Genomic DNA, 133,834 nt, shown 5'->3' on the forward strand with positions numbered 1-133,834 from the left:
AAGCTCTGGGGCAAACATTGGAAAAGGTTGTGCTGTCCCATGCTGCGTCAAACTCTTGTCGTAAGTTAAGATTATTTGCTGGGGAGGAGGAGTTTGAACCCTGGTTAGAGCATACCACTGAAATGCTGCAAGAGTGGGCCGTACCAGATGCAGAAAAGCGAAGATGCCTCATAGAGAGCCTTGGCGGCCCAGCATTAGATGTGATTCGCACCCTGAAGCTCACTGACCCTGGGGTCAGTGTGAAGGACTGCCTAGAGGCCCTTGAACACAACTTTGGGAGCGTAGAGGACCCTGAAGACAGCTACTGTAAGTTCCTTAATTCCCGACAACAAAAGGGCGAGAAGGCTTCAGCCTACATACAGAGACTGGAGAGACTGCTTCAGAGAGCTGTCATGAGGGGAGCAGTGACTGCTGAGCAGATGGATCAGACCAGACTGGCTCAAATTGTAAGAGGAACTCAGTATCAGAACCCGATTCTACTTCATCTCCAGATAAGAGAACGACGGGAACATCCCCCAAGTTACTCCCAGCTGATGAAAGAGGTCAGAGAGGAGGAAGAAAGGCAGGCTGCCAGTGAATTTTGGGAAGCCCAAACATCGGATCCAGCCAGCACAACACCACTGCAAGCGGCCAGTGTACTGATGGTGAGCACCAGAGAGGAACTTGCCCAACAAATGCAGGTCCTGACGGAACAGATAGCTGAGCTGCAAAGTAGCATTGACCAAGTTAAGACTTCCAGGAATAAGAAGCCTCAAACGGTGGCAATTGAGAAGCCCGCACTTAGAGCCACCATCCAACCCAGGCGAAGGGGGAAATGTCAATTCTTCTGCTACCAATGTGGTCAGGATGGACACAGTGCTGCCAAGTGCCGTAATGAAGAAAACCCCTCCTTAGTGTATGGAAAGCTGAGGATCAGTTGGGAGAGATCCGGTAGCTGCCAGAGGGTCTGGGGATGGGGACCTCCCAGGTCTGCAGGATTTGAAGATTCCCCCAGAAAAGACTGTCCAGCTGGGATCCCCGCAGGACTGATAGGGCCTCGAGCAGAGGTCACGGTGAGGATTGAAGGGGTGGAGTGTAAAGAAGTGCTTGACACTGGATCTCAAGTGACTATTATATTTCAGTCATTCTACCAGCAGATGCTTAGGCACCTGCCTATACAGCCACTGACTGGCCTTGGCCTGTGTGGCCTCAGCATGGATGAATACCCCTACCAAGGGTATGTCATAGTGCACCTGGAATTCCCAGAGGAGGTTGCTGGGGTAAGAGAAGAGGTAGACACAGCTGCCCTAATATGCCCTGACCCTAAAGGGACCTCTGATATGTCTGTGCTGATAGGGACCAACTCCAGTCTCTTCAAGGTACTCGCGGATTACTGCAGAAGGCGGGCTGGGGACCAGTACCTGAATACCCTGATGATCCATACGCTTTGTGCTGAAGCCTATAGGAAAATTGAGAGCGCTAAAAGGGAGACATCTGAGCTACCGCTTGGGGCACTGAAGTACGCGGGCATGACCCCCTTAGTAGTGCCTGCAAGGACGGAGCAAGAAGTGCTTGTCATGAGTACCTGTCTGAAAGGCAGTAAACGGACGTTAGCAATGATAGAGCAGCCGATGGGAGGAGAGCTCCCTGAAGGAGTGCTGGTCCCCAGTGGAGTCATAACTCTACCCGTTGAAGCCCAGGAAAGGGTGACTATACTGATTGCTAATGAAACGAGTCGTGATGTTGTTGTGAAGCAAGGACAAAAGATAGCAGACCTCTTTGAGCCTGAGTCGATTGTAAAACCCCAGTGTGAAACTCAAGTTCCCACAATAGACCCAGCAAAGTTTGACTTTGGAGATTCACCAGTGTCCGAGGACTGGAAAGATCGCCTGAGGAAGAAACTTTGTGAAAGATCCAAGGTGTTCTCACTGCATGAGTGGGATGTGGGATGTGCAAAAGGAGTAGAGCACAATATCAGACTCCATGACTCTCGACCTTTCAGGGAGAGATCTAGGAAGATTGCTCTCTCTGAGATGGAAGATGTGCGACATCATCTTCAGGAGCTGGCTGCGAATGGCATCATTACAGAGTCCCGCAGCCCATACGCCTCACCCATTGTGGTAGTCCGTAAAAAGAATGGGAAAATTCGGATGTGTATTGACTACCGCACCCTAAACAGCCGTACTGTGGTCGACCAGTACACTATGCCTCGAGTGCAAGATGCCTTAGACTGTTTGTTGGGAAGCCAGTGGTTCTCTGTGTTGGATCTTCGAAGTGGATACTACCAGATCCCTCTGGGAGAAGAAGATAAGGAGAAGACAGCCTTCATCTGCCCATTAGGGTTTTATCAGTTCGAACGCATGCCCCAAGGGATTTCTGGAGCACCTGCCACCTTTCAACGTCTCATGGAGAAAGTTGTGGGAGACATGAATTTACTGCAAGTGTTAGTTTATTTGGATGACCTGATTGTGTTTGGAAGAACCTTAGAGGAGCATGAAGAAAGACTTCTTAAAGTGCTTGATAGGTTGGAGGATTATGGTCTGAAGCTTTCAATTGACAAATGCCAGTTCTGCAGAACCTCAGTGAAGTATGTGGGTCACATCATGTCCCAAGAGGGTGTGAGTACTGATCCTGATAAAATAGAAGCACTCACTACATGGCCACGTCCAAGTAACTACAGAGAACTCAAGACCTTTCTCGGATTTAGTGGCTACTACCGCAGATTTGTGAAAAACTATGCTACGATTGTAAAGCCTCTGAACGATCTCACCAGGGGACATCAGTCCAGCAAGAACAAATCTAAGTCCAAGAATAAGGGGAGGTCTCCAAAGCCCCCTGTGCAGAGACACTATGGCCCATTTGAACCATTTGGGCCACGGTGGGATGAGAGATGTGAAAGGGCTTTTCGAGAAATCATTACTTGCCTAACTCATGCTCCAGTCCTAGTTTTTGCTGACCCAAGCAAACCCTTTATCCTGCATACTGATGCCAGTTTGGAGGGTCTGGGAGCAGTCCTGTACCAGGAAGTGGAAGGCAAACGTAAACCTGTAGCCTTTGCCAGCCGAGGATTGTCTGATAGTGAAACTCGCTATCCCACCCACAAGCTGGAATTTTTGGCCCTGAAATGGGCCATCACTGAGAAATTTCGAGACTACTTGTATGGTGCTCAGTTCCAGGTGTGGACAGACAACAATCCACTGACTTATGTGTTAACAAGTGCTAAGCTGGATGCTACAGGGCAGAGATGGGTGGCCGCCTTGGCTAGCTATGAGTTCAGCATTCAGTACCGATCAGGGAGAAGCAATGTAGATGCAGATGCATTGTCCAGGCGTCCACAGGCTCCAGAAGTTGCTGTGATACCCACAGATGGAGTGAGAGCTATTTGCAGTGTGAGTCGCCGAGAGCCAGAGGCCCGTGAGAGCCTTCAGGTATGTGTTGCAGAAGCTTTGGGCCTGCCCCCTGAATGCATGCCTTCTGCTTCAGTGAACTATATTGCATTGGACCAGTCTCCTTTGCCCATGCTCAATGCAGCTGACTGGCAAGAAGCCCAGCGGCAAGATATTGACATTCGTGATACACTACTTGCCAAAAGGGAGGGGCGAAGCCCAGCTGTGGTTGTCCCACCTAACCCGGAGGGTAAACTACTATTGAGAGAATGGACCAAACTAAAACTGATTCAGGGAGTGCTACACCGAATGACCACTGACCCTTTACAAAAACAACGAGCACAACTAGTGCTGCCAAAAAAGTACAGAGCCCTGGCCATGAGGGCTCTGCATGATGACTTTGGGCATTTAGGGATGGAGAGGACCCTGGAACTTATTCGTAGTAGGTTCTATTGGCCCCGAATGGCTGAAGATGTTCGCAGGAAATGTGAGACTTGTGCTCGATGTGTTCAAAGGAAAACTCTGCCCACGAGGGCTGCATATCTCAAGAACATCACCAGCAACAAACCTTTGGAATTGGTATGCATTGATTTCTTGTCTGTAGAGGTAGACAAGAGGAAGGTTGGGAACATTCTAGTAGTGACTGACCATTTTACACGGTATGCACAGGCATATCCCACACGTGATCAGAGGGCCACCACCGTCGCTCGAGTATTGTAGGACAAATATTTCTCAGTCTATGGATTCCCGGCTCGGATACACTCTGATCAGGGGCGGGATTTTGAGAGTCACCTTCTGAAGGAGGTGCTGAAGATAGCAGGAATCAAAAAGTCTAGGACAACGCCTTATCACCCCCAAGGTGATCCTCAGCCAGAGAGGTTCAACCGAACCCTATTAGATATGTTGGGAACTTTGCGACCAGAGCAGAAGGCAACCTGGAGCCAGCATGTCACATTTCTGGTGCATGCCTACAATGCCACCAAGAACGATGCTACGGGAGTCACCCCATATCTCTTGATGTTTGGGCGAGAACCAAGATTACCCATAGACTTGTGCTTTGGTGTATCAGAGGATGGAGATAGCTATGAAACTCACCAGCAATATGTATCCCGACTAAGGGAAAAGCTGCGGGATGCTTATCGCTTAGCTACCGCTGCGGCTCGGAAGAACGCAGACCGCAACAAACATCGATATGATGCTAGAGTGCGTTCGCAGGAGCTCCAGCCGGGGGACAGAGTCCTGCTGCGAAATTTGGGTATTGCTGGCAAACACAAGATAGCTGACAGATGGAAGGCAATACCTTACCTGGTGATGGAAAAGCTGGGAGATCTGCCGGTCTACAAGATCAAACCTGAAGACGGCCCAGGGCAAATAAAGACGGTGCATAGAAACCTTTTGCTCCCTGTGGGGGAATTGGTAAGCATCCCTTATGAGACGGGCCACAACAGGGCAGACGGGCAGAACAGAGGTGCTAGACCAAAGCCGCCATCCAACACAGACAGCGGGCCCCCTGCAGCTAACTTACCCCTATTCTGCACATCTGAGAGTGAGTCTGAGGAGGAAGACACAACCCTGGTGTATCCTGGGATGGAGACAAGATTTCAGACTCGATCAGCTGAACTAAACGAGAGTTTTCCCTCTTCCGCCCTAAACCCCATGGCGGAATTATTTAGGCCCCTTTCTGACACCCCGGTGCCGCTGATGAGACCCCCCTGTGATGAGACACACAGGTTATTGGACAATGGAGACACACAGGTAGAGGATGCCCTGGGCACCTTGGACCCTCCAGCGTTAGAACTAGGAGTGCAGGGGCCTACGCCAGTAGCCGAGGGACCCTCCAGGGAAGCCTCTCCATCCGTCACTCAAGAGGATGTTCCCCCTACCTCGGCAACAGAGAGTCTCAATAGACGAGACAGGGTGATAAGACCAGTGAAACGGTTAACTTATGATGCACCTGGGGTGACTAGTGAGGAGCCAATACATTTAGCACACAGGCTTGTGGAAGCTAAAGTGGGCTTCCTGAGGCCCTTTGGAGGAAACCAATGAGTTGGTATAAAGGGCGTGTGATTTGTCGGGACGACAAATTCTCGGCTGGGGGGAGGATGTAAGCAGTGTCAGGATGAGCTCCACCCTGACATCTGGTGGTGAGGTGTGGCAAGTTGTGGAAAAAAAAAAACTTCAGGGGCTGATCTCATTTGCATAGGCACACCCACGCCGCCTAGACTGAGGCCATAGCTGCCCAAATGGTCACTTCGGCTGCTGTGGGATCCCCAGTGTCTCTGTTATTGGGGCAGGAAGAATAAATTGTTATTACCCTGATTATGGGAACTGTGCTTGGAACTGTACTTGGCCTTTTGCTATGATGGAGGGACTCACCATCAACTAAGTAGCACTCACTAGGCAAGGGTCATGGGTTCCAAAACTGTGTGAATTGAGAGAGACTTGAGACAGGTATTAGTACCTGGTGGTGTGGGCCCCTTTGTGAGGGCCTGAAGCACCAATTGCACCTCTGTCTCTCTCCACTGTGGAATGTCAGAGCTAATTTTGGGTCTATTAAGAGTCTTGCTACAGGTACTATGCTGCATTCACTTTGGCCTTAAGGTGCACCAGCACTAAGGCCCCCACTACTATGAGCTGAAATCACTAAGAGCTGAAATCACTGAGCACTGTGTCAAGTAGTGGGGAGCCGGAAGATCTAGAGTGCAGCGGTGTGTTTGTGAGACAGCGAGCTGAGCAGAACTGTTCGTGAGACGGCGAGCTGTGCGGAGTGGAGCCGGTCGTGGTGGAGCGGAGCTGTCTGTGAGACAGCGGTGTGTTCGTGAGACGGCGAGCTGTGCAGAGCGGAGCCATTCATGAGACAGCCAGCTGAGCAGAGCTGTTCTTGAGACAGCGAGCGGTGCAGAGCAGAGCCGGTTGTGGTGGAGTGGAGCCGTTCGTGAGACAGCGGTGTGTTCGTGAGACGGCAAGCTGAGCAGAGCTGTTTGTGAGATGGCGAGCGGTGCAGAGCGGAGCCGGTCGTGGTGGAGCAGAGCCGTTCGTGAGACAGCGTAGCAGAGCAGAGCCCTGTGGGGCAGTCCGCTTCAGGACACGTAAGGTGCCCCTTGCCCCTTTTCCCCACACACAGGCACATTTTAGCCAGACTGGGGAGTAACACTATGCAGATGAACTTTTGAACTCTGGGGCTGGACTTTTTGGACTTTGGGTGATTTGTGGATTGCTGGACTCAAGAGACGTTTGGGTGCTGGGACTCAAGAACCCGAGGGAAAGGGGCATGCCCAAATTTGCTTGGGGTGGTTTTTTTGCTCATGGGTTGTGTTATGAATCCTGTTGGTGGTGTTTCCCCAACATAATGCCACATTGTTTCTCTCTGTTATTAAAAGGCTTTTTGCTACACTCAGACTATGTGCTTGCGAGAGGGGAAGTATTGCCTCTTGGAGGTGCCCAGCGGGGGTGGTATATATTTGTCCCAGGTCACTGGGTGGGGGCTCGAGCCGGTTTGCATTGTGTTATTGGAATGGATCCCCTAGATATTGAACCCGGCCCTTGTTGCTGCCAACTCTGATGGGCAGAAGGGTTACATTTTCATCCTTTGTAATTTGACCTAGTTTCCACTTTTTGTAGGATTCTTTTTTGAGTTTCAGATAATTGAAGATCTACTGATTACGCCAGGATGGTCCCTTGCCATACTTCTGATCTTTCCACACAGTGGGATCGTTTGTTCTTGTGCCCTTAATAATATCTCTTCGAAAAACTGCCAACTGTCTTGAACTGTTTTTCCCCTTAGACTTGCTTCACATGGGATCTTACCTACCAACTACCTGAGTTTACTAAAGTCTGCCTTCTTGAAATCCATTATCTTTATTCTGCTGTTTTTCCTCCTACCATTCCTTAGAATCATGAACTCTATCATTTCATGATCACTTTCACACAAGCTGCCTTCCACTTTCATATTCTCAACCAGTTCCTCCCTATTTGTCAAAATCACATCTAAAACAGCCTCTATGCTAGTAGCTTTCTCCACATTCTGATATAAAAAATTATCTCCAATACATTCTAAGAACTTGTTGGATAATCTGTGCCCTGCTGTGTTATTTTCCCAACAGATGTCTGGGTAGTTGAAGTCCCTCATCACCCTGAAGTCCCTCATCACCACCAAGTCCTGTGCTTTGGATGATATTGTTAGTTGTTCCACCCTCATTATCTGCAAACTTTGCCACCTCACTGTTTACCTCTTTTTCCAGATCATTTCTGAGTATGTTGAACTCCACTGTTTCCAGTACAGATCCTTGAGGGAACCTGTTATTTACCCATCTCCACTGTGAAAATTGACAATTTATTTCTATCCTTTGTTTCCTATCTTTTAACCAGTTATTGATCCATGAGTGGACCTTCCCTCTTATCCCATGACACCTTAGTTTCCTGAAGAGCCTTTGATCCAAGACCTCACACTTGGTAAGGCAACCCCCATCCTTTCATGTATTTATACCTGCTCCTGTATTTTCCACTCCATGCATCTGATGAAGTGTGTTCTAGCCCACAAAAGCTTATGCCCAAATAAATTTGTTAGTCTCTAAAGCACCACAAGGACTCCTTGTTGGTTTTGCTGATACAGACTAACACGGCTACCACTCTGAAACCTATATCTACTTGATTACCCTTGTCCACATTCTTGTTGACTTCTGCAAATTATTGTACTGGAACGGTGAGGCATGATTCCTCTTTAAAAAAAGCCATGTTAACTCTTCCCCCACATATCATATTTGTGTCTGATAATTTTGTTGTTTACTATAGTTTCAATCAGTTTGCTTCGTACTGAAGTCAGGCTTACTGGCCTGTAACTGCCAGGATCACCCCTGGAGACTTTTCTGAAAAATTAGCTTTACATTAGCTAGTCACCTGTGCAGAGGCTGATTTAAGTGATAGGTTACAAACCACAGTTAGTAGTTCTGCAATTTCATATTTGAGTTCCTTCAGAACTCTTGGGTGAACGCCCTGTGGTCCTGGTGACTTATTACTGTTGAATTTATCAATTTGTTCCAAGACCCCACCTCAATCTGGGACAATTCCTCATATTTGTCACCTAACAAGAATGGCTCAGGTGTGTGGAACTCCCCCCATCCTCTGCAATGAAGACTGAATCAAATAATATATCTTCTTCACAATGGCCTCGTACCCTCACTCTTGCCGTTTTCCTCTTGCAGCACACCTGCAACTGCCTATGAGTTAGCCAGGAGTACCATCCACCTGTCTTGCAATCTTGACTAAGTCTATGCTCAGTTTCTGCCTATCCCACCATCCTCATTTGCGGTACAATTTGGCCAGATGTATTTCTGAAGGAGGCACATATGCCACTAATGAGACTCTTGTGTGTACACTGGATGGATCAGACAGACCAGAATAATGTCTCAGTAGCCATACTGCTGTTGTGACATATTCCTCTTGGTGGGAGATTGTCCAATAATTAAACCATTCTAGCATACCATGATGGCCATCATATTACAGTCGTGAATGGATATTTTCGAGGCCAGAACAGAGATTATTGCAAACTGTGGAAAACAAAGTGGATGCTACAGCTTTGTTTTTCTGATTGGGTTGACGTGGATGAGGAGTTTTCCAGGAGTTTCAGCTTAAATCAAGGTCTTAATTTAACAGTGTCATTGTGGAAGAAGCTATGAAAGAATGTTAAAAGGCTGCAGCCTCTTGCAATACTTCAAATGGAATCAAATGTTCAATGCTATGGCTTTTGATATATTGTATTCATAAGAAAATTAGTAGAATGCAGCAATATACTACAAAGCAATGTAATACACAAATGTTTTTATTATTATTATTCAAAAATGACAAACTGGTTAAATTCTGCATTATTACACCAGCAGATACTCATAGTAACCCATTGTAAAAAGCTATAAGTGAAATTCAACCTTGGTGTAACTCTGCTGGCTTCAGTGGAAATACACCAGAGATGAATTTGGTCCAGTATGCCTAGTGGTGTATGTACCTGCTATCATTTAAGACCAAATAAAGAGAAAATTCAAGGTGGCTGGGGATGTATAAAAGTCTTAAAATACTCCCTGCTCCACTTTAGCATGAAACAGGATTCCACTATAATTTAGAGATATGAGAGAATTGAAATTATTATTAATCAAAAAAAGCAGAGATGTACTAGAGAGGGTATGGGGGAAGAAGTAATTGCTAGGAACAACAGTTTTCACCTAAGTTTAACTTCAGCCAATATTTATTCTACCAGTCCTAAAATACCCCATGGATAATACACCTGTAGTAAATAAACATGCTTACATTTCCACACTATTACTAGCAATTGGCAGTTTTTAATTCTAATCATCTGTGTGTGTTGCACAAAATCATGAGAAGTTTAATACTTGTAGAAGTCTATTTTCTTGTTGATGAAGATTTACACTTCCCAATCATGTTAAAGGATGTATTTCAGAAGTCATGTGCATATCAGATGTAGAAATTACCAATTTAGGGCTTAACTCTGCTCTTAAATATGTGGATTGCTGTTACCACAGAGCTAGTGAGATCATCTGCTATCCAATTGTGTGTAAACCACAGGAACTGATTTTTACAAGATAGATGGGTTCCTATCCAGTGTATCTCAGATTGCAATAGAGGGCGAAACCCTGGCCCCACTGAGATCAATGGCAAACTTTCTGTGATTTCACAGGGGCCAGGATTTCACTGAGATCTTTGTGATTTTGATTAATGTAATTCACCTCTAATTATATCTTGTTCTCAAGGAAAAACTACAGTACACAAATAACATTTAGAAAATACTGGTGATTCTTCAAAGAGAGACTATCATAAACCCTAGACTATTCTGCATAGTTAGACGTTCAACACAAACATTTTAATTTTTCTGTAAAATTTGTTTTTAATGTAAATTAATAGCTAATGCCTTACAGAGTTGCTAATTTTGTAGCTTGTGCTATGTCCTAAATTACCACCTTATAGACACCTGACTGTAACTATACTGTCAGTCTCGTTATTTCTGTACTATTTGCTACATTTAAAAAAAACCTGTTTAAAGCATATAAATAAAATATTAAGTTTACACAAATACTTGCACTGTACAAATGCTGTTAACGTTTAAAATTAAAATTTTCAATAAGACCTATATACTTAGAAATATTTCTAAGAAAAATGTACAAAAATAAGTCTTCTGTTTGAGAAAAATACTAAAAGTATTCCAACCACTGTCATAAATAATATACATATATAATATGTTAGTGTAAAAACTGTTTGGATTGAAACAGATTTGTCAGTTATTTGCGTATCAGATACAGCAAAGTATCAACTACCATTATAGAAAATACTAACCATAACATTCAAGAATCAAATTTCTCTATTCCAGTGTTTAAAAAAAAAAAAAAGCAGCCCCAGGCCAGCAGAAAGTCCATGCACATTTTCTGCAAAATCAGACATGAGTGGTGTGTAAGTCTTGTGCTGGCCCACTGCACTCGGGTGAATTTCACTCAAGTATTCAGAATTGACAATAGACCTTGACAGCCTGAGGCAGAGCCTTTGTTCAAAAAATTTATTTAAAAGCTAAAAACTCTATAATCACATGTAAAAAGTTCTGTTTTCATTTTTTTAGTAGATGTCAAATAAACACCATCGTATCACAGTACTAAAAGTTAACCAAAAACTTAACACATTAGGGTCAGATCCAGAGACACAACACACAGTGGGGCTAAAGGGCCGTACACTGGGTATCTCCAGTAGGCAGAGGAAAAAGAATCCTGCTCCTGACCAAAGCCATAGAGCCACTTCACAGCTATTACTTTAGCCAGTGGTTTAAACTGCCTTTTGTACTGCAGAACCGTGCTGGTTCCACAGTCAGAGGGCCCTCAGTAGTAACTGAGGTGGGGTTACATTTGTCCCTTCACGTGTGTGTGTTTGGGTTTTTTTTAAGCTGGTTAGGTAAGTCTTGCTGTTCGCTAAGGACTCAATCCTGCACCCATAGAAATCACTAGGAAAACTCCAACTGTCTTCATGTCCTAAAAAAGGGAGTAATTTTGATGTAATAGTTCTGAAAAATGCAAATTATGTTGCCTTCTGAGGTAAGTGGTTACTCTTCAGAATGTTGTCATGGAACTGGTTTCAATATCCAGGATAAAAAGGTGCCTGCTGCCAGGGAGCTGGAAACAAAGAAAAATATACTTGAGAAAGGATTAAGGCACGGGAAATATAGATTCCTCTTTCAACCCTCCAAAGCCCACCAAACACCACACCTTTGCACTTCTATAGCATCTTCAGAAGGTTTCGAAAGCATTCAGAGACTGAAGCACTGACCTTCACCCTGTGCAGAGGACAGCAAAAGGCCTATGTGCCTTAAAGTCCTGTAATGCAAAGTCCTTCTGTAATAGGCGTGAATTTCAGCCTTTATAAATATTTATAATGAGTTAAGCCTAACACCACTTTCTGCTGTACCAAGGGTACATAACAAGTCTGTGGAATAGCTGGGGTTAGAATACAGTTTGCCTGATTCCCAGTCCTATGCTTCAACTACTACCATAGTCCCTCTGCATGAGCGTCTATACATGGAGACAATCTGTTGGAGTTTCAAAAACGGCTCCGTGATTTAGGAGCACAAGTTGCACTGAAAGTCAGCGGAATGTGTGCTTCTAAGTCAAATAATTGGTTTTGAAAAATCCCACCTATACTCTTATCCATTTGTGGCAAATACCATTTTTAATTAATATAAAAACCAAATACCTCATAAATCACAAGTAAGACTACCTTTTAGTCAAGGGTATTTTTAGTAAATGTCATGGACAGGTCACGGGCAGTAAACAAAATTGCACGGCCCATGACTTTTACTATATTTCCCTGACTAAAACTTGAGAGGGAGGGGTGGCTCAGGACAATGGCCCTGGAGGTGCCATGGATGCTTGGTTGCGGGGGGAGAGTTGTGGCCTGGGGAGGCATCGTGGGGGGGTAATAGCCCAGAGGGCACCATGGGTGCTGGGGAGGTGGCCTGGGGGGCACCACAGGTGCTTGGGGGGGGCACAGCCCAGGAGGGTGCTGTGGGGAGGGTTGGCAGGTCTGAAGCAGGCTCCTTACCCGGCTCCTGGGAAGCAGAGACCCTAGCTCCACGTGCTGTCTCTGCTCCGACCCAAGCCTCGGTTCTGCAGCTCCCATTGAGGGAGGGGAGTTGCTGTCACCCTTATGAGAAGCCCCCCCTATACCCCAGTAAGCACCACCCTGCACCACTCTTCAACCCTGAGCCACGGACTCATAGGTAAGGTGTTTTGTACAATTCATTTCAAATGTTGCAAACAGGTGCTTGGTAGCATTTGTGCATACTGCGCCAAATTCTCACTTATGTGACCAAGGGCCAAATCCTGAGGACTAGTTATGCAATCACAAGGGGCTAAAGATCCAGTCAACCTGTCTCCACACTCTTGTGATGATAGAGTCTGAGGATGGTAGACCAAGTGTGGAAAGGGATGGAGGGGTAAGTACAGGCACAAGGAGGAGAAGGGGAACCGGTTCTAGAGAGGGCCAATAGTGCAGACCCTCTAATTTCATTCTACACCAGCTCTGACCCTAGGTCAGTTAGCCTAGTTAAGAGCTTGGTTATGCAGCCACTTTGGTTACACAATTAAGTAGTTCTATAACTGACTGAGACTGGTTTCAGAATGAACAGCAGCACCCTCAGGGAACCAGGGGGGTGACATTCACCCCTCTAAAGAAGGTCAGCACAAGGCCTATGCATCATTTAAATCCTCAAAATAAGGAGTGAGAAGAATTTAAATGGTGCACAAGAGAGAATTTCACTCCATAAGGACAGAAATACTAAATAAAGAGAGTGCATTTGTTTTCTAGTGTAACATTAAAATTAGGGCTGTCAAGCAATTAAAAAAATTAATCGCGATTAATCGTGCAATTTAAAAAAATTAATTGCACTGTTAAACAATAACAGAATACCATTTATTTAAATATTTTGGATGGTTTCTACATTTTCAAATATATTGATTTCAATTACAACACAGAATACAAAGTGCTCGCTTTATATTTATTTTTGATTACAAGTATTTGCACTGTAAAAAACAAAAGAAATAGTATTTTTCAATGCATAACAGTACTTGTATTAGGTGAAATCTCTATCATGAAAGTTGAACTTACAAATGTAGAATTATGTAAAAAAAAAAACTGCATTCAAAAATAAAACCATGTAAAATTTTAGAGCCTGCAAGTCCATTCAGTTCTACTTCTTGTTCAGCCAATCGCTCAGACAAACAAGTTTGTTTACATTAGCAGGAGATAATGCTGCCTGCTTTTTGTTTACAATGTCACCTGAAAGTGAGAACAGGCATTCTCGTGGCACTGTTGTAGCCGGCATCGGATATTTACGTGCCAGATGTGCTAAAGGGACATTATGTATCATATGTCCCTTCATGCTTCAACCACCATTCCAGGGGACATGTGTCCATGCCGATGATGGGTTCTGCTCGATAACAATCCAAAGCAGTGCAGACCGACTCATGTTCATTTTAATTATCTGAGTCAGATGCCACCTGCAGAAGGCTGATTTTCTTTTTTGGTAGTTCGGGTTCTGTAGCTTTGCATCTGAATGTTGCTTTTTTAAGACTTCTGAAAGCGTGCTCCACACCTCGCCCCTCTCAGATTTTGGAAGGCACTTCAGTTTCTTAAATCTTGGGTCGAGTGCTGTAGATATCTTTAGAAATCTCACATCGGTATCTTCTTTGAGTTCTGTCAAATCTGCAGTAAAAGTGTTTTTAAAATGAACAACATATGCTGGTTCATCACCTGAGACTGCTATAACATGAAATAGATGGCAGAATGCGGGTAAAACAGAGCAGGGGACATACAACTCTCCTCCAAATTCAGTCACAAATTTAATTAACGCATTTTTTTTAAACAAGCGTCATCAACATGGAAGCATGTCCGCTGGAATGGTGGCCGAAGCATGAAGGGGCACACGAACGTTTAGCACCCGGCTCATGAGACAGCTCATGGTATCCGACACCATCAGGTGTGTCCAGAGACATCTACACAGAACACATCATGGGACACCGCCAGTACCAGGTCGAGTAACCAAGAACGTCGACCAGGGAAATAACCCACGTCCTTCCCTGATGAACAGAGGGATGCACCCCACCCATGAACTTATTCTCTATACCAGTACTGACTTGGACTCTTAATACATTCCATGGGTGGTGCACCTGAGCCCAGTTATCCACTGACGCTTTAAAAACTCCCACACCCCAATCTGGATCTATGCTGGTTATGGGGGGAGGGACAGCTCAGTGGTTTGAGCATTGGCCTGCTAAACCCAGGGTTGTGAGCCCCCTCCTTGAGGGGGCCATTTAGAGATCTGGGGCAAAAATTGGGGATTGGTCCTGCTTTGAGCAGGGGGTGGGACTAGATGACCTCCTGAGGTCCCTTCCAACCCTGATATTCTATGATTCTATGTGATATGTACCTCGTGAACCTTGTAACCGATACTTGCAATCCCCCATAACCCAAGCCTGATCCCAGATGTACAGTACCTTCCCTCTTAACTTGTGTAAATTTGATTTTAAATATTAACTTTAATAAAATTTTTATATCTAGCACATAAATACCTTGCAATGCCAGCTACAAAAGTGCCATGCAAATGCCTGTTCTCAGTTTCTGGTGACATTGTAAATAAGAAGAGGGCAGCATTGTCTCCTGTAAATGTAAACAAACTTGTTTGTCTTAGTGATTGGCTGAACAAGAAGTACACTGAGTGGACTTGTAGGCTCTTAAATTTTATATTATTTTGTTTTTGAGAACAGTTATGTAACAAAAAAATCTACTTTTGTAAGTTGCACTTTCACAACAAAGAGATTGCAGTACAATACTTGTATGAGGTGAATTGAAAAATACTATTTCTTTTATCATTTTTACAGTGCAAATAAATTTTTGTAATCAAAAATAATATACACTTGGATTTAAATTACAACACAGAATACAATATATATATGAAAATGTAGAAAAACATCCAAAATATTTAATAAATTTAAATTGGTATTCTATTAACAGTGCGATAAAAACTGTGATTAATCAGGATTAATTTTTTGAGTTAATTGTGTGAGTTACCTGCAATCCATTGAGAGCCCTAATTAAAATGTAAGTCTAATAACTCAAATGGAATGCACAACTAGATCATTAGCATTAGACACTCACAGCTAGGAAAATTATAAGGCTAGGAATGTTCAACTAGTCCCGATATCTAATGGCTGAAAAATGCTTAGTGCTTTATTAATTTTTACAGTAAGACACTCATTGGAGGGGGGCATTGCGGAGTTCATGCTCCCAGCCTTAGGTAAGGAAGTGCTTATTGCATTATTCAACAATTGCTCTACTTACTGACTGAAAGAGACTTCACAATCCCAAAAGGAAAGTGTTAGCACTATCTCATAACACAGTGAAACACTAAATGAGGATGGGTTTATGAAGACTGAAACCATGGGTAAAACTACTATAGATGCACTGCCCAGTTTGAAAGATACTGAGTCAAGTTCATAGGTGACTCACTGATTCTAAGAGAGTCTAGTTTAGACCTCTGCATGTGGCACAGTGTATCATTTGAAAAATCATTGGATCAAGGCCCAAAACTTAATGGTATTTGTTCTATCCGAGGTTGAGGCAGCAAAGCAATGTCTAGATTTAAACACCCGAGGTCACTGCTATAAAAATATGAAAAAAATACTGAATTTAGTAGCCATGCACTTACTGCTGGTCCAAACAGCTTCTGAAGATGATCCTGTATTGGAAGGATATGGAAAAGGACCTTGTGACCAAGGCTGATTTGCAGCATATTGTGGTAAAGATGGCATCTGAGAGCTAAAATATCCATGCACTGGATACGTTTGAGCATAGTTAGGCCTTTGTAGCTCCCCAAGAGCAGCATAACTAAATGACTGGGAGTAAAACATATTAGAGTGTGCATTACACACATTACTTGCAATGGCAGATGTGCCAGACTGAGCAAACTGTTGCACTTCATAAGTTATCCGCTGGTAAGTCTGGGTTACGGAACTGCCATTGCTATCACTTTGATGACAAGAATAAAAACAATAGTAAGGATAGGATGTCTCAGAAGCCTGCACTAAAGAACCTTGCACTGGAGGTGTTGATGGTGGAAGTTCATTTTGAAAGAGGGCAGAATGTTCAGCGGGGCTTTTTGCTTTTTCATTGGAATGTGGTTCCAAAAGAGAGCATACTGATGGTGATTCTGTATTTTTATTTGCCATAATCACAAGAGGATCTGAAGTACTGACAGTCACACTGCTAGGAGACTCTGAGTCCTTTTCATATTTCTTTTCTTTTCTATCAGGTTTTGTGGCTAAATTATTAGTTGTACTATATTCAGCCAGTAAACTGGATCTTGATATATTTCCTCTGGCATCTGATTCTTGCACATGCTGTAGACTTAGTGCAGCAGACACAGCAGAGGAACTATCACCTAGTTTTGTTGTTGACCTAACAGATTTCTGTGTTGAACATAAATCATTCTCAAGAGACTTTTGAAGCAGTGGCTCTTTTTCTAAAGACAAATGGGCATTTTCACATTTCTTGTCACAGGGTGCAAAACCTTCATGATGTTTTCTTGCATTTTTGTAAAAATTACTCTTTCTTCTGACCATGTGCTTTAGGTCTGCTGAGCTCTGCTGGCTGGTTAAACCTTTTAAATTAACAAATGAGCTTTTTGAAGCATCTGGTGTATGTTTAACATGTGCAGAGCAATAAACAGCTTCCAAATCTTTTGAATGCAAAGGGGAGCGTGGTAATTGGTCTTGCACAGGTTTTTCTAGAGGCCTCTTGTTTCCTAGATTATCCGGTGAGATACTCGACGCTAGATCTTTTTCATTTTGGGGATTAACTCTTGTATTCTCTCTAAAAAGAGCAAAACATAATTATATACTTGTACATCCACACTTCCTTTTTATCCCACTGGTAATAAAGAATACATATATACATCACTATCAAATACTGGTAGTAAAATAATTGTTTATAAGGGAAATGCATAAAACATCTGCTTTAATCCTTTAAATATATATGGATTAACAACTCACTAGTCCATGCTATTTTATAATTACAGGATGTAATACTGTAGAATATTATTCCACACAACTTTATTGTATTTTCTAGTCCAGGCATATGTTATTCAATGTTACACTATTTTTTTTTGGACATTATTCTAGAATTCCTCAATAATGTATAGTCTGTGCAGTCCAGTGTGGAAGTATTCCACCTCAGCAAAACTGAACAAAACCATGGTCCAAATCACACATCTTATGCCTGAGGAAATCACGAAGGAACTCTGCTCCTTGCTTTTCTCTGTCCCCTAACAACAGTCTGCTGAAGAAAATGGGGAAGATTCCACCCCTTCTCTTCCTGAAATGCATTAGGGCTCAGAAAGTTATGGGACTGGCTTAAAAATCATCATTTACAAAAATAATAAATTTCAGGTTCTTTTTATTTGCCTTATGGTTTTCAAGCCTTTAGGGGGTCATATTTAGGGCTTTCTCCGGAATCATGAGGGCTAGAAACTTACTTTAAAAAAATGAAAGCTAAGATTCTCATGTAATCAAATGATTCTATGAGACTCGTAATAACAAGAGCGAGCAATGCTGATCAACTACTACCACACTGTGGTATCCAAGATACATTACTTCCATAAATTTGAATAGGAAACAACTATGTTATAACTATATGTCAACAATTCTCTATCTGCAGATATTTAGGTGTTAGGTTTCTGTTTTCTGAATCTTTGATAATATTTAAATTTTAACTTTAAATTATGCTACCTCCTGAAGGTTCGAACCCGCACGTGAGAAACTATGCTCTTGGTAAATGTATGTGTCCGTAAAGAATGATTGTTAGCTAAGGAATATAAGAGTAGTAATATCAAAAACTTACACACTAACATTCTGGTTAAATTATACTGCCATCAAGAAGGTAAAATGAAATGTTTGGATAGAATTTATTTTTCATGACCACAGAGCAAGAGGAGAGAGAGAGAGCTTTGTAAGGTGTCAATCCGATTCTGCGGAATGAACTCACACAGGAACTACAGACCATTACAAACCTCTCCATCTTCAACTCCAAGTGCCAGGCACTCATCTCTCACCAGGCCCACTTAGCACAAACACAGAGTAGCGTGACCATTTTCAAAAAATCCCTGAAACTAGAACAAAACACTAAACTGCACTGCACACACAATTCTCCCCCTATGGGAGAGGCTGAGAGAAAGAATGAACCACATGTGCAGTCTGGGAGCATAATGTAGTAAAATCTCATTCAGTGGCAAGTCAATGATAGAAAGGTAAGGGAGGTGTCATTTAATTGGAAAAATCTACAGAATCATAATTTCAATTGTGTTACCCTCTGCTGCATGGCCGGGGGGACTCACTGCCCCCCACTCTCCCAGCTCCAGGTCCTCTGATTGGTGGAAAATTTGATTATATAATGTCATCATGCCGAGTTGACTATTATTCCAAAGACCTTTCTCCCACAACTACAATGGTACCAAAATGTGACAAACCTAGAAAAACTATGTAGATATATAATCAAGAAAATATGTAAAAATCAATTATTTTTAATTATACTTAACACAGGAATGCATTGCTTGCATAAAAAGAAGACAGATCTTTGGTAATCCTAGAGAATTTAGACTTGACATGTAGGACTGAAAACATGTATTCATCAAAGTCATCATTACTGTTGTCTCCGCCTAGGGCACCACTGCTACACACAGTTGCACTGACAGTGTCTGGATGGCACTTGCACATCTCCATACAAGGCAGGCTGCTGGCCAAACATTTGTAGAGTAGTGAGCATCTGGTCTCTGCACACGAGAAACTGATTAGCTGAAGGACTGATTCTGGAACGCAAATCTCAAGTGTTAACAGTTTCTTATTTGTCAAGAGCTTGTTGTGCTTCAGTCATATCCTCTATGATTTCTAAGCAGGACAGCCTCTGCTGGCATAAGATACCAGTCACATTGTCAATAGGTGCTGGCTTGGGGAAGACCACGCAAGATGTGCATTAATTTGCTTTTCATCTGGCACATAGCCACAGTTTCATTGCACTTAAACCTTGATCATGGTACCACAGAAAACTCACATTTTCCCATAAGCTGTACGAGGAATTTGCCACAGGTTTTGGAATGAATTGTTAAACCAACCGCCCCCTGTAGTTGTAGATTATGAATATGCCACACCGTTGTCATGTATGTGTTGGAAACCTGACTTTCACTCAAGCACTTGTACAAGAGGCTTTGTGATAAAATGGCAGCCTTGTGCTCCAATTACTTGCTATCATACTTGCTGGTGTTGAAGTCACTGTGATCACCAGTGCACTACTTAAGGAAGTAGTATGGGTTACGCAGTATTATTTTTCAGGTTTGGCATCAGTAGGGTGATCAGCTAGCAAGTGTGAAAAATCGGGACACTTTTGGGGTGGGGGATGCGTATCTAAGAAAAGCCCCTAATATTGGGACATCTGGTCACTCTAGGCATCAGCTACGGATCCCAGAAACTCCCACATGCTGTAGGACAAATTGCTTTTCCATACAAATATAGCAGTTGCAAACAGAGAATCTTCATATTACCGTTGATGTCAGCCCTTTCTTCCATTTTTGATAGCACCATGGCTTTTGCAGCTTAAGGACAGGTGCTGTGATTCATTTCTGTGGATAGGACTGCTAAAAACTAGGTCCATATCCCACAGTTCATCTTCAATAAGTGCTTTAAGAGCCTTTCTGCTAAGTATTTGTTCCTCTTCAATCCCATTCAAAGCACATACTTCTCTGTACGTAGCCTCTGCATTGGCCATCACCACCACGTTCCCATCCATTAGAGCCCTCATGAGGCAATTTATAAACTCCAGCTGAGTTGCAGTTTGCAGTAGTAAAATCAATATTTGTTTCTGTTGTTTTTACCTTTTAACACAACACATTATATATATATATATATACTTAGTGCAGTGCTTGATGTGATACACAGTATCTATGTTTGGGTGCATTTTGGGTCCATGCACTCTTACCGCACAACATTCTTGCTAAGAGTTACTGCTTCATACAGTTTCTCATCTGCTTTGTGTATTGAAACTGTGGTTAATGAATGTCTTCGGACTTCCAGTTTATTGCAGAAGAAGCAGGTGTCCTTCTTGAACTTATGCCTTGGGACCTAGTATAAGGTGAGTCTCGCCCACAGATGGCACTAAATACTTTAACTTTTTGCTGATCCTCAATGTACTTCCTTTCTCATCTTGCCATATTCAGTTATTGGGTGCACTTCTTATAGCAAGTAAGGTGCCACAGAACACTGTGTTTAAGCAAGTCCTCCACAGAGTATTCTCCAAAGATTCAGCTACTAGTCAGTACCCTTCATCTCACCATTGATGATCATAAGAACAGCCATACTGGGTCAGACCAAAGGTCCATCTAGCCCAGTATCCTGTCTTCCGACAGTGGCCAATGCCAGGTGCTCCAGAGGGAATGAAGAGAACAGGTAACCATCAAGTGATCCATCCCGTTGCCCATTCCCAGCTTCTGGCAAACAGAGGCTAGGGATACCATCCCTGCCCATCACGGCTAATAGCCATTGACAGACCTATCTTCCGTGAATTTATCTAGTTCTTTTTTTAACCCTGTTATAATCTTGGCCTTCACAACATCCTCTGGTAAGGAGTTCCACAGGTTGACTGTGCAGTGTGTGAAGAAATATTTCCTTTTGTTTGTTTTAAACCTGCTGCCTATTAATTTCATTGGTGACCCCTAGTTCTTGTGTTTTGAGGAGTAAATAACGCTTCCTTATTTACTTTCTCCACACCTGTCATGATTTTATAGCTCTCTATCGTATCCCCCCTTTTCCAAGCTGAAAAGTCCTAGTCTTATTAATCTTTCTTCATATGGAAGCTGTTCTATACCCCTAATCATTTTTGTTGCCCTTTTCTGAACCTTTTCCAATTCCAATATATATTTTTTGAGATGGTACAACCACATCTGCACGCAGTATTCAAGATGTGGGTGTACCATGAATTTATATAGAGGCAATATGATATTTTCTCTTATCTATCCCTTTCTTAATGATTCGCACCATTCTGTTAGTTTTTTTGACTGCCGCTGCAAATTGAGTGGATGTTTTCAGAGAACTATCAACTATGACTCCAAGATCTCTTTCTTGAGTGGCAACAACTAATTTAGACCCCGTCATTTTACATGTATAGTTGGGATTATGTTTTCCAATGTGCATTACTTTGCATTTATCAACACTGAATTTCATTTGCCATTTTGTTGCCCAGTCACTCAGTTTTGTGAGATCCCTTTGTAAGTCTTCGCAGTCTGCTTTGGACTTAACTATCTTGAGTAGTTTTGTATCATCTGCAAATTTTGCCACCTCACTGTTTACCTCTTTTTCCAGATCATTTATGAATATGTTGAAGAGTACTGATCCCAGTATAGACCCCTGGGGGACATGACTATGTTCCTCTCTCCATTCTGAAAACTGACCATTTATTCCTATCCTTTGTTTCCTATGTTTTAACCAGTTACTGATCCATGAGAGGACCTTCCCTCTTATCCCATGACAGCTTACTTTGCTTAAAGAGCCTTTGATGAGGGACCTTGTCAAAGGCTTTCTAAAAATCTAAGTACATTATATCCACTGGATCACTCTTATCCACATGCTTGTCCACCCCCTCAAGAATTCTAGTAGATTGGCGAGACATGATTTCCCTTTACAAAAATCCTGTTGACTCTTCCCCAACAAATTATGTTCATCTATGTGTCTGATAATTCTGTTCTTTACTATCATTTCAATTAGTTTGCCCAGTACTGAAGTTACGCTTACCGGCCTGTAATTGCTGGGATCACCTCTGGAGACTTTTTAAAAAATTGGTGTCACAGCAGCTATTCTCCAGTCATCTGGTGCAGAAGCTGATTTAAATGATAGGTTACATACCACAGTTAGCAGTTCTGCAATTTCATATTTGAGTTCCTTTGGACCTCTTGGGTGAATACCATCTGGTCCTGGTGACTTATTACTGTTTAGTTTATCAATTTGTTCCCAAACCTCCTCTAATGACACTGCAGTCTAGGACAGTTCCTCAGATTTGTCACCTAAAAAGACTGGCTCAGGTTTGGGAATCTCCCTCACATCCTCAGCTGTGAAGACCGATGTAAAGACTTCATTTAGTTTCTCCATAATGGCCTTATCATCCTTGAGTGCTCCTTTAGCACCCAGATCGTCCAGTGGCCCCACTAGTTGTTCAGCAGGCTTCCTGCTTCTGATGTACTTAAATTTCTTTTTGCTATTACTTTTTGAGTCTTTGGCTAGCTGTTCTTCAAATTCTTTTTTGGCCTTCCTAATTATATTTTTACATTTCACTTGCCAGAGTTTATGTTCCTTTCTATTTTCCTCACTAGGGTTTAACTTCCACTTTTTAAAGGATGCCTTTTTGCCTCTAACTGCTTCTTAAACTTTGTTGTTTAGCTACGATGGCCCTTTTTGGTTCTCTTGCTACGTTTTTTAATTTGGGGTATACATTTAAGTTGAGCCTCTATTATGGTGTCTTTAAAAAGTTTCCATGCAGCTTGTAGGGATTTCACTTTTGGCACTGTATCTTAATTTCTGTTTAACTAACTTCCTCATTTTTGTGTAGTTTCCTTTTTCTGAAATTAAATGCTACCATGGTGGGTGCTGTGGTGTTTTTCCACCCAGGAAAGGATTTTATAATAAATTACTTTGAGATAGTAATTAATCATGTTATGTAAGGTATGTTCTGTAACTACGTGCCTACCATTTGCAGATGGATTCCAGTCATTTATGGCTGGATGCTGATATCTTAATCAGTACCTAATTACTACTCTTTGGCACAATAAACGAAGGTGACAATCAATACCACTGAACCACTTCTTTTTTGCTGATTCTGGCAAATCAACTTGAAGCACTCCTTCCATTCACAGTAACCTGTACCATTAACAAAATTAATCAGGTTTGTCCTGAGCATTAACTGATAAGGTGGTACTGTCAGTTGAGAACCACAATTTAAACTTTGTGAGGGCTGCATGTTTGACGTGCCTATGTTAAAGTATAATATTAAAAAGAGTTGATTTTTAAACATTTTCTTGAATGTATATCTACTTAATCGTTCTATGTTTGTCCTGTTTGGTACCATTGTGTTCTTGGGAGAAAGGGCTTTTGAATGATACCCAACTGAACGCATTTCCGTTGACACTGTATTAACAGAATCTCCACCAACCGGAGTACTTGGAGCTGGGAGCAGGGTTAGCGGGGAGTGAGTCCCCCATGCCACGCTGTAGAGGGTGATACTATTGAAATTATGATTCTGTAAATTTTTATTAATCAAAAGACAACTCCCTTAGCGTTCTATCATTAACTTGCCCACAGAAGTACATATGCTCGCAAACTCTGACATGTTAGTCACATGGCTCAAAGCATGACTGAAAAGCACTCAGCCACTGTGGTGATGAGTGTGGTATAAGAACCTCTATAGAACTGAAGACAATGAAGGAAAAACTACTCAATGTGCTTTATGCAGTAGTCACCTAAATATGCCACAAACCGCTTCTTGTCATCCTTGGAAATGGGTTATTTGGCAAAGATGACATTGATTCTGCAGAGAAGAATACCAAATAACTTAGTTGTAGCTAACGCTTTGGAACATCTGGAATAAAGTAGTACATATGGCAATCACTTCTGTTACCAAGATTGTTGAGGCACTGTGGACTATATATGCTCACATGATTTACCTGAAGAGATTGCTTCAGACAGTGGTCTTCAGTTACTGAAGGATTTCAGATTTTCCTCAAAAGAAATTTTGCATCACAGAGTAGGTAAACTGTTTATCATTCTGAATTAAATGAGTTAGCAGAATGCTTTGTGAAGACACTTTAAATGACACTAGAGAAAAATGAGGGAAAAAGCCTGCAATGTTGTTTTGGGAACTTTCTTTTGTCATACAACCTTACACCACAGACCTTCACATAGAAACAACCTTGAAGAGCTGGGGTGAAAGAAGCTGTGAAGTCATACAATATTCTCTCTGAGACATCCTAACATTGCACAGTGATGCTGTGTCATCTATGCTGATGGAGAATGACAAGGGAAACATCACTAAGCAATGTCAGGATGTGACGTCATGATAACTTGATCATTTAATTTGACACAGTAACCTCTTTCTTCTCCATTACTGTTTTGTTGGTGGCTGAAAGGGGTCCCATCAACTCTGATACATGGCTTAATTCTTCTGCCTCTGGCCTCACATGTGCCAGGAAGTGCAAAGAGTGCTACTGTGATTGGAACACCACACATTAGGTCTGAGAATAGGTTGAGCAAGAGGTGCTCTGTGGACTCTAAAAAAGTCCCCTAGGAATTAAATGCATCTCTAATGCTAGAAGTTGAGTAGCGCTGTATTAAAGTAAGGGGGAGAGGTGTCACTCTTTTTCCTGTCATTATTCAGCAGATCTTGAGCTTTTCTGCACAAGTGTTTTTACTATTTTAAATCCTAAATATACCTTATGTGGCAGCATGTTTCATTTTCATCTCCATTTTTTGAGGCTGCTGCCATCAGAACACCAACCTAAGAGAAAATAAACTCATTATATGTGAAATTCTTATACTCTTAATGATTATTTTGTGCAGACTATTCCTGTTAGCTATTTTCAAAATGTAAATGCTTACCTTTGTTTGACTAACATCTTAAATTTGTATTACAATCACAGTAAAACATTGTCCTTGAGATCCAGGAATTTTGGGTGTTACTGTATAATGAGGGATTCACAAGAGCTATGGTGGAAAGGCACCTTTCTCTGAAGCAGCCAGTGCTGGTCACTGTCAGAGACAGATACTGAACTTGATGGACCACTGGTCTGATCCAATACGGCAATTCCCATGTTTGGGCCCAGATATGCTGCTGGGTAGTGCTGTCAAAGTGAACCAAAAGGATGTATTCTGCTGAGATTTTGGAAAAGTCCAGAACACAAGAGATAAGCTGGAAAACGTTGATGCTTTCATTTTTTTACATGAGGGTTGTGTCATCTTCATGCATGCTACCCCCAATGTGAGGTTTGCTTCCATAGTGGGTATGCAAGGGTCTAAATTATGTTTCAGCATGTTCTTTGTACTTATTTACCCACAAACAGGACATCTGCATGTGATCTGGGAATAGATGCCCAATTCTGCAGTGCATTTAGCAAGTGGTTTCATGTCTTTGAAAGGAATTTCTGGAGATACTTCATGTGGAATCCCCTGAGGGATGATACTGGTTCATGGCAAAAGCAATCATCAATGCTGAAGACACTGCACTACTGATAACTGCTGCTGGGACAACACTGATGCAATGAGGCTTTGGATCTTTATAAATCTTTTCCAGTGTGGTAAAGTTCTGACTACAGCCATGCCTTTTGCAGCCTGTGGGTGGGCAACTCCCTATGCTCGGCTCAAAAAGTTCTTGGCTTTTGGTAATAACCAGTGGGTTGGAAGCATTTCTGGCATTTGGCAAGTTCTGAGTGGGTCTGCTTCTCTGGGCGTGGTTCTGATTGGGATGGTGTGTGTGTGTAACTTATAGATTCACAGATTCCAAGGATAGATGTCCGATTTCCTATATATCAGAGGCCAAAATAATCCCTAGAACAGGTCTTTGGATATTTAAAAGTTGTCAGTGATAGACAATCCAACACAACCACTTGGTAAATTGTTTAATTGGTTAATTACTCTTTCTGTTCCAAATGTACAGCTAATTTCCAGTCTGACTTTGTTTAGCTTCAACTTCCAGCCATTGGATCATGTTATACCCTTCTCTGCTAGACTGAAGAGCTCATTATTAAATATTTGTACCCACAGACTGTAATCAAGTCACCCCTTAATCTTCTCTTTTTTAAGCTAAATAAATTGAGTTCCTTGAGTCTATCAATATAAAGTGTCTCCTTCCCACTGAATCTCTCCCTTTTTAAATCCAAAAAATCACTGGGCAGACACAAACCTAAAGCTTCAAAACCAGTAAGATTGAACTAGTTCTTTCAATTGTTTGATGGTGGTGATGGTGTTTTTTAAATTTGTCAATTTTTTAAACTAGTATTTCCTAAACTGTAGTCCAGTGTGTTAAATGCCCCACCAGCCAGGCTAAGAGGGACTTTAGTGGAGCTGTAGCAGGGATCTGCCTAAGTCCTTTTGGACCAAAGTTAGGTCATGATTGTTCAAGTGAAATATCATCCATAAATAACGCTTTTGCTTTTAAAAAGGAAAAAATGCAGCTGAAAGGGCCTCTGAAGGAAGAAAAACACCCTCTGGTTCAGGTGTAATTAAGATTTGCAAAATATAAGACACTGTAATTTACAGTATCTCACTAATAACCATGCATCTTATTCAGACAGTTGGAGTCTTAAAGTAGAGAATATCTTCTGTATACTTTACACTTGTCACCCTATCTGAATGATTAGTGAAAATTGGTGTAGGCTAGGTAATTAAATTAACCATGTATAAAATGAAAACATGTCAGTTTGTATCATGGGGTAGTGGAGACAGAACAGTCATGATAATAAACCAAATGGATTTCATTTCCCACATATTTATTCCAAGCCCTTTCATGCCTTGGTCTGCATACCACTGTATTTCAAGATAACTTTATATAGCTTGGAGATTAACTTTTTAGAAGGTATGTCATCGTGATGGTTCTCGGATACCCAAGACTGAGAGTCACCTTATTCACAGATTCCAAGGCCATAAGGGATCATTGTGATCATCTAGTTTGACCTCTGGTATAACATAGACCATGGAACTTCCCCAAAATAATTCCTAGAGCAGATTATTTTTAGCAAAACACCCATTCTTGATTTAAGTATTGTCAGTGCTGGAGAATCCACCACAACCCTTGGCAAATTGTTCCAATGATTAATTACCCTCCCTACCAAAAATGTACATCTTATTTCCAGTCTGAATTTATGTAGCTTCAACTTCCAGCCACTGGATCTTTTTTACTCTTCTCTGCCAGACTGAAGAGTCTATTATTCATAGAATCATAGAATATCAGGTTTTGAAGGGACCTCAGGAGGTCATATAGTCCAATCCCCTGCTCAAAGCAGGACCAATCCCCAACTAAATCATCCCAGCCAGGGCTTTGTCAGGCCTGACCTTAAAAACCTCTAAGGAAGGAGATTCCACCACCTCCCTAGGTAACCCATTCCAGTGCTTCACCTCCCTCCTAGTGAAAAAGTTTTTCCTAGTATCCAACCTAAACCTCCCCCATTGCAACTTGAGATCATTACTCCTCTTTCTGTCAGGAGTATTATTAAGTATTTGTCCCCCACATAGATCCTTATAAACTGTAATCAAGTTGTCGCTTAACCTCTTTGTTAAACTAAACAGATGGAGCTCTTTGAGTCTATCACTATAAAGCATGTTTTCTAATCCTTTAATTGTTCTCTTATCCTTTAATCCTCTAAAACTTGCAATCTGAGTCTTGTTAAAACCACTATAAGCCATTTCAGATTGAGTTCAGAATGTAGACTGAATGGAAGGATCTTTTACAGAAAGTGGAAGTTTCCAAACATAAATATGCATTCTAAGGATTTTGTGGTTCAGGATAAAATTATATCTAGGACTTTTTCCGAGCTTCTGATCCAGTTTACTCCCTCGTGGGGGTGGGAGTGGGGGCAGAGTCTCTTCTTAAATGGCTTTGGTGTTGGTAGGGGCTAAGGGATTTGCTATGCTGGATTTGAGAAATGAGAGGTGACTTTGACCTGCATTCTCAGCTACTATTTTCCCTCATGTTTCCCCAAACAGCGTCACCTATAAATTTGTAAGCTAAGGGTCTCTCTTTGCAATGACTACTATTCAAGGGTATAAACACAGCTTCCTTGTTAAGGGCCATTACTCTTTTCACAAATCACATCAATTTCCAAAAAAGATTGCCAAGAATCAATATTTTACACACTGCTGCAAGAATTTGCCAGAATCTGAATCCCAGACTTCTCACATTCACAGTAAGGATCATACCCCTAGACAAACAAGCCACTTAGTAGTTTTTCCTTATGAATTACAAAGAATCTTTTTGATTTGAATGATCAGAGCTGAGCTTTCAAATTTCTGCTTAGAGTATCTTCTCTCTTATGGTCTGTGGGAACTTTTGGAAGTAAGTCCCATTCTGAAAAGACAACAATGCCTTGCACCCGTGGAACTAGTACTGCACTGGTCTTAGGTCTTCTTCATTGACTAATTCTCATCACCTGTGAAATTTCCTTGTGTTTATGTAACAGTTTAGTTTCACCCAGAAGCCCCCATTCAGATTCAATGATGTCCTCAAAAATGGGGAGGATGGGATTTTTTACACTAATTGCTCATTAAAAATTCACAAATCCTTAGGGACACTGGTTTGTCTTTTGGGAACCTGGAGGCTCTGGATTTTACAAGACTTAACCCAGAGCGGGCTGTTTGGGGTTCTCCTTCCCAGAGAAATCACATTGCTCCTGCTTGAACCTTCCCACAGCACAGTTCCCCTGCAGGAAGCTGCAACCAGTCCCTGACTTGCCAGTCTACTTCAAATCCCTGTGCCCTGACAGGGTAAGGGTCAGCTGGTTGGCCACAGCAGGGCATTGCTCACCCTATGAAGCTCCTAAAAAGCTTGCCTTATAAATACAGCAGCTCCTGGACATGGCTTGATGCTTGCAGGGTTTCTCTGCTGCTGTGGGGAGAGGTAGAAGGCAGAGGAAGATGACTAGAGAGATACAGAACCAGAGAGGTCCCACAGGCCTCGATGCTCAGTGACCTCCCGGCAGAAGAGAGGGAAAAGAGCTGGAAGATAAAGTGAGATCTCTACTGCACAGACAACAAATACATATAACCATTCTAGAAGATGAACCACCAACTTCTACCACTACTGGAGGCAGAATGTCTGGGGGCCCATATGAGGAATGGGGCTTAGAATTGCAGCTCCCAGCAACAACTGATTGCTTTCCAATTCTACAGCAGGTGCACACAGCCCATTCATTAAGAATAAAGTAGCAGCTGAACAGCAAACACAAGATACAGCTACTGTCTCTCAAAGGTAGAGAGCAAGTGCGAGAGGTTGAGGGCAGAGCTAGACCACAACAGACTGACCTACAGTATAACAATGGTGCTGCATACTTCCTGTTTTCAACTCCCTGTCTTTGGGGTTTATAGATGAGGTCACAACATATTTTTAAAGATTTGATTTAAAGTATGCTATTAATAGGCACCTAGAGGTTTACAGACATCAGGTGGTAAAGAAATACCATTTTTATGATTTATTGTTCACATTCAGATTTTCCACAGGTCTTATGCAAGAGAAATATGAACACTGATATAAATATTAAAAAGTACTTTAGACACACAAAACAATAGTTGGATACCATTAAAATTAAGAGGATACATTTTTTTAAATGGTATAAAAATGACTGAAGCATTTGAAAACATGCCTTATCGTGACAGACTCAAAACCACAATCTATTTCGCCTTCCAAAGAAGAGAGAGCATTCCATAAATGGCAATCAAGGAGCTTGGCTGATCATCCCCACTTCCAGTGACACTAGGAAAGCAGGCATGTGAGATGCACTAGGAGTGGGATTTGTTTGCATTTGAGGCTGTAAATAAAGCTCAGGTGTTTATTTTGGTTTGTGCTCTGGTTTTTGAACTCTTGGCTTTGCCAAGGCAGGGGATCATCATATTGGACTCTGTGCTTTGAGAGAGTCCTCAGCTAGCCTAGCAGGCTGATGCTGATTCAGCATTCTACAAGTGGTAAATTCAGATTTTTTAAAATTGACTCTCCCTTATCTAGTAAAAAAAATCTTATTTTGAGGGTGAAAGAAAAACAGCATTAGAGATTTCTTAGCCCAAAAACACTGTTACAAACTAATGACCTTTCCTCATTGGCAAAGACAGACCTGTCAGTTCTTTAAGATCAGTTTAAGCCTTGGGAATAATATAGATGAGAGAGTTTACTTTTTTGCTCTAAATTCAAACCTGGAATCATTCATCTCCACAAAGCACAATCTGATGCACACCTCTGCCCTTAACTCAGTATCCGTATGTAACTAGCACTACAGTTCTCTTTTAAAGATAACGCATTTTGAAGTATTAAGGAATGATCTTACCTTTTGTTTTTTGCAGCTGGAAGGAGAAGAGCTTTCTGTATACTCAGGAGTGTCTCCATGTGAGGACACAAAACTAGGTCTTTTTTGCTGGGGCGGAGAGCTAGCTTTGATGACATACACTGCATCTTGAGTTTCACAGACACTTTTTTTAGTTTTAGTCAGATGCATTTTCATGTCTCCCTTTCTTTTCAGCTGGCAGGTCTTTCTCCAATTATTTAGCATCTGATATATCAGAAGAGAGAGGACGGATTTACCTTTTTTGGCACAAGCAAACTTCATAAGCTCAATGGTTTTCATGATTTTCATAATATGAGCCATTTTTCCTAAATCCTTCCTGGCAGCCAACATCAAATTTTCAAGCAACAAAGAAAACTGGTTGTAGTTGTAGTCTAATTCAGTCACAGTATTCCCATAGTTTACAGAGATGGTATAAGGTACACACTCAACATACGTGAAGATAGAAGGCTTCGAATTTTGTATTAATTCTCTTGTTTCTGAAAGTTCTGAAAGTTCTCTGGTGAGAAGATGAAGTGCATAAGAGCTGTTTATGGTTTCTGCATAGTTGCAAATAATGTCCAGCTCACTCTTAAGATCAGAGATGGCAGACTCTACAGTTTTACAAAGGTTGTCCATTGAATTATCCTTCAGAAATGAAAAGGAAGACATTTTCTTTTGGCAATGTACCAATTCAGGAAGAAGCGATAAATCAAACCACAACAAGCTTCGAAATCTTTGTTCATCTATTTTTCTTGCTATTGAATTTTTAAGGAAGTGAACTGTTTCATACATCATTAGTACTTCAATGTAAGTCTCAACAGCTTCAGGCTTTAAAATTACAGCATTAATGCCATCATTTTTCATTGTGTCTAGCACATTTTGCTCTGTGATCAAGATTTTATTGACATCCTCCTCCTGCAAAATCTGAAAATACATTTTTAAGCTTTCTAAATGTTCTGTACATCTGAGCATTAGCTGCTGTAACTTCTTGAGGTCTGCAAACTGAGCTTCATCTAATATTTCTCCAACACAGCAAATATCAGGATGTGAAAGCAAAACATTGAGGAAGTCAGAGTTTTCATCTCCATGTTTGCCTTTGTTTTCACAATATTTTGACTTTTCTGTATCATTTTTCTTCTCAGTAATGTTGTTAGATTTTTCAGTTCTAAACTCTTCTGCCACATATTCATAAACTTCATACAGCCTGGAGAGAGCATCTTGGTTTATTTTGCACAGAAGTTGTTTTTTCTTATCAGGAGAGGCTTTATTTAACAACAGACGTCTGTCTTTCCATACAAGACTTTTAGCAGCATCAAAAAATATATGCTCAAGGCCAAAGAGTGAAGCTTTCATATTCATTGATTCACAGGCCTTTATAAAGCTTATCTTTGTGGAGATAATTTCCATTATAACCCACAGATGGTCCTCTTTTTCTGCATAGGAGTGAGCATCTGGAAGGTTCCTATACGTATTTATCAGTTCCACAGCACTTTTCCTTACAGTTTCCAAATCTTCTAAAGTATCTCCAAAGTTAACTCCACAAGTAAAAGGCACAGAGAGGAAAAAATCTAAGCAATCAGAATTCTGTTGTATCACAGCTTCACACTCATCAATCTCTCGTCTGAATTTCAAGAATGCATAGTAAGATTTGTTTTCCCACCTTGTTTTTTCAAAGAGCTCTAATAACTGTCTATGGTAGCTCTGAAGCTCACGAAAAACATTGTACTTCAGCCTTCTTTGGAAAGCTGGAAAGAAACTGGATTGTTGTTGATACCCTGATGGCCTACCAAGCAGTTCCCCGTACAGTGAACCATCATACCAAAGCAAGCTTCGGAAAGTTGGCTCCCTTTCTAGAAAGCACTTTTTGTTTTCAATGAACTGAATTGTTTCCATTATCATTTGGAGTTCCACCAGCGAATCTACAGCATGTGATTTTAACTTCGATTTACAGTTAGTCCATAGCTTTCTTTCAACCAGTAACTCTCGAGAAACCAAGATGTGCTTAAATGAGCACCCTTGCTTTTCCTCAAAAGCTTTAACAAATGAAGGAAGAAGGTTATCACAAACTGTAATCTGTTCCTGTAACATTTTCAGAGATGATGTTTCATCTGCTTTTTGTAAAATATTTGATATTTCAGTTATGAAAGCAAGAGATTTCAGTTCTGTCCCAACTCCTCTGTGCTTGTTTTTACTATTGAGGCCCTTACATTTGTTAGGATCATCACCTGAGAGATTATCTGCATTCAGTTTAGCCATATGGGCTGTAAGATGCTGATGTGTTTTGCTTGGTGAGGCATCATAAACCTCGGTAATGTTTGGAATACCTTGTTTTGCCATAATTCCTGATTTCAACTCTGAGTTAATTTGGCGATCTTTGTTAGTGCTTTCTTTCCAATCTTCATTTCTTTTGGCAAATTTCTTATCAATTGGCTTCCTTAAGACAGGTGCAGTGAAAGCACTGCTGCTGTTTGAAGAACTCTGAATGCATCTGGATTCCTTATTACACCTAGAGTGACCTTCTCTGTGTGTTATGCTCTTTTGTTCCAAAACGACCTTAGCAGAGGATCTCCCAGGTACATCTTTTAGCAAATACAGATTTACAGGTGATTTCACTTTGCTTTCCACTAGCCCCGTTTCCTTTATTTTTGGAAATGTATTCTGTCCAACTTCCTGTGAAATGTATTGATTTGAAAATGGGGTCAGAGCATTGTATACTAATGACTCAGAAGATACATTCTTTAAATAGTTCTCTGTCTCTATATTATTTTCTCTCTTATATAAATTTTTTGCCAGTGGTTCCAATTTGATAGTCTCGGTAACGTGTGCCTCCTTTTCAGCTACTTTATTGCAATTACTCAGACAACGCATATCTGAATTTGAAGTTTCTTTTCTGTGATAGCCTCTATCTTGCAGCTGTCCGCTGAGAGGTACCGTTGGCGTTTCAAAAGAATGGGTTTCTAAAATTCTCTCAGATGAAATGTTTGAGCTTATTTTCAAAGATGCAGCTTTAGCACTAATAATTTCGTGGTCTAATGGAACTTGAGATACACTGGTCTCATGTTTTCCTCCTGCTGCAGGCATCTGCCTCATTGAGCCTGAAGAAAAGTTTCCAATACCAACACTCTGATTTGTGGAAATACCCCCACTGCCAGCAGAAAACATAGTCTCTTTTTCAGTAGAAAGAATACTGTCCAGGTTTTTGTGAGTGGCGGAGAGTGTGGAAACATCTTGCTTGTTGGTGTTTGCATTTAAACAGCTCTCTGCAGCTGTTTTTAATAGTGATGTATGTATGACAGCATTCATCTTTACATTAGTCTTACAAGCTCCATCTTTTCTTTTGTCTGTACAAAATTCTACAGAATCATCCTTTTCGACAGGCAAGCTCAAAGGTCTTGAGATATTTTTGTTGTTAAATGTATTTGCTTCAGAGATATGGTCTTGTCCTGTTACACTGCCACATTTTCCAGCAGTCCCTTGAATATGAATTTTAGATGAAACATTTACAAAAACCTTGTGCTCCTTATTAGTTAGTTCCGTATCTTCTAGCCCAATGGTGTCTAAACCTAGAGAGTTTTCAGAGTCTGTTTGAAGTTCCGTTGTTCTTCTCGTATCTCTCACATTGTCACCCTCAAAAGCCAAATATGCCTTGCATGTAGCAGCCGAAAACTGACTACAAGTTACTGAAGAAGCCACAGGTAAGTCAGATTTACAATGATGCATCTGACTTATAATATCTTTCAACACAACCGGTGCACAACCTGTAGTGGACCTTGCGTGCATGTCTTCTTCTGAAACCATTTCTCTCATTTTATCCCCTTTATTTTTAAACCTTTGTTTTATTGGCAAACACGTAACTGTGTCACTTGCTTTCTTAAACGCTACAGTTCGTTTATTTTCCTTCATGTTATACTTTCTTTTCTGAGAAAAGTGAGCAGAAGAATACTTCCCAGTTGTCAAGAAACTATGACCTTCAAGATCACAGCTTTCCCATAAGTCGTTACATATTATTTCATAACATTTTGGTAAGGGACCCTTTTGTCTTTTCTCTCCAACTTTAGTTACAATTTTTAGAGATTTGAGAACTCTCCTCTGAGCTTTCCTTAAGTGAAACATAGCACCATCTATTTTTTTGGATAGACGCTTACTTTTGCATAAGGATGCTTCACTACAAAGAGTATTTAGAACATTTTTAATGTGTTTTTCAGACTGTGCAAGTGTTTTCATTCGTCCCTCAAACAATAAAGAAAACATTTCAGATGAATACTGTTCTCTCTTTTTACCACAAAGTTTTGGATTTCTGTATATAGGTGAATGTGTTGAAGCTTTCTGAGGCCTCATTTTATTTGTTAGAGATTTATTATGTGGATGCTTTCTCTTAACTTTTGATTGCACACCTTTTTTACTCTTAAATTCATTACTATTATCTTTTGGTTTTGTACCGTAAAAGCTACTTACTTTATTCAATACATCAGAAACAGTAACAGGTGCAGTGAAAGTTTTGCTTTCTTTTTCAGGCATATGACTGTCTGCCTCATGAACACAGATAGGTAGGCATGTTTCCATTTTATTTGTAAGATCCAAATTCTGTATATATTCTTCACTTCTTTGCTCTCCTGACAATTCCATATTGACTTCTAATCCTGGAGATTCAATTGCACATCTCCACATCTCTCTTGCAATTCCAATGTTGGGGGGGCTGAATCCTGATTTAAGTATGTTGGTTACTGTAATTTGTAAGTCAGGCCACACAGTTGTACTTAAAGATTCTGTTTTATCTTCCTTTGTGCAAGATTTTTTCCCTGACGAACAATGATCTTCACTTTTCTCTAATATCTTCTGGCTGGTGTTTCCAGATAAACTTTCCCAGTCTATACGATCTGTCAAGTACTGATACAGTGAATCAACCTCCTCATCAGATCCACCTTCATGACTATGTGGATTTTGTGGTACTGAGAGAGATTCCTCATGCTGCTCCAGAGAAATTTCAATCTCACTTTCAAATTCCAAGTCCTGGAGAAAAATATCCTCACATTTCTCCTCCATCATCTGTTTAAATATTTCCTGCACACTATTTTCATGGCAAGATGAGTTTTTCTCAGAAACATGTGTTTCCTGAGGTTTGGAACATCCCCTTTCTTCGTGTTCCACATTTCCAGAAGGCATGGATATGGTGGTGATTAGCATAACAGTATTCTGCTCCTCCCATTGATGAGCCTCTGGCAGTGCTATAGATCTGCAAAACTCTGCTGTGGCAGACAGCTCTTCTGATTCTCTTTTGTTATCTGGAATCATTCCCTTTTCCTTTACAGAAGTGGTAATATTTTCTGTTTCCATCAAATATGCTCCTGTTAATGCACATCCTTCTTCAAAAATTAAGTTTAAATCAGAAGCTGATCTTTTTAAATCCAGAATATGAGGAGTGTCACAAACTTCCAGCCAGACTCCTGGGACGTTGCTAAATTCTTTTTCAAGTTGGCATGTGTGCATTTGATTGAAATCATGAACATTTATATCGGTCCCCATTTCCTGATTACAGATCCAACTCTGCTCTTCATCTAAAAATGCAGCTCCAGAAGCATCACTCTCTTTGCTATCCCTGCAGAAATATTTGTCTAATGACACTGGCTCATTTTCTCCAAGGAAACATAAGCATTCTTTATTGAAGCAACCTCTCAATACTTTGTCTGTTCTGCAGATAGCATGAGACAAATATATCTGGTCATTCACTGTTTCTTTGATGGAAGAATTGTCTTTTACTTCTTTTATAGCATCTTCTCTTTTACCTACGTAATTTTTGTTTGTAATTTCAGTTGCTGAATATATTAATTTATGGGCCTTTATAGGGCCTTCATCAACATTGGCTTTTTCAGAAAGCAAAGTGTCTTGAAGCTTACTTTGGTGAAAGTTTTCTTCACCAACCATTTGATCACTAGGAACAGATTCACAAGCAACGTGATGACAGACACACTTGTCCTCTTCCACTTTGGCATATTGTTTTCTCATAGCATGTTTAAAAAGATGCATTTTTCCATGGACACCACTGTCTAAAGTATAATCCTGTGTATCAAAACCCTCACTATTAACTTCATATTCACTGTTTGAGGTCAAAGTATTTTCAGCATATGTTAAGTAAGAATCTGTTGAACTGTTTCCTATTGCAGAAGTATAATTATTTTCTTGTAACTGGTTATGCGTTTTCCCAGTATATTCTGTCTTGCCTTCATGAGATTTAATATTTTCAGGATGTTGGATGCCTATGTTCATGCCTTTATCATCATGCAAAGACTGTTCAGGAGTATGTATTTGATTATCCTCAAGTACTGTTAAATTAATAGATTGTGATTCCTTAAATTTCTGCCCTCCTTTCATTGAGGCATATTTATCCCATTTAGAATGGTTCAGTTGTGCTGAACCCTGCCCTTTATCATGTTTCTTAAGTGGGTAAAAACCATTACACACTCGATGGGAAATATTAGATTTTTTATCTGCATTATTTTTGTTCTGTGCTACTGATATTTTGCCCTGCCTCCACGCATGAGACAGAGATGAGTGTGACCTTTGTTTTTCTCTTTTTTTGAGGTCCTCTGCAGGTGCTTTCTTTGAATTTTTGTTTTGACAATCTACAGAGAAGAAAGAGAAAATATTCCCTACCACTGACGGCGTATGGTGATTGGAACCCTTTTGCGATCTGGAATACTGGCAGTTGCTTGAATCTGCAATGCTGTGAGGCATGGCTTCAGAGTGTGTGTTGCAGGCAAAGTTAGCAGGTAGCACTGATGCAACTGACTTTCCAACTGACACAGACGAGCACTTCTGATCAGGAGGAGGATCATTATGCCTTAACTTTTTAGTGAAACTTAAGTTCTTTTTGCTATCATGAACAGGTAAATGCTTTATATTGTTCTTATGAAGACTGGAACTTTTTTCTTTGTAGCAGTGGTCTGCTTTGTCTTTCATGGATAAACTCTCCTGCAACTCTATCTCAGGTTTTGTATCCCCAAATGGAAAAGATGAACATTCCCTCAGTTGTTCTCCCACAGTAATCTGGTGCATTTTCAAGTCTTTTCCATCACAGAGACGGTTCTCATTTGTTGTGATGTGCTTTTCTTCAATAACAGTTTTTGAAGCAGCATGTGTGTGAATATCCTGCAATGCAAATGGCTCCACTATTCCTTTATGAAGTTTTGTTACGCTACCAGCCACTTGCTTGTTTTCCACAGTGCGTTCTTTGTCCTTATTCACTGTGGATTTAAACTCTTTTATGAAAGCTGTCTCTTTCCGTGATGCTTGCTCCTCATGTCTCTGTCTAAGTTGACCTTGTTTTGGGTCATTAAGCAGAGGAGGTTCTTCAGGTGAAGGTATATTTAAAGTGGCTGATATTTTCATTTCTGAGTTGAGATATTCCAGCCCATTCTCAGATGTTGAATTCCCATGAAAAACTGCCTCAGTGTTTTGTTTTCCTGAGTTTCCTTCTCTTTTCTTTAGTCTTGGATCCATAATGAGTCTTGAAGTAATTACAGTACTTGAGCCACTACTACTGTGGGCAGCAGAAACTGTGGTAAAATTATCATCTGAAATAATGCATTTTAGATTCACCTTGTGGTCACTACTAATGCTCCCACTGGTATCTACACCAGCCACAAGCGGCAGACTTGACTCATTTTCTTGCACTTGTGATGAATCCCACCTTCCAGATATGTTATGTTCCACTTGGGTATCATTGGCTTCAGCTACCGAACCATTCCTGTTCAGTGTATTTTCACAGGAGGAAGAAACTTTTGGGCCAGAAGTATTCTCCTCTGAATTTACTTCACTGCAAGAAGAGCTCTCCTCAGGTCTGAAAGCAAGAAAATTTACAGGTTTCCTGAAATGCTCATAGATTATTGTAGCCTGAGCACCTTTACCGATCCTTTTGGCTACTGTACAGTTTTTCCATGAGCTTCGTCTTCCTGTGAAAGCAAGAAGAGAAAAGTGACAATACTCCAGAGTTAAGGCTGCAAGAACAATGTTGCCCCATTTCTAACTTTAAAAAAGCCCAAACACTTTTAATCTGAATTTATTTCATGTTCTGCCTAAAGCATAGGAGAATTCAAAATGGTTGTCAGTGAAGGGGGTGGCTTTTTAACACCTAAATAAAGACATGCCTTTTCTCATCCAGGCCCTTGTCATCTTACATCTTTATTACTGCAGCATTCTTTCCTTTGGCCTTGATAAAAGCTTCGCATTTATCCACTCAAAACACTGCTGTGCAAAGATCATTTCCCTTGTTCCTCGTTTTGATCATGTCAACACTTTTTTTGCATCCCTCCATTGGCTCATTCTTTTCCATTACATCAAACACAAATTCCCTGTCTTCACTTCATGGCCCATCCCCACCTTACTTCCCTCTCATTTGCTAACAGTGAATCCACTAACATCTCTCCTCTGCCCATGATACTAGCCTCCATCACCCACTTGTTATATTTGAAACAAGCACCTTTGCGCTTTCTTCTGTTCTACCAATCACACATGAGAGGAACCCCCCCATAAACATAGAATCACAGAAATGTAGGGCTCCAGCCCCCCTGTACTGGGAGAGAACCAACTATACCTAATATTATTCCTGACAGGTGTTTGTCTAACCTGTTCTTTAAAACCTCCAATGATGGGGATTCAACAACCTCCCTTGGAAGCCTGCTCCAGAACTTAATTACCCGTAAAGTCAGAAGTTTCCTAACATTTAACTTAATTCTTCCTTGCTCCAGATTAAGCCCATTACTTCTTGTCTGACCTTCAGTGGATGTGGAGAACAATTGATCACAGTCTTATTTATAACCGCCCTTAACATATTTGAAGACTTATCAAGTCCCCTCCTCAGCCTTCTTTTCTCAAAACAAAACATGCCCAGTTTTTTAACCTTTCCTCATAGAGCAGGTTTTCTAAACCTTGTATCATTTTTGTTGCTCTCCTCTGGACTTCCCCAGTTTGTCCACATCTTTCTTAAAGAGTGTTACCCAGAACCAAACACACTACTCCAGCTGAGGCCTCACCAGTGCTGAGCAGAGCGGGACAATTACCTCCCATATCATACATATTTGTTAATACATCCAGAATATTAGCCTTTTTTGCAACTGCATCCCATTGTTGGCTTATATTCAATTTGTGATCCATGATAACCCCCAGATCCTTTTCAGCAGTACTACTGCCGTACCAGTTATTCACCATTTTATATTTGTACATTTGGTTTTTCCATCATAAATGCAGTACTTTGCATTTATCTTTATTGAATTTTATCTTGTTTGATTTTGGACTGATTCTCCAATTTGTTTAGGTCATTCTGAATTCTAAAGTACATTTTGTCCTCCAAAATGCTTGCCACCTCTCCCAGTTTGGTGTCATCCACAAATTTTATAAATATAATCTCCACTCCATAATCCAAGTCATTAATGAAAATATTGAGTAGTACCAGGTCCAGGACAGACCCTTGTACCACCCCACTAGATATGCCCTACCAGTTGACAGTGAACCACTGATAATTACTCTTTGAGTATAATCTTTCAACCAGTTATGGGCCCACTGTGACCCAAAGCACCCCTGTATTCACATCCTACATACTACGGTGTACATAATCTGTGTACAAAATATGCCTTGTGAGGTATCATTTGAAAAATTACTTCCGGTCAATAATACCATGGTGAAATGTATGTAGAAAAATTATACATAAAGTTATGAAATCCCTCTGTATGACATTATTGGCACATGTTCAAAACCAGACTCCCCTGCCTAGGCAAAAGTTGTTAAACAGGCTTATCCTAAACAAAGGAATGTGTGTTTACCTCAGTTTACATGGAAGTAGTAAACAGGATCATCAAGACAGCAAGGGGATGAGATGGCAGGAAACAGAACAATTTGCATTTCAGTGAACACAAGTGAAAGAGCACAGAGCTTCCTTCATCACAAGACTCCATGTCGCCTTCCTCACAGCTTGAATAGACTTTACTTTGAGGGGTAAAGTTCATTTTAAAAATCCATTTAAAAATTTCAATGGACTACAAAAAGAAAGGCAAAGTGTGTGAGGTATATCTGTTATTGGACCAACTTCGGCTGGTAAGAGCGACAAGCTTTTGAGCCACACAGAGCTCTCCTTCAGTTGTGGGAAAGGTACTCCAAGCATCACAGCTAAATGCAAGGTAGAACAGATTGTTTAGCATAAGAAGTTAGCACATATTCTAAGGGACCATTGAAGGTGCAGTGAGTACAGAGCCAGAAGAGTACCCAGAAGTCACCTACTACAGGACAGGCCCAACAAAGAAAATAACAGAACGCCACTAGTCATCACCTTCAGCCCCCAACTAAAACCTCTCCAACACATCATCAAGGATCTACAACTTATCCTGAAGGACGACCCATCACTCTCACAGATCTTGGGAGACAGGCCAGTCCTTGCTTACAGACAGGCCCCCATCCTGAAGCAAAAACTCACCAGCAACCACACACCACACAACAGAACCACTAACCCAGGAACCTATCCTTGCAACAAAGCCCGTTGCCAACTGTGTCCACATATCTATTCAGGGGACACCATCATAGGGCCTAATCACATCAGCCACACTATCAGAGGCTCTGTCATAAATATAAAGGGAAGGGTAAACCCCTTTAAAATCCCTCCTGGCCAGAGGAAATCTCCTCTCACCTGTAAAGGGTTAAGAAGCTAAAGGTAACCTCGCTGGCACCTGACCAAAATGACCAATGAGGAGACAAGATATTTTCAAAAGCTGGGAGGAGGGAGAGAAACAAAGGGTTTGTGTGTCTGTCTACATTTTGTCTTTGCCGGAGATAGACCAGGAATGAAGCCTTAGAACTTTTAGTAAATAATCTAGCTAGGTATGTGTTAGATTATGATTTCTTTAAATGGCTGAGAAAAGAATTGTGCTGAATAGAATAACTATTTCTGTCTGTGTATCTTTTTTGTAACTTAAGGTTTTTGCCTAGAGGGGTTCTCTATGTTTTGAATCTAATTACCCTGTAAGGTATTTACCATCCTGATTTTACAGGGGGGATTTCTTATTTCTAATTACTTCTATTTTTATTAAAAGTCTTCTTGTAAGAAAACTGAATGCTTTTTCATTGTTCTCAGATCCAGGGGTTTGGGTCTGTGGTCACCTATGCAAATTGGTGAGGCTTTTTATCCAACATTTCCCTGGAAAGGGGGGGGTGCAAGTGTTGGGAGGATTGTTCATTGTTCTTAAGATCCAAGGGTCTGGGTCTGTAGTCACCTAGGCAAATTGGTGAGGCTTTTTACCAAACCTTGTCCAGGAAGTGGGGTGCAAGGTTTTTGGGAAGTATTTTGGGGGGAAAGACGTGTCCAAACAGCTCTTCCCCAGTAACCAGTATTTGTTTGGTGGTGGTAGCGGCCAATCCAAGGACAAAAGGGTGGAATATTTTGTACCTTGGGGAAGTTTTGACCTAAGCTGGTAAAGATAAGCTTAGGAGGTTTTTCATGTAGGTCCCCACATCTGTACCCTAGAGTTCAGAGTGGGGGAGGAACCTTGACATGGTGGCGCAGTGGTGGGATTAACCTGAAATCATTTTGAGATCCAGTTGAGATTTTTTGAACTAGAAATACAGATTTTTTAAAAAAGGAGATTTTTTTTTCCTTTGGAAAGGAAGTCCAGAAAGCAGCTTGTTTTTCTCTGCTTTGTGGCCAAGCAGAGACAAAAGGGGATTATCTTTGTGAATTGCAGGTTTTCTTTGCCTGGAGGCAGGGTACTTAACTCCTGCAGGGAAATTCACAGTCTTCCAACCCAGAGTTTTTTTTTTCCCCCTAAAAGTAAATAGAAGGGGGGGTGTTCTACCCATTTGCCTGGAGACAAAAGTGGCAGGGTTTTTTTTTTTTTGGATTTTGAGTTTTTACAAGGAGCACAAGTTTAAAAAGGAAACTTGTTTTTTCTTTGGGCTGGGTAAACAGGTTTCCAAGTAGTTGGAAGTTTTTTGCTTTGATTTGGGCCCAGAGCAGAGACAAGGGAATTGTCTTTTTCTGTAGGCTGACAATCACTATCAGAGAATAGGTATTCTATTCCAGCACAGCAAAATTTTACAGCCAAGTTTTGTTTGTTTATTTCTAAACTTCGGGTGTAAAGTTAGTTAAAAACAGAGAGGTTAGAATGACCAAATCCGCGGCTCGACTACTGCTGGAATTAGCCAGATTTCAGGCTGAGGAAAGACAAAGGGAACATGAAAGACAGATAGAACTCATGCGGCTGAAGAAGGAGGAGAAGGAACAAGAAAGGGAGGCAGCGAAAGAGGCAGCAAAAGAGGCAGAACAACACCAAGCGGCTGCTCACAGGAGAGCTATGGAAGCAAGGGACAAAGAACTGGAGGAGAAGGAAAAAGAGAGGAAGTATGTGGAGGAGATAGAGAAGATAAAGGCTCAGCAGAATATCCCAACAAACCCTAGCAATCCTTCTCCAAGTACCACTTCCCATCCCAGAAAGTTCCCCACCTACAAGGCAGGCGATGATACTGAGGCCTTCCTAGAAAACTTCGAAAGGGCCTGCCTTGGGTACAACATCTCTACTGACCAATACATGGTAGAGCTGAGGCCACAGCTCAGTGGACCCTTAGCTGAGGTGGCAGCTGAAATGCCTAAAGAACACATGAACAAGTATGAACTGTTTAAATCCAAGGCAAGAGTCAGAATGGGGATAACACCCGAGCAGTCTCGTCGGAGGTTCAGAGCCCTAAGGTGGAAACCAGACGTGTCATTTACCCGACATGCCTACCACATTGTGAAACATTGGGATGCCTGGATATCAGGAGCAAATGGTGAGTCTCCAGTAAATTTGCCCTTCCTAATGCAAATGGAACAATTCTTAGAGGGTGTTCCTGAGGAAATAGAAAGGTACATCCTAGATGGGAAGCCCAAAACTGTAATCGAGGCAGGAGAGATTGGAGCCAGATGGGTGGAGGTGGCAGAGAAGAAAAAAACTGGTCGCAGTTGGAGCAGAGACCAGAAGGGACAACCCCAGGCCACACCCTATTACCGGGGGCCGCCCAAAGCCCCACCTACCTCCCAAAGAACCCTCCAGACCCCTTATTGTCCCACCACCCCGTTCTCCAGCAACCCTCCTCGCCCCAGTGACCCGTCAGCTGGACGATGTTTTAAATGTAACGAGCTGGGGCATGTAAAGGCCAACTGCCCCAAGAACCCCAACAGATTACAGTTCATTGCACCGGAATCACACCAGAGGTCCACAGGCCCAGATACCTCCCAGATACCCTTGGAGCGGAGGGAAACTGTGAGTGTGGGCGGGAAGAAGGTCACCGCGTGGAGGGACACCGGAGCACAAGTGTCAGCTATCCATGCTTCCTTAGTGGACCCTAAGTTAATCAACCCAGAGATCCAAGTGACAATTCAACCCTTCAAGTCCAACTCTTTCGATTTGCCTACAGCCAAGTTGCCTGTCCAGTACAAGGGCTGGTCAGGAACGTGGACTTTTGCAGTCTATGATGATTATCCCATCCCCATGCTGTTGGGGGAAGACTTGGCCAATCATGTGAAGCAGGCCAAGAGGGTGGGAACGGTCACCCGCAGCCAGGCTAAACAAGCCGTGAGGCCTAGCTCTGTTCCGGAAACTTCTATCAGGACCCGGTCAGAGGTGATGGACCCGGACCCCAGACCAATGTCTGCAACAGCAGTAGTGGATCCAGTCCCAGAGACCCAGACGGAACCAGTCCCAGAACCGGAACCAGCCGAACAACCAACACCAGACCCATTGCCAGCACTGAATCCAGTACTTGCAACCTCAACACCAGAGGGCCCCACCGACCCTGAACTGGCAGCAGCCGATAACCCGACACAAGAGGCTCAGCCGGAGCCTGAATCCCAACATAGTGCACCAGCGGAGAGCGGTTCACAGTCAACAGAAACAGCTCCATCCCCTATATCACTTCCAGAGGGACCAAGCCTAGGTCCACAATCCAATGAGGAACTGATGTCTCCAGCATCAAGGGAACAGTTCCAGACCGAACAGGAAGCAGATGAAAGCCTCCAGAGAGCTTGGACGGCGGCACGGAGCAACCCACCGCCTCTCAGCTCTTCTAATCGATCCAGGTTTGTTGTAGAAAGAGGACTTTTATACAAGGAAACTCTTTCTGGTGGACACCAGGAAGACTGGCATCCTCAGAGACAGTTGGTAGTTCCAACTAAATACCGGGCCAAGCTCTTGAGCTTAGCCCATGATCACCCTAGTGGCCATGCTGGGGTGAACAGGACCAAAGACCGTTTGGGGGGGGGGTCATTCCACTGGGAGGGAATGGGCAAGGATGTTTCTACCTATGTCCAGTCTTGTGAGGTGTGCCAAAGAGTGGGAAAGCCCCAAGACCAGGTCAAAGCCCCTCTCCAGCCACTCCCCATCATTGAAGTTCCATTTCAGCGAGTAGCTGTGGATATTCTGGGTCCTTTTCCGAAAAAGACACCCAGAGGAAAGCAGTACATACTGACTTTCATGGATTTTGCCACCCGATGGCCGGAAGCAGTAGCTCTAAGCAACACCAGGGCTAAAAGTGTGTGCCAGGCACTAGCAGACATTTTTGCCAGGGTAGGTTGGCCCTCCGACATCCTCACAGATGCAGGGACTAATTTCCTGGCAGGAACTATGAAAAACCTTTGGGAAGCTCATGGGGTAAATCACTTGGTTGCCACTCCTTACCACCATCAAACAAATGGCATGGTGGAGAAGTTTAATGGAACTTTGGGGGCCATGATACGTAAATTCGTAAATGAGCACTCCAATGATTGGGACCTAGTGTTGCAGCAGTTGCTCTTTGCCTACAGAGCTGTACCACACCCCAGTTTAGGGTTTTCCCCATTTGAACTTGTATATGGCCATGAGGTTAAGGGGCCATTGCAGTTGGTGAAGCAGCAATGGGAGGGATTTACACCTTCTCCAGGAACTAACATTCTGGACTTTGTAACCAACCTACAAAACACCCTCCGAACCTCTTTAGCCCTTGCTAAAGAAAACTTACAGGATGCTCAAAAAGAGCAAAAAGCCTGGTATGATAAACATGCCAGAGAGCGTTCCTTCAAAGTAGGGGACCAGGTCATGGTCTTAAAGGCGCTCCAGGCCCATAAAATGGAAGCATCGTGGGAAGGGCCATTCACGGTCCAGGAGCGCCTGGGAGCTGTTAATTATCTCATAGCATTCCCCACCTCCAACCGAAAGCCTAAGGTGTACCATATTAATTCTCTAAAGCCCTTTTATTCCAGAGAATTAAAGGTTTGTCAGTTTACAGCCCAGGGAGGAGACGACGCTGAGTGGCCTGAAGGTGTCTACTACGAAGGGAAATGTGCTGGTGGTGTGGAAGAGGTGAACCTCTCCATGACCCTTGGGCGTATGCAGCGACAGCAGATCCAGGAGCTGTGCACTAGCTACGCGCCAACGTTCTCAGCCACCTCAGGACTGACTGAACGGGCATACCACTCCATTGACACAGGTAATACTCGCCCAATTAGAGTCCAACCTTACCGAGTGTCTCCTCAAGCTAAAACTGCTATAGAACGGGAGATCCGGGATATGTTACAGATGGGGGTAATCCGCCCCTCTGAAAGTGCATGGGCATCTCCAGTGGTTCTAGTTCCCAAACCAGATGGGGAAATACGTTTTTGCGTGGACTACCGTAAGCTAAATGCTGTAACTCGCCCAGACAACTATCTAATGCCACGCACAGATGAACTATTAGAGAAACTGGGACGGGCCCAGTTCATCTCTACCTTGGACTTAACCAAGGGGTACTGGCAGGTACCGCTAGATGAGTCTGCCAAGGAAAGGTCAGCCTTCACCACACATCTCGGGCTGTATGAATTTAATGTACTCCCTTTCGGGCTGCGAAATGCACCCGCCACCTTCCAAAGACTTGTAGATGGTCTCCTAGCGGGATTAGGAGAATATGCAGTCGCCTACCTTGATGATGTGGCCATATTTTCGGATTCCTGGGCAGACCACCTGGAACATCTACAAAAAGTCCTTGAGCGCATAAGGGAGGCAGGACTAACTGTTAAGGCTAAGAAGTGTCAAATAGGCCTAAACAGAGTGACTTACCTTGGACACCAGGTGGGTCAAGGAACTATCAGCCCCCTACAGGCCAAAGTGGATGCTATCCAAAAGTGGCCTGTCCCAAAGTCAAAGAAACAGGTTCAATCCTTCTTAGGCTTGGCCGGTTATTACAGACGATTTGTACCGCACTACAGCCAAATCGCCGCCCCACTGACAGACCTAACCAAAAAGAAACAGCCAAATGCTGTTCAGTGAACCGAAAAGTGTCAGAAGGCCTTTAACAAGCTTAAAGCGACACTCATGTCTGACCCTGTACTAAGGGCCCCAGACTTTGACAAACCGTTCCTAGTAACCACAGATGCGTCCGAGAGTGGTGTGGGAGCAGTTTTAATGCAGAAAGGACCTGATCGAGAATTCCACCCTGTAGTGTTCCTCAGCAAAAAACTGTCTGAGAGGGAAAGCAACTGGTCAATCACTGAAAAAGAATGTTACGCCATTGTCTACGCCCTGGAAAAGCTACGCCCATATGTTTGGGGACGACGTTTCCACCTGCAAACCGACCATGCTGCACTGAAGTGGCTTCACACCGTCAAAGAAACTAACAAAAAACTTCTTCGGTGGAGTTTAGCTCTCCAAGATTTTGATTTTGACATCCAACACATCTCAGGAGCTTCTAACAAAGTGGCTGATGCACTCTCCCGTGAAAGTTTCCCAGAATCAACTGGTTAAAATCGTCCTTGAGATGTAGAAAATATTGCTAGTCTTTATGTACTTGGTAGTATATTTAGAGATGCATGTGTCTTATTAACTCTGTTTTCCTAGAGCTTCAGGAAGAAATCCCAGCCAGTGTTTCACGCTAGCTGAGATTTGGGGGGCGTGTCATAAATAGAAAGGGAAGGGTAAACCCCTTTAAAATCCCTCCTGGCCAGAGGAAATCTCCTCTCACCTGTAAAGGGTTAAGAAGCTAAAGGTAACCTCGCTGGCACCTGACCAAAATGACCAATGAGGAGACAAGATATTTTCAAAAGCTGGGAGGAGGGAGAGAAACAAAGGGTTTGTGTGTCTGTCTACATTTTGTCTTTGCCGGAGATAGACCAGGAATGAAGCCTTAGAACTTTTAGTAAATAATCTAGCTAGGTATGTGTTAGATTATGATTTCTTTAAATGGCTGAGAAAAGAATTGTGCTGAATAGAATAACTATTTCTGTCTGTGTATCTTTTTTGTAACTTAAGGTTTTTGCCTAGAGGGGTTCTCTATGTTTTGAATCTAATTACCCTGTAAGGTATTTACCATCCTGATTTTACAGGGGGGATTTCTTATTTCTAATTACTTCTATTTTTATTAAAAGTCTTCTTGTAAGAAAACTGAATGCTTTTTCATTGTTCTCAGATCCAGGGGTTTGGGTCTGTGGTCACCTATGCAAATTGGTGAGGCTTTTTATCCAACATTTCCCTGGAAAGGGGGGGGTGCAAGTGTTGGGAGGATTGTTCATTGTTCTTAAGATCCAAGGGTCTGGGTCTGTAGTCACCTAGGCAAATTGGTGAGGCTTTTTACCAAACCTTGTCCAGGAAGTGGGGTGCAAGGTTTTTGGGAAGTATTTTGGGGGGAAAGACGTGTCCAAACAGCTCTTCCCCAGTAACCAGTATTTGTTTGGTGGTGGTAGCGGCCAATCCAAGGACAAAAGGGTGGAATATTTTGTACCTTGGGGAAGTTTTGACCTAAGCTGGTAAAGATAAGCTTAGGAGGTTTTTCATGTAGGTCCCCACATCTGTACCCTAGAGTTCAGAGTGGGGGAGGAACCTTGACAGGCTCGTGCACCTGCACATCTACCAATGTGATATATGCCATCATGTGCCAGCAATGCCCCTCTGCCATGTACATTGGTCAAACTGGACAGTCTCTACGTAAAAGAATAAATGGACACAAATCAGACGTCAAGAATTATAACATTCAAAAACCAGTCGGAGAACACTTCAATCTCTCTGGTCACTCAATAACAGACCTAAAAGTTGCAATTCTTCAACAAAAAAACTTCAAAAACAGACTCCAACAAGGGACTGCTGAATTGGAATTAATTTGCAAACTGGATACAATTAACTTAGGCTTGAATAGAGACTGGGAGTGGATGGGTCATTACACAAAGTAAAAGTATTTCCCCATGTTTATTCCCCCCCTCCACCCCCCACTGTTCCTCAGACGTTCTTGTCAACTGCTGGAAATGGCCCACCTTGATTATCACTACAAAAGGTTCCCCCCTCCCCTGCTGGTAATAGCTCACCTTAAGTGATCACTCTGGTTACAGTGTGTATGGTAACACCCATTGTTTCATGTTCTCTATGTATATAAATCTCCCCACTGTATTTTCTACTGAATGCATCTGATGAAATGAGCTGTAGCTCACAAAAGCTTATGCTCAAATAAATTTGTTTGTCTCTAAGGTGCCACAAGTACTCCTTTTCTTTTTCCCAATAGAGTGGAGTATCTTTCCCAATACCTTTCCCAGACCTCAAGAAGAGCTCTGTGGCTCAAAAGCTTGTCTCTCTCACCAACTGAAGTTGGTCCACTAAAAGATATTACCTCACGCACCTTGTCTCTCTAATATCCTGGGACTGGCACAGCTACAACGACGCTGCATAGAAAAGAAAGGGGCAGAGAACCCAAGTTCTCTCTTTCACCTAAGATGACAAAGCACCTTTGGGCCTCTGCGAGAGATCCTGACCAAGGAGAGGGTCAGCCACCGTCTTGCTGGAAAATGATGGATGAGAAAGGCCATCTGAAACAAAGCCTTGAACCAAAACTTGCTAAATTAAGTTTTAGACTTTTAGATGTGTGTTTTCACTTTAATTTGCTTGTAAGCCTTTCTAAACTTGATCTCTTATACTTGAACTCATTTAAAATTTTATCTTCTTTTGTTAATAAACTTGTTCTATTATTAATCTAAACCAACAGTGTTATATGTTTGTATTGAAGTGAATATCAGCCCTAATTGTTCTCTCTTGCCACAGGGGGCAGGACAAGAGGCAATGACTTAAAACTACAGCATAGCAGATTTAGATTAAATCTCAGGAAAAATTCCTAAGTGTAAGAACAGTAGGACAATGAAACAGACTGCCTAGGGAAGTCATGGCAGCTCCTTCACTGGAGGTTTTCAAAAGGAGGCTGGAGCCATCTGTCTTGGATGGTTTAGAGCCAACAAATCCTTCATCTTGGAAGGGGGTTAGATTAGATGATGCTTGTGGTCCCTTCTAACCCTGTGGTTCTATGGTTCTAATTACTCCCACAGTTAAAAATGTACGCCTTATTTCCAGTCTGAATTTATCTAGTTTCAACTTCCAGCACTTGGATCATGTTATAGCTTTCTCTGCTAGACCGAAGAACCCATTATTAAATATTTGTTCCCATGCAGCTATAAGAAAAGGAGTACTTGTGGCACCTTAGAGATGAACAAATTTATTTGAGCATAAGCTTCCGTGAGCTACAGCTCATTTCATCAGATGCATTCAGTGGAAAATACAGTGGGGAGATTTATATACATAGAGAACATGAAACAATGGTTGTTACCATACACACTGTAACGAGAGTGATCACTTAAGGTGAGCTATTACCAGCAGGAGAGCGGGGGAGGGGGGAACCTTTTGTAGTGATAATCAAGGTGGGCCATTTCCAGCAGTTGACAAGAACATCTGAGGAACAGTGGGGGGTGGAGGGGGGGAATAAACATGGGGAAATACTTTTACTTTGTGTAATGACCCATCCACTCCCAGTCTCTATTCAAGCCTAAGTTAATTGTATCCAGTTTGCAAATTAATTCCAATTCAGGAGTCTCTCGTTGGAGTCTGTTTTTGAAGTTTTTTTGTTGAAGAATTGCAACTTTTAGGTCTGTAATTGAGTGACCAAAGAGATTGAAGTGTTCTCCAACTGGTTTTTGAATGTTATAATTCTTGACGTCTGATTTGTGTCCATTTATTCTTTTACGTAGAGACTGTCCAGTTTGACCAATGTACATGGCAGAGGGGCATTGCTGGCACATGATGGCATGTATCACATTGGTAGATGTGCTGGTGAACGAGCCTCTGATAGTGTGGCTGATGTGATTAGGCCCTATGATGGTGTCCCCTGAATAGATATGTGGACACAGTTGGCAACGGGCTTTGTTGCAAGGATAGGTTCCTGGGTTAGTGGTTCTGTTGTGTGGTGTGTGGTTACTGGTGAGTATTTGCTTCAGGATGGGGGCCTGTCTGTAAGCAAGGACTGGCCTGTCTCCCAAGATCTGTGAGAGTGATGGGTCGTCCTTCAGGATAGGTTGTAGATCCTTGATGATGCGTTGGAGAGGTTTTAGTTGGGGGCTGAAGGTGATGGCTAGTGGCGTTCTGTTATTTTCTTTGTTGGGCCTGTTCTGTAGTAGGTGACTTCTGGGTGCTCTTCTGGCTCTGTCAATCTGTTTCTTCACTTCAGCAGGTGGGTATTGTAGTTGTAAGAATGCTTGATAGAGATCTTGTAGGTGTTTGTCTCTATCTGAGGGGTTGGAGCAAATGTGGTTGTATCTTAGAGCTTGGCTGTAGACAATGGATCGTGTGGTGTGGTCTGGATGGAAGCTGGAAGCGTGCAGGTAGGAATAGCGGTCAGTAGGTTTCCGGAATAGGGTGGTGTTTATGTGACCATCGCTTATTAGCATCGTAGTGTCCAGGAAGTGGATCTCTTGTGTGGACTGGTCCAGGCTGAGGTTGATGGTGGGATGGAAATTGTTGAAATCATGGTGGAATTCCTCAAGGGCTTCTTTTCCATGGGTCCAGATGATGAAGATGTCATCAATGTAGCGCAAGTAGAGTAGGGGCGTTAGGGGACGAGAGCTGAGGAAGTGTTGTTCTAAGTCAGCCATAAAAATGTTGGCATACTGTGGGGCCATGCGGGTACCCATAGCAGTGCTGCTGATTTGAAGGTATACATTGTCCCCAAATGTGAAATAGTTATGGGTGAGGACAAAGTCACAAAGTTCAGCCACCAGGTTTGCCGTGACATTATCAGGGATACTGTTCCTGACGGCTTGTAGTCCATCTTTGTGTGGAATGTTGGTGTAGAGGGCTTCTACATCCATAGTGGCTAGGATGGTGTTTTCAGGAAGATCACCGATGGATTGTAGTTTCCTCAGGAAGTCAGTGGTGTCTCGAAGATAGCTGGGAGTGCTGGTAGCGTAGGGCCTGAGGAGGGAGTCTACATAGCCAGACAATCCTGCTGTCAGGGTGCCAATACCTGAGATGATGGGGCGTCCAGGATTTCCAGGTTTATGGATCTTGGGTGGTAGATAGAATACCCTAGCTCGGATTCCACGGGTGTGTCTGTGCGGATTTGTTCTTGTGCTTTTTCAGGGAGTTTCTTGAGCAAATGGTGTAGTTTCTTTTGGTAACCCTCAGTGAGAACAGAGGGTAATGGCTTGTAGAAAGTGGTGTTGGAGACCTGCCTAGCAGCCTCTTGTTCATATTCCGACCTATTCATGATGACGACAGCACCTCCTTTGTCAGCCTTTTAGATTATGATGTCAGAGTTGTTTCTGAGGCTATGGATGACATTGTGTTCTGCATGGCTGAGGTTATGGGGCAAGTGATGCTGCTTTTCCACAATTTCAGCCCATGCATGTTGGCAGAAGCACTCTATGTAGAAGTCCAGTCTGTTGTTTTGACCTTCAGGAGGAGTCCACCCAGAATCCTTCTTTTTGTAGTCTTGGTAGGAAGGTCTCTGTGGGTTAGTATGTTGTTCAGAGGTGTGTTGGAAACATTCCTTGAGTTGGAGACGTCGAAAATAGGATTCTAGGTCACCACAGCACTGTATCATGTTCGTGGGGGTGGAGGGGCAGAAGGAGAGGCCCCGAGATAGGACAGATTCTTGTGCTGGGCTAAGAGTATAGTTGGATAGATTAACAATATTGCTGGGTGGGTTAAGGGAACCACTGTTGTGGCCCCTTGTGGCATGTAGTAGTTTAGTGTCCTTTTTCTTTTGTAGAGAAGCAAAGTGTGTGTTGTAAATGGCTTGTCTAGTTTTTGTAAAGTCCAGCCACAAGGAAGTTTGTGTGGAAGGTTGGCTTTTTATGAGAGTATCCAGTTTTGAGAGCATCCTCTACAGCAACATCCTCTACAGCAAACAGGGAAAGATTAAGAATGAGCTCTCAAAACTGGATACTCTCATAAAAAAACAACCTTCCACACAAACTTCCTCGTTTGCTTTGCACCCTGTTTACCAAGTGATCCAGATTGCTCTGTGTCAGTGACCTGTCCTCTTCATTATTAACCACTCCCACAATTTTTAGGTCATCTGCAAACTTATCAGTGATAATATTATGTTTTCTCCCAGGCCACTGATAAAAATGTTAAACAGTATAAGATCAAGAACCAATCACTGTGGGACCCTACAAGAAACTTGCCCATTTCATGATGATTCCCCATTTATAATTACATTTTGTGACCTATCAGTTAGCCAGATTTTAATCTATTTAATGTGTGCCATATAAATTTTATATCATTCTACTTTCTTAATCAAAATGTCATGTGGTAGCAAGTCAAATGCCTTACAGAAGTCAAGTATAATTACATCAACTCTATTACCTTTATCACCAAATTTATAATCTCATCCAAAAAAAAAAGATGTCAAATTAGTTTGACACAATCTATTTTCCATAAACTCACGTTGATTGTGAAATCCTTATGATCCTCCTTTAATTCTTTATTAATCAAGTCCCATATCAGCCACTCCATTATCTTGCCCGGAATTGATGTCAGACTGACAACTCTGTGATTGCCTATGTCATTCCATTTACCCTTCCATTTTAAACATTGGCATAGCATAAGCTTTCTTCCAGTCTTCTGGAATTTCACCAGTGTTCCAAAGCTTCTTGAAAATCAACATTAATGGTCCAGTAAACTCCTCATTCAGCTTTTTATTATAAAGCTTGGATGCAAGTTATCTGCACCGGCTTATTTAAAAATGTCTAACTTTAGTAGCTACTGTTTAACATCCTTCAGGAGATTTTTTGAGGGAGACTCATTGAACAAACTGCAACTCAGTTTAAGATGCATACCACAGGTTACGAGCGGATGGAAGCTAGTTCTGTACATTCACACTTTCCTCGCCTATTTTATTATATCCCTTCAGACAGTATCACTGATATTGGGGCAAAAACCACCGCAGCACATGCCACTGAAAACAACCTTACTGCATCTCTCCACCTCAGTGATGCACCATCAAATCCCATCTGAAAACCTCTCTTTTCTCCTGTTCCTCTAGTATCCCAATTTCTCTCACTCTGTTTATTTATTAACTCTACACATTATTTAACTCTGCAGGGCATTCTGGAATATAGTTTGTATGAAAGAAGCTATCCAAAATACAAATCCTACTGGATAATGATTATATTGTTCTCATGTCCAACACCGCGGTCCAGAGTTACTCCTCTTATTCCTCTTTAAAGTAGAGTCAGAGTTTTCTGTAAATGACAGTCCCCTGACTCAGCAAAAAACACTCCAACCCTGCCAAATCACAGAAAAAAACCCTTCTGTTTTGCAAAATGTCAGATAGCATTTCTGCTTCCGCTTCTATCTACAGCCAAACATTTCTTACTGGGGGCAAAGCAAAATTGTTGAGCTGAACAGAGGGGCACTACTAAGGAAGCTAAAACTCTTGTTAAGATTGTAAAGTGACCTAACAAATGTGAAAAAGCATAAAGTGAACAACATTAACACAATATGGTGCACACTCAGCAAAGAGATTTCAGAGGGGTATTAAGTACATCAGCAATTTTAAAACTTTTTTCTTTCTACTGGTCTGTGAAGGCCAGACTAACCACAGGCCACAGATTACACCTACTCACAATGATGCTCCAGAAGGTCCTGCTCTGACAGTGACAAACCCACCATCAGTGGAGAGCACTGGAGAAGGAGTTCCCTACAGAAGTATGGTAGTCCCCAGATTGAAAAAAACAGTGATAATATTCTTACTTCATGTTCCATAAGGCAGTGGTTCTCCACAAGGGGTACGTGTACCCCTGAAGGAATGCTAAGGTCTTCCAGGGGGCATATCAATTCATCTAGATATTTGCCTAGTTTTACAGCAGGCTACATAAAAAGCACTAGTAAAGTCAGTACAAACTAACGTTTTATACAATGACTTGTTTATACTGCTCTATATACTATACACAGAAATGTAAGTACAGTATTTATATTCCAATTGGTTTATTTTATAATTATATGGTAAAAGTGAGAAAGTCAGCAATTTTTCAATAATAGTGTGCTGTGACACTTTTGGTTTTTTATGCCTGATTTTGTAAGCATGTAGTTTTAAGTGAGTGGAAACTTGGGGTACGCAAGACAAACCAGACTCCTGAAAGGGGCATAATAGTCTGGGAAGATTGAGAGCTACTGCCATAAGTAAGTATAAAATAAGAATATTAAAAATTTAAAAGAATACCATTGGCCCAATTCCCACTTACATCAGTTAAATAACATTGTAATTCTATTGACTTTAATGGAGCTACTCCTGATTTACACGTATATGTATGTTATTTAAGAATCAAATCCAAGCTATTAACCACATACACTTTGATACCTTTATCCCTGCAGGTTGCTGTGGCCTCCATTACTCTTCAAGAGTCACCACCATAGCACGTAGAATACTGCTGCAGCCAGTCCCCAGAGCACCACAAGACAATGGGAACACATCCTGACTCCCTGCAGCCTGCAATGGCTCCCTATCAATTGCTAAATCTAAATCAAAACCCTGAGCTTTAAGGGTTTTTGGAATCTGCCTCTCCCTGGGATCACTTTGCTCTCTCCATTACAATGACCTGGTTGCACTCAACTGGACCAATGGAGTTATTAGTGATAAGCTTGATATGTGGAAGCGATGGTCAGAGACACCTAAGCAGCCAGCCCATTGTGGTAGAACTCCCACCAGACATAGACTGACAATGGATCTCATCACATTTAGATCAAGATGTAAGACTTATCTTTTTGACAGGGTTTTTCCCAATACAAAACCAGGAGCAGTTTGCTATGGGCAGAAATGAAATTACAAAAGAGGAAGAAGAAAGCTTTAAAAATAGCCTCAGGTAATATAAGTGCACCTCAACAGCTTTTACGAGAAAAGGAAGCAGAATGCAATCCTGTGGACTACTTGTTCACATATGTAATTTTTGTCTGCATTAAGATACCACTAAATAGGTGCATTGCAGATAGAGATCATGATCAGCAGGAGCTAGGAATCTGTGGTGAGTGTGCATCTAATAATCCCGAAGAAAGAAAATGGGCAAATTTATGTTAACATATTGAATGTCCCTCTTACTCGGTTATTGAGCATGGAGCATATAATACTATTTTTAAAAGAACTGAAGATCACCTTTATATACGTTAAATATGCTTTCTATATCCTTTAAGTCTTTAAAAAAATAAACCACAGTGCTTGCAGTCCTGCTGGAGAGAAGTCCTCAATTGTCACCAGTCACTGATCAGTGAACCCAGTTCGGTCCCCCTTCTCCTCACCACCACATAAGTCTCTAGCTTAAAATTATAGGCAAAAAGGTGCACCTCCGTTACATTTGGAGACAAATTCTGCCCTCGCATATGCATGCACAACTCCCATCAATTGCAATGGGAGTTGTATGTAAGTGTCTAATGGTGCACTTTGCTTCTTAAGTTGTACACTTAAGCAAGTAATTTCTTGACAACTGCAGTCTTGCAACTACCAAGTACAGTTATGCATCCAACTCCAAAAGCAGTTACTGCTTTGGTCAGAGATTTTGTTAATCTCTTCTATAAAACAATAAAGGATTCAACATCAAATATCAGTGACTCAATACTTTAACCAAAGATGGATCCCCTCCACACTTTGGGTTCGATTCATAAAGAAACTTAGGTGCAATGATGCTGACTATTGCCATGCCTAACTTTCAGGCACCTAAAAAATCACAGGGATTCACAAAGCCTGAGTGCAGGACTAGGCTCCGTATATAATGAATGGGGAGAGATAGGTGCTTCAGAATGGGATACACAAAGGCCAGCACACTTGGCAGCTCCTTGCCTAAGACAGCCAGTGGGAGATGCCAACCCCCCACCCCACTAACAAAGAGAGGTACCTAAGTCCGGGCTGCAGGGTAGTGCCTCCCTCTGCTTGGGACTCTCAGTTGCAAACCCTCTCTTGGTGCTAGGTGCCCACACTATTGGAGGAGAAGGAGCTCCCTCATTATTTTTAGGCCAGTGGTTAGGTACTCACCTGAGATGTGCGAGAACCACGGTTCAAGTTCCCCCTCCACCGGAGAAGGGATTTGAACAAGAATCTGCCACCTGACAGGGGAGTGCTCTAACCACTGGGTTATGGGGTATTTTGATGTGGTACTCCCACAGTCTCTCTATATGTGCAGCTGGGGACTTAAACGGGGGGGGGGGGTCTCCTACATCTCAGGTGAATACCCTAGCCACTGGGCTATGAATTATGAGGAAAGTCATCCTCCTCTTCTCCTGATGTTTAGTGTAAGCTTCTCTGTAGGGGCTTCCCGCTCCAGTAGGCAAGGTCTGAGCACACTTCCTGGATCGGGCTCCACAGGTGAGTTAGGTTCACACATCACTCTGGCCCTTCAGCATCCAGAGGCCTGGCCTGGGGCGGCAGTGCGCACACAAAGGCTGAAAACACAGGCGTTTAGGGGATTTTCACTATGAAAATTAAGATGCCAAGCGAGTTTAGGTGCCTACCAGGGTTCAGGTAGTTGAGTGGGAGCTTTGTGAGTGGCAGTTATGCACCTAATCTAGCCCCTGGTAGCATCAACCCATGGAAGGAAAGACATCTTAACTGGCTTCTTTTCTTTTCCCTTTTCATTATTTTCCACAGTAATTCCAGAGCCCAGGGTCTAAGATCCAAGTGAAAGATAATCATGACTAAGGCAGGAGCAGTAACACAAAAGTATCTCAGCAGAGAATCATAAAGGAAATCAGCCAAAATACATGACAGGCACAGGAGAATCCCCCAGGGGAAACGTACTTTTGGAAACAATCTTTTTACATTAACCTCCAAATTTCAGAAACAGTTTTCATCTCAGCTTCCTCCATTCTTTACAGCAAGTGCCATTTCACTTAACTTTAAGTTCTTTTACATATTTTGGATATTTAGCATTAAATATTTGATGACGCTTCCATTTATTTGAACAGCAACTTGAATTTTTAACTCTTAGAAGTCTATCTCTAACTTCTATCCAAGCTGTTAAAGAATAAGCATCATCTTCTCTTATAAAGACAATAAATCAATATTTGATATTTGCTATGACAAAAGCAATAAAAAATAAGTTAACTTATTTGTAGCTAAAGCTCTTGGAATAGATTTCCTCCGGCAATCAACACTTAAGTATGACGGCAAAATCCTGGCCTGTCGTGTGCAGGAACAGTGGAATACTAAGGCTGAGCACTCCTCTCAGAATTAGGCAACTGCCCTGGATAACACATGCAGCAACACTCCCGGAACCTGAAGGGAAGCACTCCCTTCTCCTCTGCATACTTGCTGCCATCAGTAGCTGGAACTGGGAGAAATATATTGTTCCATTTTGAAGTGGTAGCATGGAGTACTGCAAAGCATAATTTTGACATTAGGGGGTGAGATATCCATTGTAGAGGGAGAACAATGATAACATAAAGCTGTTTAGAGAATTAGCTCCCCAATGCACGTATCCCTTTTAACATCCTACAGTTACGACATGTAGCTAAATGAATCTTACCAGAATACTTAGGAAATCCTTTAGACAGAAACCTCACAGGTGAGATAAGAGGGTCAGTTTCCACCTTCTGACCAATAAATCTTACTGTTACTACTGCATATGGAAGGCATTGCCTAGGCTTATCCACTGGTTTTGAATGTATATTGTATTCATAGAAGTAAACCTGAAATTTAAAGAAGAAGGAGGTCACAAAAGGTAAGTGGTTTGTTTTATCAACAGCTAAAATTGCATGAACTGTGGCATTTTATTACAGAACATGGGAATGGCTCTACTGGGTCACATCAGTGGTCTATCTAGACCAGTATCCTGTCTTCCAACAGTGGCCAATGCCAGATGCTTCAGAGGAAATGAACAGAACAGGCAATCATTGAGTCATCTATCCCCTGTTGTCCTTTCCCAGCTTCTGGCAAACAGGACACTCAGAGCATGGGGCTGCATTCCTGACCATCATGGTTAACAGCCATTGCTGGACGTATCCTCCATGAATGTATCTAGTTCTTTTTTTAACCCTGTTATAGCCTTGGCCTTAACAACATCCCCTGGCAATGAGTTCCAAAGGTTAACTGTGTGTTGTGTGAAGAAGTACTTCCTTTTGCGTGTTTTAAACCTTCTGCCTATTAATTTCATTAGGTGACCCCTCATTTTTGCGTTCTATGAAGGAATAAATAAAATTTTCTTATTCACTTTCTACCCACTAAGCAAAATTTTATAGACCTATATCAGATCCCCTCTTAGTCATCTCTTTTCCAAGATGAAAAACCCCAGACTTGTTAATCTCTCCTCCTACGGAAACTGTTCCATACCCCTAATCATTTTTGTTGCCCTTCATTGTACCTTTTGGAATTCTAATATAATTTTTTTGAAATAGAGCGACCAGAACTGCAGGCAGTATTCAAGGTGTGGGCGTACCATGGATTTATATAGAGGCATTATATTTTCTGTATTATCTATTCCTTTCCGAATGGTTCCTAACATTGTTAGCGTTTTTGACTGCCACTGCACATTGAGTTTATGTTTTCAGAGAACTATCCACAATGACTCCAACATCTCTTTCTTGAGTGGTAACAGCTAATTTAGACCCCATCATTTTCTATATATAGTTGGGATTATGTTTTCCAATGTTAATTACTTTGTTTTTGTCAACATTGAATTTCATCTGCCATTTTCTTGCCCAGCCACCCAGTTTTGTAAGATCCCTTTGTAGCCCTTCACAGTCTGCTTTGGACTTAACTATGTTGAGTAATTTTGTATTACAGTACTATAATCCCTGCACAACTCTTCTAAAAATGTTAATCTCAGAGTGGATTAAAAACAAGATTTTTAAAATATTAAATCACGTTTAAACTAGATTTATTTTATTTCCGTGTTGCTAGTTCTCTCTTCCCACTTTCTAGTCTTAGATCACTAAAGTGGATCTTCTGCACTTGTTTCTTTAATTAGTTTCCCAAGTGGTAGAATCAGTTTCACAGTTGTTGTTTAGCCATTCTCACACTTAAAATGTTCATCTATATTGAAAATGAGAAACCCAGCTCGTCAATAACATCCTTATTGTGAGATCGCCACAAACTTACACACAAAACTGATGAGTCAATAGCCTGTGTTACATTTTCAACCAACAACACTTTCCAATGTACTGAACTTCTACACATCAAAAAAGCTTTGACTGGGCTATACTCTTCTATCAGGTTTGAAACCATGGCTTGTGTTCCTATAGTACACCAGTGCTTTTGAAAATCCCACCCGTAGGTGCTTAACTTTAAGCTCCAATTTTTAAACACGTTGGCCTTTGTGTATAAAAAAGTTCCTGTTAACTTTGTTAACATCTTGAAGGTCTAAACAAAGAAGTTATTTACATGTTGTTAACACTGAAGCAATTCTGTTTGAAGTGACAAGGATTTTGTGTCATTAAGATGAAAGATGTTAGACCAAGACCAATCATGTGGACCAAGTGGATCCAGTGGATATAATGTACTTAGATTTCCAGAAAGCCTTTGACAAGGTCCCTCACCAAAGGCTCTTACACAAGGAATGGAATAAGAGGGAAGGAGCTCTCATGGATTGGTAAATGGTTAAGAGATTGGAAACAAAGGGTAGGTATCAGTGGTCAGTTTTCAGAATGGAGAGAGGTAAATAGTGGTGTCCTCCAGGGGTCTGTTCTGGGACCAGTCCTATTCAACATATTCATAAATGATCTGGGAAAAGGGGTAAACAGTGAGGTACAAAATTTGCAGATGATACAAAATTACTAAAGATAGTTAAGACCCAGGCAGACTGCGAAGAGCTAGAAAAGGATCTCTCAAAACTGGGTGACTGGGCAACAAAATGGCAGATGAAATTTAATGGTGTTAAATGCAAAGTATTGCACATTGGAAAGCATAATCCCAACTATGCATATACAATGATGGCATCGAAATTAGCTGTTACCACTCAAGAAAGAGATCTTGGAGTCATTGTGGATAGTTCTCTAAAAACATCCACTCAATGTGCAGTGGCTGTCAAAAAAGCAAACAGAATGCTGGGAATAATTAAGAAAGGGATAGATAATAGGACAGAAAATATCATGTTGTTTCTATATAAATACATGGTATGCCCACATCTTGAATACTGTGTGCAGATGTGGTTGCCCCATCTCAAAAAAGATATATTGGAATAGGAAAAGGTTCAAAAAGGGCAACAAAAATGATTAGGGGTATGGAACGGCTTCCGTATAAGGAGAGATTAATAAGACTGGGACTTTTCAGCTTGGAAAAGAGATGGCTAAGGGGAGATATGATTCAGGTCTATAAAATCATGACTGGTGTAGAGAAAATAGATAAAGAAGTGTTGTTTACTGCTTCTCATAACACAAGAATTAGGGGTTACCAAATAAAATTAATAGGCAGCAGGTTTAAGACAAACAAAAGGAAGTATTTCTTCATACAATGCACAGTCAACCTGTGGAACTCCTTGCCCGAGGATGTTGTGAAGGCCAAGACCATAACAGGGTTCAAAAAAGAACTAGATAAATTCATGGGGGTAGGTTCATCAATGGCTATTAGCCAGGATGGGCAGGTATGGTGTCCCTAGCCTCTGATTGCCAGGAGCTGGGAATGAGAGACAGGGGATGGATCACTTGATGATTCCCTGTTCTGTTCATTCCCTCTGGGGCATCAGGCACTGGCAACTGTCGGAAGACAGAATACTGCGCTAGACAGACCTTTGGTCTGACCCAGTAGGTCCATTCTTTTTAAGTTCTTATGTTAATAAAAATACAACAATAGACCCCGATGTTAAGCACACAAGTCATCCCATTTAAATTAATGGACTATTCATGTGTGTAAAGTTACATACCTGCTTAAGTGTTTGCAGGATAGGGCCTCAATTTGCCACATTTTGTATTTTGCCTACAGCACTTTTGTGAAATTCACATAAGATGTCCTACCAAATATGATATTTCAAAAACAATAATTCATTACATTTTAATCTGAAGCTACAATAACACAAATTTTCTAAATTGATTTTACAATGCTTCAGCATGATTTAAATCAGTGATTTAATCACCTTGATTTAAACTGTTCCACCCTGATCTCAAATCCATTATGCTGAAAATGCCTGATAATTTAAGAGCGAGGGGACAGGTGGAAGGGAAACAATCTTTTTAAAAGATGAGCACTATTCTTCAAATTTAAAATATAAATATCTTCATTATAAAGTTGTCCAACCAAATATAAATCTGAATTTGATCACATTATGTATAAAAAACTGATTTATTGAGCAGTAAACAAAACTGTCTGCAAATACTGAAATCCGTACATGCATCATACATATATTCACAATGCATTATGTAACTAAACAAATTAAGAGGTTGGAGTTTAGGTCGTATGCTGCAGCAATTGTCAGTTCTTGTGGAAAGTGTGTTAGAGATACTATTAGCATATTGGTGTGGTTGAGTTATTGTGATGGTGCGCTGAGTGGACACAACAGAATACTTTCAATGATCACTGTGCTGTGGAAGGAAATTTTTGTAAATAATATTATTAATAAAGTTCAGAAGTACGCTATGCTGTGCATTTTGCTAGAATCTGGAGAGGAGAAAGTTTTCAAGTCTGAAAATTCAGTAATTTATATGCTACAGGTATCTGAAGGGAGGTTAAATTTAGAGTAATTGAGTTTAAGGCGAGAAAGGACCACCTGATCCTCTTGTCAGACCTCCTGTATATCACAGGCCACCAACACCACCCAGCACCCATACACTAAACCCAGCTACCAAAATTAGACCAAAGTATTACAGCCCACAAAAGACTAGACTATTATGTGCCATAGGCAGAGATTTTAAGGGGCTGAGGTGTACCAGAGATTGAGGCCCCTGCAGTGGGAGGAAAAAGAGTAAGTGAGAAACACCCAGATAATCCTGGCAAGTGACCTGCACCCACACACTGCAGAGGACCACAAAAACCCCCAAGGTCACTGCCAATCTAACCTTGGGGAATATTCCATCTCGACCGCATACAAGGTGATCAGTTAGACCCTAAGCATGTGACCAAGAACCAGCCAGCCATGCACCTGAGCAAGAGAATGCTTGGTGCCCCCTCAGAGCCCTGGCCCTCCCTGTCTAATGTCCCATCTCCAGCTGTGGCCATCCCTGATGCTTCAGGAGGAGGAAATGAATAAAAAACAACCCAGAATGCATTGAGGGGAGGGGAATCCCTTCCTGACTCCTGCAGGTGGCCAGCTGAAACCCTGAGGCATCAGCTTTTAGAAACATAAGACAAACTGGAAACAAGCCCCAGGGCTGCTGAGCCCTTCCCTCCACCCAGGCAACCCTGTCATATAATCACCCCCATAAATTTGTCCAGCCGTCTATTAAAACTAATTAAGTTGTTTGCCCCCTACAACTCCTGTTGGGAGGCTGTTCCAGAACCTCACCCCTCTGAAGGTTACAAACCATCTTCTAACTGCCAGCCTGAGTTTGTTCATGGCCAGTTGATATCCATTTGTTCTTGTGCCAACACTGTCCTTCAGCTTAAATAGCTCTTCACCCTCCCTCCACCACTACATATTTACAGGCCCGCTCTCAGCCTGGCTAAAGAAGCCAAGCTCTTCCAATCGCCTCTTGTAAGACAGGTTCTCATGAAAACATTTTCTTAAAAAGTCCATAACAATAGGTGTCGCTACCTGAGCCACCCACAATACCTGATATACACATACCACCAACAAAAGAAGTTTTAAAAAGTTACAGAACCTATCATCAGCATTTCTAAGGCTGCATAGTTGAAGGTAGCCAAAAGGTTGAAAAAGAGCGTGAGCTTTCACTGGGAAGACGTGGTTAGAGACTTTGTTGAGAGCTGTTTAAATGGAGTGCAGGGGGCAAAAGCTGCTTGGGAGAGACAACATGGGCCACAGGACAGGGCACTGGACTGGGAGTCAGGAGACCTATGTTCTATTTGCTCTGCCACTGAGTTGCTGGGTGAGCCTGGGCAAGTCACTTCCCCTCTCTGTACCTCCATGTCCTCTCCCATCCCTCGTTTTGTCTATGTTGCTTGTATGAGCCTCTCGGCAGGGACTGTGCCTTCCACTAGGCACTACTGTATAATAAATATTGAACAACGCTGTATCTATAGAACAACTAGCAGAGGCAAACCTCAACAAGATCTGGGACAACAGGTAATTTTTGAAAAGAAATATTTAGGAGTAAGGGTCCGTTTTGCCTTTATTCTTCCTAACTGAAAGTCTGTGTCTCAAAACATGCTGGCAACTGAAATCTTCACAGGCGCTCATCGGGAGCACTCTTTCCAAAGCAGCTACCATCTCCCACTGTATGCAGTGGGGCTGAAGTCACAGGCTGTCATTTCCCTACTTGTGCAAGAGAAAGATTAGACTGCCCACTGCCTCTAGAGTGAAGCTATGCTGCCCTCAGAGGAGATAGAAGCCCCTATGTTGTCAGGAGGCATAGATAAACATGGATGGCAATGGAATATAAGCACAGGTGAAGAGGGGGAGGTGTGTCTTTTTATTATTATTCAATTTCATTTTTTTAAGACCACCATATCATTAATTGTCCATAATTGGAAAGTAATGAGGTCTGTATTGTGACTAAACTTGAATATTTTTACAAGAGATGAAGGGAAAAAATGTTTTCTGTAGATAGTTGCTACCAGAGATCACCACTCTTGGTTTTTTGCTCAGCAATTGTGACTGGTTCACCCCATCCCTTGATTTAAAGTTTGAGCTAACTCCTGCACACCCAATGCTGAAGTATGGGTAGCAACTGACCTAGCCACCTGTTCTTTCTTACCATGGATTTTGGGGGCCAGTTTGTGATCTCATTTACATAGATTAGTAATCAGTGGAGTTACTCTGAATTTACATTGTGTAAATGAGATCAGATAGCCCCACGATTCTATCCACAAATTGGAACTGAAAAACTAAATCTGTTTTAGTTCACACCTTTCATTATTTTGGTGCAAATCTTTGTGTGGGTGCTCTTATTCTAGATTAAGAGGGTCCACATAGAGATTTGCACTGAAATAACAAAAACTGTAAATTAAAATCAATTCAGCTATTTTGGTTCTAGTTAACATACAGAGCACTAGGCTTTGGAGGCTAGAATGCTCCTGAGGATTGCTATAAAAACAGCTATACTAAGTAGCCAAAATCTTCTTACAGAAGAGTGTAACAGAGGCAACATCAACTAGATAAGCAAACGACCTGTCATCATCACCATCATTACGTGTATTACCGTAGCACCTAGGAGCCCCAGTCACAGACCAGGACCCCACTCTGCCAGGTGCTGTACAACACAGAACAAAAAGGACAGTCCCTGCCCCAAGGACCTGACAATCTAAATATAAGACAAGACACACCAGATGGATGCAAACTGATGGTGGAATACAAGGACGCAATGAGACGATCTTGGTCAGCGTGATGGGCAGTCTCTGCAGTGTCTTTCCCACCCCCTGAAGACAGTAATAACAGAGCCTCACAGTCGGGTTGATTGTCCCAACATGAGACAGTGAAGAAACTCCTATTACTCCAGTTCTAAGCCATTAACATGTCACCCCCATTAGGGCTGGGGCAGCATACAACTGCCCGCTTGTGAGACTGTGATCATCCTTTGTCTCAACATTCAGTTGCTTTATTCCCAGCAAAAGAAAAGAACAGAAAACTCAGAAAAACAAATCCCCCCTAACTGCAGGGAAGGTGGACAGGCAATCAGGAATCTACCATCATCCACTGCTCCTATAAACAAGGAATTATATGTCCTTTGTACTCTCCAGAGTTGTATGAGACACCAGTTTGGTTGCAGTAAAACTCCAGGGAAGTCTCTCTAAAACTTCCCAAGGAAAAGAAGAAAAGTTCTTGTACATATCTGCAATAAATAGCAACAACAATCCAGCCTAACAGGCACAGAATGCAATGATGATAAGAACATCTTTTTAGTTTTTGTTGGTTTTTACACAGACAGGGGTAAACTATTATTCAGACAAGACACAAAACTAGCAACCCAGGGTAAAAATCTAGTGCGTAGGACAGCTGTGTCACTCACAGCCCAGAAACAGGTGCAGAAACATGGAGACGCCAAACTCATATTTATGCCATTGCTACTGAGCTAAGCAATGCTGCTTTGCAAAGAGTATGAAGAGAATTGCCTTGTCCCTACACACCAGGCCTGGGACCAATGAGGCCTGAACACTCTCTAATGGGTTCAGGACACCTAAAATATAACAGTGAGAGAGATCCAGTCACAGTCACCTGTATCACACAGACTGCAGATTTACCACCTGGAACCAGTCAGGCAAGGGCAGCTGCAGCTCTGTGGGAATTGACCACCACCAGACCAAGGGGTTTTGTTGGGGGAGAACAGCCTTAGGTTTCAGATGGGGCTCTACAGAAGGTGCTTGAACCCTCCTGGATAAACTGGCCTCCCCCATTCTCAAACTGGCCACACCCACTTTCAGGGCTGTGTCATCCAGCTTCAGGCCGCTAGTAGAGGAGGGGGCAAGAGGAACCACTGTAACCCCCACTGGAAGAATTTTCCACCCTTCAGGTGCTGGCAGATCAGGCTTCAATAGCAGAATTAATAGGGTCTATCTTTCTTTTGTAGGGGGTTGTTTAATTTGACCTGTTATATTGGTTTCAAATGAAAATTGTTGAGTGGATATTTTAAGGCTTTTCATCCACTCCCAATGAAAACCAAGGGACCCTTAACATCTAACTTGTGGAGAAATTTGGCAGGGAATGCCCTGGAGCTAGAGACGTATCTTTCGCTTTTCCCATGTTCAGGTTTAGTTAAATTATAAACAGTTAAAAAAAATCACCATTTCCCGTCTATTGTTTGTGTGCCTCAGAAAATTGTTGGCAGCCTGCCAAAATAATAACAGCACCCAACCATTCTACAGCTGGGCCTATGCTAATGCCAGAGCAGCAGCATCACCTCCCATCACCACCCACTGCACTAGGAACCATGGGAGATGCTGGAGCAAAGAGCAGAGAAGGGGAAAAGAGCCAGGCCAGGCTCTTTGCGACATCTTCCCTGCCCCAGACCCAGCACGTGGCCCCAGTAGCCATCACACCCTCCAGGGTAGCAGCATTCTCCTGCTGCCAGCTATTGTAGTCAAGTCATGTCAATCAAGGTGCAGAAGTCTGTGCTGAAGATTCAAACTTTGCTCAGGAAGTTCTTTTTACAGTTGCATGTAATATAATTTGTTTTTACCTTTTTCCTTCTTTAAAAAAAAAAGAATTGGAAAACAGGTTGCAAAGCCGGGCAGCTGAAAGTTAGCTGTGCAACCATAATTCTGCCCCTTTGAGCATAAGTATTATCATCTTTAATTACACGTTCACATATTATTCCTCGTTCAGTGCACAGGATGGATCCACAAGGGGACAGAGTTTAGGTTGCAGTGTGTCACAGAGTTAGAGGGGGAGGGGCAATCCAGACTAGTGAGGGGTTGTGTCACCACCTATCCTGTAAGCCTGAGAGCCTCACAATGCTTTGCTGCTGTAGCGCCCAAGCTGGAAGGCTCACAACCAGCCTGCCAGCACGTAGGTCACACCCTGAGTGTCTGTGTGCTTAGACAGATCTGGTTCAGCAGCCTGTCTACAGCCCAAGTCTGGCTTCCACCAGCCTTGGTTACTACTTGCAGGGTGACCTGAACACATTCCCAGTTCCAAGTTTTCCCAAAACCATGTGCTTTGTAATGTCCAGCTCTCCCTTGGAGAGTTCAGAGATACGATAAGGTTTGTTTGTTCCTCTAAAGACAAAACCCACCATCTTGCCATATTAACTGGAGTTAACATTCACTTCAATTCAAACACAGCACTGGTGGTTTAGATCAGTGGTTTTCAACCTGTGGTCCACAGACCCCTGGTGGTCTGCAGACTAAGATTTCCAAAGGGGTCCACACTGCCATTTGAAATTTTGTAGGGGTCCACAAATGAAAAAAGGTTGAAAATCACTGGTTTAGATTAATAGTAAAACAAATATATTTACAAAAGAAGATAGGATTTTAAGTGAGTTCAAGTAAAAGAGAAAAAGATAGAAATAGATACAAGCCAATTAAACTGAAAACACACAACTAAAAGTCTAATGCTTAATCTAACAAGGTACAGGCTTTGTTCAAGATGGTTTCTCACCTATATTCCGTTTCCAGAGACTGGCTCTCTCTCTGGCCCAATGAATATTCAAGTATTTTATACAAAGTCAAACAGCTTCAGTAGGAAAAACTGAGACAGACCCGTTCCAGAATAGCCAATTGCCATCAAAAATGGTGCCAGCCTCCCCTTGGCTGAAGGACCAATCTTTCTCAGCTTGCAAGAGCTCTGTTCCCTTGTGTCTGTCTAAGGATGGATGCCCAAGATGGCTCCTGTCTTTGCTTATATCTTCCAAAGTTCAGTGATTTTGTTTCAAGAGGCAGGATGACCTCATATTGTTCTTTTCTTCCTGTGGACTTCCCTTCCCCCTGTATGTAAATGAGACTTCTATTGTTTTGATTCTACCATGCTTAATTTACCTAGGAGACAGGAAAATAGCTACCTTCCCACCTGTCTAGGAGGGAACCTGTTCCTCCCTCTTTGGCCACAGACTTTAAAACATAATATCATTAAGTATGCACATTTCCTCATATAGTGTTCCCCATGCATTTCACAATGATATTAATCACCAGGGTGTCATTTGCTTTCAGAAAAAGCCCTCACTCTATACACTTTTCTAATACAGTAATATTGTATACAATCACTTGATTCAATTGCTTATCACTTGAGGTTCATCCCGATTGTTTGGATACCACAGTAAACCTTTGCAATAGATTATTTGAAAAGTAAAAACCAGACCAAGCTTCTCTCTCCTGGTAGATGTAGATGCCATGCCACTTGTTAGCAAGAGGTTTTTCTCCACTCTCTTATTAGCTAGATGGGTCTGTTTACGTGATATGCATTTCCATTCTCATTGTCTTTCAAAGTACTCTGAGCTGTCTAATGCAGACCTGTTTACCAACACCACTGACACACCTGATTTAAACACACTTCGGTCATAACTGTAGCATATATCTATAATGCTTAATATCCACCGCGTACATACCTCACACAAGAATATTAATGCTCAGTGAATTATTGATTTTCAGACGATAGTTCACAAGGCATATTTTGTACAAAAAGATTATTACAATAGTGTGTAGGGTGGGGTATAGGGGTATTTAGTGTCACACCTCCCCTCTTACAAAGCAGTAGGAGAGTTAACCACTGGCTGACCTGGAGCAGCAAGTTAGAACCCACTGTTCTCCAACTCCTCAATATGTTTAATTATGTCTGAAGTGACCATCCTAAACCCAGATTAAGGGGCATCGTTCCATCACCTTTAACATCCATACTTCTGCCAGCGGTTGCTTCACATCATCTGGGTCACCCAAGCCCTAAAGAGTTCTGTCACCCTCAAGGTGTTTACTCAGCTCTCTTACCACTCAGTCTGCCCTGCTCTCAGTGGAGTTCTGGCCCACAGCTTTCCCAGCTGTGCCACAGTCTTCATTGCATCCAGCAGTTTCTGGATGAAAGCACTATCCAGCTATGCCTTAGTTTCCCCCTGTTGCCTTGATGGTCCTCTTTACTGCTTACATGTACATACAGACCTTCATTATCTTTGCCTGACAATCAGGCTGATCAGAGAATCAAATACAGATTCCTTTGCCTAGTACAGACCTGTTTACCAACTCCCCCAACATGCCTGGTTTAAACACTTCAGTCATAATTCTAGCATCTATCCTGAACTCTTAATACCTGCCGTGTACATACATCACACAAGAATATTAATGATCAGTGAATTGTTAGTTTTCAAATGATACAGCACAGTGCATACTTTGTACAAAGATTATTATAATAGTGTGTAGGGTGTGCAAAGAGAGGCGCTTCATGTCACAGAAGGACGAGCATAAAACTGGCATTTTCTAACTTTTGAGTACTTGACTTTGCAACCCAAATAATGTTTTAAACAGTTTTTTGTAAGTATTTAACTAAGAGTCACGCAGTCACTATCTAAAGCAGTAGTTTTCAACCTGTGGTCCACAGACCCCTGAGGGTCCACAGACTATATTTAAAAGGTCTGTGAAAGACTGTTGTCACCATAGAAGAGTGGTTTTCAACCTGGAGTCCGCAGACTATACCTAAGATTTCCAAAGGGTTCCGTACCTCCCTTTGAAATTGTTTAGGAGTAGGCAAATAAAAAAAGGTTGAAAACTACTGAACTAAAGCCTGAAGCCTGCTTACTCTTTGAGCTGAAGTCACTGCCATCAGCAATCAAGCTTTCCATGTTGTGTACTTGAGCTTACAGACATCAACAGGCAAAAAACAAGGTTTCTTCAGCTTTGCAAAGTCCACATCAATATTCAAGCTGTAGAAATTTTTTTTCCTAACTTTCCAAAAGAACTGAAAAGCACCAGTGAAAAACACCAAACCAATCACAAAGGTTTTATGAAACAACTCACAGAATACATACTACATGATTCACCTTGTAAAGTATATTTACTCCTCAAACACAAAGAGGCTCACACTATCCAATGGAAAAGCATAGCATTTTGTAAGCAAAACACAAGAACAGTGTGATGGGGGGTGCGAGGGGGCACTCTCCTCCTGAGCCGTTCAACTAACATAACTGTCAGGATGAGTAAATCAGAAAGCCCCCACCTAAGAAAAATGGAGCTTGTGAACCCACCCAGGAATTTGGACTGAGTGTGTGGGGGGGGGGGGAGGGGCAGGTTGCTGAGACGGGGGGGGGGAGAGAAAGAGAGTGTGTGTGTGTGATGAGAGAGATCACATAGAAAAGAGGGAGGCGGAGGCAAAAGCAGGGAAGTCAGGCAATAGCCTGTGAGTATCTGTCTGTTGGCTCAACAGGCTTGGGGCTGCAAGCTAAGAAACTGCTCCTTTTGTTCTTGGTTCCTCCTCCATTAGGAGAAGCAGAACTTTGAACATTCCTTATAAATAAACAAGATTGCTGCAAAGAAAATACCAGACTCCATCATCAATTTCTATTTCATCTGGAAAATCCCCAGGCCCTCAACTTCGACTAGCACTATCTTACCCATACAGACAGACAGACGTAGAGCCAGATCTTCAGCCCCTTGCCTGCCAGCTTTGCAACAAGGGACCAAATTCCTGACATTTCAGATTGTGACAAAAGGGAGGCTGGCACATTGAAGGGGTTCTTTCTAGAGACTGTCCCAAGCTGGGGGCATAACACTGATCCTATGGAGCCATGACACAGATCACCACACTTTTTTATACAGTGATTTATTATTTATGTAATCTAATGCTTCAGAGACCTAAGAATTTGGAGGCCACGTTTACTGGTATGGTCCAGCTACGTTACACTACTCCAGTGACATAAAGCAGGCTATAAACCCATCTTAACCATCCAGTCAAGTTGACTTTATGGTTACTCTGAGTGGCACAAAGCAGACAGAGTATCAGTGAATCTGGCCCTAGCATTTTATTCTCATATTGTGCTTCCCGGGTGGGAACAAGGAAAGATGATATATACAATTCTATTTAGCTCATGTATAAACAAACCAAGTGAAATAAAAGGTCAACATACCGATGAGCCAATGGCCTGCAGATCAACTGGATCTTTAAGTGTAGGAGCAATTCTAGACATATGGCAATCAAAGTTTGGTGTAGGATCCAGAGCAACTTTCTTTTTACCCATTGGAGGCTGAATTTTTTTTACCTTTCCAAAGAGAACCTGCTCAAATAAAGCAAAAGATTTCAACAAGGATGTGCCAAAATCAATCTATTATCGTTTAAGCAAACATACAATATCCACTTCCAGAGGAAAGCAGGAAAATTAGGAACGCAACAAAAGGGAATGGCTTCCAAGAAATAACAACTATCTAAGGAAATATAAGTATTAAAAAAAATAAAACAGTTTTTAAGGCTTCTATTGTCAGCATATTGTCAGATACTTAGAAATGGTACTACCTGCACACCTATTCTTATTTTAAATTATTTCCATAACTTCTTCTGTTTACACACTTTGTGGAATGTACAAAATACAAGGGATATATCACTAACAGTGCATCAGTTTCCAAATAACACAGCTTAAATAAGAGGCAAATGACTCATGAGCACCACAAAGCAACTAGCTTGAAATAGTATTCACCGGGGTAAAATCTTCAAAAGTGCTTATGTGACCTAGGAACCCAAGTCTCGTTTTCAGAAGCATCTTAGGCACTTAGGAGCCTAACTCCCACTAAAAGTCAATGAGGCTCCTCAGTAACTTTTGAAAATAGGATTTAGGCTCTGTGACTGAATGCTGAGAGCCAGCAGCTGACCCAGCACTCTGGTCACTAGACACCAACTAGTTCCCCCCAGCGAAGCCCTAACTGAGGAGCAGAAGACTATAATCAGACTGTGGGCTGACGAGCTAAGGAGAAAATTTATCTAATCAGATGAGAAGGTAGTTAAAAAGCATAAGAAAGAAGCACAAGGGGAGGAGAGAAGACTAGCAAATCCCCGGGGAAGCCAGGTCTCTGGCTGGTGAGACTGCTTCCTCTTCAAGCAGAAAGAGTCGAAGGCAGAAGGACGCCACAGGTAGACACGCTGCATGGGACTGTGATGCCGACTGAGGGTGGAAGGACACTGCAGGCAGACATGCTGCTCGGCAACGGTGACGGTGGCAAACAGACGCTGCAGGCAGAAGTGCTGCACAGTGACTGGGTTGGTGTCAGGAGGACACTGCAGGTAACAGTGTAGCATGGAGACTACGACCGTGGCAGAAGAATGCTGCAGGCAGACATGCTGCACGGGGATCATGATGGCAGCTGAGGGCAGAAGGATGCTGCAGGTGGCAGTGCTACACGGGGTCTGTAGGGGAAGGATGCTGCAGGCAGGAGGACACCATAGATAGAAGGGTTGCCTTGGGACTCTGATGGTGGCAAAAGGATGCGGAACGTGGCAGTGCTTCATGGGGATCATGGCAGTAGCGGGACACGGTAGTTAGAAGTGCTTCACGGGGACCGTGACAATAGAGGGACATGGTAGTTACAAGTGCTTCACGGGTACTGTGACAGTGGTAACAAATAAACACTCACTCAGGTGTTGACAATCAAGAGGCGTCCAAGGCTGTGTGTGAGGACCCCAAGGTGGGAGAGGAGCCTGCCCTGTTACAGATGCCTAGAGCACTTGTGCACTTTTGAAAATGTTCCCCCTAACTCTTTACATGGCACCTACCTTGAAAACCAGGATGTTTTCTGCACTGATCAATCTATTTGCATAATTCAAAGCAACATCAACATGTCTGAATAAATAAACTCCAAGGAGGGGATTTCCTAATTCCTTCATCGCAGACTCGCTGGTATGTATTCCACTCTGGTAAATTTTTGAGGCCTCATCCCAAGGCAGCACTAAAAAGCAAAAATGTTCCTCAAGTTCTCTGCCTTGCCTCCCTTCTTCACGCATCTTGGCCCTAGCAATGAAATAAAAAGAGGTTACACACTCTGACAGCTAACACAGCCAGCAGGCTGCAAAGACGTGCATAGACAATACAAGTAAATATTATAACTATCCCAGGGTCCTACTGGCACTGCTTTGCCCCTCCTTGTGGGAGGCTTGGCTCTGAACAGTTCAGCTCACAGCCAAGAGCAGGGGACATAGAGTTCTCCCCCAAGGAGTTCAGTCACAAATTTAATTAACCCATTTTTTTTTAAATGAGCGTCATCAGCATGGACGCATGTCCTCTGGAATAGTGGCCGAAGCATGAAGGCACATATGAATATTTAGCATATCTGGCACGTAAATACCTTGCAATGCCGGCTACAAACGTGCCATGCAAACGCCTGTTCTCTCTTTCAGGTGACATTGTAAATAAGAAGCAGGCAGCAGTATCTCCCATCAATGTAAACAAACTTGTTTGTCTTAGCAATTGGCTGAACAAGAAATAGGTCTGAGTGGACTTGTAGGCTCTAAAGTTTTACATTGTTTTGGTTTTGAGTGTAGTTATGTAACAAAAAGAAATCTACATTTGTAAGTTACACTTTCACGATAAAGAGACTGCACTACAGTATTTGTATGAGGTGAATTGAAAAATACTATTTCTTTTGTTTATCATTTTTACAGTGCAAATATTTGTAATCAAAAATAATAATATAAAGTGAGCACTGTGCACTTTGTATTCTGTGATGTAATAGAAATCAACATATTTGAAAATGCGGAAAAACATCCAAAATATGTAATAAATTTCAGCTGGTATTCTGTTGTTTACCAGTGTGATTAATCAACAGCCCTTGTTTGTAGGACATTTAGCCAATGCTAAGAACCAGCAGGTGGGACATGCAGCAGGTTCCATTCACTGCCAGAGGCAGAAAAAGGGAACCGAGAGAGGGTAACAGGTGTTCTGCCCTTCAATGTTCCCTCTAATTTTTGACAGGCCATGTGTGCAAAAAATTTCTTCTGTGCAAATTGTTGTGCTTCTGTGCAAATTTTTGTGTGTGCGGTGTTTCAGAGTGTGTGCGTGCACACGCGCACAGCTTAGAGGAAACAGTGCTGCCATTTATGTCCTTGTACAGGAGCATGAAGTTGCATAAGGCATGCGTGCAGCCTCGACGGACACATCTAGTCTGAAAAACTCCAGCCTTGTGCATGAGGTGAACATGCAGCTCGTGGCATCCACAATGGCACATGTTTGCAGAACCACCAACCAGAATTGCTAAAGGGCCTGGTCTTTTCCAGATAAAAGCAGTGCACCTTTTTTACATCTAGGGTACAGAGGCAAGGTGCCCCGGGGAGGGAATGGGATCTGGAAAACAACATGGGCAGAGAAACGCATAGGTGGAAATCTGAAAGCACCTTAGCCATGAAGCCTGGATGTGGCCTCATGGTGACTTTGTCCTTGTGGAGCCACCGTATGGTGCTGTACCCATCCAAGCTCTGAGCTCACTCTCCCTCCTAGCAGATGTAACGGTTGCCAGGAAGGATATTTTTGATCAATGCCCGCTCAAGAAAGGCTTCCGCAATAGGCTTATAACGAGTGCCCATCACTTTTGTCAGTGCAAGATTAAAGTCCATTAAAACATGGGTTCCTTAATGGGGGTGGGGGTAAGGGACAAACACATTTACCAAACCCTTAAGGAACCTGAAGACTGTAGGGTGAGACAAAATGGGTTTGTCCTTAATTGAACCATGATACTGCCTCTGGATCTGCATCACTTACTGTGGGGAAGAATCGAATCGACGGACCCTCCGGGTTCGTTGTTGAAGGAGTCAAAGGTACCCAGAAGCAGATCGAAGAAGTCGGTACAGGCACAGGGTCAAGCAGCTGAAAGCGTGCAGTGAAGCAGGTCTCGCCCAGACATACAAGGCACTGGAATTGGGTGCTGATGTCTGGTATATATAAGCAGTGGGCAGGAGGCACATCTCCAAAGCCTTTACGGGGCTTGGGACCAGACATGGTCCAGGTGGGGGGCCAAAAGCTTCTGGTCCAAGAGCAAGCTAGGCACAATACATTCTATGCTATGCCACACAAACTAACTGCAGTAACTCCTTGTTTAACGGTGTAGTTCTGTTCCTGAAAAATGCGACTTTAAGCGAAACGACGTTAAGCGAATCCAATTTCCCCATAAGAATTAATGTAAATAGGGGGGCTTAGGGAAACTTTTTTTGCCAGACGAAAGACTATATTTTATACACATACACACACGCACACATACACAGTATAAGTTTTAAACAAACAATTTAATACTGTACACAGCAATGATGATTGTGAAGCTTGGTTGAGGTGGTGAAGTCAGAGGGTGGGATATTTCCCAGGGGATGCCTTACTGCTAAATGATGAACTAGCACGCGGCTGAGCCCTCAAGGGTTAACACATTGTTAATGTAGCCTCACACTCTACAAGGCAGCAGGAACGGAGGGAGGGGAGACAGCATGGCAGAGAGAGACAGACACACACACCCCGTGTGTGAGAGAGAGAGATGCGCATTGTCCCTTTAAGTACGCTGACCCCACTCTAAGTACACTGCCTTTTTACGTAGATCAGCAAGTTGAGACAGCAGCTGCTGCCAGCAAGCTCGCTCCGTCCTGAGCCCTGTCGTGCCCTCACCCCAGCTCTATGGAAATGGGATAAAGTAGCAGGGGGCAGGAGCGGGGAGGAGAGGGACACCCTGACATTAGCACCCGTCTTTTCCCGCCCCTTGCACAGCAAGCAGGAGGCTCCCGGGAGCAGCTCCAAGGCAGAGGGCAGGAGCAGCACAGGGCAGCGGGGGGAGGGACAGCTGAACTGCCTGCAATTGATAGCCTGTTGGGCGGCTGCCCCACAGGGAACTTAGGGGAGTGGGGAGCTGACAGGCGAGCTGCCAGTCCACCCTGGTTCCAAGCCCCCACCAGCTGGCTCCATCGGGCTGCTCTTCCTGCAAGCAGTGGACAAAGCAGGCGGCTGCCAAACGACGTTAGAAGGGAGCATGGCGCAACTTTAAACGAGCCTGTTCTCTAATTTATCAGCAACGTAACAACAAAACAACAGTAACCGGGACGACTTTAAGTAGGCTGTACAGGAAAGCTATGATGACGATAAGCTAGATGAAGGCAAGAGGTAGCTGAGGCAGGAAGGCAAGTTCTGCCCCCTGCAGCACTGGCCCAGGTGGTGCTCAGGCAGATGTAGGGTGCACGCCCTTAGAGTAGGACAATGACGTCCCTCTCATGTGAGAGCCTCACACACAGCCCAACACATGCAGGTTTTCAAAGGTCCAGGGAGCCAGGCAGAGAGGCCTGCGAAGAACCACCAACTAGTACCCCAAACAAGCACAACTGTGAGCATGGGGGAAGGAGCCTGATAAAGGGGCACATGCAGAAGGGCAGAAGAGTGGCAGAGTCCCAGGTGCAGTCCATGGTGTGTGGCACAGGGCATTTGCAGTAATGGTAGGGCACGTGCTTGGGGGTGGAGGAGGAGAAGGCACACGCTGTTAGGTGGTCTAACTTTTCATTTCCTTGCTTTTATGGGTTTGCATCGGTTACGTTGTGTGTGTAATAAACAGCTTCACAAAGCTTTTTGTTTGTTAATATAATAAACTTTCTAATGCTTCTCACTTGTAAACACCCACCCACGATAGCGGATCTAGAAGTGTTTAGCACGTACGTGTGTGAGATAGCAGTGCTGAAATGTATGAGCATTATAAACCAAAGAAATGTCTCACCCCCTTCCAACTTGTGTTAATAAATAATAAAATCCAAGGTAATCACAGATGTATTATGTTGACAATTAGGCTGTGTTGCAAAGCAGTTTTCCATCCCCAGTGACTCCCTATGAGACCTGACCTCCCTCAGGGCTGGTCTCATCCTCACCTCCAGCCAGTGAACAGAAGCGTCACATGCAGATAGGCCAATTTACCTGATCAAGTAACAGGAAAAAACTGGAAACTTCTGTTCAGTTATTTGCGTATGTGCTTTGCCCTATCATAGATTATATTTTGTAGATTTAATTCTATTTAAATGCTTTTAAATGTTTGGCATGAAACTACAAAAACCAAAGACATTATTAATTAATCATCACATAGAATAAATTGCCTATGCTTTTCAAAGATTAAGGAGATGGGCTGCAGCTGAGGAAAAACTCTCACAGCCAGTTACGGCTCCCTGAATCTTGACCTGGCTCAGGTTAATGAAGCCTGGGGTCTGCTCTTATTTGCAACAGTTGATGGATGGTGCCCAAGGGACTGTCTGCAGACTGTCGCACCATCTCTCCATTCCTTTATCCCAACATGCTCCCTGTGCCTGGAGCTGCCAGGAAGATTACAGTTCTAGGTCTGCCAGCAACACCCGCAGGAATCACCAGGATCAGGAGACAAGGCCAGACTCTGCATAGGGAATGTAGCAGGACAGAGAACCTGGCTCACGGTCTCCTGAAGACCTTGTAAATAAAGAACATGTAGGTAGATAAAGAAAGGAAGCAGGAAAAGCTGGGATGAGATTTAAAACAAATAAAGTAATGGGAGTCGTATTACGCAGCAAGCAAATGACCCATAAGGACACTTTGTAAAGTGAGCCCCACGGTAGCGCTAGCATCCCTGACTTGCCGTTGGAGGAAGCTGGTCTCACAATGGAAAGGAGTGATGAATGAATATTAAGAGCAAAGGGATATGTCATGAAAAGTCACCATGGTGAATTCACTGCCATTCATTTCGCAATAACCTACCTCTTCGAAGCAAATTTTTTTTCCAGATCTTCATTGTGTACCAGTTTTATCTCACCAAACTGCCACGACAACTGCAGGTCACATCCTGTGTTGAGACGAGACTGGCTCAGAGTATGACTGATGCTTCTATACTCCCTCTGATTAGTGTAGCAGGGTGTTAAAGAAACTAGAAACACAACAAAGGAAATAGTGAATATGACGCATTTTCCAATATCCTTTGCAGGCTGACATAAGTAGATTTCATTGACAGCAAATTCACTAAGGCCTGATCTACACTAGGAAATTAGGTCAGTATAACTACGTCGCTCAGAGGTGTGAAAAATCCACGCCCCTGACCAATGCAATTAAACGAACATAACCGCCGGTGTAGACAGCACTAGGTTGATGGCAGAATTCGCCTGTCGACCCAGCTTCCGCCTCTCAGCGAGATGGATTACCCCTCCCGTCGGCATAGGTAGCGTCTGCACAGAAGCACTACCGCTGTAGGGGTTTTTGTGTAGACAAGCTCTAAGTCTGTTAAATTAATTATGGCAAACATTAACCAAAGGTGTGCAGCATGGCACAATGGATACGTTAAAACAGTGTGCTTTTGCTGTCTGTTCTGAGACCATTTGTCATGCTAATTACTTTGCCCAAGGGTCTTGGCTTAGCTGCTGAGAAAGTTCTGTCTTGTATGTCTCACGTAATGGTACAGTTCATTGTTCTTAAGGAAGGTTTCTGTTGTAAGAGATGGTGCTCACAGAGAGGAAAGAGAATCTCCCAGGTAGCTAGGATCAATCCCATGGAAGGTTTAGAATATCAGCATTAAATGTATGGTCCATGTTCTATGTTCAACAGGAAGCCAGCACAGAGAGCAGAGCAGTGGGCTGACACATCCATGGCGTCCTAGGTAGGCAGGGATCTGCATTCTGTACCAACAGGACCATGTTGGCAGCTCCACTCTTAGGTGCAGTGAGTTGCAATAATCAGGCCTGGAGGTCCTGTGGCCAAGTCCACAGCTGCTAGGAAGGGGAGCAGCCCCGGCCAGTCTCCCAGAAAGAGGGTGATTTCAAAGGTATGGTAATTTGGGCACTCAGTAGGAGCGAGGATCTACCATGCCGAGCAACTGCAGGTCTGACCCTTCTGAAGGGTGAAGCTGTGGTCCAGAGAAAGGGTCTGGGTGCCATATGTTTGATACCCTGGTACAGGAGAGTTCAATACCAGTTTGAGGAATTACAGAATAGAAAAATCAGCTGGAGGGTACAAGTGAGGAGACTCTTGAGTAAATATACAAGCAAAGAACATACACAAAGTTTTCCCTTACACGACAGACTAGGGAGGCTTGGGGACTTGTTATTCCCACTTCTCCTTTCACCTTGAGTCTTCGGCTTTCTCCCTTCTTCCTGACTACTGGGAGGGAGTAGGAATCCTCTCTCTTCCTCTCCCACAGCTCCTCCAAACTCTCCATTCGGCACCCACAGAGCCGAATCTGCTTGCTCCCCACTCCCCACGCTGCTTAATAGGGTGAGTGAGGAGTGCACCTTGGATTGGAGCGCCACTGGATTGAGTTAAATTCAGGAAAAGGTAGAGGACAACTGAATAATGCACAATGTGACAAACTGAACTATATGACTGGCAGGCCAGGAAGAGCCTGACAGGAGGCGACACACAGTTCACTCACCATAGCCATCTTGAAATGTGTTGTTAACTGCCATAACTAGCTAAAATTAAACCTTTCTACACAATACAAACGAACAACACAATACCAAATACACAAAGCCCCCACAAGAAATGGTTCTACGCTCCTGGTCCAATGGCAGGCAGAGAAAATAACTGAGGGGGATGCGGTCACACCTTCTTCCATGGTCCATGACCCTGTGGGAACATTTCAGGCCAAAGGTTCTAAGTCACCACTTTGTGGCACCTGACTCCAACAGAAAACATCTCCTCTATTTCAGAAACTGACAAACTCTCTCTCTCTTTAACTCCATGTATTGTCATGACATTTGGGAAGGGTTTTCGGGATGTGTTAGCAAAACTGGACAAAACTAAAAAAATATATTTTAAATTCAAGATATTCATTATAGTCAGTAACCATAAATTCATAGAAGATTAGGATTGGAAGAGACCTCAGGAGGTCATCTAGTCCAACCCCCTGCTCAAAGTAGGACCAAGCCCAACTAAATCATCCCAGACAGGGCTTTGTCAAGCCGGGCCTTAAAAACCTCTAAGGATGGAGACTCCACCACCTCCCTAGGTAACGCATTCCAGTGCTTCACTACCTGCCTAGTGAAATAGTGTTTCCTAATATCCAAGCTAGACCTCCCCCACTGCAACTTGAGATCATTGCTCCTTGTTCTGTCATTTGTCACAACTGAGAACAGCCGAGCTCCATCCTCTTTGGAACCCCCTTTCAGGTAGTTGAAGGCTGCTATCAAATCCCCCCTCACTCTTCTCTTCTGCAGACTAAATAAGCTCAGTTCACCTAGCCTCTCCTCATAAGTCATGTATTCCAGCCCCGTAATCATTTTTGTTGCCGTCCGCTGGACTCTCTCCAATTTGACTACATCCTTTCTGTAGTGGGGGGCCCAAAACTGGATGTAATATTCCAGATGTGACCTCACCAATGCTGAATAGAGGGGAATAATCTTCCCTTGATCTGCTGGCAATGCTCCTGCTAATGAAGCCCAATATGCCATTAGCTTTCTTGGCAACAAGGACATACTGCTGACTCATATCCACTGTAATCCCCAGGTCCTTTTCTGCAGAACTGCCGCTTAGCCAGTCGGTCCCCAGCCTGTAGCAGTGCATGGAATTCTTGCGTCCTAAGTACAGGACTCTGCACTTGTCCTTATTGAACCTCATCAGATTTCTTTTGGCCCAATCCTCCAATTTGTCTAGGTCACTCTGGACCCAATCCCTACCCTCCAGTGTATCTACCTCTCCCCCCAATTTAGTGCCACCTGCAAACTTGCTGAGGGTGCAACCCATCCCATCATCCAGATCATTAATGAAGATGATGAACAAAACCGCCCCAGGACAGACGCCTGAGACACTCCGCTTGATACTGGCTACCAACTAGACATCAAGCCGTTGACCACTACCCGTTGAGCCCGACAATCTAGCCAGCTTTTTATCCACCTTATAGTCCATTCATCCAATCCATACATTTTTAAATGGCAGCCAAGAATACTGTGGGAGACTGTATCAAAAGCTTTGCTAAACTCAAGATCTAACACATCCACCACTTTCCGCATATCCACAGAGCCAGATATCTCATCATAGAAGGCAATCAGGTTGGTCAGGCATGACTTGCCCTTGGTGAATCCACGTTGACTGTTCCTGATCACCTTCCTCTCCTCCAAGTGCTTCAAAATGGATTCCTTGAGTACCTGCTCCATGATTTTTCTGGGGACTGACATGAGGCTGACTGGCCTGTAGTTCTCCAGATTCTCTTCTTCCCTTTTTTAAAGACGGGCACTATATTTGCCTTTTTCCAAGCATTGGGGACCTCCCCCGATTGCCACAAGTTTTCAGAGATAATGGCTTATGGCTCTGCAATCACATCAGCCAACTCCCTCAGCATCCTCGGATGCATTGCATCTGATCCCATGGACTTGTGCATGTCCAGCTTCTCTAAATAGTCCTTAACCTGTTCTTTCACCACTGAGGGCCACTCACCTCCTCCCCATACTGTGCTGCCCAGTGCAGCAGTCTGGGAACTGACCTTGTCTGTGAAGACAGAGGCAAAAAAAGCATTGAGTACATTAGCTTTTTCCACATCATCTGTCACTAGGTTGCCTCCCCCATTCAGTAAGGGTCCCACACTTTCCCTGACCTTCTTGTTGCTAACATACCTGAAGAAACCCTTCTTGTTACCCTTCACATCTCTTGCTAGCTGCAACTCTTTTTACCCTTCACATCCCTTGCTAGCTGCAACTCCAATTGTGTTTTGGCCTTCCTGATTACACCCTTGCATGCTCGAGCAATAATTTTATATTCTCCCTAGTCATCTGTCCAAGTTTCCACTTCTTATAAGCTTCCTTTTTGCGTTTAAGCTCACCGAAGATTTCACTGTTAAGCCAAGCTGGTCACCTGCCATATTTGCTATTCTTTCTGCATATCAGGATGATTTGTTCCTGCGCCCTCAATAAGGCTTCTTTAAAATACAGCCAGCTCTCCTGGACTCCTTTCCCCCTCATATTAGCCTCTCAGGCAATCCTGCCCATCAATTCCCTGAGGGAGTCAAAGTCTGTTTTTCTGAAGTCCTGGGTCTGTATTCTGCTGCTCTCCTTTCTTCCTTTTGTCAGGATGCTGAACTCAACCATCTCATGGTCACTGCTGCCCAGGTTGCCACCCACTTCTACTTCCCCCATCAATTCTTCCCTGTTTGTGAGCAGCAGGTCAAGAGGAGCACGGCCCATAGTTGGTTCCTCCAGCACTTGCACCAGAAAGTTGTCCCCAACACTCTCTGTATTGCCCAACAGATGTCAGGGTGATTGAAGTAACGAGCAGGTTTTTCTGAGCTTTAATCAGCTCGGTTCACAACATCTGGTAGGTGCTAAATATGAAACAAGTCTGTTGATTTCAAGGCTTTGAGGTGTTACCATCTATTGATGGAGCTTTGGAATAACACACATCACTTACGCACAGTTATGCACAATTTTCACTTGACAAAAATGCTCAGTTTTGATTTTTGTTACCAGTTTACCGTACCTTTATCAGCAGTCCTCCTTATTTTAGGGATGGTAAATTTTTTCAAAGGATTTGTTTCTACACCAACAGCTGTCATGCATGGTGGCTTCTCATTTGATCTTATTTTTTTCTGCACTTTAATTCTATTAGTTTCTGCCATTTCCATCTTGTCGCCAGCCTAAAACAGTAACGAAAGCCGTAAGTAACCACCTAAGAAACAGTCCATCGGTATTTCTGCTTTTCTGCTCAACTCTATCTATGTTGTCATCTCATCCTCCCAGCTGTACTGTGTGCTCATTGAGGCATCAAACTGTACCTGCTTAGCAGCCAACTAAGGTATCGCTTTCTATCCAGAAGTCCCTAATTTTACTAAGTTCCTCCGACGCTATATCCTTATGCTTTCTGGGAAATAGAGGACCAAGAACTGTACAAGTTTAATTCATCTCCATGTCACTACTCCCAGCCCCATTTGTCTGTCCTGTCATCCTGTTGCATCCTGTCTGTCATGTTGTAAATTATAACATCTCTGGGGCAATAACTCTCTTCCTTCTTGCGTGTTTGTCCAGCACCTAGCACAACGAGACCCTGATCCACTAAGGGAGTACCTAGGCACGATCACACTACAATTAATATGTTATTAATAGCCAACTGATAGCCAACCTCCTCCTCTAAGAAAATTCTGAAAACCATTCTGTTTAGAAACATTTCTGCTAGTGTATCATACAGCACTTTATTTCCACATTTTAAAAGTATGATTACATACACTGTACAAAGGATCTTTGTCACTTAGGATTTTACATGTCTCCGCGGCTGATGATGTAAGAATTCCCTATGACATTATTCCCCCAAAAGGAGTTGTGTTTATCTTATCACACATCTTTGTTTCTCTCTTGCTGGAAAAACTTTTAAACAGAAGTTTACATGTCCAGGTGACTGTTCTTCTGTAACGTCTAAGAGTTTTGCTAGTGCAGACTTAATGAGCTAGCTCACCACCAGAAAGTCTTTGAAGGAACAAAACAAAACACATATGCTCCTTGAAGGAGTACATTCAAACAAGAAAGGAAGGGACAGTGTTACGAAAGATTTAAGAAATCTTTATCCTAAAGATTTATTTGCTGATCTTATAATTTGAGGTTAGTAGTTGTATCTCTACCTTTTCCCTCATCATATAAATTTGCGTTTTGGCCTTTTGGAGACCAGTATTTTTGGTGTCAGCCACTTTGAATTTTTTAAGAAGTTTTTATTTAAGTTTATTTCATCTTTATTGCATCTTTATTAGGTGCACTAGAAAGAACTGAATAATATAGCTTTCACACCTTTTAATTTTTAGAGGGAAAAATGTCCATTTTACCCATTTTTTGTACAAAGTCTGAATAACAGAAGATTAAAGGAGATGTGTTAAAATGCATTTTTAGAGAAAAATAATTTTAACAATACATTTCTAAATAAAGTTACTACACTTGCAAAAATCTTAGTAATGACAAAATACAGTGTTAATACATACATATGTGATAGCAGACATTTTTAGAGAAAAATATTTCATATGCAGTTAGTCCATTTTAAATAAAGCCTTAAGGTCAAAGGAGAAGCATTTAATGCATATATAGAATCATGCATTTTTATAAAAAATATGATTTCAGGCATTTACTGTATTTTTAAAGTCATTACATAGTTTACAAAATCTTAGTAACAGCAGAATAAAGAAGTGTTAATATATATAACAGCAGGTTAGACAAACACCTGTCAGGAATGGTCTAGATAATACTTAGTCCTGTCAGGGCTGGGGGGGGGGGGGGGGGTGTCGGTCTCTATTTCTCCTGACAGACCCTCCTTAGTTTGTTCTTAGTCAGGGCAGTTCCTGGACCCTCACCTCCAAATAAGTCTGTCAACCCTACAATTTTATGGCTTGCAGTCAGCTTTAGTCTCCTGGCTGTTTTCTTGGGGGCAGCCTGATGCAGGACTGCCACCCCTTTGCTAGCCCATGTTCTTCTGCCTCCCCTTCCTTCTGTATATTCTTCCCTTTATAGCAGGCCTTGTTTTCTCTAGTGGTTGCAGCTGTGAGTGCAGGCTTCCATGATTGGCAGCTCTGACAGCTGCGTGGTGGTGTGATCAAACTACTTGCTTATGAACAGGAAAGGCTCTTCTCCCCCAGCTGTCTGTGTGGGGTTGTAGACCCCATTACATAGTCTTCCCTACAAGGCTGAGGTAGGGCCTTGGCTGGTATAGGCTACTTACCTAGACAGAAAATCAGAGTTAAGAAGCAAATTTCCTGCCTGTTGCTGTACCCAAAAGGTGACAGGTTCCATGGTATGGTTGTGGCTACAGGTACTATCTCATGGTTCTCAGGTTTGTCTCTTTCATTGCATTTAGCCAGCACAAGAGAGCATGATCAGTAACTAGTGTGAACTCATTTCCTAGGAGGTAGTATTGCAGACCCTCTATTTCCCATGTGACAGCCAAGCACTCTGTTTCTATCACTGAGTATATTTCTCAGGGGGAAGAGTTTCTCGCCGATACAGGCTATCGGGTGTTGTTCTCCATTTATCTTTGGAGAAAAGACCACCCCTAGTCCTACCGCCTGTGTGTCTGTTTGTAATACAAATGACTTTCTGAAGTTCAGGCTATACAGCACTAAGTGTCTGCAGAGTATGGTCTTGAGTTTTTGAAAGGTACTTTCGCAGGTCCACAACATCTGTCTTGGGTGGCATCCCTAGTTAAGTCAACAGCGGGAATGCTATGCTGGCAAAATGGGGTATGAACTGGCAGTAGTAGCCAGATAAGCCTAGGAAAGCATACACTTGCCTTTTGGTCATGGGGGCCTTGTACACCTGTAAGGCATGAACATTATTCACTAAGGGGCAGATTTGTCCTCCACTGACTCTGTCCCCCAGGTAAAAGGCTTCATCCTTTCCTATTGCACATTTAGTGAGGTTTGCCGTTAACCTGGCTTCTGTCAGTGACTGGAAAATTGTAGCTAGTTTGTCCAGATGGGAGTCCCAGTCCTTGCTATCGAGCAGGGTAGCCAAACTTACTTACCCTCGAAGCGCATAAGACAATCTTCAGAAGTTCGAGAGTTGGGGTGCACTTGCCAGGGCTCAGGGCTTCTGGCCTACGGGAGGCACCTGCTGGGGCTCAGGGCTTCAGCCCCACTCCTGCTGAAGCCCTGAGCCCTGGCAGGTGCATCCCATGGAGCTGAAGCCCCGAGTCCCCCCTCCCCGCTGGGCAGAAGCCCCTACTTCACCACCCTGCTGCAAGGCAGAGGTCCCGAGCTCCTCTCTGTCCAAGTCCGGTAGGTGGAGAATAGGTGGCAGGGGGGCCTCGCGAGCTGCACTTTAACTGTAAAAGAGCTGCATGCGGCTCACAAGCCACAGTTTGCCCCACCCCTGCTATAGATAACTACGTCATCCAAGTATGCTGCCGCATATTGACTGTGCTGTGGGAGTAATTGGTCCAAACACGGAAAAGTAGCTGCTGTCCTGTGTAACCCAAAGGGCCTGGTGTTAAAATTATATAGGCCACAGTGGTATAGAAAAAGCCATTGTCTCCTGGGAAATCAGCCTTAAAGGGATCTGCCAATACCCCTTCGTCAAATCCAAAGTGGTGGTATATTAGGCTTCTCCCAGTTGGTCTAAGAGTTCATCCACTTATGCCATAGGAAATCAAATTTAGAAACTGTGTTCACTTTTCTGAAATCTATACAAAAACGTAGTGAGCCATCAGGCACTGGAACCAGTACAATACAATTCCCCCAGTCACTCTGGGATTCTTCTATCATCCCGAGTTGTAACATGGTCCTGATCTTTCACGATGGCCCCCTCAACTTGTTGGGGATTGGTTGGAGCCTTTCCCATATTACTTTACTGGGTTCCGTATTAAGGCAGTGTTGTGCCAGGAACATCTTCCTGGGCAAAGCTGAGAATACCACCAAACTGCTGAAGTTTGCAGTTGCAGTGCCTAGTCCTTTTGCTTATGGTTTAGGTTCTTTCCGAAGGGTACTGAGCCTCCTTTTAAGCAGTCATTAACTTGGAGTTGTAGTTCCGGTTCCTCAAGATACAGTCTGATAAAAAGATTTCCCCTGGCTTTCTAGGGCTTCAGTAAATTTACATGGTAAATTTGTTCCTTTTTCTTCCCTGGTTGTCTGCTTACGTAATCCACAGTCCTCTCTTTATCACCTCGTAAGGGCCCTGACCATTAACTTTGATTCCAAGCTTGGAAGAAGCAACAGGACAGGATAGCCTAGCTGAAAGACGCACATCCATACTCCTTTATTGTACTGTCATTGTTGTTGGTCCTGTGTTTTCTTGACATTTTCTCTAGAATATGGCCCTCCAGCCTCTCATGTAACTTTAAAACATACTGCACTATGTTTTCTGCCCTCAGAGCTTGACTTTCCCAGGTTTGCAATACCAGGTTGGGTATGCCCCTTTGTTGTTGTTTATATAGCAGTTTGAAGGGAGAAAACCCTGTTGTGGTTGGGGCACTTATTTGATGACAAAGAGTAAGGCTGGGAGTAGTTGGCTCCAATGTCGGGGATCCTGGGTAATGAATTTCTTGAGCATCATCTTAAGTGTCTGATTGAATCTTTCTACTCGGTTATCTATGGGTGGTACAGAGAAGCGCACAATAATTTGATTTTTAATAGTTCCCATACTTCTTTCATCAGCCAGAATGTGAAATTTGTCCCCTAGTCAGGACCCCTTCGGGAAACCCTACCCATGTGAAGACCTTCAGCAATTCATTAACGATAGTCTTAGCATTCTTAGACCACAGTGGTATGGTTTTCGGGTGTCTGGTGGCATAGTTCATGATGACAAATACATGCTTATGTCCAGAGGCTCTCCTCTTGAGGGGGCCTATAATGTCAATTCATATTCTTTCAAAGGAAGCATCCACCAAAGAGAGGGGTACTAGTGGAGCCCGTGCAATTCCCTTAGGGGCTGTTAACTGGCATTCAGGTCATGATGCACATAAATTCTCAACTTCCTTAAAGACCCTGGCCAAAAGTACTAGGCCAGGATCCTAGACTGTCTCTTGTGCTTCCCAAGATGTCCTGCACATGGGGACCATACCAACCTTGTCACCCTTACTTCTGTGCTGCTGGTGGCACTGTCTTCAGAGCTGGGCATCCAGCCAGCACCCGTTGCTCTCCAGCCGCCGAGCTCTGAAGGCAGAGTGGAGAGCAGCAAATGCTGGCCGGGCACTCGGCTCTGAAGGACAGTAGCAGCAGAGAAGTAAGGGTGGCAATACCGCACCATGCCACCCCTGCCTTTGTGCTGCTGCTGGTGGCGGCGCTGCCTTCAGAGCTGGGCACCCGGCCAGCAGCTGCTGCTCTCCAGTTGCCCAGCTCTGAAGGCAGAGCAAAAGTAAAGGAGGCAATACCACAACCCCCTACAATATGCTTGTGACCCTCTTTTGGGCTGGGACCCCCAGCTTGAGAAACGCCATGTACTTCTGTATACTTTACCAAGCAGAAGGTGTTCTCTAACCACAGGACTTCCTGGGGAAATCACACTGCCATAGAATATTCAAATGGATCACACTTTCCAGGGTCTCACTGAGCAAAGCATTTCATGAATTTAATCCACTGATATTTAATTGACCCACATTTTCCTGAATACAGCGCTTCATTCGTTGTAACCTATGCAAATGTAAATTAGAGCCAAAATATCAGTCAAAAGGACCACGCATGTAGATTTCTTTCTTAGGCTTTTTACAAAACCTATATAAATTTAGCAATTAGCTTTCCTTGTTTTTAGTTCTGTACCAGGAATCAAATTTCCTCTTTCTACATAACACTTTTAGCTTTTTGTCTTTACAAAATGGTAGACAGACCCTTAAAGGAAGACATGCCTAATCTTTATACCAATTTCTCTTATTCTATTTACTCAAAGTAATGTATATCTTCATAATCCTTTATATTTATTGAAAAGTAACTCCAGTTGATTTAGCTGCAAGGGGCCTGTTATTTTAAACTCTGTAACACCAGTTTACAGGATGTCATTTGTAAAGTGTGAAGATTTTTGGGGTCAGTATAATATCCCCATTATTTACAGAGGAATTTTACAATAAAAACATAAAAGTTTGAAAAGACAAACTATAGTTTTGCAACTGCATGAAGGCAAGTGGTAAAGAATCCCACCTGACACTGTTATCTGAAGAACTATGTCCCCCCACAACACCCTCCTCCTCCTTTTTCCTAAACTGTCATCTTTTGCAGTTTTTTCAGCAAAAGAATATTTTACTCATAGGATTAAAATTAAATAAAATTAGACATGTTTAAAAACTATAATAGTCCCAGAATTTTAAAAATAACATTAAGCATGTGTTTTATATTTTACATTACACCCTAAATATCTGCCAAGAACAGGAAATTGTTAATTATTTAATTATGGAAATCAAGTAAATATATCATTCTGCAATAGAGAGACAGGCCCTTCAAACACCTCAAGTGTAGCAAAGTTTTGCCTAAACAAACTGCAGATTGTTCAAAATCCCCTGTAAAAATAATTTACACAGATACAGTTTATACTAGGTTCCTGGGGAATATTAATATCGTACAAAATCCTCATTTACAAAAGGATTTTTAAAAAATGTAAAAAGCCATGTGTGATGATGCTGCCTGTGGGAGCCAGCTGAGGTCACTCAATCAGGGTGAACTGCAAAGAGAATGGGGCAGACAAACCCCAAACGCTGGTGGATATTCCAGTACTTAGATTTACCCAGCCAGCCCAAAACAGCTTCCATAGCACCTCCCTGGGTACTCAGAAGTCCAAATAATGCAGTCCCCTTAAAGTACCCAGCCTCAGGCCTCCATCCAGACACACAGGTCAAACATAGGATGATAAATTCTGAAAATCTCATTTCATCATAGAAAAGAAAAGGTTCTCCTGACCTCAAAGGACCAAACCCCAGACCCAGGTCAAATAATAACTTAGATCTTACCCCAAATACACGCTCATAGTCAATTCTTGTTAACTAAACAAAATTTTTTTTAAAAAAGAAGAGAGTGTTGGTTAAAAGATCAATACACACACAGACTTGAGTTCAATTTTTGAGGTTCAGATACATAGCAGAAATGAGCTTGCAGCTGCCAAAAGTCCTTTTAGAAATAGTCCATAACTTATAGTCCAATGTCCATATTCAGGGTGACTCCAGTCAGTGACTGGGGATCTCAATCCCTATGGCTCAGGGTTTCCCCGTCTTGAAACCCAAAGCAGATCTGAGTTGAAGAAGGATCGTGTCCCAAGGTCTTTATACATTTCCAGCAGCCTTTTGGCCTAAGAAAACAATAGGCTTGACTTTCCTTCTTCCAAACATCGTGGCAATTAGCACAGGATAATTTATCCATTAAACAGTTCAGACACGGGTTATCACAACCTTCAAAGAGACATAGACAATAATACTATTTCACTCAAGTATCTTCCTAAATACTAATACTCCTTTTTTTTTTTTTTTTGGATCTTTGAATCAAAGCTATAGCACTAGACAAGACTTGTTTACTTACGTCACAAGACCTGAGCAAACATCTACCCTTCTATCTCTAACAATGCAGGCTTGCTTTTCAAAGCTCTATTCATTTACATATCTTCCTAACCAGGCTCTAAAGTTCAGCCATGAGTTAGGTCAGTCTGTGAGTTAATTAAGGTTTCAGAGTAGCAGCCGTGTTAGTCTGTATCTGCAAAAAGAAAAGGAGGACTTGTGGCACCTTAGAGACTAACAAATTTATTTGAGCATAAGCTACGCTTTTGTGAGCTACATCTCACTATGAAGTGAGGTGTAGCTCACGAAAGCATAGCTTATGCTCATAGTGAGATGTAGCTACATCTCACTATGAAGTGAGGTGTAGCTCACGAAAGCATAGCTTATGCTCATAGTGAGATGTAGCTACATCTCACTATGAAGTGAGGTGTAGCTCACGAAAGCATAGCTTATGCTCATAGTGAGATGTAGCTCACAAAAGCGTAGCTTATACTCAAATAAATTTGGTAGTCTCTAAGGTGCCACAAGTCCTCCTTTTCTTTTTGAGTTAATTAACTCTTTCTGGCCCTGTCACCTTTCAATGAGATATTACATTACACACATAACGTCACGACATGTCATAGCTTTCTAAAGTTTCAAAGAGTCGAGATAAAATAAGGGCTTGTGAATATACAAAACCTACAAAAGCAAACAGTATACATATCTGAATATTAGATTCACAATAAAAACAATTTTAAAGAGACTAGCCAAGGCTTTCTAATTGTTTAAAGGACAGAGATAAGAATGCTGGCATATATTGCCCCCCTTCTTTTTTTGTCCCTATATTTAACTTTTATCTGAAAAAACATGATCCACCCTTCAAAGGAGCAGGCATGCAGATTCCTTTATTTACAAAATCTAAGTAAATTTAGTAGTTAGGCTTTTATCAGTTGAATTCTGGACCAGGAATAAATTTTCCTCTTTCTACGTAATTCCTTTAGCATCTCTCTTTAAAAAATGATAGACCCTTATGAAAGACATGCCTAACCTTTATATCCATTTCCCTTATTCCATTTACTCAAGGTAAAGTATTTTTTCATAGTCTTTTATATTTACTATTAGCTTAAGCTATATCAGAGGTGAAAGTAAGCCGGTACCCCCCGGTACTGCGTACTGGTAAGAGCCGGTGCACCATACCGGGACTGGCTTTCCCAGACGGCAATTTAAAGCCCTGGGGTAGCGGCGGTGGGGCTGCGTTGGGGATTAAAAGGGCCCCGGAGCTCCAGCTGCCGCTACCCCCCGGGGCCCTTTAAATCCCAGCCTGAGCCCTGCTGCCTGAGCCCTAGGGTCGTGGCGGGAGGGCTCTGGCGGGGATTTACAAGGCCCCGGAGGTCCAGCCGCCGCTACCGCCCCGGGCCTTTAAATCCCCGCCTGAGCCCTGCTGCCGAAGCCCTGGGGTAGCAGCGGCAGGGTTCCGGAGGGGATTTAAAGGACCGGGGCGGAAACGGCGGCTGGAGCCCCGGGGCCCTTTAAATCCCCGACAGAGCCCGGCCACTGCTACCCCAGAGCTCGGGCAGCAGGGCTCAGGCAGGGATTTAAAGGGCTCGGGGCTTTGGCAGCCACTACCCCAGGCCCTTTAAAGCTCTGCCAGAGCCCCAGGGTAGCAGTGGCAGCCGGGAGCCCCCAGGGCTCCTCAGTGATTTAAAGGGCCCAGGGCGCCGCTGCGGTTGTGGCAGCTGGAGCCCTGGGCCCTTTAAATTGCCCCTGAGCCCCAGGGTTCCCAGCCGCCTCTGCAGCTGGTAGCTCATGGGTGATTTAAAGGGCCCTGGGCTCCTAGCCACCACTAGCACAGCTGGAGCCCTGGCCCTTTAAATCAAGATTTAAAGGGCCCGGGGATTTAAGGCGCTGCCTCTTCCGGTTAAGGCCACGCCTCTTCCAGTTGAGGCCACACCCCTTGCTCAGGACTCTGGCGTACCGGTAAGTGCTCTAACTTACTTTCACCCCTGAGCTGTATTAGAGGCACCTTAAATGTTGTAACATTTTAAAATGACAAAGTTTAAAAAGTTAACAAAAAATAAACAAATACAAATAAAAAAACAAAGCACCAACATCCACTCTTTCCTTGTCTTTCCCAAAAGAATTAAGCATACGTTCATACCAAATTGTACACTATTTTATAAACTGCCTCAAGTATTCATTCAAGTTATTTTTGTTCTATAGATAAGTCATTCACACATGTTCATACTTGTTTTTCAGCATTATTTTATACCACACACACACAGCCTAACAAAGGAAATCTGTTGCCTGTCTGAAGTCAATGACGATCTGAGATTGTTGAACAACAAGCTCAATTGGATTTAATAAAAAATCAGAGATTAGTACAGCACTATACAGAATACAGAAAGAATAGATACATTACCACTCTTTATATAAGATGAAGAGTTGGTTCTGTGTCCCTTTTTCATTGTCACTGTTGGGATGCACGGTTTCATTTCACAACTAAGTTCCAAAAATTCTGTCATTATATAGGGATTTTAGACAAAAGCACACATTTGCCAAGAATATTCTGCCAGAACCATATGTTATGATGTTGGGTTTTTAAATATACGTACATTCTCAATTTACCTGATTGATGTGTGAAGGCATAATTGTTTACAGATGAGAGGACCAACATTCTTCAAGATAATATCTCTCAGTGGGTCCTTCTTCCCCCATAATCATTCTTCCCTTTGGGTCCCCAATAGGAAACATGTGCTGTAACAATCATCCCTCATCAATCTCCCAGGTTTATAAATGCTTATATATATATATTTAAGAGAATGGTTTCCAAGTATATCTGGAGTTTTATAGACATGGAGCTGCCACGGATTATGAGATACAGCCTAATGCATAGAATTCCTGAATAGGGTTACTTACAGGTTAAGAACCAGTATTCTGAGCCTTAGAATTGAACACACTCTTCATTTATAACATAAAGATTCTAAAGAATAGTTAATATATATAAATTAATCAAATATACAGAAAGAAAAGGACTAACAGGACTGATATTTACTAACCAGTACTAACAAATCTAATAGTGTAAAACTGGTTGATACATCCATGTATGAGATAAAATGCAGGCCTAGCTTAAACTATTTTATGTAAAAAGAGTTGATAACACTTTTCACTACTTCTTCCACAAACTATACCTTTTTTGTTATGATAAACCCATCAGTATTTAAGGTATGGAATGTAGACTAACTAAATTAATTAAACTTGGATTTAATAAATAAATAAAATAGGAATGACGTAGTAGGGAAAATTATATTTTATTATCTGAGGGGCAGTAGATGCATTGCATATTAAGAAAATTTTGTTATGACACAGTGGCCAGACTTTTAAAGGTAACATGAAAAAACAGAGCATGAGGATAACAGAGTTGGTCTGGATTTTTAGGGCCATTCTAACAAAAGTTTGAATCTTTATTTAGAAGAACATTTTTGTATACATTCATTGTTAGTTGTCATGCATTAACAAGGGTAAACGCATGTCAAGTAAATAACAGTTACAAAGGCATCAGGAGGAATGAGTACCCATATTGGTCAAAATTGCAAGACCGGTCATTTCTGACTGAGATGAAAAACTCTGAAATATAACCAAAAACCTTCTCCCTACAGCCTTGGTGACAGTTTATAGGGTTACCTCAAAAGCAACAAGAGCTTTTGTTTGTTAGTATCCCAAGACACACATTGGACCCTAAAAGAACAGCAGTGACTAAACATTAAACCTAAAACGTACAGCCACAGCAGTGCAAGACTTCAAGCCCAAAGCTTTTATTTTCTTTTGATAAAAAGCCCCATTGTATAATAAAAATTCATCCTCTTTACTTTTGTAGCAATATTTTATGGAGCTATCAGCAAAACAAATACTTTTTTACATTTTATTTATCACGTTGAAGCAGCCCCGAAGAAAATTTCCTTCCCTTTTATAAAACTCAAAGTTGTACAGTGCCTTTAGACCTGAACCTCTAACACACCGCCTGCTCCCACCCTACCTCTCAAACACTTTGATTGTGTCTTAACCAAAGAGGAATAGGTCCACTAAAATAAAAATGACATTACAGAGTTTAAGAGATATACTATGCCAACCTTTAAAAAAAAATAGGTTGCTTGTTCTGAAGTTTTGCCTAAATGAATTAGACAATATGAAAACAAAAAATAAACAAAAAACCCCACAACAAACAAAAACTTCTCTAAAAGCAGTTTAGAAAGATATGACATATGCCTCTTACTAGGTTCATCACTTGTAAATTGTGAAGAAATCTTTAGATTCTGGGGTACAGTCTAAAAACCCTCATGTTTGGTACAATGGTGTTCATAAGGTCTGTGAAATCAACTGACCTGAAAGTGGTTCTCCAGCTCCTGTCTAGTGGCAGGACCATATAGAAGATAACAACCTCCTACTGCTACCAGTTACTCTATTAGCTCAAGTAGTAGAGGACTGTGTTATGGATATAACAATCCCATCCTGCTGATGACCCACCACATGGGGGAGGTCAATATGGTTCCATTGGATGAAATTTTTGTTTTTCCAATTTTTAAGGTTGTTTTTTTTAAAAAAAAAATACAAGAAATTACATTAAAAAAACCCACCAAAAACCCCCTACATTAAAAGGACATTAAGGTTGCAGAGTCAACACTCAAAAGTTCGGAAATAATAAAATTAAGGTTACCCGTGTGCAACCTTAATTTGGCCCCTTGTGCATCTACATTATATGATTCAGTCTGTAACCACAGGATCACATCCGATTTTTTCCACAGGACCCCTACCTCATTCAGTGCACAGGACAGACAGTGTTCTCCCCGAATATTTCTTTTTATCCTCATCATTCAGTGCCTCCTGCATTATTTACTTAACACCATCAAAATGCTGCTCGGAAGACAGAATTATTAATTTCATCATTTGCTTTTCTATGGTGCACTCATCTTAATATCTTAGTACTTTACAAGCATTAATTAATGTATTGTGGGGTGGGATTACTGGTTCCATTTGACTCATGGGGAATTTAGGCATAGACATAAAAACCAGAATGGTGAGAGGTGTCCACTAATTCTGGTTGCCCAATTTGAGACACCTAGGGCTTGACTTTTCAGAGAACTTAGCATTTTAGAGCACTTTATATATTCAGAGCCAGCTCCCACTGACCTCCATCAAAGCTCTTACTGCTCAGCACTTCTGCAAATCAGATCTCAAGTTTCTTACATTGGGAACTCAAAAAATGAGGAACACACAATCAGTGACCACCTTTGGAATTTCTAAATATAACAGATGACCATTTCCTAACTCAAAAAGTGTTGCATCCAACACAGAGGAATTCTATATTAGACCTCATCTTGACAGACAGAGGAAGTGACCAGAGAACTAAAATTAATGGTAACTTAGGGTATAAGTGAGCACAAGTCAGAAAAACGAATTCACTGTTAAGCAAGTGAGGCCAGGACTTAGGAAGGCCCTGTGTGGTGATACTAGGACAGCACAGAGACTTACAATGATTCTTCATGCTTGAGTGGCAACAAGGTACTCAGGGTGCCACAAAAGAAGATATGGGCCTTGCCTTACAAGCCACTGCAGCTTCCTATCTCAGAAAATGCTAGCACAGGCTTCTACCAGCTCAGGCAGACAGGATGCTCGGTTGATGAGGCTGCTGCCAACAGATGACGATGTTCTGCATTCAAGTCCCTCGGGTGGATACTTACAAAGCCAGAGAGAGCAAATGTCCAAACTGGCATCCACACAACCCTCACCGCACAGCCAGTGTGTCTGGACCTGCTGCACAAACACCTCACCAGGAGGCCGCCATTTTGACCTACAAAATGGCAGACTCTGCAGATCAAAATGGTGGCCTCCTGGTGCGGCATTTGTGGAGCAGGACCAGACACATTCAGGGACAGACAACATCGTCTCATGGGCCAGACTGGCCTGCTGGACCCACGCCCCATCTGCTGATGGAATGGCCCCATTTGGGGTCATGACCCACAGTTTGGGAACCTATGCATTAAAGGGTTAGAAAACATGCCTTACAGCGATAGATTCAAGAAGAATCTATTTAGTTACGTTACCAAAGAGAAGGTTAAGGGGTGATTTGATCAGAGTCTATAAATACCTACATGGGGAACCAATATTTAATAATGGACTCTTCAATCTAGCAGAGAAAAGTATAACACGATCCAATGGCTGGAAGCTGAAGCTAGACAAATTCAGACTGGTAATGAGGCATAAATTTTTAACAGTGAGGGCAATTAATCATTGGAATAACTTCTAGGGTCCTTGTGGATTCTCCAACACTGACCATTTTAAAATCAAGAACGGATGTTTTTGTAAAGTAACTGCTCTAGGAGTTATTGTGGGGAAGATCCATGGCCTGTGTGACACAGGTGGTCAGACTAGATGATCACAGTGCTCTCTTCTGGCCTTCAAATCTATGAAAAGTTTGATTTAAGTGACTTGCCCAGCACCATATAGAAACTCTGTGGCAGGGTTAGAATCCAGTTATCCAGGACAGCATTGAAACCATCCTCTCCTGCCTCATTCACTACACATCTTCCAATGACACAGACCTCATCACCATCTGGGCCGAGTCCTTAGGGAGCAGGATACTCCTACTGTCATGCAAGCGGGCCATGCTTGCTCTCCTGCTCTAGAAGGAGGACCTCTGCAACCTAAGGAACTGGCAACCAGGCTCACTCCCCAGCATAGACTACAAGGTTGTAGCAAAAGCCATCTCACTGAAGCTGGGGTCCGTGCTGGTAGACGTGATCCATCCCTGTAAGACCTACACCATCCCGGGCCAAACCATCGTCAATAATCTCTGTCTGGTCCAGAACCTACTTCATCTTGCGTGTAGGAATAGCCCGTTGCTCACTCCTGTCCCCGGACGAGAAAATCAGGAAGGATCATGAGGTATCTTGTGGGCACACGGAGGGCAGTCAGCTTCAGGCCCCGCTTCACGGGCTTTCTCCAGCTGCTGTACGTCTCTGCTGAGAGTCTGATGAAGCTCACCTGGGCCTTGACTGAACCCTTCACCTTCAGGAGAGGGTTAAGTCAAGGCGGCCCACAGTCCAGCCAGCTGTATACCATCAGCATTGGGGTTGGTGTTTTGAGAGCTGGACTTGCGGGTGGTCCTGTCAGCATATGCCGACGATGTGCTCCTAATGATCCAGGACCTGGAAGACCTGGTGTGTGTGAAGGCTTGCCAAGCCATCTATTCAGCAGCCTCGTCCACCTGGATCAACTGGGCTAAGAGCTCGGGCCCCCTCCCACCCACGCTCCAGGCCATCCGATGGGGAGTGGATCCACTGCTCTATCTGAGCGTGTATCTTTCTGCCACCAATCACTCCCTGCTGGAGAATCGGAGCAATCTATAGGCCAAGATGGGTGAGCGGTTGCAGAGATGGATGTTCGGTGCCTTAAACAACTGGTCCTGTAGACACTCTGGCACCAGCTCAACACCCTGAGCCTGCCCCTGGGAACCCTGGTCAGCCTCCAGAAGACAACCCTGGAGTTTTTCTGGCTGAGGCTGCACTGGGTCTCTGCAAGGGTCCTGAGCCTCCCCCTGGAGGTGGGCAGACAGGTCTACACCTTCCACCTTCAGCCCCTGCAGAGACTCCTCTATAGTGCACGTAATCCGGCATGGAGCGTGCTGGCACATTCCTTCCTCCCCCTCCTCCATGGGCTCTGATATAACCAGCAGCTCTTTTATCTCCGAACCCGAGAGGTTTTCCCCGAGACCCCTCTAAGCCCCTGATCTTCTACCAGGACCTCTTTGGGACCTGGAAGCTAATCTCGGCAACCAGGTCTGTAGCAGCTGCCAAGGGGGAGGACCTCCTTTTGGAGCCCAAGCAACACAAACCACATCTGAGGTGCAGGTAGCAGAGTCTTCCTTGGTGCACCGTAGATTGGTCCTGGCTCGTACCACCAGAGTCAGAGACCTCCTGGACTATAATCAGCGGGTCTGGGTGGACCCCATGCTGCTTAAGGCTGTCCACCCAGCATGTCTCATGTCACATGCTTCAGGAGGTGAGGGCAGCCTTGCCTCCTGCTTCTCTTGCTTTCCTTGAGCAAGTCCTATGGCAGGGTGCTCCCCGCCCAGCTCTCACCGTTGGCCCTCCAGACCTTGCTATTTGGCCCGTCCCATGAACCTCTCCAGCCACCCCTGGCACACCACCTGAGCCCGCTTCACAATACCCAGCCTGTCCACCTCTGAACTGTGCCCAGGAAACATCTGTACGTGCTCATGCTCCCTACTATTCACTTCCTCGCCCTCGAATCCCACCTCAACAACAAGTCGCAGGACCTGTTTCCACCCAAGGAGGTCAAGGAACCCCGGTGGGCCAGTCTGTACTCTACTGTGGTCCCATGGCCCACCAGAGATATTAGTAGGGCCCCATGAAATCCATTTTATTATTGTGGATTTTCGTATTTATTATTTTCTGATTTCATTCTTTTCCATTTTAAAAAATATTAATTCTGTCTTCTTCGGCCCCGGGGCTACGGCAGAGAGGCAGTGGAATCCTCTGGCCCCAGGGCTGTGGCGGGAAAGCATCTTTTATTTTATTTTATTTTATTTATTATTTATTGCATATTGCTGGATTTATTATTTTTTTTAATCGCTGGATTCCATGTTATTATTTTGATTCCACCATTCCATCTGTGTTCTCGTTAATGCAGATTTCATGTGGCCCTATATTAGTTGGTGGCGCCTTCACAGATCTGTGAGCACAGGTGTGTACCCGGCGTGATTCATGAACTTCCCCGAACACCTGCCCCTTTTGCAGAGAGAAGGAGACCCCGGCGCACATCTGTGTAGAGTGTGTCAGGCTGCAGCCCCTCTTCCAGCTCCTCTAGAACTTCTTGCTGAGGTTCCGGCTTCACTTTTCCCCGCACCTCCTGATCCTGGCACACCCCATCCGTGGTCCCACAAAGTAGCGGTACCTGCTCGTCAGCCTCCTTCTGGTGCTGGCCTATTTCTGGTCCCTTGCTCATTCACACCTCCAAGCAGAGTTCCTCAGGGTGGTGTCCACTGACTCCCTGGAGGCCTTTGGGGAGAAGTGGGCACTGTCAGGGGCTCTGCTCAATGTCTCCCTCCGGATCCCTAATTTTTGCCCTGTGAACCTTCACTCCTGTTCCTGTTTTTTTTTCATTTGTTGCTCCCAGTACACATTTGTGGCCCAGGTCCACTGGTCCCTTCCCCCCAACTAAGGGAGAAGGCGTTTAGCTATGGGCATGCTTAGGCCTGCCTGTGCCCCAATTTCCACAATAGGTACACACCTTCCAACTTCTGCAACAAATAGTGCAGGGGTCCTACAGACAACAGCCTCCTTCACTGCACAATTCTGATTCACTCCCTGAGCACCATCCATCATCTGCACTGAGTGAGGTGGGAATCCTGTGAGAAAAACAGTATGTGCTCATAATGCATATGCATGAGAGGGCTGAATCCAGGTTGCAGTGGCAACTTTAATTCTGACTTTCCCAACTTCTGAGTGCTTGACTTCGCAATCCTAATGATCTTTTAACGTCAACCTTTTGTGTGTAATTTCCTAGATCAAAACCAAAAGCAAACAGAAACCTACTTTGCTAAGTGGAAATCTTTAACACTTACCTGAGGTTCCTTCCCATGCATTGGGCTCACTCGTGCTCAGCTGCCAGGATTGACTGCACTGCAGTGGAGTCTCAAACAAGTCCTAGCCTGCGGAAACGCTGGACCCCCCCATTCACACGTTGCCCATCGTCCTCCATTTCAAAAATCTGGAGGGCTTTAAAGGGGAGGGTGCCTTCCGGTCTCAGTGACCCCTGGGTAGTGGAGCTCACAATTGTGACCAGAGCCGTCAGTGTCAGGCATTGCGCGACGGCTGCTGGAGGACTGTTAGGGCTTGTCTACACTGACACTTTACAGTGCTGCAACTTTCTCACTCAGGGTGTGTGAAAAAACACCCCCTTGAGCGCAGCAAGTTTCACTGCTGTAAAGCGCCAGTGTAGATAGTGCTGGTAGCTACGCCCCTCATGGAGGTGGTTTTTTTTAGAGCGCTGGGAGAGCTCTCTCGCAGCACTCTGCTGCGACTACACAAGCCACGTTAAAGCGCTTTAACGTTACCAGTGTAGACTAGCCCTTAGTTGATATAAGTAATGCAGCGTCTACGCTTACAGTGTTGACCACAGTACACCCACAGCTCAACACTAACAGGGGAGGTGATGTTACTGCATCAGTGGGAGACAAATATAAGCGTAGCCATGTGCACAACTAAGTCGATGCAAGGCAGCTTACATTGACCTAACTTTGTATCACAGACCAGGCCGTGTCTAAAGTGAGGTAGCTAGATGACGTCAGCACTATACCCTCAACCGGGGTGACCTCACCTAGTTTACGTTGCACTAAAACTAAAGTTTCTTGTTCATGCAGCAGGAGACTAACCCTTCTCTTTACTTTACCTGCCAGCGCCTGCTCCTTAGCCTGGCTCCTTCTAGCATTGCAACCTGTGATTGTGGTCACAGTGGGTATGTCTACATTGCACTAAGAGACCCACGGCATCGCCACACAGCTGGTCCAGGTTAAATGACCTGGGCTCACAGGGGTTCAAGCTGTGGGGCTAAAGACTGCAGTGCAGATGCATAGGCTGGAGCCTGGATTCTGAAAACCCATGGGTGGGTCTCAGTGACCTGGTTCCAGCCCAAGCCCAAACATCTACACTGCCATTTTTAGCTCCTCAGCCCAAGACCAAGTCAGCTGAACCAGACTTGGGCTTAGTGCTGCAGGTATTTTAATGCAGTGTAGACGTACCCAAAAGACAGCACAAAAGAGGGAGGAGGGGCCACCAGAGAGCAGACCTGCAGGTTTGCTCACTACAAGGTCCAAGAGCTCCTCTCTGCTGCTGCTATGAGAAGCAAGACAGGAAAGGGAAAACAAAGAGGGAGAGAATGAGAACATAAGAAAGGAACATGGACAGTGGTGACAGGGCAAGAAAGAAGAAAGAAAGAAAAAGGAAGAAGGAAAAGAGGGTAACACTTAGAACATGGATCCCTAAAATGCCTGCATCCTCTGACCTGCAATGAAAATAAAGCTTTACATTCACAGTTTCCATAAAAGTAATTTTTTCTACCGATGCGTACACTAAAAAGCTGGTGACATTTCAGTGATTGTTCTACAGTGCTAACACAGCACACCCAGGGATTCACTATAACATCCTGTCCCTCCATGCGGGGAGGGAGGGGGCACCAATATCTTCATGCCTGTTGAATTTTCCAGAGATCCTCCTACACTAGAGAAGAATAGTACCTCATACACTAGAGAAAAGTAGTACCCTTTTATCATTACTCAAGATACTCAGGTCCAAGTTTCCAAAGTTAATATAACTTGTCAAAGTTGTGTACTAACTAACCTCCAACTAACTGTTGACCTCTGCTTATCTGTGTTTATATTTAGTGCTAAATTGTAGTAAACACCATGTTAATTAACACAACTCCCTCAAGGCCATGGTCTAATGATGTAATTTTCTAGTGAAGACAAGGCTGTGCTAACACCCACCCCAGATGAATAAACCCTACACGTACACAGTCTTTTGGAAGGAACTTTTCTCGAGCACAGATAAACACAGATCTGCCTTTGCTTTAGATAAAATTTGGTATGACTACTAAGCCAGACCCCCCCCCCAAAAAAGTCATATGAAGATCTTCTAGATTACAACACAGTTCAATAGGAGAGCCTACTTGAATTAGAGCTGGAGGATCATGTTCTCTTTAGCCAGGAAGGGTTTTTGAGGTACTTTGTCAGGGAAGTGTCCGCTATTGGGGTTTGACAGTAAGTATATTGAGATCTCAGATAAACAGGCTCAGTTGATCTATTGATGGGAAATAAAATCAGCATAATACAGAAAGGTCAATAAGTTACCAATCAGGAGAATGATCTTGCAGTGGCTACATCTTCCCTGTTGCAAATTATGAGCTCAGTTCCACTCATATTTATTTTCCCTTTATGACAGATAGAAAATTCCAGATTCCACTGTAGAACCACAGAACTTACGTACTTTTTCTCATCTAGTTTTATACATCACATTCCCAGTGTCAGTAGAGACACCTGCACTAACTGTACCTAGCACACAATCCGTATTTTGCATACCTCAACAGGAGACAATTTGCTTCTGACAGTTTAACTGCTAATACATTTCTATAATAAAGATTAGGATGACTATAAAACGCTGTATTCTGGAAGATTTTAACCAGCTCAGTGCACTAACACTAGGTTAACACTTATCATGAACTAATTATATACTTGTATAGGTTCTGTTTTTCCCCTCTCTTTTCAAAGTATCATATTGGGCAGTAACCATTAAACCTGAATGTGAACCTTAGAAGTCTATAAATAATTTTGCATCTCTGAGACACACAGAGCACTAAGCTATCAAACACAAGCAAAAATGAAAAGTTTAAATCTAGACCATATTATTCACTGCTACGCTGTTGACAACTGCATCTGCCTTTTCTGTTACTTTTTCAGCTGTACTAATTAAGGAAACCCCAGGAACAGACAGGATTAGTTTTATAGGGTGATAATCAGAGCCTTCTTACTAGAGATTGCACATTTCAGAAATAAGGGTCCTATTGCACTACAGGAAATACCTTAACTTTAAAACTACCATTAGTTCTTAAAGTCCGGCATACTAAAGTATGAAAATTTGCCTAGTTTCTGATTTATTCTCCCCCCTTATGATATTAATTTCAAGTAACAAAGATTACTCTTATCCTTCAGATTTCATCTAGACAAATTTGAAGTACCAACATCTGAATCAACTTCCTAAATGGCAATTCTGAAAGCACCTAGACAGATAATCACATACATGCCAGTGCCAAAATTAAGGAGTGATTACTTAGATAAGTATTAGAAAAAACAGAAATCATTCCTCAAGGATTAGTCACACATGATACTTCTGCTAGCCTGTAATCTAAAGCACACAAAACCCTTTGCTTCCCGTAGATAAGATTCTGAAAAGTGTTGAGCTATATTCTAAGATGGGAGTTGCAAGAACTCAACACCGCTCAGAATTTGACCCAATGTAGTCTAACAATCAGAGGACAGAATGCTAATCTCACTCAAATCACTGCAAATTTTGCCACTGATTTACAGAGTAAAACTGGGCCCTAATTTGCCTGCACCCTCAAAAAGAATCTGAGGATACCAGTTATAAGGAATATGTGTCAACAAATTCACAACTCCTCTGGGTTCTTAACACTACCTTGGGATAAATCTTCTCAAATAGACCATTTCGTTTCTCAATTCCTCTGCTTGGCCTCGGTCCCGAAGAGTTCTTTCTACACAGAATCCCCTCAAAATCAATGGAACTCTTTGCAGGATCAGGTACTTATAGGAGTCCACTGCATACATTTCTTCATTCTTCTTCCCACTTCCCCGCCAAACACAGGAGGCCCCCAAATCCTTCTCCATAAATTTTATAGGTGTTTCACCATTGACTTTAGGAGTTTGGGAGTGAACCCTACATCAGCAGATGAAAAAGTGATTCACAAATAAAAGATAGTAGGCTGCTGGCTCCCACTTTTCACAGAAGAACTTCTTTAATTCACACTACTGAAAGTTATCTATTTTTGCATATCAGTAAGTAAAGCAAGCAATTTAAAAAAAATCAAGATGTACATGGTTTAATTATTGTAACAAGTACAATTTAGGTATGAATATTCTTACCAATACCTCACAGTACGTTAATAAATATACTGTAGAATACTTCATAAAAACAACTAAGTCTTAGCAACAGGAAAATAAGAAGGACGATCTTTTGTGCACAAAACTGACAGTCAGGTGATCTGGATTCTATTGCCAGCCCTTTTCTTAGGCAAACCTCTTAATTTTGCACATGATGAAACTAAGGCACAGAATGATTAAGACAATAATAATTCTTCCCTACCTCAAGGGGTTATGTGACCAAATTAATTGTTTGTAAAGTGCTTTGACAGCCTGAGATGGAAGGTGCTACAGAAATATTAACGTGGAGACCTCTCTGTTACCAAACATTTGCCAAAGGAAAATTTTCAGGGTTGCAGATTAACAGAGGTAGTGAAGATCTACTGCATATGCAAATAGCCTCTGGCAGAATGTGGCATGTGGTGAGAACTATTTTTAAATCACTACAACACAAAAATTAAAATATGTTAATTCCACTTAAAAATAACAATTCAGCAAGCTTTATATTACCAGGGTCTATTTCTCCCAGGGTTTGGTAAATGTTGCAGCCAACTCTCTCTTTATTATATTCAATCTTGTGTTAGTCTCACAAGCATGCTTTTTTTGAATATATTTACATTAAAATCCAAGACTGGGTAAACTGTGCAGTCTACATATAACAGCAGCTGGCAGAATGAGGGACTCACAATACCCAGTGAAAACCTAGGGAGAGTCGCTTTTCCTTTTGTAATAGTAACGCTATTGAAAACTGTTTGGGCTCCCCCTCCCAATGACACCAGTAGCCAAATTACTTTCAATGCCAGCCAAAGGGAGCCCAGGAGGCCCTGGGACTGATAACTACATTCCTATCACACAAAAGGCTATTGAAAGAGATACAGGCAGAGGTGAAAGTAAGCCGGTGCGGTCTGGTACGGGCGTACTGGTAAGAAAGTGCCAACTGTATTGGCTGGGCTGCTGATGAGGGGGGTGGGCAAAAGGGGCAGCTGCCCCGGGGAGCCCCAGGCCGGGCCTACCGTGCCAGCGACCAGAACCCCGGGCCCTTTAAATTTCTGCCAGAGCTCCCAGCTGATGCCGCTGCTACCCCAGGGCTCCGGTGGTGATTTAAAGGGCCCCGGGCTCCCAACTGCTGCTGCCTACCGCACCAGCGGCCAGAGCCCCAGGCCCTTTAAATCACCGCTGGAGCTCCGGTCGACGTGGGCCAGGCAGCGCTGAAGGGCTGGCTGGGGGATTTTGGCCCCAGCCTCGCCCCTTCCGCCCGCGCTCCCCCCCGCCACACCTTGCCCAGGACCCCGGCTGCCCTGCGTACCGGTAAGTCATTTAAGTTACTTTCACCCCTGAATACAGGTCACTGTCTGAGGAATGAAACATGTTCTACTAAATCGTTTAAAGTCCACGTGTGCCTTTAAAACATGAATGACTATCATGGGATCTGAGCCCTAAAATGCCACTGCCAAAGGTCTCACGTTATTAAGTCACCCACATGATGGAAGTACACTTTTTTTCCGAACAATACAGAGAATTGATACACTTGCTACACTATGGGGGCTGGGGGGGAAACAGCCTGGCTAGCTGGGGTATACACTGACTGTGCATGTGTGATACAGCCCAGCTACACATGCTGATGTGAGAGAGAGAGACAGACCTTCCTGGATATATACATGCTGACCCTTGGTCGTGTATGTGTTCACACGCTTGTGTGTGTATGTCAGCCTGGCTATCCCAGCTATACATATTGACCTATGGCTGTGTCAATGTGTGTGACTGTGAGAGAGAGAGACGCTATCCTGGCTCTACACATTAAGCTATTGCGGGGTATGTCTGTGTGTTATGAGCTGCCCTTCCCCCAGGGCAATTCAGTCGAGTTCGAGAAAGAGCAGGTGGTTTAAACAATTTATTGAAAACTACAATAGGACCTAAATATTCGATCCTAGGCTACAATGACAGCAAGTAAATTAAATCTCACCCCGCGGCTGGGTGGTCCGGCAAGGCGTACCGGCTGTGGTCGCATGAATCTGTTTTCTCTGTCTAGAGTCTGTCACCACTACACCACACCGCACCACACCGAGAAACTCTTGACACCCACATATATAGGCTGCACACAGGCTTGATTGACAGTCGTTTTGTTTACTTTTGCTAACTGACAATTCTATTTTTACACTCGCAACAGTTATTTCCTCACAGTTGTTAAGATCTGCGGAGTCGTTGTTGTTTACCACCTTTTCCCCACCAATTTCTAGTGCTCCCTCCCTGACCTACAGGTTTCATCTAATGGTGGAGTCACAGCCCTGACTTTTATTTTCCCCCAGGGATGCCCCAGCCCCACAGCCCTGCCCATATGCCGCCCCTTCCCCCGGGGCCCCACCCTCGCTCTGCCTTATCCCGCCCCCACTCCGTCCCCTCCCTCGTGGCCCTGCCCTTGCTCTGCCGTTTCCCGCCCCTGCTCTTCCCCCAAGGTCCCTCCCACCCGCTGCTCTCCACCCTCCCCAAGCACCTCCCCCAGCCGCCAAACAGCCGTGGCTGGTGGGTGCTGAGTATCCACTATTTTTTCCCGTGGGTGCTTGAGCCACGGAGTCGGCGCCTATGGGTGGAGTGACTCTTGCTCATTCAAAATGGAGGCCAGGGACTCAAAATGGAGTCACTCAGGATCTCCCGTATCAGCCACCAGCACCAGTGGACCCAGGCTCAGCCCCCCCACTTCCGGGCTCTGCGCTCTCCAGCCCACCTGGCAGCCCCAAGAGCTGCTGGAGGGGCTGCTGCTTCCCCGGTCCTCCCCCAGCCCATTAGCTGTGTACCCTCCCCCACTACTGCCACCTCCTGCCGGGCGCAGCACACTCGGGGCAGCAGTGACCCGCATGCCACTGACAATTGGTGTGAGAGCGGGGCAGGCAGCACGAGGCCCAGAGAAACACATCACGGGGAGGGCACAGTGGACCTGCCCCACTGCACCTCCCCCACTGCATCCTGTCAGCCCACTGCACCCTTCCCCCCCGTACCCCCATGTCAACCTACCCCCCTGCACTGTCACCCCATTACACCTCATGTCGTCCCACCCCACCCCTCCCTGTTGCTCCTTCCTCCACTGTATCCCATGTCACCCCACTGCACCTTCATTGCACCCCCTCCCCACTGCACCCCCTCATTGCACCCCTCCCTGCTGTACAACCACTGCACCCCCTCAGCCCATAAGGCCCCCTGACACCCCTCCCTACCTCACCCTCCATGTCATGGCATCCCCTCACTGCAGCCCCCATGTTACCCTCTCCCTGCTGCACTGCACCCTGTATCAACCCCCATATGCCTATGTAACTCCCCTCCCCAGGGCACAGAGGAAGCAGCTTCAGGAACACAGGGGAGTAGCTCCAGGGCCGGGTCTGCGGGGGCAGGGGCACATAGCAGGTATGGGGGGAAGGTCACACTAGAGACAGGGACAACAGACATGGAGGGGGGTGTCACTCCATGGGCACGGAGTATGCAAGGGGAGTCACACCACCAGGTGAGGGTACCCTGGCCAGCACAACGGATCCAGGATTGTCCCCCATATGCCCAGGCTCAGCACCCCCCAGCCCAGCTGGCAGCCCTGTGGGGCGAGGCTGCTGCTTCCTCCAATCCTCCCCCAGCCCATTAACAACCACCCTCCCCCACACCACCACCACCACCATGCTGCAGACAACGTGAATGAAATCAGGGTGGGACCCAAAGCAACCCACCATGGAAGAAGATATGGCCTGGCCCACCTACCACACCTCTGTGACACTCCCCAGGGTACCCAGGGTTGTGAGGCACCTCACCACCACCTGCCCATAGCGTGGGGGAGACTAGTCTGGGCTTGCCAGGGGTCAGCTCCCTGGCACCCCGACCACAGACAGCACACATACTCCCCTCTCAGCCCCTGTGGGCTCCAATGTCCCTCACAACGGCTACTGACAGGCAAGCTCCAACGCCCGTGTCCTCTAGCATCCCCCTGGAGTGCCCAGGCCCTGATCCACTGGACACTCCCCAAACTCCCAGATCCCCTGCTCCCAAAGGAACAGTACAGCACAGCTAGCTAGTTACACCTTAAACCCCAGCTACGCTTAACACCCAGCACTTAGATTTGTTTACAGTGAAAACAGGAATAAGATTATTTAACAAATAACAGATTCAAATGACAGCAAGTAAGATTAATGGAAACAAAGGCTTACACATAAAATTATATCACAACACACATCCTAGAGCTTAAATTTAACTAACAAGATGCCTGCCTCTTGTCTAATAAGGTACTGCTCACCCAAAGTCTTTCCCACCAAATTTTTCAACCAGGATGCGGTCAGAGACCCTCCTTTCAAAAGATGAAGCCCACTAGCAGCTTGACTTCACAACTGAAGGACACTAGGATTTCTCACACCAGATATACAAAACCAGGCCGTCGATCTTCACGTGAAAACAGGGGCCCCCATTCTGTGTTGTTCACCTCTTCCAGAAATTCAGAGTCTCTTCTGAAGTCCTTGCAATCTCTTCACTAGTATTTGACTTTGATTGTCAGCCACACAATACACAATGGTCACCAGGAGACCCTACCTCCTGCCTGGTGAAATTTGCCTTAAGGCACCTGCTTCTGGGTAACCTGCATTTCCAGTATATATACACACCTATAACTGTGCCCAGTAGCTGCACACGCATTTCGCACAGATACCAAGAAGCAGTGTGACACAGGCTTTCAGCAAAAAGTTCACATGAAGCTCTCTGGTGAACAACTAGGATGTACATACCAGACCCAGGGAATCCCTGTAACTCAGATGCACACCTGTGCCTTCCAGGGCCAGCTGGCGTCATGAGATCCTTGGGTCACAACCCAATGCGATACGCTGCCCATCACTCCCTCGCCACTGCACCCAGTGTCACTCCCCTCCCCACTGCATCTCCCCTGTCACCCCCTCCCCACTGCACCTCCCCTGTCACCCCCTCTTTGCTGCACCCCACTGCACCCGAGTCACCCCCTCCCCACTGCACCTCCCGAGTCACCCCCTCTCTGCTGCACCTCCCGTCAACCCTTCTTACTGCACCCCCGGCCGTCACCCTCTCCCCGCTGCACCCCACTGCACCCCCGCGTGTCACCCCTCCCACGGGGACTTGGTCCAGGGCCGGGCACTGGGGGAGACTCGCTCGGGGCGCCGGGCCGGGCCGGGGGGGAGAGCGAGTCGCTCGGCAGCAGGCCTGGGGCAGGGAGAGCACCGCTCCCCGGGGGACACGCGCTCCGCAGCCCGGGACACCGGCCAGCCCGGCCCGGCCCCAGCGGGCCCGAGATTCCTCCCGCCACCCGCGGCTCTGCGTCCCCCGGCCCGCCCGGCAGCCCCGGGGGTGGGGGGGTGGAGGGGTTACCGCTTTCCCGACCCTCCCTCATCCCGTTACCTGCTGCCAGCAGCTCCTGCCCGGCGCAGCAACCCCGAGCCGCCCGACCTGCCGCGGGCAGGGCGAGAGCGGGGGCGGGAGCGGTCCGGCCGCCTCGCCCGCGGCCTCGCCGCTGCAGGGCGCCCCGTGTCCCGCTGCCGCACTGCACGCCCGCCGCTGCACCCCGGGGTCGTCCCACCGCATCCCCAGTGCACCTCCCCCTGTGTCACCCCAAGGCACCTGCCCCCCTTGCACCCCCTCTCTGCTGCGCCCCCACTCACGCAGGCTACCAACTGGCACACTGCAACCCCCGCGTCCCCCTGGGGTGCCCCGCCCCTGACCCACTGGACACTCACCAAATTCCCAGATGCTCCGTTCCCACGGGAACAGCACCGCACAGCTCGCTAGTTCCGCCTTAGACCCCAGCTCCCCTGACCACCCAGCGTTTAGATTTGTTTCCAGTGAAAACAAGCAGAAGATGGTTTGACAAAGATCAGAGACTCTGATGACAGCAAGGAAGGTTAATGGAAACAAACGGTTACACCTTGCCTGCTGCATCCCTCACTGCACCCACCACCTCACCCCCCCTCTCCTTTGGACCCCCCACCTAGCCCCCTCACATCCCTCTGCTCCCAGCGCCCCCCCTCTGCAGCGCCCCTCACCTCACATTTCTCAGGCAGGACAGCAAGGAGGAGGAGTGCCGCTGGAGCCTACTGATATGACCCGTGGTCATTACAGGGACAGAAGTACAAGGACAACTGTGCCCCCGCGACCGTCCTTTCCTACAATCACTCAGGGAGCAGCTGCTCTTAAGAGATAACCCGGGGGAGGCCCCTCGCCCAGGGATGTGTGCCCATGCAGGGAAGGCTGGCGACCCTCCGGAGCTGGTAAAAGTGATGCCAGAAAATCTGGCAGAAAAAAGGGCTCAGAGTGGAAACAGACACTCTGGAGGAGTTGTGAAGAAGCTGCCCAGTCGTTTGAAATACCGTCTAGTGTATTACTCCGTTTCCAAGGCAGGAAGAGATGTTTCAGGAGCACTGGATATTTATATACAGGGTATGTAAATAATTAAGAAAGTGCCAGTAGATGGCACTCAAGTACACATAGCCGAGTTCCTGGTGGTGTGTGTAGTGCTTGTGCGCCGCAAATGACTCTTCTGGCTACTTTTTACAGCCGCTCTTAACAGTACTCCCAGAAATCCCAGCGCACATCTAGAGAGATTAAGGCCCTGGTTTTGCCTAATGGGAAAGTATTACCCCTGTACCAATACAGTTACTGATGTAACTCCCTGTTATTCTGGTACAAAGTCTTGTGTACACAGGAGAATTTTTTGGTATCTTTAATTTTTTCAGCATAAACTACTTTGCATCTACACACAAAAGATTTGTTTACATTTTGTCTTGTGTTTTATCTTGCTGTAATTAATCCATTTTGGGTGACATAACTATTTAGTTCTACCACTGAAGGGTTCATGTTTAGTTATTCCACCTGGAAACAGTCAGAGCATACCCTGACTGTTTTGTAGAAGCAATGCACACATTGCTCTATCCAAGGACAAGGACTAGATATGAACCATGAGAAGTTGATTAAAAGACAGTGACCGTGGGAAGCTTCCTTAGCCTGGGCTCAAGGCCTGAGAACCAGGATTGTAGTAGATAAAAGTTGGTAAATAAGAATATTAATCAACGTCATACATTCCTTTGTTGTGTCTTTTTGCGGTAGAAGTATGTAATGCATAGGGGGGAGAAATATAATAAAAGGGGAAGGTGGAAAGCTGGGGGGAGCAGCCCATTTCAGCTGACCAGCCTGCTTGCTTGCAAAAAGCTGTGTTCTGTCTTGTTATTGAACCGCCACAACTGGCGCCCAAACGTGGGGCCCTCAGCACTCACCTCGCCCGGCAAGGGTTTCAGACGCGTCACTCATCCGCTTCGTGGATCCCGGTGAGTATTTTTCGTTGTGGTAAGTATGGGAAGCTCCCTCTCTGCTTTGCAAGTGCAACACCGCAATGAGCTACAGTATTTGCTGCGTAAGGCTCAGCATGACTGCCCCGCTCGAGCACTCACTCTCCTGCTACAGGAGGTGAGTGCCCAGTGCCCGTGGTACCCTAAAGCTGGAACCCTTAAGCTAGCGGACTGGGAGCGATTGGGCCAGACATTGCATGAAGAGCCTCGGGCGCCCGTGCAGGCTTTACATGCCTGGCACCTCTGCCGCGACATGATACAGCGTGTCGCCTCGGACAGGCCCTCCCTTGCGAGGCTGGTGATCTCGCCACGCCCGTCTGCTCCTGCAGCTATCCCCCCTTCTACCGATGCAACACAGTGCGTCGCCTCGGAAAGACCCTCTCCCGCGCCAACAGAGGGGCTGCCAATCCCGCCACCCCCGTCCGCTCCTGCAACCATCCCTCCCCTTGCTTTGCCCCCAGTGCCTCTATTACCACTGCCTCCCTTGCCTTCCCCGCTGGAGCCGGTGTGTGATTACCGTCCTCTCGTGGGGCCCCATGCTCCGGGGCCCCCCGGGGGGTCGTCTGCATCTGCTCAGAGGCTTTCGCTGGTGCAACAAATGGTTCACGCAGCGAAGACTCGCTCAGATCTTACAGCAGAGGAGCTGGCTGATCTGGTCTCAGTTTGTCCGTTGACCGGCAGGATGATGGCCAGGGCCACCCAGTTGGAACCTGGGTCAGTTTGCCTTACTCGGTGATCAGAGAGGTAAAGAAAGCAATTCGCGAGTTCGGCCTGACTAGCACGTATGTGCGTGGTCTCATTGAAGGGCTAGGTAGTGGGTACTCCCTGATCCCTGAAGACTGGAAGGCGCTGTTGCGCATGATGCTGACACCCAGTCAGTATGTTATTTGGATTAGTGAGTATCGGCAGATGGCGGAACGCCAGGCCCAGGTTCATAGAGAGCAAGGTATCATTTTTGACCATTTGGTTGGGGAGGGACAGTTTGCTACTGTTGAGATGCAGTCTCAACTCCCTCAGGCCCTCTTCCCCATTATTTCCACCTGCGCCCAGCATGCTTTCCGGAAGGTCCCGGATTCAGGCAAGCCTACTAAAAGCTTTGTCAGTATCCGTCAGGGTACATCAGAGTCCTTTCTGGATTTTACCAACAGATTGCAGGAGGCTATCCTCCGACAGGTGGATAACACTGAGGCAGCTCAGGAGATCCTGTTAAAAATGGTGGTTGAAAATGCGAACAAGGATTGCCGCCGTGCTCTCCAGACGGCGCAAGCCTCTGGCATTTTAGAGCTGTCAGACATGCTGCGGGCGTACCAAAACATCGGCACACAAGCCCATAAGGCTGGAGTTCTGGCTGCCGCTCTGAGAAAAACCGGGAAGGGGGGGAAGCGTTGTTACCGCTGTGGTAAGGAGGGTCACTTTCAGAGGGAGTGCCGCTCATCAACGGCACCCGCTCGACCCTCAAAGAAGTGCCCCAAGTGTTGGAAAGGCTATCACTGGGCCAATCAGTGTCGTAGCGGGTCGGGAAACCGCACGACTGGTCCCCCTCGAACCCAGGGCCAAACGGGGGTGTTTCCCACTCAGACAACTGTTCCTCTGCCTTAAAATCCATTGACTCTATGAGGGCGGCGACTGCCGGAAGTGCAGGGCTTGATTTGATCATGCAGGAGGACACTGATTTTCGGCTGCCAGGGGAGGTTTGCACCATACCTACACAGGTGATGGGACCTCTCCCTGCCGGCTTTGTGGGTCTCGTTCTCCCTCGCTCACATGCTGGGAAACAGGGGTTTTTTTGTCATCCCAGGGGTCATCGATGCCGATTACACCGGCGTTATTAAGGTTCAGGTGTGGACTCATCTTCCACAGTCGCTCCCGCGTGGACGGTCAATTGCACAATTGATTTTAGTCCGCTATCAGGTGCCAGCTGCCGAGGATCGAACTCGGGGCGGAGGCGGCTTTGGATCCACGTTGTCTCACTCGCCGTCTCACAGCACGTCCTCTCCACTTGTTGCTCTGACAATGTCAGTCCGCCCTTCGAAACCTCAGTTAACACTTCTCTTAAATAATGTTCCTTTTACAGGGCTGGTGGACACTGGAGCTGACGTTACGGTGATTCGTGATCCGGAGTGGCCGGTCAGTTGGCCTACGGTTCCTTCTAAAGAGTTGTGGGGGATCGGGGGTAGTAAACCCGGGCGCCAAAGTTTGTCTTGGGTCACAGTCTCTAAACTGGGAGGCCGTGCCCTTGCTACTATCTGCCCTTTTGTGCTCCCTGTCCACCTCAATATTTGGGGCCGTGACTTACTTACAAAGCTGGACACCACCCTCGATATTAATATCTGATGGCCCAAAACCCTTCCTCACCCACCGTGCCCTCCGCATTACCCTTGGTATGGCAATCCTTAGAGCCCGTCTGGATTGACCAGGGGCCCCTCCCTCTAGAAAAGCTGAAAGCGCTTCATTCGCTTGTGCAACAGCATTTGCAGGCACAGCGCTTGGAGAGCTCTACTAGTCCCTGGAACACCCCGGTGTTCGTTATTAAGAAAAAATCTGGTGCATGGCGGCTGTTACATGATTTAAGGGAAATAAATAAACGCATCCAACCTATGGGCCCCTTGCAGTTTGGCTTACCAAATCCAAATTTAATTCCTCAAACTGATCAGCTTTGTGTCTTAGATTTAAAAGATTGTTTTTTCACCATCCCCCTTTGCCCACAAGATCGCGAAAAATTCACGTTTACGGTGCCACAATATAATAATCAGCAACCCTCTCAAAGGTATCAGTGGAAGGTCTTGCCCCAGGGAATGCAAAATAGTCCAACCTTGTGTCAGCTCTTTGTGGATCGGGCCCTCGCCCCTTTTCGTGCCCGGTACCCTACGCTAAAGGTCTACCATTATATGGATGACATTTTGCTTAGTGGTCCCCAGGTCACGACACAACAGCTTGAATCTTTGTCTCAGATTCTCGGCCAAAATGGCCTGTTAGTGGCACCAGAAAAAAATCCAATGCTCTTATCCCTACCACTACCTCGGGCATAAGGTTTTACAAACCTATGCCGCTCCGGTTCGTCCGGAATTAATTCTACCTCAACCCCTAACCCTTGTTAAATTACAACAGATTTTGGGTCATTTAAATTGGATTCGGCCCCCCACCTCAATGCTGCAGCCGTTGTTCGAGCTCCTACGTGGAGCCCGGGCACCGGGTGCAGTTATTGCCATCACTGAGGAGCACATTGCCTGCATTCGACAGATCAATGCAGCATTGAGTCAGCAGTTTGTGGACAGACTCCCTGAGGTCCGTCCCCTACGGTTGGTTCTTCTTGCCACCCCTCATACGCCCACTGCGGCTCTGTTTGTACCCCATACGGACACAGCCGTCTCTATCATAGAGTGGCTATATTTGTCATCCACTCCTCCTCGGAACATTTATCCTTATTTAGATGCCCTGTCCGATCTTGTTCGTAAAGCCCGCCACCGTGCAGTGCAACTCACTGGCACTGATTTAGTTGCCATTGTGTTCCCCTTGTCCCGAAGTGAATTTGATTCTTTGTGCCACACCTCTTTGGCCTGGCAGGTTGCTCTTTGTGATTATGTGGGAGAGATTTCTTATAATCCCCCAAAAGATCCTCGGTTGGTAATTACCCAAAAGGTACCCCTAATTGTCCATCGTCTTAGCCGCTCTCAACCCATTGTTTCTGCTGTCACTCTTTTTACTGATGGCTCTCCACATCGAGGTGTAGTCACCTATCAATTGGGTGACCCCCCTCGTTGGCATTCTCGTTTTACGCTGCCTCAGCGTTCCGCACAGCGCTCAGAACTGGCTGCTGTTATTTTGGCCTTTCAACTTTTTGCTGATTGTCCCTTTAATTTAATTGTGGACACCCATTATGTTTATCAGGTAATTGATCATTTACCCCTTGCCCTCATTACCCCTCAGGTTGATGCGGACCTCCTTCGCCTGTTTTTGTCTTTGCAGTATCTCATCGCCTCTCGTAATTTCCCTTATTTTGTTGCTCATATTCGCAGTCATACCCCTCTGCCTGGGCCACTCACTGAGGGCAATGCGCGCGCTGATCACATGTTACGTGGTCAGGTAAATTCCCTTTTTTCTGACCCCATTGAAAGCCATGCCTTTTTTCATCAGTCTGCCTCTGTTTTGGCCCGGCAGTTTCACATTCCTGCTGATCATGCACGTTCCATTGTTCGTTCCTGCCCCCACTGCGCCGCTGCTGCCCCTACCTTTTCTTATGCCGTTAACCCCAGAGGTGCCGCAGCGAATCAGCTGTGGCAAATGGATGTCACTCACGTGCCACAATTCCGCCCCTATTCGTTTTTACATGTTTCCATTGATACTTATTCGGGGTTCCTTTGGGCAACCCCACAGTGTGGGGAAGCCACTGCCAAAGTTATTCACCATTTGCTGGCCTGTTTTTCTGTTATGGGTCGCCCAAGCCAAATTAAAACGGATAATGCCCCAGCCTATTGCTCCACAGCCCTCTCCACCTTTTGTGCCCGATGGGACGTCCGTCTTAAACACGGGATCCCTTATAATTCCACGGGCCAAGCCATTGTTGAACGTGCCAATCGCATGCTAAAAACCTTGCTCGACAAACAATTAAAACAAGGGGAGCTGCGTCTCCGAACCTTAGGAGACATTCAACAACAAATGCATATCCTTTTGTTTACTTTAAATAATTTAACGCTGAACGCAGATCAGCAGACCCCGCGGATTGGCATTTTCACAAATCTGAGGTACTGGAAAGACCGCGTGTCTTTTATCGTCAGCTGCCCGATCTGCAATGGTTGGGCCCAGTACCTCTAATCACTTGGGGTCGGGGATATGCTGCTGTGTCTCTCCCTGCAGGACCGTTGTGGGTTCCAGCCCGGTGTGTGCGACCGGCACTGAAACAGCATGGCATGGCACCAGGGGCTGTCGAACCCCATACCAGAGTTTCAGCTGACCTTGGAGGAGACCGCAGCGCCTCCCGGGTCGACAACGGTGGGACGGAAACGGAGGAGGCGTAGCATCCCAAGCCGGCCCGTGACATGGGGAGCAGTAAAAGCATTGGTCGCCGCGGCTCAACGAAGACTGGCAGCAGATCAACAGCCAGAGACTCCTGAGACTTTGTTTGTGGCGATTCTCGCCCAAATCACTGCTAATTCTGTTCTGATTGTATACCTTTTGTGCCTGCTATTTCCTGTAGGGGTTGGCTCGGGAGCGCTTCCCCCATTACGGGCCCGAATGACATATAACATATGGGAAAGATTGGCTTCAATAGCAAATGTTACCCACTTTTGTTTATCTGATTCTGTAGCAGCCGGAGATTTGTTAGGTACATGCCTTATTCCAGTATGTCATCACCCTGAGGAGATAGGAAATGAGACGATGCTCGCTGCTTATGCGAATCTCTCTTCCCAGTACTCTGGCATGGCTAATTGGGGCCCGGCCAACTATACTCTGCCTCACACGGCTATATCCCTCCATACACCGTACCCGGCCGGGGCCAACAATATCACCTGTGCGCGTGTGGTTAACTGCACTAGTACAAAGGTGCCCATGGGCTGTCGGCAAATTTCTCAACCCCTTTTAAATTGTTCCCATGCTGTGAATGTTTCATACAATTATGGCCACATCATCCTACCATCAGGGTGGTTTTTTACCTGCGGCTCACGCACTTTTAGTTATATTCCCGCAAATTTAAGTGATGGCACCCTTTGCTGTCTTAGTAGAATGACGCTTATATTGCCTTTTGCCAGTCAAAAGCGCAGTAGAAGACGTGTACCCCTTTCAGATGATTGTGTTGTAGATGTTGAGCTTTTTAGTCGTGCTGAGTATACTGCCTTAGCGGCCTCTATTGTTGGGGTCCCCGGGCTTGCCACTTATACAGCCAGAACCTTAAATACCCTGGCGTGCTTTGCAGCAAAGGCAATTAATACAACATCCCAGGCAATTGCCCTACTTAACACAGAGCAACACGAATTAAGGGATGCAATTTTGGATAACAGAGCAGCCATTGATTTTCTGCTCTTGAAACATCACCTAGGCTGTTCCACGTTTCGGCATATGTGTTGTTTTAATTTAACTGATAATAGTCGTTCCATAGAAACTAGACTGGCCGAATTGGCCAATCTTACGGCACACATACGTCAAGATCTGGGGTTTGAGGGCTTTTGGAATTGGCTTACAGGTTGGCTGCCCTCTCTAGAATGGCTGCGACAACTTTTCGGTTATGCTGTGTTTGTGATCATTGGGCTTACTTTTTGCTGTTGCTGTGTACAATGTATTCCCTCTTTGCTAAGACTTTGTAGAGATTCGCCCTGGCAGGCTCCCCGAGTTATGTCCTTGTCTGTTTGGGAGTTAAATTACTTGCAAAAGCAAATTGACGGCTACCATGAGATGGCCGAGTATAATTAAACAAAAAACGGGGGGATGAAGGGTTCACGTTTAGTTATTCCACCTGGAAACAGTCAGAGCACACCCTGACTGTTTTGTAGAAGCAATGCACACATTGCTCTATCCAAGGACAAGGACTAGATATGAACCATGAGAAGTTGATTAAAAGACAGTGACCGTGGGAAGCTTCCTTAGCCTGGGCTCAAGGCCTGAGAACCAGGATTGTAGTAGATAAAAGTTGGTAAATAAGAATATTAATCAACGTCATACATGTTGTGTCTTTTTGCGGTAGAAGTATGTAATGCGTAGGGGGGAGAAATATAATAAAAGGGGAAGGTGGAAAGCTGGGGGGAGCAGCCCATTTCAGCTGACCAGCCTGCTTGCTTGCAAAAAGCTGTGTTCTGTCTTGTTATTGAACCGCCACATACCACATTAAGGTTTGTGTTGACACAGCCCCATTTCAAGTTAACTATACTGTTTCAGGTAGTCCCTACTACTATCCCATGCTGCATTGCTTCACATCTGGATTAGCCTCTCTGGTTACCTATGACAGGTTTCAGAGTAACAGCCGTGTTAGTCTGTATTCGCAAAAAGTTCATCGCGAGCTGTAGCTCACAAAAGCTTATGCTCAAATAAATTGGTTAGTCTCTAAAGTGCCACAAGTACTCCTTTTATTTTTGGTTACCTATGAGATTCTCCATTGCTCCAGGATGTCCCGTCCCCGTCCCCGTCCCCCCCCCCGCACCAGGTGCAATCTGTTGTACTATGAGGAACAGCTCTCCCCCCGCCCCCCAAATGTAATCCCATAGACCAAAATGTACCATTACCACTCCACTGGTTGATGCTTCCTATCTCTACCCCTCAACCATCTCTGCTTCCCTCTGTCTTCCCCCCAATGGCAAAGACCAACACATGGCACCCAAAGCAATTTTATTATACCAAAAGAAAAAGCGAGATACCCCAGTAGAAAGTGCACATAAAGCCAGTTTGATCACTGTCCTTGTAGGCTGCACTAACAGTATAGGGCCAGTAAAGTGAGTGCAGCCTAGGGGTTGTCCATCAAGATATCCGCTGTGTGACTTTTGTGGATCTGCACATGTGCAGAAGTGACTCCTGGCCTAATGAGTGTGGGTCTCAAAAGTCTTGTTATGGTTATGATTCATGTGAAGGGTACTAGTCTTACTCTGGCCAGCAACAGTTACGAGTTTACCCAGCAACAGTTCCTGATTTGTTAATCTGTTTACCTATCAATAACTCCCTCATGCTCTGTATTGATTGGTCAGTTGTTAATATATATACTGTATAGTGTTACTGGTTCTTTGGCATTATCTGGCTAGAAGTTAAGGAGTTGTCTGGCTAGGAGTTATCTGCTAGCTAGATTGCCCCACTGTGATTCTACCTGACCAATAGAGTTCCAGTGTTTATGATTTCATTTCTGTAATAAAAGCTAGTGTTTAAATACTTACCAAAGATTCCGGAATTGGACGTCTCAAACCAGGCGGGTACCGGGAGGAACCCGCAAAGAAGCACTATTCCTGGGAAGGGAAAAGGCCTAGCAGTGTCCAACAGTCGTGAGCTTTTTTAGATTTTCAGACAGGTCAAGTTAGATGAGGTAAATTGGCCTCTTAGGTTACAGAGATTCTCTTGGGCATTTCATGTTGCATTGGCCCTATTTGCAGTAGCAAGGGTTATAAAAGACATCGAGCTTTTCACCAAATACTCATTTGTTGCACTATTTTGCATTGTTAAACCCATTAAAGAGCAGGCATCACAGGTTCTATTGACTTTGGAGTGCACTTTGCACTGAACAGCTGGTATCATAAATGACAATTTTAGGCAGAGATAGCAGTGTAGTTTGTCATGCACATTACAAGGCAATGCTGCTTTCCTGGGAATATCCATATAGGTAGTGTTTCCCTTTCAGTCCAGCAACAACTCGGGGGCAAACAATGCTACATATCTTCCCAGTTGTCCGTTTTGCCTTTCTGAACAGGATCTCTGCCTTTTGGGGACATGCCTCAGGGTAATATCCTTTACCGTAAGGACAACCTGCAGGAGTGCACATGCAATTACTAGCCTGCCCCTTGGAATACACCATTCCACACCCAAAAACACTGTACATAGGTAATGATGCAGGTGCCCCATTAGAAGGAAAATAACTTTAAAGAGTCTTACTATCTCTAAGTGTTCTCAGACTGGGAAGAGCACAAGACAGTGGATTTCCAAAACTGAGACCATCTGGAGAGAAGTAACATTTTACCATTGTTGGCGTGGTGGCTAACATTGGTCTAGTAACTATGTGTCTGGTTTCTCTGTTCTCCTAGCATAGCATGGCCCACATGAAGCAGTGGCTGAGTTTCTGGCAAATCTCCAAGGGAAGAGAAAGGCTGAAGGAGATGTTTGTTGGAACACAAATGAGTTCCAGCAGCGGGCAAAAAAACAAAGAGAAAAAAGGAGTAGAGGGAAGGATTTATGCTGCAGGGTGAGAGTGAGGAGAGGGAAGGAAGTGCAAGGACTGACTGGAGAGAGAACAAGACATAATGCAGAATCAAACAAGTCTGCTGGCCATTCCAGGTCTGCAGCACTATCCTGTCGCACCAGTTAGTGCTGGTTGGCTGGGCCCAGAAGCATTGCTCCACTGGGTGATGTTTTCCTGGGTCCAGGAAAACATCATACAGAAGTAACTACGCCGTTTCATCCTATAGCAGTATCCACATGATGTTACAGTGGTGGTAATCTCCCGTCTCTAAAGCCACCCGCCTGCATGATTGCCAGTACCTCTGGAGCACCCTCTTTCTCAGGATCACACTGCTCAGCACTGTTCCCTTCATGCGGTCTGACAGCAGTTTGAAAATTATTTGAAACTGAAACAGTTTGAAAATCACACTGGCTAGCAAAAAGCAGATGAATCATGGGATAATGTGGATGGAATCATGGAATTTGACCCCCCAAGTCCCAGAATTCCCAGGGGTTCTGATAGCTATCCCACAATCCACCACAATAAACATCTCATAATGCATCGAGTCTAGCCGCAGAAGATTGCACGCTGGAATACCTGTCCAGAATGCTATGTGCTTATTTTTAAAAGGTGCAGTGCTGTGTGGATACTATGACTCACAAGGGAAGATGTTGAAGCTGCTTTAGACAAAACAGGGTGGATAACGTTCTTATGGTTTAGTTATACCCATATAGTTATACTGAAAAAATATGTTGAAAAACCTTTCCTGTTTAGACCAGGCTGAATGTAAATTTGCACTAGTGCACCGATGTTGATGTTGTGCTGGTGTACAGAACCTTTCAATTTTGCACCCCCTCCCCGCAGTTATGTGTCACCTCTGCTTAGATGTGTTGTGAGTCCTGATTAGTTAATATGGAAGGCTATGTAAGTGCTTGCTGTCATGTGAGTATTACTGTAGTGGACACCCCAGAAAGACCAACAACAACGTTAAAAAAGCCCTGTGTTAGCTTTTGCTATTTAAACATCCAGGGACTGACTTTATTTTTAGTAGCAGTGAGTTCATGCTTAGTCAACCCTGCAGAAGAAAGACATACTTTCTACACTGCTGTCTTTGTCTAAGTCATACCGTGTTATGCATGGTGATAAATGCAATGCTTTCTCTAGGGTCTTCCTAGTTTTCTAGCCAAGAATTGACTGAATTCTTTTCTTTCAGTGTAATTGTTTAAGTAATGATATATAGTGACATGGTGTTGACCCGTTATACAAAGCTTTCTTAAGAGAAGTAATTTCCACCTTGGTGTGTGATGAGTTGCTCTATAAAGTGTTTATAAAATCCCATTAGCAGGTGTATCAGCCCACATCGACCACTGTCCTCTGCTGCGTGGAATGTTAGCCAATCATCTTCTCTCGTACCTGCAGCCTGCAGAGGACACATTAACAAAAAGCATCATTAAAGTGGAGTTCAGGGAGAGATGGCTGCAGATTTTGTATTTAGCTGTGACACACAGATTACCTTTTTCAGACTTGAAGAAGAGCTCTGTGAAGCCCCAAAGCTTGTCTCTTGCATTAGCAGAAGTTGATCCAATTAAAGGTATTACCTCACCCACCTTGTCTCTCTCACTGTGTATCATTTCTAGGAGTGGTGCTACTTATCAGTAACTGCTTTAGGGGTTCTGGGCCTGCCATTAAAATCCTATTGGTTTCCCTCTCTAGGCAAGGTGAGCCTACCAGCTGGGGATCGGGAGGCACATGGGGTTAGGCTGGGCCCCAGAAGGGAAAGGTCATATAATTATATGTGGCCTATCATGATTTCCTGTGACATCATCATCCTTACCTTATCTCACTACAGTGGCATTGTTCCGCTGAGAGTGTAACTCATGTGCTTTATCCTGCAGCAATCTATTCCCCGCCTCCCCCAAAGAAAGGGCAAGAAGCAGTCAGGAAGGGGACAGTCTTTTGTGCATAGCCTCTGAATCTTTGTACAAATGAAGAGAGCAGGGCAGGGGAACTCAGATACAGGGATCCAGAAACATCCAGAAAGGTGTGGTAGACACTGGGCATGCTCAGTACTTGTTTCTGAAGATGTACAGAAAAATCACCATTATGGGTAAGCCGTTTTGCATGTCTTATATAGGCACAGCCTGAGAGCTGAGCCAATCAGAGCTTGGCAGAGGTTATAAATTTGGGAGTTAGCGGACTCCACAGAGGAATAGGGGTGCAGGCCTCAGAGGAATCAGCTGCCAGGTGGGGATCTCAGTGCCTATACCATTTTGGATACCATATGGCTTAGTCCAGCAGTCACCAGTTAGGGAATCCTCCACTACAATCATCTGTGGTCCTGAGTGGTGTATCTTATGGAGCTAGGGGGGCAGCCCTCTGACCACTTCTGTGAAATGGAGAGGAAAAACTTAAAGCTGTATCAGGACCACTACAAGGAGGGTGAGGCCTCAGTGGAGAGGAAGAGGATAGCTGATTACTTGCAGCATGGTAGGAAAAGGAGAGAAAGGGACAGGGAGATTCAGAGGGATATGTCTCAATAATGTTTCAACTTTTCCTGGAAAGAACACACACAGCCTTCCAAACCCATGCCACATTATCTCCCCTCCCCCACCTCACCTCCATGTAGCCCTTCCTCTGCCCCAACTTTGCTTCCAGGCGGAACCACCCGCTTGCCTCTGTGTGACCTTGTCTCCATTCAGCTTGGCCTGCTCCCACACCTCAGCGCCCTGTGGCCTCACCTCTATATGATCTCTTCTCCATCCAGCCTCGCCCGCTCCCACCACCTCACCTCCTTGGGACCTTGAATCCTCATGGCTCCACCCACTTCACCTGACCTCTGTGTGACCTTGCCTCTACACAGTCCTAACCACTCCTGCCACCTCACCTTGCCTCTGTGTGACCTCACTTCCTCATGGCCCTATCCACACCCACCACCTCGCCTTGCCTCCGTGTAACCTTGTCTCCATCTGGCCCCACCCACTATCTCCACACAATCTCTCCTCCATGTGACTCCTCCCACTCCTGCTACCTTGCTTCCATGTTCTGCAAACTATGGAGAACTCTGACTGGAGGGGGAGCCAGTCTATGACTGAAGAAACAGAACAGCAGCAGTACCTGATGCACTCCAACCCCTTGCTCACACTGGGGAAAGAACAGGTACTTTGACAACATGCAATTCTTCTCCACATGACCCTGCCCATCTGTTACGTTTGTTTGGTGCAAAGCCTTGCTCTTTGTGGAGTACCGCTGTGTCTAAATGGGTCAAAATGGATTTATGAATCTCTGTTTTTCTGCACCTTCTGGGTTTTTCCTCCCATATGGAAATGACAGTTACTTGCCTGTAACTGGAGTTCTTCGAGGTGGACTCTGCATATTCACACTCATGGGATTTGCACCGACTGGAGCAGCGGGACAGTAGAACCTTCTGGTAACTGTGCCCATTAGGGCACCCACCTGGCCTCCCCTTCTCTCCTGCCCTAGCACTCAAGTGTACTCTGGGGGAATGAGTAAAAAGGGGGCATGGTGTCTGTTGCCTCCTCAGATCCTTGCAATACTAAACCAGAATACCAACATATTGAAATTCAGACTCCGCAAGAGCATGGAAGGCAGGTGGGAAGTATGGATATGCAGAGCCCATCTCAAAGAACTCCAGTTACAAGTAAGTAACCTTCATTTCTTCTTTGAGTGTCCTCAGCGTACTCCCACTCTTGGGATAGTCTGGCCAGCAGTACAATAAAATGGATGGATGGGGAGTACTAACTAAATAGTACTGATCTGCCAAAATGAACATCAGACTTCGATGCCAGATCCAATGCATAATGTTTTGTGAGTGCGTGAACTGAGCACCACATCGCAGCTTTGCTGTTTCAATAAGGGGAATATGTTTAGCAAATGCCATAGATGAAGCCATCACTCTAGTAGAATGAACTCTAAGCGAGCTGAGAATGGGGAGAGAAACTCCTCGATAACATCCTTTATTGCACTAACACATCTAGACAGGGACTGATATGAAATGGGTTTACCCTGGGAGTTAGCCACCTATGAAATAAATAACTTTAGAAGAAGCCTTTAATTCTATCCAGCTTATATGATAGTGCTTTCATTGAATTTAAGGAATCTAACCTGGCCTCCTCTTTTCATGGCTGAGGCTTTGGAAAGAATACTGACAACTTAATAGTGTGATTTACATGAAACTCTGAAACTACTTTAGGAAGAAATGTAGTGTGCGCTCTGAGATCCACCTTAGCTTTATGAAAAGTGGTATGGGGCGGGGGGTCTGCCATCACTGTGTATATGTCTCACAACTCTTCTAGCAGAAGTAATTGCTATTATAAAAGCCGTCTTCAGCGAGAGATGAAACCAATAACATCTCACTAGAGGTTCAAATGGTGAGAAATGAGTCAAAACTAAATTCAAATTCGATGAAAGGACAGGGTCCTGTACCGAGTACACAGGTTCAAGAGGCCTTTTAAAACGTTTTTCACCAATGTATGTGAAAAAACAGATTTTCCAGTATCTTCAATAATGATTTGCTTCTATATGTACCTTAACCGAGGGCAGAGACAACCCCATTAATTTAAATGTAACAAATATCCTAAAATAAGTTGTACAGGAGCGGAAATTGGGCCAACACCTTTATCAGTCACCCATAAAACAAATCTTTTTCACTTGAACTCATAGCTTTTCCTAGGGGGTAGCTTTCTGGAATTAATTAAAACTCATTGCCTCCTCAACCAAGTATGATCTTTCCAACTGTCCAAGGTCTATGGCCAGAGCTGCCAGAGGTAATGTTTGGAGATGTGGGTGAAAGATCTTCCCCTCCTGCTGGGACAGTAAATCTGTTGATAACTGGGCATCTTGTAATTGCCATTGGATAAATGGAGAAACTCAGTGTACGACTGTTGCCTTGGCTGGGCCAGAACAATGAGACTCACCCTGGCTGAATCCTGTCTTATAAGACATACCAGCACTTACCCTACAAGGACATTTTATACATTTGTCCCTTTGAAATTTATGGTCCCCAACCCCTACCCTGAAAATCTAATTGGGGAGCCCCTATGTGGGGAATCCTCCCTGGGAGCTAAAAGAGAAGGTTGGGAAAGGAATAACACAGGGGTTTGTTATACATGACAGTATTAAATTCGATAGCGTTTGCGCTCACAGATTACACAGGAGTAAAGTTAAGGGAAACAATTACAAAGGAACAAAAAAGAAGTGATGGTGCTGATTGTGCTGTTAATGGAGAGGTATCACATATGGGGGCAGCATCATACATTTCACTGTTGGTCTAGGGAGGTACAGCGAAACGGTAATTGAACCCAAGGCCAAAAGGAAGTGTGAGGCCTGTGACTACATGGACCACGTGTGCACGAATGAAAACTCTTCTTACACAGCACATTCACACCAGAGGCAGAACATCTACTACTTAGGTTGCATCGAATGTTTTCTGCAAGAGCCAGCAGAGAGCATCAGTCATTTACAAAGCTATACAATTTCAGTGATGATCTCTTCTAGCCCTTTACATAACCCAGATTTTCTCAAGTGCTGTGGGAATCCACAGTCCCTAGTGCAGCACGCTGGCTTCCCAGGAATAGTCCAATATAGAAATGAAATAATTTCTTCTTTGAGGAGGTGGCAGGTAACACTGACAACCCTGGAAAAGCCTTACCTTAATTTCATTGCTTCCAAACTATGGCAGACAGGAACTTCCTTATATGTGGCCTTTTGATCTGATTTGCATATATCGTCCTTTGCATCCTAAGCAGAGCCAGTTCAAGGTAAGCTGAGATGCCCCTCCAATACCGTCAAAAAGAGCCTTTAGATACAGGACTCGGAGTCTGTGTACAGCTCCATCCCAGCTGCCCTGAACTATCCTAAGTGTGTCACCTGGGGGGCAGAATAATGGTATGGAGGGTGTGGGGGAGTGTCAAGAAAGTTAACTAAGGACACTGGAAGCAGAGTTAAGCCAGTGCTGTGCGCTTTTGAAACTCCCCGTGGGTTCAAGAGGGATGTATATAGGGAGTAACTAGGAGAAAGGGAGAACCTGGGATATGGTTTAGCCAGAGCTAAATGGGAAAAACATCCTAACTCCCCAAGAGAGAGTCTCTGCAGAGCAGCCTCCTGCACAAAGCCACTCGTACTTCATAGCACTCAGCATTGGAGCCGCAAAGGTCACACAAACACGGACAACTCTTCTGGATCGGAATGGGCTTCCATGATCTAAGTAAGGCCCCCTGCAGCTCCAGGGTTCACAGCACTCTCTCACCCTGCCTTTAGCCGGGGGTAGGGTGGCAGGCTGGGATACTCGCTCTAGCCAGATCACAGAATAGCAATTCCTTGTCAAGAGAAATGTAAACTGCTCCTTACATCAGATGAAGGATGCAGCTAGCTCTTTCTGAAACAAAGTACCATGCTTCTGTGGTGAGACTCAGCCATCTTGTCTCACAGAATTAACATGGGACACATTACGTGGATTCAATGATGGCTAACTGATGGTTCTAAAATGTAAATGGAGAATCACCATTGTATATATTTCTAGTAGGGTCTCCCAGAGATCTGTTCTTGCCCCTTTGCTATTTAACATTTTTATCAATGCTCTGGAAGAAAAAAATAAAGTAATCACTGATGATGTTTACAGATGACACATACACTGGGGGAGTGATAAATAATGAAGAGGACAGGTCACTGATACAGAGTGATCTGGATTGCTTGGTAAGCAGGATGCAAGCAAGCAATAAGCATCTTAATACAGCTAAATGTAAACATATACAAAGAATGTGAGGGTAATTAATCATTGAAACAATTCACCAAGGGGGGTGTTAGATCACTGGCAATATTTAAATCAAGTGGATTTTTTTTTTTAATATGCTCTAATTCAAAAAGAATTATTTCCGGGCAGTTCTATGGTCTGTGCTATATAGACAAGATGACTGCAGACAAATTATGAAAAGCAAACTGGACTTTTAAATTTCTCAATATTAGTAATCACAAGTTAAAAAAAATAAACGGAAGGATCAATCTTTACCTGATTGTGTCCCTTTAAGGCTAGACACAAAGTTCCCTAACACACACAACTGGGCTCAAAGGACACTAGAAAGTTAAGGGATCCCTAATACAGCCAGGCAGACTTATGTTCCCCACCTCTCTCTGCTTGACGGGAGATTCAAGGGCTTTAATAGAATAGCTAGAATATTCCATCTATTTAGTTTTCAAATAGAAGGTCTGAGCTGCTGCAAATACATGTCCTTGAAGTTTTTTTTTTTAAATTAAACGAAAATGTGGCAGTTTTAATGTAATTTACAAGATTACAGCCCAGGTTGCTGGGGTTTAAAGTGGGATCAAAAATACCTGGAGACCAATTTTCTTAAACTCAGAGTAAAACTTTGAACTTTCCTTAGTGTTGTTCTTTGCAGTTTGTTAGTGAGTCGAACTAGCCAGACTGGATGAATGCAGTGTCCCTGTGTTGCCCCAGGTCAATAGGAAGCGTGCCTCATTGAATAAGAGAAATGTTAAATTTTCATTGTTAAAAAGTTTCTAGCTCTTCTGGTTGCAAAGAAAAAGCTTCAAGTCTGAACTGATATGTCATCTTAGGGAGACTGCAGCCAGATTGCTCCAGCGCCTCTTAGCTCTTTGTTTTGCCAAGCAGCAGCAGCAGAGTGAAATTAACAACATTTTAGTCAGTTTCACTGCTGATGGACCAGGAGGCCTTGGGGAACTGTCAAAACAGGTCAGTTTCATGCTGCTGAGGACAGCTGGGCATAAGAACAAGGTATAGAGATAGGGGTATTCATTAGCAATAACCCTAAGTACAGTAAATATGATTCATGGGGAAGTGGCCTGAATAAGGCTGGAGAAAGGTAGAGCAGTGGAGACCTGTTCTCCTCCCTCTCTCCAACCACAAGGAGACTGGTAGAGATGTAGAGTAGTGGAGACCCACCCCTTTCACAGCAGCATGGAGACTTTGGAGAGGTGAGAAGGAATAAAACTTCCTCCTCTTTCCAGCATCTAAAAGGGGATGGAGCTTCAACTATGTCAGGCATCTATTAACCAGAGGCTGATATGAAAGCTGGAGCACCCACACAAACTAAAGGGGCAGTGACCATGAACCTCACTGTATTCAGCATGAGCAAACACAGGACCATCCTAACCAGTAATATAGAGACTTGGTGCTTCAAAAGGGCTAATTTCCCAAACCTGATGAAAAATTACAATAAAAACTGATTAGAAGAAAAAAAATTTAGACAGAAAAAATGTGAATGATAATTGGGAGTTCTTTAAAAAGAATTTATTAGATGGTCTAAAAGCCACAATTCCACAATCAAGAAAGTGGATAACGTTGGGTAAATGGCCAGCCAGATTCGGTGGTGAAGTGAAGGCAGAAATTAAGAAGCCATAGATAATGTAAAAAAGGAGAAATAGATAATAATTATATAAGTTATGATGTGTAGAAAATTGATAAGAGAAGCTAAAGACATCAGGGAAAAAGCCATGGCTGGCAGGGCTAAGGATAAGATGTTTTTAAAATACATTAGGAGAAAAAAGAAATCTTAGCAAAGGTCTAGGCCAATTACTTGATAGAGATGATACCATCATTAATCATAGACTATCAGGGTTGGGAGGGTCTAGTCCAACCCCCTGCTCAAAGCAGGACCAATCCCCAATTTTTGCCCCAGATCCCTAAATGGCCCCCTCAAGGATTGAACTCACAACCCTGGGTTTTGCAGGCTAATGCTCAAACCACTGAGCTATCCCTCCCCCCCAAGAAAGTAGTTTTTCACCCCAGGTGGGACTCGAACCCACAATTTCTGGCTTAGAAAGCCAATGCCTTATCCATTAGGCCATTAATAGTGATGCAGAAAAGGCAGAAGCATTTAATAAATACTTCTGTTGTTCTGTATTTGGAAAGAAGCAGGATGATGTACGTGTGTCATGATGATAAAGTACTTTCCAGTCCATCAGTAACTAAGGAGAATGTTACACATCATCTTCTAGGGATAAGCATTTTTAAATCAGCAAGATTGGATAACTTATACCCAAGTGTCCTAAAAGAGTTGGCTGAGGGCATCTCTGGACCACTAACATTGATTTTCAATAAATATTGGAATATTGGGGAAATTCCAGAAGACTGGAAGAGTGCTAATGTTATGCAAATATTCCAAAAGGGCAAGTGGGATGACCTGGGTTATTATAGGTCAGTTAGCCAGATATCAGTCCTGGGCAAAATAATGGAAAAGCTGATGCATGATTCAATTAATAAAAGAATTAAAGGATAGGAATATAATTAATGCCAGTTGGTTAACATAGTTTTATGAAAAATGAGTGTTGTCAAACAAACCTGTTTTCTTTCTTTGATGAGATTACAAGTTTGGTTGATAAAGGTAGATGTTTAGCTACAATATCCTTAGACTTTTGTTACGTGTTTGAATTAGTACCACACAACATTTTGATTAAAAAATTAGCACCATACAGTATCCATAGGGAACGTGTTAAAGGGTACAAGAACTGGCTAAAGGAGATCTCAGAAAGTACTTGTTACTGGGGAATCATCCTTGAATTGGGGATGCTTTTAGGGGGTTCCACAGGGACTGGTATGAAGCCTGATACTATTCAATATTGTTATAAATGATCTGAAAGTGAATATAAAATAATTGCTGATAAAATAGATGGATGACTCAAAGAGGTGGTAAATAAAGATGAGAGCATGGCAGTCGTGCAAAGCAATCCAGATCACTTGGTGAACTGGGCACATTCAAACAAAAGGCATTTTTATATAGCCAAATGCAGGGTCATACAACTAGGAGCAAAGAATTCAGATCATACCTACAGAAAGTGGGAGCTGTATCCTGGAAAGCATTTGCGGTTCATGGTGGACAAGCAACTCAACACAAGCTCCCAGTGTGATGCTGTGGCAAAAAGGGCTAATGCAATCTGTCAATATATAAACAGTAGAAGAGTAAGGAGGTTATTTTACCTTTGGGTATGGTATTGGTGAGTGACACTGGAGTACTGTATACAGTCCTGGTGTCCACATTTTTAAAAAGGATGTTGAAAAACTGGAGAGGGTACAGAGAAGAACCATAAAAATGGTTTGAGTATAGAGACAGACTTATCAAAAAGAAGACTGAGCGGTGACTTGATTATACTATGATTGACTTCAAGGGACAAAATACCAGGTATTTAAAGACATAACAAAACCCAGTGGCTGCAAGCTGAAGCCAGACACCTTCAAATGAGAAATAAGGCACACATTTTTAACAGTGAGGATGATAAACCATTAGAACAAACTCCCAAAGGAAGTGGTGGATTCTCTCTCTTGATGTCTTCAGATCCAGACTGGAAGCCTTTCTGAAAGATATGCTTTAGCTAAACACAAGTTATTAGTCTCAATACAGTGGTAATTAGCTGAAATGTAATTGCCTGTGATACACAGGCGGACCAGACTAGATGACCCAATTGCTCCTTCCGGCCTTGAAGTCTTAATGTTAAAAATCCTGTATGAGCAGCTGACAGTGGCAGTGGGCTGGACTTCTCTCCAGGACACTGCCCAGAGCTTCACTTATAGGGACCCCACCTGTAAATGACGTGCGCTTGTAATTATACTATTCAGCCACTAAATGTTTGTGTGTATGCTATACAGCGCTCTCAACACAGTGTTGTCCCTGATAAACAAAGATGACAAAGCTAGAATACAAGTTATGTGGAAGTCTGTTTGTGTCTGTAGTTATAACCATTTTCTTTGTGGGGTTAAATGGGTAACAGTTGTGTATGACATTGAAAGCAATGTTAAAATGCAGGAGACAAGAGCTTTCTTGGAGGCCAGCCCAAGCCTGTGGCTTGAACTCCCCCAGGAATTAAGGACCCATCACAGACCTCCCCATCTTCTACTCCAAATGCTAGGCACATTTCTTTTACCTGCCTTCTCTGACATGCATATTTAAAAAAATGCAAAACAACAAACACTCCCTGCACATGCTTCTCCCCCTGGGAAGAAACATGTGATAGATATTAGACATGTCGCTTAATGCATGAATGGAAGGCTCTCTGATACCGCAGTGATGAGTGCAGTATAAGAGCTTGCAGAGACTAGATCTCTGTAAGGTCTTATACTGTGCTCATCACAGCAGTATCACACACAATTGTTACCCATAGAATGCAGGATCAGTCAATTGTGCTGATAACTCTGATGGACCACAGACAGTTCGTAGCAAGTCACAACCCCAACAGCATCTTCCATACCTACCTCTGTCCATTACGTGTCTGGTAAATTTCTACAACCCCTGTTCATAAGCAAAACACATGCATAGAAAAAGATCATAACTAAAACCACCAGCAGATGGCCTGGTTCTCAGAGATGCTGCCACTGAAGCCCACAGGGGCTACAAGTGCACAGGACCTTGGAAGATCAGCCACCAGTACTTAGCAGTTCCCTGCTGTGGATGTCAGAGTGCTTTACCAAACTGGGTAGTCATTACTGTTTCTATCTTATGGATGGAAAAACTGAGGCAAAGAAAGGTTAGTTTGTCCAAGATCAGGGAGCAAGTCCCCGGCAGAGCCTAGGAACTATGATATGATGAGGAGCAAGCACAGGTGACTTCAAGAAGATAACCTGGTTAGGCTAACATGAGAGGAAAATTGCTGAAAAGGATTCATTTACATTAAAATGGAGAGACAAACTAAATGTTAGGAAAGAAAGGAACAAATTGAACATACATGTACGCTCAAACGAGAAGGGCATGCAAAACTTGGAATGCCAAAGCCACAAATATAGCAGATTAACAGGAGGAGATGGAGTAATGGTTCCCCAAAAGTGATAGGTGCGGTGCACTGTTTTATTTCCACCATATATAAATTACACTTTCTGCTGAGGTGAAGGCATCATACATTGACTACTAGTCTCACGGTAATGTCCTGAGTGGCCAGAATCTTGCTTTGATTTTATGTCTGCTGGGACATTGGCTCAATATGGTAGAGAGCTGAAATCTGCAGCCCTCACACAGGCAGAAGTTCCGCTGAAGTTGAAAGAAACGATAGGAACCTTCAAATCTTCCTAAATGGGCTAGCCACGGAAAAAGAGCTCTACATCAATCCTGGGCAAGCAGTAACAATGCAGCCTCCTGAGAAACATCTACTCAGGATGGGGAAGTGAAAGGGATGTGAATACTGGGCACGCAGGATAAACACAGGCAGAGGTGGGTTCAATAATTCATCACAGCCATTTAAAGAGAAAAGGAGGGGAGAATCATGGTAAGGATTCACACAGATGGTTAAATGAATGAAGAAATCAAAAAGGAAGAGGAGAAGGAAAGCAGAATAAATCATAATACATTTGATTTGGCTGTTTCATAGTTGTGGTCTTGTTAGAGGTTAGTTGACCAGCCTTGTGACCAACCATGATCCCTTGCATCATTCTGTGGTGGTCATCTGCCCTCAACAAACCAGGGACTGATGTGGTGTGGCCGAGGACATTCAGACATGGTTAGTCCCCATCCAAAGTGGCCTGCCAGCCTGTGTGTGTGCTGAACTGGATCAAACTGGTTCCTGGTCAGTAAACAAGGCTCCTGGCCTAGGACAGACAGGGTCTGAAAATAAAGTATTTGAGTAAGGGAAAATTAAACAAGTGAATATTAGATAAAATTTTGTAACATTTGTAACATGTGTTAGCATCGGGAGTGGGTACGCACTACCACCAACCTCTAGGCCCCCCAAAATGTTTACCTATAAAACAAAAACACATTCTCCAGGGGATGCCAGGGTTCACTAAATCATTTGGACCCGAAGAATTACTCCAGGCTGCACTGCTTTCAATGGTGGATTTTCCCTCAGCAATTGATTGTAAAACTCCTCTGTGTGGGGATTACTACAGAAAAAACAATTGTACTCTCTTTGCATTTTAGAGAGAGGATTTTGCAAAATCTTTCCTTGGCAGTGTCCATGTTTTTTTGTTGATGTTGCTTTCAGTGAGTTCATTACCATAAATAATGTAACCCCTAAAGCAAAAAAACTAAGATTAGAATTTGTTTAACCTGAAGAACTTTTTTAGTAACTACATCAGCTCTTAACTCATTAACGTATTGTGCAACTTCACTTACCGTGCAGATGAGTTCACTGATGAAAGCTACTGAAAAAGCAGTAAAAGAGGAAAACTAGCAAAATGAATACCAAAAATGCAAATACGGTAACTCTGAAGTCTGGTATGCTTCTCCCTTCTTAGGCAGATGTGTTTCCTTGTCCTTTTCATGGAAAGAAACCAAGTTAGAGGATTGAAAGACACATCCCAGTGAATTTCCCCTGAAATTTACCTGTATAAAATTAGATTCTAAAAGTAAAACCAAACAGACTGTTAAGACTACACAAGTAAGCAAATTTATTTTAAGACACAAACAAATATTGTGGCAAACAATATATAAATTCAATTGATAACAGGGGTAAATATGAGACTTTGTTTTCAAATAGATATAAAATAGATTCAGATTTTTTCTCCAAAAAAGCAGCTCTTTTTTTCCTTTCTTTTAAGCTAACAGGCCAAATAACTCATCAGAATATTGGCTCCTCAGCTGGCAGGGAGTTTTGAAAGTGCTATGGGGAATCTGGAGATTTCCCTGCAGCTCCTACTAATTTTACAGTAGTGTAAAATGCATGTGGCTAACAAACAACTGCAGAAAAAATGCTATGGAAATGCTTTGTTTTCTTATAGAATTGACCAAATCTACACTATGTTCTGTCAAAGGCAAACCTATTCCTTTCTAGGCCTAGGTCGCCTACTTACCATTTTCCTTCCTGCCTTCTTGCCCTAGAAACTCAGAAGGAGAAATCTATTATCACTGCAGACGCTGCCTTTATTTTGACAGAAGAGGCGGCACACAATGAG

At 43.8% G+C, this 133,834-nt stretch overlaps 1 protein-coding gene across 1 annotated transcript; it reads right to left on the reverse strand.

Annotated features, from left to right (window-relative positions):
- Positions 1-10,736: 10,736 nt before the first annotated feature.
- On the reverse strand, positions 10,737-109,214 carry TEX15 (testis expressed 15, meiosis and synapsis associated). The gene is made up of 10 exons (XM_074950379.1): positions 109,186-109,214; positions 82,635-82,791; positions 77,940-78,105; positions 72,986-73,220; positions 71,352-71,498; positions 58,295-58,457; positions 30,517-38,462; positions 24,925-24,989; positions 16,114-17,276; positions 10,737-11,524 (listed from the first exon to the last, which is right to left on the reverse strand). Exons 2-10 carry the CDS (start codon positions 82,777-82,779, stop codon positions 11,487-11,489), a joined length of 10,068 nt encoding a protein of 3,355 aa, XP_074806480.1. The 5' UTR covers positions 82,780-82,791; positions 109,186-109,214; the 3' UTR covers positions 10,737-11,486.
- Positions 109,215-133,834: the final 24,620 nt, after the last annotated feature.

The sequence above is a fragment of the Natator depressus genome, chromosome 4 (assembly GCF_965152275.1).
Source record: "Natator depressus isolate rNatDep1 chromosome 4, rNatDep2.hap1, whole genome shotgun sequence".
Lineage (NCBI taxonomy): Eukaryota > Metazoa > Chordata > Testudines > Cheloniidae > Natator > Natator depressus.

Excerpts from the sequence above, each read along its gene's own strand:
- TEX15 (XM_074950379.1), bottom strand. The coding sequence starts at position 82,779 with ATGGAAATGGCAGAAACTAATAGAATTAAAGTGCAGAAAAAAATAAGA. Across the intron at positions 58,458-71,351 it reads TGCAGGCCATTGGCTCATCG|GTTTACTTCTATGAATACAA; the intron begins GTATGTTGACCT and ends TTTAAATTTCAG. Across the intron at positions 11,525-16,113 it reads AGAAGCTGTTTGGACCAGCA|CTCCCTGGCAGCAGGCACCT; the intron begins GTAAGTGCATGG and ends CTTTGTTTCCAG.